Source organism: Cornus florida, unplaced genomic scaffold (assembly GCF_030987335.1).
Source record: "Cornus florida cultivar Cherokee Brave unplaced genomic scaffold, ASM3098733v1 CherokeeBrave_3.0.0_Hap2_Chr11, whole genome shotgun sequence".
Lineage (NCBI taxonomy): Eukaryota > Viridiplantae > Streptophyta > Magnoliopsida > Cornales > Cornaceae > Cornus > Cornus florida.
In genome coordinates this window covers 129371023-129513308 of record NW_026775581.1, presented here as the reverse complement: position 1 = coordinate 129513308, position 142286 = coordinate 129371023, and the positions used below count along the sequence as shown (strand labels likewise).

The window sequence follows — 142286 nt, the reverse complement described above, 5'->3', positions numbered from 1 at the left end:
TACTCTGTTCTCTGTTTGAATAAATTACTAACCATTGCCAAGCTATTAAAAAAAAAAACAGAAGGAAATTTTAGGGCTACCATCAATGTGAACCAAAAATATAGTTCAAACAATACTCTGTTCTCTGTTTGAATAAATTACTGTCCATCCGCACAAGAAAGCCAGATGAACAGAACCACGAGGACAAATATAGAAGCAAACTACCAATTACGAAAAAAAAAAAAAAAAAATTGAAGAAAGATAAATTTTGAGTCCCAAATAACAACTTATAAAGAAAAGAAAAAAAATATACAGTCTGTGTGTATATTTTATACATCTAGGTCAGAGAACAAATGAATATTGAGAAACATAACTCAAGAAAAAAAAAATTCCGAAAAAAAAAAAAAAAAAATTGTATCAAGTTGGCAAAATTACACATGGGCTAAATCCACACGACAGCCCTTTAAACTCAGTATCATACTTCTATATCAAATGAAGAACCATATCATCATACCTACTACACCAACAAACCTCAAAAAAAAGGGCTTCGAACGAGAACAAAGATAATGCTGTTGAATTAAATACTAAATCGCCTGACTAAAAAGCTCTACGGTTGTCAGAATCTCTCCTCTGAGTTTGACTCTCCACTGACGTCTTAAATGGCCCGCTTGACCCAAATGGATCTGCATCGTCAAAAGATGGGAACCTGTGACTATAATCAGAATCTTTAGTGGTGCTGCGGAAGGAATCAAACCTTGCATAGGAGTCAGGTGGCGGGAAGAACCCTTGACCATAATCAGTGTCTTTGGTGTTGCTGCGGAAGGAGTCAAACCTCAAGGAGTCAGTTGGCGGGACGAACCCTTGACCGTGATCGGAGTCTTTGGTGGTGCTGTGGAAGGAGTCAAACCTAGAGAATGAGTCAGGAGGCGGGAAGAACCCTTGACCATAATCAGAGTCTCTGGTGCTGCGGATGGAATCAAACCTTGAGAAGGAATCAGGTGGCGGGGCAAACCCTTGACCATAATCAGAGTCTCTGGTGGTGCTGCCGAAGGATTCAAACCTTGAGAAGGAGTCATGCGGCGGGAAGAATTCATGACCATAATCGGAGTCTCTGGTGCTGCGGGTGGAATCGAATCTTGTGAGGGACTCACGAGGTGGAAATAATCCACTATCATGCGTGCTGAAGGAGTCAAATCTTGAGAAGTTGTCAAATGAGTGCTTTTCTAACCCTTCACTGAACCTTTGAGGGGAGTTGCCAGAACTGAACATGGGGGTGCTTGGAACAGAATCAGCAAAACCAAATGGGCTCTTCTTTCGAAACATGTTATCTCCTTGCGGTGAGTTGCCAGAACTGAACATGGGAGTGCTTGGAACAGAATCGTCAAAAGCAAAAGCACTCTTCTTCTGGAAAATTCCATCTCTATGTGTGGGCTCTGTTCTTATTGGGTTTAGACCCCAGACATCAGAACCAAAGAAAGAACTCTCACTATGCTTCTCTTGATCTGCATCCTGCAAAAAAATAGGTTTGAACAGATGAAGAATGAAGCTTTCTGCAACTAAAAAAGGCATCATATCTGTAATCCAATTATTTAAATGGGTAATGTCAACATCGACCATATGATTAGTTATGTTTTTCCTATGCAAGAAGTAGATGCCAATACCTTACAACTTACATCTGCTTTACAAATGAAGTAAATATATCAAATTTTACCAACAGTAAGAACTGAACTCATAACCACCCCCATCTTATAATTGTCATGCCAGCACTGAATCAGTGTGCTGCAATAGCTTTGACAAAGTAACAATATTATTAGGAGCTGCTATATGTTTGGAAAGAAACTTCACGCTGACAATCAGAGAGAAAACTATACTGCCCATATGCCCCACCCCACCCTTCTCCCTGTTATTTTTGGATGTGTTTCCTTCGGTTTCACAACTCTTTGTGATATTCTGTGTTCCTTAATTTAGATTCACATTCCTTAGTACGGAGTAATATTTTTCATACCTTACCTTAGAATATTTACTGTCGAGGATCAGAACAAGTATTTTTGTCATTAAAACAAGTATTTTGTTTACTTGGGATTATCCACTATTCACATCCAACATTTTTAACAAAAACTATTATTAGTTATCAATGACTGAGGCTTCTTTTTAACAAAAACTATATAGCATGTGGTTTGACTGAGGCTACGGCCTTAGATAGAGTGGAATGGAAACATTGGATTCATGTAGCCAACCCAAATAGTTGGGAAAATTGCTTGTTTGCTGTTATTTTAGTTATCAATAAAAATAGCAACATCAATTTTGTTCGTTATTTTGTATTGTTGCCATGTTTGTTATTGTATCTTTATTTTGCTTTTGACATATGTATCTATAATTAATCCGTGTTTGATGCTTTTTTGTGGTGTTAAATTGGGTAGTCAGCTTTATATATACAATACACACTTTTTGCACCTTAAGATCAAGTACGCATCACACATACATTCATTTGGAAACTTTACAATTCTAAATGATGTATTATCATCTTCTATCAACAACTCCAGTATTTCATTCCAACTTACATCAATTGGTATAAATTTACATCATTTTCAGAAAAGTTGCAATATTGATTTACAGTTGAAGATATCCCCCCAATACATCTGTATTTTATTGCAGATATATCATTTCTAATTATTCTGTGTGCGTGTAGAGTGAGAACTAGATCAGTTTGGCAGTCGCCTCAGCTACTTAATGGTGATGCGTCTAAAATGAAAGAAGTAGGAACTCCTTCGATAGGTGGAATTGCCTGAATTGAGGCTGAAGCATTTATTATTATTATTATTATATTTTTTTGGTAAATAAGCATTTTATAGAAGAACCAACAAGGGAAGCTGAAGCATTTAACTCTAAGCTCTTTGTTCCTTTGGATCATGTTAAGGTCTTCAATTTTGTTGAATTCTTTTGTAGATTATACATTACCATAATTTTTGTAGGGTCTTTAGTACACATTGTGTGTATTTACTGACCCTTGGGCATTTTTTAGTGACTCTCTTTATCTAATGGGAATGAATCACATACCTTTGCATAATGCATAATTTTAAAAGCCATTCACTCTCGAAAAGGATTGTCATGCCAACATCAAATAAAAGATCAAGTGAATTACTATCAATATACCAAAACAACATATATATATATATATATATAAAATAAATAATCAAACCAACTTGGATCAAACCTAGAGAAGCATGGCAGAAATGCCAATTTTTAACTAATGCACGGTCCTAAAACAATTTTTTTTTTTTTTTTTTGATAAGTAAAACAATTTGCCACACATACATTAGGAATATGTATATATAATATAAAATCAAAAATAAAACCAACATGGATCAAACCTAAAGAAGCATGGCAGCAATCCCCAACTAACGCAAGTCCTAAAACAATTTGCCACACATACATTAGGAAGTTTTCACATACCTTAGAAGTAGCAGGATTAAAGTCCCAAACAGAGTCTGTATCATAATGAGTGTCAAACGTTCCCCAGCTGGGTTCATCAAAAATTTTGTCCCCAGATAGCACGGATTCGGCACCCCCCTGATCACTGTGCAATAGGAAATCACAAATAAGTTCAGATTTTTAATAAAGCACCCATAGTGCAGAAAGCTGGATAAAAACCAACAAGTAAATAAACGAAAAAAACATTTCCCCAAGATATGATCACACAACAATTTAAAATCTTGCTCGTCGGAGAAGTATAAAAAAACTGAAGCAGAAGGAAACCACAAGCAAAAGGCGCAAAGTAATCACGCTACCTTTTCGTCTCTATAGTATCCAGAGAATCTTGATGGGGTGAACCATCTTGACGAGTGTTCTTTTTAAATTGGGGGGAATCTTGGTGCCTATCAGATGGGCTATCCAGTCCATTCCTTCCAGATAGACTTTCAGGTGGACTTCTTGCTACACCCTCTTCACTTTGAGCATGTGCTGATTCATCCTCAGCGATCCTTCCCCCTGAGCTTGGTGGCTTCTCTGACTTGCCATCATCATTTGAGGATGAAACAGTTGCATCCTTATCCGTGGAAGATGCTTTATTACAAACTGAAGAGGACTTTGGTTTGGGAGGGGCTATGACATTTTGGACATCAAGAGTGAGCTCTTTGACAAATGAGAATCCTGGAAGTCACAAAAATTCATCAGGTTTAAATTGCAATTACAGCTTACATCCAAAAGGCACCATGGAGAAGCAAGAGGGAAAAAAGGAATATTCAGAGCACATGACTAGACCTCCTTTTTTTATATATTCATACACATGCCTAGATTTTTTTATCTAAAAGATTCTAAAACTCAATGTCAACTTTAAACTACAGGTGACTATTTAACATACCTTCATCTTCAAATTTATCCCAATCTTCATCCCAATCTGCTGTTCCTTCTTGGATGCCAGGTTGCCAGCCTGAACAAAATCGTTATACAACAAAGAATAAGAAAAGAGAAATATGGCAGAATGAAAAGACGGTAGTGGAAATAAACTTAAAAGAGCATTGAAAAATTAATAACACTTAAATATTGACTTGCTAAGCAGAAAATTGTTCAGTCTCTCTCATGCTGAATGGTTACAAACATGCAAACTTCCGAAACTGGTTCCTAGAAAGCTGACATGCAACTCACATTCTTGCACAGCTCTTCGACTGTTCCATTCTAATGGGAATATAGACAGATGTACCAAACAAGGGGGGAAAAGGAAGAGAGAGAGGAGGGGGGGAGTGAGGGTGAAGAGCACGTTATGTTACTCAACCAGTAACAAATAAAGAAGAGAAAGGAATATACAATATTAAAATTCAAAACAATAAAATTAAAAACCTGTTTACCTATTAGAGGGAGTATGTATGAAAAGTAAATGAATAATAGTAGAATAAGAGGCCATAATTTCACATTTTATTTCTGATAAGCTAAAAAAATTCATGTTGTCTAATTTAATAAATAAAAAAACAGAAAATACTGCCAAATCAGATGTTAAAAGCTAGAAATATGCTCGAAAAATGTACAATACGAAAATATAGAAATCAAATGGAAGAAAATGAGATGAAAAGGTGATGCATGGAAAGTGGTTGAACTAAACAACTACCTTCATATGCTCAATGTTTCTAATACCCACAATGAAAAGCAAAAAACAAACCATTTTAATTGGCCTAAGGAAAATAACTGAAACATTCCAATATTAGACTCCATAACGTGCTTGAAAAGAAACATGAGGTTTGTTAAACAAAATTTAAGAACCACAACTGCACACATAAGGGTACAAAAGGCAAACAACGAACTTTGAATGACTAGTATAAAACAAGTGCAATGCACGTGATTAAAAGGTCTCATTGTTTCTGTATATCCATTTAAATTTCAGATAGATATATCTAAATAGGGTGGAAGAAGATGAAAAAAAGGGAAAAAAATGAAAAAAAAGAAAAAGGAAATTATTATGCCAGCAAAGTTCAATAAAAATAGACACATAAGTAGGAGGGGATAGTTGGAATAAGTCTCAAAAGAAATAGAAAAACGCCACTCAATGCATGAAAGTATCTATAGCTTGAAAGAAGAGTGAAAGTAAACCAAAATTTCTCTTCACTTACCTTTCAATGATTTCAATGGATGGAAAGCATCATCACTTTAAAATATAGTTGATTTATTGCTTTAAAAAAAATAGTAGATTTAAGAACTTCTAATAAGATAGAATAACCATGTTAAACAAATAATCACTATAATAAACTAAGTCTAACCACATCATATCCTAAATTAATCAGTAAGTCCTAACAGAAAAAGTCTATTTAAAAAAGAACAGTTAGTAATAAATCCAGTTGGAGTAATCCATATCTATATATATGTATATGTATGTAAGTACGTACGTATGAAAGGAATTAAAATCCAAAAAATACATATATGTACATCTTGGAGAATAATTATATGAGTGATTTAAGCCCTTAAATCACTCCTTGACAAAACGTTAAGTTGCTAGGCAACAAGTTGTTGCCATATTTGCATTTGACTTTTTGTGTAATTCCTTTATTATAGTTACAAGTCTTCCCCGATTCACCTATAAATAGAGGTGGTTATTGTAAACAAAATTAAGAGAGTGTAATGAAAGAGATGTAGCCCTTTGAGCTTTGTGTGTCGTGGATATAAGCCCTAGTGGCTAAACCACGTTATATTCTTGTGTTCTTCATGTTTTAATTTCTCTCTTCAACTTTTTTATTTCTTTCAACAGTATACATATGTAAGTATTATAAACCGATAAGATTCAAAATAAATGATGAATTTAAAATTTTGTAAAAATCTAATCGCTATTACATAAGAATTTAAACTTAAGCATTAATTTAACTGAATCTAAAGGAATTTTAAAAACTAATAAAATTTCATCTGTCTATAATATGAAATGAATTGAAGGTCCTCCTTGTGTGCAAAACTACAAGCATTTATTTTTTCTCTTTTCTTTTTTGTTTTGGGGAGCTAAATAAGTCAGGATCTTCCCGCATCAGAAACGCTTATGCATGTATATAGAGGGAGAGAATACCGGCAAGAGAGAAATTCGTGAATTATTCTTTCATTAATTGATAGAAGAGGATAGAAGAGGATTTATTTTGGCTTAGTATCTCAGAGTCCTAAAGTGGGGAGAATTCTGTGAATATATAACTTCAATTAATTAAATTTTATAACTTTCAAAAGATGTATATAAAAAATGAAAATTCTATTGACATTCTTATATATAAAAAATGAAATTCTATTGACATACATAGATAATATATATCTCATATGTTCAATTAGGAAAAATTAACTCATATATCAGTCTTGAAGAGTGAATTTGATAAATAGGTTCACCACCAAAGTTGGAAAAAAAACAAAACGATTATTTTGATGCTATCATGTAAACTTCTTACATCAAAGCCAATAGAATAAGGAAAAGTGCCCTTATTAACTACAGATCACACAAAGTGAATAGATGTACACTTCTTACATCAAAGTCAGTAGAATAAACAAAATTCTCCTATAAAATATAGATTTACACAAAGTAATTAACAAAGATTATAAGAAATACTAATTTTTTTTTTTTTTTTTTTTTTTTTTTTTTTTTTTTTTTTTTGCTGGTCTAGCAAGTAAATAGATGATGCACTACAATTAAAATGGGACTAAAAGTATGATACTATGATTCCACCAAAAGGTGAATAGATCACACAAAGTTAGTAGATTACACTTCTTACATCAAAGTCAGTAGAATAAACAAAATTCTCCTATAAATATAGATTCGCACAAAGTAATTAACAAAGATTATAAGAAATACTAAATTTGATTTTTTTTTTTTTTTTTTTGCTGGTCTAGCGAGTAACAAATCAAAGCAGTTGAATAGATGATGCACTACAATTAAAATGGGACTCAAAGTATGATACTATGATTACACCAAAAGGTTAGGAATTAGCATGGTTGTGGAAATACCAAAGGGAAGCTCAACAAGTGCAGTGGGCTTTGTTCGTAATCCATAATCTTTGCAACGATCATTCAAAGTTTTAACTAGTTCCTCAAGATCCAACTGGATTTGATCAGCATCAACCTGCACAAGCCAAAAAATTGGACTGAGACAAATTTCAGGCAGTCTCTACCAAATCAATAGTGCTACAATCTACCTGGGCATCATCGGCACTACCATCTTGTTCCATTTTGAGAATTGCCCGATATAGCTCCATTTTTCTCTCCTAAAAGGATCCAGTGAAGTGTCATAGCATTTGATGAAAGATGAAGCAAGGGAAATTAATATCGTTTGCACAATGGACATTCAAAAAAGTCACTGGAAAACCAATGATGAGCGCCACTCAACATAAAAAATAAAAAGTGATATACCTGAATCCCACGAAAAGAAGCCTCTTCAATGGTTAATTTAGAAGCCACATCTCCAACCTGCTTGCATTTTTCTTCATATTTCTTTTCCAGGGACTCAACCTGAAAAGCAAGTTGCTCTTGGTCCAACAAACAACACAAACTATGTGGAACAACCATACAATCCTCAATATTCAGAGAGATACCTCGCGTTTGTCAGCAGAAGCCCTTTCGGTGATCTCGTTTAATCTATTATCACATCGGCTTTTGTATAAAATCTGACACCAAACAGTGGACATATAAAGAGTATTAATAATGCATTTCTATTTCCAATAATAACTGCCCAACAAGACTCAATCCTAAAGCAACAACAAACAAAATATATCGAAAACTTCAGGCTGTTCAAAGAAGTAACTCCAAATTCTGAAGATCTAACTCCTTTACTCAAAAACAAGATATGATCTGTATTATATGCATTGACAATTCTTCAGAGTAGAGATGTTTGACAAGCTCTCTTGTGCTTGAAAACTGGGTAATTTTTCTAAGACTTCTTGGTATTAATTGCTTCCCATTTTTCTTAGCTTTACACATTATCAACTTTTGTGATTTTTGTTTCACAGATCAGATTTGGTTAACAATTTGGGAAAACAGCAAGATCGGGTGACAAGGAATTCAAGGACAAGCAACAATCAGGAGCAGACATGAGCACACTCGGTCCATAAGATGAAAAAAAATTCCCCCAGTTGGTCACAATTTGTGGTTTGGAGTTATTGATAGGTGGCTAATTCCTAGGTCTCTCGACAAGAATAGTGTTATTTGTTTGGTGGTTGGGGTTTTAGAGGATGATAAAAGTTTTGAGTTCACAAATTGAGATGTTTACATTAGCAACAGTGAAATGGAGGTGAACAGGTGGTGTTCAGTTTAATGGAGGTCACAGAATGTAACATGGGCCCTCACTGACTGACTGCTAGATAGAGTGAGTTCCAGAGAGAAATTAGGGTCCACAAATACATAGACAGATGCACCTCTACATTAAAGATATTCCATGTAAAACCTTTTCAATGATTTGTTAATTAAGCCCTATGAACCCAAACTTTCCACCACATCACTTCAGTACAATAACTCATTTTCCTTTTTTTCTGAAAATTGCCAAAAATAAATCTATGAGTGAACAGGGTAACAGAAACACACAAATAGTTTTTTTCCCTTTAATAGGTTTAAGCCAAGACAGATGAAGACTTAATTATATTTGACACTTATGGGGGCTATAAATTGCCTAAAATTTAAGATATTGACCCCCCCCAATAAACATGTCAGCATTGTAGGACCATCTGTCTACATCTCCCAAGCTTGAATAAAGTTAAAGGCGAAGAGATATTTATACCAAGGTTTACTAATAATCACAATATTATAGTGGTTTTAGGAATATCTATTCAACTTCAATAAACCCGTTTAAGCTGTATACATATTGTCCCCGTCCGTCAGAAGAAGACCCAGAACCCTAAAAGTCTTCCACACGTAATAGAAAACAATTCATTTTTTCTCAAGAAGTAAATCTAAATGTAATGGTCTTCTAGAGCGGACAAACATCAGTTGAAAGGGGGAAATACTCACAATTTCCTGCATCTTGGTGCGGTAGAACTCGATCTTCTCTTTGGAATCTAAAATCTCCTTTTCCAGTTCTTCTACCTGCAATTACAAAGAACAAAATCAGGCGCCAAAGTGTCAGAGAGACTAAAGTTTCCTGGAAAGGTATAAGTTCTCCTGCAAAGACAATTATTGAAAAAGACGCACAAATGCAGAGTAAAATTAAAAGTATAGAGAGAGAGAGAGAGAGAGAGAGAGAGAGAGAGAGAGATGGAGGGACTTATATTCTGTATTGAGTTTTTGACTGACCAAAAATAACATAACTCAAAACATGCTCTTACACACACAAGTAACCCTTTAATAGACGGTACAGACTGTAATACGTAATATGTTATAACTCTCCTGAAAATTATCAATAGCTATAATAAATTACGTGGTAATCAAAATAGAATTCCAGTGATTAGTAAATATAATTTTACTCATAAGCACTCCAAATCGAGCACGAGCCAAGATGGCAATTCCACCAAAAAATTAAAAAAAAAAAAGAGTTAACTGAAAGGTCGTGATTCTGCCACCAAAGCATCCACAAGGAAAGAACTGATACAACAGCAATCAAGTTTTTCAATTCTTCCCATCAGTTTATTCCATATTCTGACTTCGACCACCACCCAACATACCATATTGAACTTTAGACGGGAGAAACAACAATATAACAACCAGAGAGAGAGAAACCCTCCTATAAATAAGATATAAAAACAACTTTGTTCCACAAATGGCAAGATCAATTAGCCTGTGTGTGCATATATACCGCAGACCAAACATGATTCAGGATAGACAAAGAAAATTTAACACAGCAGAAAAGTTAATAGGAAATATATTTAAAAGAAGTACTTTTTTATCTGCTTCAGTTGCCTCTTTAAACTTCAAGTCCAATGAATCTTGTTCCTCTTTACTAAGTTGGTCCACAAGATGCTTCTCCAGCTCAGGAACTCTGGGCTTTTGCTGACTGGGCTGCATAGATTCATCAGCCTGAGGAATGGGAAATTGACTTGGTTGTCTCAATCGAGCAGCAGGATTGACTGGCCTTACACCAGTCATGCCTTGCGGCTGTTGCATACCTATTAAAAGATTGAAAATGACAATAAATCTAATAAAATAAATGTATTAATAAATGAATGAAAACTGGCACAGACAGGAAACATATATACCAGGAGTAGATCCCCAACTTGCATTGCCATAAGCCGGAGCACGCTGATTGGCAGCAGGCAACAGTGACTCATCTAACACAACACTACTTGGAAGCACGGTAGGAAGAGGGCGACCTTCTCTGTACCGTTCCATCAGATACAGTGCAATACAGAATTCCCTCAAAGAAAGCATGCTGTCATTGTCTTGATCAGACAAGTCCCACACCTGCTTTAAGACCTCTGGCAGGCCAACAATAATAACATAGTAAACATAATGTGATTGGGGAAGATAAGAACTAGATCTGCTTTTGAAGTAAATATTTAACTCGTTCCCCTGCCCCCTGGTATTAAATAATTGAGGTTGACACAAGTATTACAATCAAGATTTGTAATTAATTCATAATCGTGTCAGAGAGAGAGAGAGAGGGGTGAAACAATCAAGATACCAAGAAAAGATAATGCACTCTGTTGGCACTTCATTGTATACGCATGCCTGAAATTCACAAATATATAATCTTGCCCAAATCATAATAACCAAACACTCAAAACAGATGAAGCTGATATATTGTACCTTCTAGCAACACATTAATTCCATTTGAGCCTTCGCCATAATCTCAAAGTGAAAATCCTATTTCAGGCTTATCTATATTATAACTAAGAACCCCTCTATTGAACAAAAATTAACCTAAAATTAATAGATTTGATGATGTTGAAGGATTTATTTTTTTTTCATAAGTATGTTGAAGGATTTATATATTTAAGTTACACCCTCTCTAACAGCTTAAGCTTTTGGAGTAGATGGTTGTTAACAGATGATATTCCAGAGCAGTTAAGTTATCAAGTATTTCTTGCCAATATACAGCCTTTTGAGCAGAATACTAATTTTAACAGGAGATTAATAGGGTAGCCTTGCATAATAACACCTTGCTCTCTGTGGCTAAGCCCCAATCACCTTGCACCCAAAAAAAGAGAAATAAAAAAATAAAAAAGAAGAAGAAGCACATGTAAGGGTTTTCCAAAATTGAGTTGTGCTGACAAATTCCTAATCAAAACTAGGGTTTGAATGTGTGTTACAAGTCTTTTCATTTGTCTACAATTGAAAGACGATGATGGAAATGAAGAAAAGCGAAGAACACTCCGAAAACCACTCAAACTCAATCACATTACCTAGTTACATGTTTTACAAAATTATCTAGGAATTTAAATAGAACAAAATCAAAAATCTTAAACAGAGATTTCAACAAGAACAGAGAACTTCGATTGATATTTCAATCAATCAAAATTGTCAAGCAAAATTTTTATCAAAGTTCAGTAAGCTTCGAAACCTGGACAGTGCCTCACAATCAATCGGCACAAAAACTTTTTGGAAACTTCTCAAGAACAAAATTTTAAAAGGATTCATCTTCTTATTTCACATAGGACTCCAATATAAGGCTATAGCATTTTTCTATAGGCCATACACATGCATGATTGACAGAATAAAAGCAAGGAGCAGATTGAAGAGTATCAATCAATGAATCAACTGGACAAGCTAGAAGGTGATAAGTTAATTGACTTGCAGCGGTGGAGATCGTAGAGGATACTCTTGCATGAGTCTGGGTCACTGGTAACTATGGATTCTTAGGGTACATTCTGTTCAACCTAGTTGTAAGACCTTTCTCCAATAGTGCATTATTCAAGCCTAGACTGATGATCCCAGGGTTTTTCCCTTTCCAGGGTTTTCCACGTAAAAAATCTAATTAACTGAAACAGAGACACATGATTAACTAATTATTATATGTTACTTTATTTATTGTTGTATGTGTTTGTGTGACTGCAATAAAGACACAGGATTAAAAATAACAAGGATTAATGAGAATTTAAAAGAATTAGTTCTTCACAAATTAATATGGCTCTGAAATTTAAGAGCCTTGGGCAACTATCCTTATATTCCTTAATTGCAGATTTTTCAGGTACAATGGTAAAAGCTCAAGATATTTGAGGTGCATTCTGGTTTGTTTTCAGGCGGTTTCAGGACTGAAGGTCAATGTGGCCAAGAGTGTGCTTGTTCCGGTTGGGGATGTACAAGACATTTCCTCCTTAGCTGCAGTTCTAAGGTGTAGGGTAAGTTCTTTCCCTATTCCTTATTTGGGACTGCCTTTGGGGGTCTCCTCTAGGAGGGTGGGGAGTTGGGACCCTATGATTGATAGATATGTTAAAAAGCTGGCAGGATGGAAGAAGCAATATCTATCGAAGGGAGGGAAAGTTACTCTCATAAAGAGTACTCTCTCGAGCTTGCCTACTTATTTTTTATCTGTGTTCCAAATCCCATGCTCTGTTGTTGAAAGGATTGAAAAGATCCAAAGAGGTTTCCTTTGGAATGGAAGGGGTGAAGAGTTTAAATATCATCTCGTCAGATGGGAGCAAGTTTGCAAGCCCATCAAGTTGGGTGGTCTGGGTATTCGGAGGTTGGTTCCTTTTAATCAAGCTTTCTTGGGTAAATGGTTATGGAGATTCAGCAGGGAAAGGCATCGCCCTTGGAGAAGGCTCGTCACATGTCGTTTTGGAGAAGAGAGTGGCGGGTGGTCTACTCGTCCAATCTCTATTGCAGGAAGAATTGGTGCGTGGAAATCCATTCAGAATGATTGGGATGTTTTCTCTTCCCATATTAGATTTAAGGTGCGTAACGGTAGATATGTTTGTTTTTGGGAGGATTTATGGTGCGGTGATCAGCCGTTATCTTGCACCTTCCCAAGTTTGTACAGCATCGCCACCGATAGACATGCCTGCGTAGTTGACTGTTATCGGCTTGATGGTAGTGGGATTACGTGGGATGTAAGCTTTCGGCGTTCCGAGATGGACGAGGTATGTGTTCTTCTAGATATGTTGTATAAACAGGAGGCAATTGGCAAAGGTAGTGATGATATTAGGTGGATCCCCTCATCCCATGGTCGATTTGAAGTTCGATCCCTGTTTCGATGCCTAACCAACTTCATAGGCATTGATTTCCCATGGAAGACCATATAGCGTTCTACTGCTCTTACTAGAGTGGCATTTTTTGTTTGGACAGCTGTATGGGGTAAGATTTTAACAATGGACAATTTGAGGAAGAGAGGCAATTGTATTGCTAATTGGTTTTGCCTTTGCAAACGAGATGGTAAGTCAGTGGATCATATCCTCCTGCATTGTCCAGTGGCGTACAACTGTTGGAACCTCATATTTGGTTTTGGATAATGCCTGGATCTTCCAAGGGATTGATTAGCTCATAGAGAGGATGCCGTGTGAGAAGCAGTGTTCGCGATCACTGGAGGACAGTTCCGCATTGCTTTTGGTGGTACATATGGAAGGAGAGGAATAATAGAATGGTCGAAGGGAATGAGTCGTCCATGGCGACGTTGAAACTTCATATTCTTCGTTCTATTTTTAGTTACGTGAAGAGGAGCTCATATTCTTCGTTCTATTTTTAGTTAATTTTTTGGATTCTTTGGGTCCTTAGAACCCAGTTCCACTCTTGTAATAGGACGCATTCCCCTTTTGAACGCTTTTTAATCAATTCTTATTTATCAAAAAAAAAAAAAATGGTAAAAGCTTAAGATCTGTGTTACCCGGACTTGGGTACAAGTGTCAGACTCAGGTGCGTGTCTAGAGGTCGGATTTGTCAATTCATCAAATTAAGGGACACGGGAACTCGGCTAAAAAGTATCCAATATCTAGACACGGGTACTTGGACACTTCTATAAATGAAAATTGTATAAATTTTTAATGTACGAGTAGGGATGGCAACGGGGGCGGTTTATGGCGGGTGTACCATCCCCCGCCCCCGCAACCGTTTAGAAACCCGCCCCGTCCCCGCCAAAAACCGCCTAAACGAGGGGCTTTTCCACCCCATCCCCGCCCCCCGTTTAACTTTTTTATCCCCGCAGGCACCCGCCCCACCCCGTTTAGTTCCAGAATTTCTCCCTTTTAATTTTTTTTTCTACGAATACAATTGTAAAACTATTGAAAAAAATCATTAAAAAATGGACAATCAATAATTTAACATAAAATTCAAGGGTATGAACGTTCTTAGTTCGTAGGGCTCTGCTGGTCTCTAGAACAACCGGGAAAGGAAGTGAATCTGACCTAGGATTTTTAGAACTAACTATATATACTAATAAAATAAGGGTAATTTAGTAATTTACATACCTAAATAGGGCGAGGCGGGGTGACCTAACCCAGCCCCCGTCCCAAACCCGCGCGGTTTTTCACTAATAAAAACCATCCCCGCCCAAAGAAGCTAAACTGTCTCCCAAAACTGCTATAAAGGGGGCGGGGCGGGTACCCGGTCCCTGCGGGGTAAATTGCCATCCCTATGTACGAGCCATCAATTTTCCAATATATATATATCGGAAGGTGAATAAAAAACAAATATTGATCAGCTTTCATGCCATAGTTGTACCTCTTATTTATGTTAGTTGTACCTTTTGAATACCATTTGAAAGAAATATGCCAGTTGTTTTTAAAATTTGTTTAAGAAAAGTAACCATTAGTTACAGCCGTAACTAATGAGTATTGTATTTTTGTAAGGAAAAATATACTATTACTTTTTATTAGTTAGAGCAGTAATTAATGGCTTCCAGCTGTAACCCATTACATACAGCTGTATCCCATTAACTAAAAGGTTATGTCTACCATGACAAATGGCGTCCTATTTGCCGTAAAAAAAGAAAAAAGCATTAAGAGATAGCTTCATCTTAGCCGTTAAATTAAAAAATGCATCACAGGAAAGATCTGAAGCACGCTAGCCGAGACACATCTTCAACCTTTAAAGAACTAACACCATCGTCAATGGCAGCCAACCCCTTTCATGAACAAGCTTTCTAGCACCACCATCAATGGCAGCCATGTCCGGTAGACAAATGAGGAGTCCGACTCATATCCAGTGTCCGTGTCAGCGTCGTGTCGTGTCGACACGGACACTCTCGCCGGTTCATGCGAGTTCAGGTAACATAGCTCAAGATAACAAACATGAGGAGTCAGTCCAAGTTTGAAAGCAGCTACTTTGTGCAAAATAATGCCGGTTAGGAATGTCTATGTACTTCCCCTCCAAAAATCCCACGTAGGCAAGAGGCTTTCATTTTATAATCCAACAAGAATCACCAAGAGCACTGAGGTCTTCATCAGAAAACCAAAACCCAAATTGCTCAATTCATTGAAACTAAAGGAGACAGAAATGTGCAAGTTGGATAACAGGCATTTTTTTTTTGGAGAAGTATTATATAAGGCACTCAAAGGGGGAAATAGCAAAAGTTGGATAACAGACATAGGAAATGAAATTGCAAAAGTTTATAATTAACAGCATCATAAATTCATAATCAGCTATTTTAGTCAAATTCTCTGCAATTTGTATAAGACTTGTAGCCTTACATCCCAAAATATGTTTTCCCATAAGGTCACTTTCCCCTTCCTAACTTCTCCTTGACCTTTCCTACTCCGTTTCAAAAGTTACTTGCACAGCAAAATTTTCAGCAGGGGGATTACCAACAACTTGTTATCTATCCTTTCCTAAAATTCTCCTTAAAACAAGAGGATCTTTCCTAATTTATCTTTTCCCATGTCAATTTTGAAACCGAAGAGCCCTATAATCTCTCTCTGCAAGTTTGCATGAAGGCCCCATGTTCTGCTAAACAAATTTACTTTTGTATTGGACCCAACTATCTTTAGACCCCAAGAGGTGATTATTTAGAAGAAAAAAATAATAATAAAAAATAAAAATAAAAAGATTGGATCTAATCTCATCTTTTGACTCAAAATAGCTTTGCTAAGAAAATCCTAATCAAACTTCAATTACAAATCCATTCCTAGTCAGACTCTTATTGAAAAGCCCCAACCCTTCAACACCATCAAGGGCACGAATTTTACTCTGACTCTCAGACACTACTCCTTCATATACCATATTTCATATACATGTGGATGAAGGTAGAGCATTAATGCTGTTCAACATAACAATTACCGTCGCCTCAAAATAAAAACAAAAATAAATAAACCAAGCCCCAGTAACAAGAATAGCAATCAAGCACATCTCCAATCAGAATAACATACACTAGTTGACTAATCCTAGTGACATGTGATTTTTTGAGCTCTCTTCAATTTTCTTCTGGATACACATTGAATTGTCCCCTAAGGAATATCTTCTGGTCATATAATTCCTTGATGATATGCACAAATCAATTTGTGTGGCAGTAAAAAATGTGTGATTAATTTTTTTTTTTATGCCCACATGCAAATATTACTTATATGAGTAGTCATTTTGCAGAATTTATTTGTTGGTTGTTAGCAATAAGAATCGAACACCTTACCCCATCTTCCCCTTTTAGATTTCAGCACTTACTATGCTAAAATTTCAGAGTGATTTTGAAGAATTTATTGGGATGAACAACTCCCTTCCAATAATTACAGTAATCCTTACACCTTAAATTTGATCGGCCTTTTGTTCAACATGATGTCACTAGAACTAGAAGATACTTCTCATTCCATGAGAAGGTTGGTTCTGAACCCCTTCTTATCACATAACATCACTTTCCAACTCTCCCCGATCTTCAAGCCGAATTTCATTGGAAAATTAGCTCTATCAATGTAAATCCCGGTTCTGACATGGCAAGGATGAGTGTCTGACCCCTTTCACAGCTACATATACAGTGCCCGCATTTTCTAAAGACAAGGTCGGAGTGTCTGACCCCTTTCAGCCACGAAAATCATCCTTGAACCCGAGTAAAGTTCAAGTTGGATTCCCATTTTTATTGCCTCTATTTTTTTTATTTATCTTCACATTATTCGTTTCAGTTTTTTATAGCATGTTTTTTGGATGTGTTGCTTCACCTAATTTGGCATAGAAGGGTATTGGGTTACCAAATGGATAAAACAAATGAGCACTCAAAGACATGTCAGGTAGCCATTTACAGCTCAATGGTGTTTGCAAACAAGCAACTCAGTCTACTAAATATTGATTATGATAACTCAACTCAACATAACAATTCCAACCACTTGAGGTTGGTAACATGAATCCTCTTTTTCCATACCGAACTATTAAAGTCACACGTCAGTCAAACCACAGCTTAATTTTGGTCTTCTCCTTCTCCTAGCATTACCCTCAATGTGACCATGTCACTATTCCTAATTGGCGCACTTAGTGGTATTCTTTTCATATGTCCAAACCATCTTAATCGATCTTCTCTCATTTTTTCTCCAATTGGTGTTACTTAAACCATCTCACAAATGTGTTTATTCTAATTCTATTCCTTCACATCCATCTCAACATTCACATTTCTGTCATACTCACTTTAAGCATATATTGTTTCTTAATTGTCCAACATTGTCGCATAAAAAACAATTAGGGAAATAGTTGTTTTATAGAACTTCCCTTTCAATCTTAGCAGAATACGCTGATCACATAGTATACGAGATGCACTTCTACATTTAACCCATCCTGTCTTGATTCTACGATCAAGAGCATCTCCAATTTCCCTTCATAGTAAATTGATCTTGGTCTTCGAAATAATAGTATATCGATAAAAGAGATTCATTGGCATAAGATCACATTTTGCAGGACGACGTGCTCATGAATTTACAAAGCACTAGGTATAATATTGTACCAGGCCCCAATATGTGGCACCACATCTAGCACCATCCAATCATAAAGGGGAAGCAAATGGTGTTAGTCAAGCTTTAGTTCAAGTTTAAATAATCACCATTGAAATAAAATAAAAAACTAGGGTAACTGATTGCAACTTGCAAGTAATATCACCAGGGGCACCTAGCCTCAACACGTTACACAAACTGCGATTCCCTTGTTTATAACACATTATACTTTCAACTTTTAATAGAGCATTTATTAGACAATGATAAACTGAAAAATAATATAGAAACCACACACACACACACACACACACACACAAACACGGAGGGAGGGAACTCAAAACCTAAAGTTTAAATGAGGCAGGTCCTACCTCGTGGCAGCCTCCAACTTAAGAACAGGTTGCGTGCCTGCCCACCAGTAATTTTACCGTCTCTGTCCGTGTCTACTTCCACAAATACTTTGGTGTACTTTTGAACATCAGTCTGAGTCATCCTTGGCCATGGAGGTTGGGATTGGACAGGAGCAGAATTTCCAGCTCCTACTGGAAACCCAGTTGAAGTAAATGTTGATGAACTTTGCACTGAAGCTTGTTGATTTTGTTTCAGTGTTGATTGAACTGGCTGATGTTGACTGCCAACAGGCGGCAGAGTAGATTTGCTCTGCAACGATCCAAGTGGTCTTGGCTCAACTGTAGTTTGGGACACAACAGATGGTGGAACAATAGCTGATGAGACAGATGAGCTGCCAGCAGATGACGTAGGTACCAGAGAATTTTGCTTTGAATGAGATACCAAGTCAGGTGCAAACCCATTTCCTGAAACAACCGATGCCTTAGGATCCTTAGCTCCCACCTGGTAGGATGGCAAGGTTGGATTATGTAGTGCTGGTGCAGCAGGGTGAGTCAGCCCAGTGGTTGCCTGCGGTCTAGGTTGTGCAGAGGGTGTCAATCCTGATGGTGCCAGCCCAAATACATCCCGAGATGTGGAAGAGGAAGAAGTAATTCCTCCATCAGAAACTTGAGAAACTCCCACTGGAGTGCCACCTGTCCTTCCACCGAGCCAATCAGTGGAGATGTTTGAACTTAAAGGACGAGAAGCTGCCATGGTACCTACCCCAGGAATCCCTTGACTTGCAATACCATGCTGTGGATGCAAGGCAGTACCTGGAGGCATGGGTCGAGGTGGTTTCATAAATTGATTTTGTTGAGATGGGAAGACATGCTGGCCCATGTTTGCATTCGCAGATACCTGTGGCCCTCTAATTCCAATATTTTGAGATACCGTTGGAGCCGCACTACTTAACTGTGGGACAGGTGTACCTGCCGCAGGATTTGGCTGAGCAGCAGGTACAGCTGCAAGATTAATCTGGGGAGCGGGAATTTTAGCTGCAGCATGACCATATAATGCTGCCTTCACAATCTCAGGAGTTAGCTCTCTCTTACTTTGTGCCACAGTCACAAGCTTAAGAGCATTATAAAACTCAGCTCGGCCAAGGAATCCGATACGATTTTGATCAGCATGCATCCATATCTAAACAAAGAACCACCAATAATGAATTTCTCGTAAAAAATAAACTAAAATATACTAACAACACAAAAGTAAGCTCGAAGAGTTGCAGAAGTGTATGTATACATATATCACATCTTCCATCTATAAGAAATTAGTAATTACTACGTGTGGACATGTTGCAGTTGTTTCCAAGTTGTCGACCCCACCACAATGCTGAGAACTGGAGAAATATTTATATGTCTCCTTCGAGAATGTTCATTACAGACCCTATTAATTCAGGAAAACCAGGAAGGAATTACTTACTGGCATTGACTCTATGGCATAAGTCCTAGATATCACACATGGTTTCAAGGTAGCCTAAGAACATGACCAGAACTCATAAACCCTCTTGGAAGCAAATACAAGCACAACTACTACAATTCACCAGACCTTCGTGAACTCATCCCAACTAACATAGAACCAAAACCCACTCAAACTAGACCCTATTAATTCAGGAAAACCAAGAAGGAATTACTTTCTGGCATTGACTCTATGGCATAAGTCCTAGATATCACACATGGTTTCAAGGTAGCCTAAGAACATGACCAGAACTCATAAACCCTCTTGGAAGCAAATACAAGCACAACTCCTACAATTCACCAGACCTTCGTGAACTCATCCCAACTAACATAGAACCAAAACCCACTCAAACTAGACCTGTACTACATTCTGTATTTCCATTTCAACATGAACCACAAATTACAAATCTTCAACTCTACATATAACTTCTCCCAACGCTCATTATAATACATTGGAAACAGATATATCAAAATTCCCTACAAGATTCTTTAATTTGGCACTCAATGATTGAATTGGATTTAAATCTGGACATTGATCTACAATACTCAAATGGAGAAGAGAAAATTCATGAAGTTGACTCTGAGTATTCAAAATCAAAACTTGTTTTGTTTACCAAGGTTCAGAATAACCCAGTAGCAAATCCGTACAGAAAACCATGTTGGAATCACACTACTTCTGACAAAATATATATACACACACACATATTGAACAAAGCAAATGATAAATAATGAATCGTAAATTCAATAATACCCAGTGTATGTCAATTAAGCAGGAAAATAGTAACGTAAAATTCAATTCTATAATTTTGTGTGGACGAATTATACACACCAGAAGACCTAATTGGATGGAGAGTAGAGAACAAGAGAAGTATTGATAGTACCTGTGCAAGGACTGGCTTGGGCAAATTGGATCCTTGAAAGAAAGAGACGGCCTCATCTCCACTGATCCGACCGTCCCGATCCAAATCTGCTCTCCGAAAATACACATCGAACAAATCCGTAATCTGCGTCTGGTTCTGCCCCGCCATATTCAAATATGTATAAAGAAAACACAAGAATTCAAATGATCTCGCAGATCGCAACTCTGTAACAGCGAGAAGAACTCTATAATCGAAGAAGGTGCGAAAGATCCGAGACGTTTAGACAAGGCAGGTTAGAGAGAGAGATTTAGTTTGAGAAATTAAAAGATGGGAATGGGTCGGTGATTTTGAGGAGAGAGAGAGAGAGGAAAGGGCAAGATGGATGACGTCAGAATTCCAATGGGTTTCGTCTGGACATCACTGCGAATCGGCTGTGGCGATTGTCATCTCTCTCTTCTTGTCTTGCAACGCTGAACTGAGAGACGCACGGCGTGTTTGCTTTATTAATTTTAAAAGGAAAATCATTATTTTTATTTTTATTTTTATTTTATTGTTGTTGACAGCGATGATAAGGACCTGTTTGGTAAATCACAAATGTAATTCAGTTCAGGTTAGAACCGGTAAGCTAAACCGACATTTCCATATAAGTGAAATTTCACGCCATGAAATATTCTCAATTGCTCGAAGCATCAAGATTAAATATATTCCGTGATGAATTATTTAATATCTTTGTAAGGATAAAACTATTACGTTATTATTATAATTATATTTTTATTCTATGTGATTCAAAAAAATAAAATTAAAATCTTGAATGCCTCGAAATGTGTATATTATTTTCACAAACATTGGACATGGCTACTCCTGATATATTTGTAAGACTTTATAAATGTATGGAGAGTGTTAATTAAGTCACAAATAATCAAATTTATTTTAATATTATGGACATATATAAATGAAATTTTAGATATCCTTTCAACTAGTGTGTATGAAGTCAGTGTCAGATTATCTAGGGAAATGTTCGTACTTTCTAGATAGACAAGGATTACTGAATTTGAGAATCTATTGCAAACTGATTTTAGTTTTGGGATGATACAATTTTGCCTCCTGTTTTTTTCTTTTTTTCTAACTGAGAACACTGGAATCTAATTTATGTAATCACCTTTTATTTTTTTATTTTTTTGGATCCTAATTGATTAAGTTTTTGATATACACACGCACATGCATTTTAACAATATATGCATAGGTCTATTGAAAGTTATATTCTAAGGGCCCGTTTAGTATGCGTTTTGTTTTTGGTATTATGTTTTTGGTGTTTTGTTTTTGTTGTAGGATTTTTTGGAACAAATTCGAAAGTGCGTTTAAGAACTATACTTTGCTGTAGATATGTCAAAAACAAAAACATGTAAAACATATTTGGACACACAAATATATATATATATATATATATATATTTATATATATATATAAATTAATTTTTGCAAGGGTAGCAGACCCATCTCTCTCTCAAAAATCACTCTGCAACTCTCTCTTTTCATTGACTGGTAGTCTTCCATCTTGGGTGTTTAAAATGGGTTTACAGAGTGTGTTGCTTTCGGGGAACAGATTGAGTGGGGATATGGACAGTTTATTTTCTTCCTCGAAGAATAGCTTGAATGGAGGGCTTCAGGTCTTGGACTTATCCCACAATGGTTTAACTGGTGAAATTCCCTCTGCTATTGGGGATTTTGGTGGCTTGAAGTTCTTAAATTTGTCTAGAAACTCGCTTATAGGTGGTATTCCAGCAAATATTAGAGAATTAAAGGCCTTGGATGTTATTGATTTGAGCAAAAATCAGCTGACTGGAAGCATTCCATTGGAAATTGCTTTTGAGGTTGATTGATTTCAGTGAGAATTCCTTTTCTGGGAGTCTTCCAAACATGTATGAAGAAAGAAGACGACCGGTGATGAAGCTAGGGACACAACACAGGGCGACGATGGCAAGGAAACTCCGGCGATAGCAAAGAATGAGATCGCGGCACGAAGAAACAGATAAACTCTGGTAATAATAGGTTTTGATTCTTGCAGACAGATAGATAAACTAAAATAAATGGGTTTTGAACTTCTAATTCTTGTAGATTTGGGCGAGTTCAGAGTAGAAAACGAGAATAGAGATGAAGGCGATTAGAAATCGCCCTTGAATCGTAGAGAGAGTATCGGGAGAGGAGAGAGAAAATTTGTGCAAAAATGACCTAAAATGTTTATATAGCTGAAACAAATTGGGCAGACTGTTTCATCCGCTACAGTGCTTTTTATTGGGCTACAGTGTTGAAACAACAAGAAACACCAAATTGGTGTTTCACCTTTGGGCCAAAATTTGGTACTGTTTAAAACAAAACAAGTGCTATCGAACATGTTTTTAGGCCTGAAATGAAGCCCTGTAACAAAAACACCAAAGTAAAACACCAACCAAACAGGCCCTAAAACTTAGATATGTTTGATTAAGCCTTTTGAAGTATCAGGTTTCATAATAAAGTATTCTTAGGTATAAATAATTTATTACAGGTCAAGTCCACAGACACAATCTTAATTTTACCAGATCTGTGTGAGAGCCCTTGCAAAGATCCCGTAAATTAATGAGGGCAAAATCTTAAACACCCATATTATATATATTCTCAAACGGATAATACTTTAGTCTTGCCCCATCAAAGCATACTACGTCCTGCACACTAACGTGTCCCAATAAGAGGTTGACACAATTTTTAAATTTAAAAAAATACAAAACATGGTTTATACCAATTTTTTAGGTTTAAACCCCACAAATATATATATACGTGTGTGTGTGTGTGTTTGTGTGTTTTCCCTCTCTTTACTCCCATTTATGTATCTCACTCACATAGTCATCCACACCTTTTATTTTTCCTTGGATCCGGTGCCAATCATTTCAAATTATAATATTTCCTAAGAGACCTCCACTTTTTAGAATAATAAAAATTCTTTTAATTCTAAAATAGTTCCAAGCAGTTTTTTAGAATTATATATATATATATATATATATAAAGTGAAATAGTTTTAAAATTACTCAACTTTGAATAAAAAGTGTTACGTTTGGTGTGCAAGAATGAAATGAAATGCAAGTGAGAATGGAATGAGAATGGGAATGGAATGGTCATTCTCATTCTATTGTTTGATTGTAAATATGAAACGTGTAGGAATGAAATGATAATAACTATTATAGTGTTTGGTTGGACCAATTTAAAATTTAGAATGGAATAAATTTGTAATTGAATTCTCCAAAATATCCCTCTTAGTAACAATTAAATTAAATTAAATTAACAAAATGATATTCTTTAATAATTTTTTTTAAATAAATGATGGTTGGTGGAAAGCGGTAGTAGTGTAGGTGGTGGTGTTGGAAGGCGGCGGTGGTGGCAATGGTGGAAATTAGCAGCAGCAGTGGTGGTGGAAGGTGGTGGTGGTGGTGGAAGGTGGTGGCGGTGGTGGTGGTGGTGGAAGGCGATGGCGGTGGCGGTAGTGGTGGCGGTAGTGCTGGTGAAAGGTGGTGCTGGTGATGGAAGGTGGTAGAAGGCGACGGCAGTGATGAAAAGAGATGGCAGCTTTGTTAGTGGTTGTGGAAGGCGGCGGCAGCGGTGGTGAAAGGTGGCTGTGGCGATGGTGGTGGCGGGGGGCTGTGGTGGTGGCGGTGGTGGTAGTAGTGAAAGGCAGTAGCAGTGGTGGTAGTAGAAGGTGATGGCAGTAGTGAAAGACGATGGCGGCGGTGGTGGTGGAAGGTGGTGAAAGGCAATGGCAATGGTGGTGGTGGTAGCGGTGGTGAAAGGCGACGGTGGTGGTTGCGGTAAATGGTGGCAGTAGCGATGGTGAAAGACGGTGGCGATAATGGCGGCGGTGGTGGTAGTGAAAGGCAATAGCAGTGGCGGTGGTGGCAGTGGTGAAAGACGATGGCGGTGGTGGTGGTGGAAAGTGGTGGACGATGGTGGAAGTTGGTGGTGGTGGAAGGCAGTGGTAGTGGTGGTAGTGGTGAAAGGTGGAGATAGTTGTGAACTTGGAATATGAGGGTGTTCTGGGAAGTCGATTTTTTAAAATAAATTACTTGGGAAATGGAATACCCATTCTATAGGTTTAGTTATGGAATAGATTTTCATTCCAATGGAATGGCCATTTTCACTTTAAATTGCATACCAAACAAAGTAATTGTTGGAATGGACATTTCATTCCATTCCTCCACACCAAACGTAGCATGAATGTATTTTATTTTAATTCTGTTTCTATAGAACAACCCGTAGAAATTTGTCTTCCTACCTTTTTCTGCTATTTTTAATTTTCTTAAAATAAAAAACTATTCATAAAAAATTGAACTAACCATTTATATTTCTTCATTTCCAAAATCTACCTCAATTATTTTTTATGCATGTTATATATAAAAGTTATTCATTTTTTCACTCAATTCTACAAAAGGAATGATTGGCCGTTGGAGCTAAGGAAAAATAAAGATGCAGATGAATATATGAGTGAGATACACAGATAGATGCAAAGAGAGGAAAAATATAGATGGGTTTAATCATAAAAAATGAATATAACCCATATTTTGTATTTTTTTAAGTTTAAAAGAGTTGTCAACTTACTTTTTTTTTTTTTCTAAAGTGGGAATTGTAACTATTTGCCCTTTGGACTTGTAGTTATGAGGTAAACTCCTGGTTACTCATCCCGACCTCACAATGCAAATAATATGTAAGTCAGGAACTTGCAATATTGGAGGAGAATCGAACCCACACCCAACTTTGGTGGCGACTAAAGTATCATCCTTCGCCAATCCAACAAAAAAATATACTCGGTCTCCGTATATACAAGTATACAACGTCCATAAATGATATTCGATCAGCCCAATACTTAATTGGAAACACAGTAGATGAAACATTAATACTGTACTCATCTACGAGTACAATTATGTATTCTTCCGGTACAACATCACATTGCTTCCAGCTCCTGACGTTGCTTATTTTTCGAAAATAACCCATCTTTTCTTTTTCTTTTTGTGTAGAGTCCGATTATGTACCAATTTGTGGTCCACATAAGACTAAGTAGCATAGATTATAAGGACTTCAAAGTCTTTTCTTAGAGTTGTCTGATAAGATTGAAGACTAGTAAAGAAGTTTCGTCTCCCATGACTCAATCATGATTCAAGACATCTTGTTTATATCCTAACAATCAATTTGTTGAACGGAATCTGCCAACAATACAATAATGAATTCAACAGACTCGTATTTATAATGAGCGATGCTATGTTACTTGAAAATTTACAGTGACTAAAAAAAACTATCTCAATATAATCAAAGTATATTACAGAAAATATTTTATGTATTTTTTAGTATTTGATTGTCGTAAAGAAAAAATATGAGAATGAACTTGATTTTAATTTGGACTCACACATTTATCAAACGCCAAAAGATAATATATATATATATATATATATATATATATAATCTTAAAAAAGGAAATTAAGAGGAGCCTAAATAAAACGATCACAATATAATCAAGGGTTAAATGCTCCGCGACTCCCTCAGGTTTTTAGTTTATTATTTTTGTATTAAACCTCAGCCAATATTGCTCTCACACCCCTTCTTAAAGTTAAAAAAATGTAAGTTTACTATTATACCCTTTGCTTTATTTCACTATCAAAATTATATATTACTGATATGTATAAGCAAATTGTGAAATGACAATATTACCACCCTACACCTCCACTTTCTCTCTCATCATCTCATCTCTCACTCCTCCGACCACCCACGTCTATCTTCCCCTCCCGACACAGACCTTGTCCGCTCCTTATGCTCCCCGTTGGCAAAGCCAGTCAAGAGGATCTCTGTCATTTGTTCGCCAAGCCTGGCCCACAGGCGATCGATTCTTGCACGAAGTAGCAGAGATGGAGAGATTGGATTTAATTAAGGTTCCGTTTTTAGGTTTCAAAGAAATCAATGTGAATTTAATCGATTTATATGGTCAAACGCCTCTCCATGATGATGACGGTGAAGGACGGGCCTGGAAGTGCTCGGATTGAGCAAGAAGAAACCCAGACCCGAACGGTCGAACCACGACGAGCATAACGTTGAGCGGCGATGCTCAGCTAGATTCCCTCAGCGGCGATGAGCAAGGTGAGCTCGGTTGTTGACGGCGCTTCAATCCATATCACATTGAAATTATCATAAAAAAATTATGTTACAATAGAATCATCCATATATTGCTAGGTCATTTGCTAGATAACTATTGAAGATGAACATACTAATTAATTAAGCATAGAAAACCATACCCACTACTGAAATATATATATATATTTATTTATTTTTTATTCTTCATCTGAAATTCATTGACTTCATGTTCATAATACGGTTTCACCTGAGAATTAGCTGCTGCTGCATTATTCCGGGGTGTATTATGGTCGTGATCATAATACAGTTTCACCTGAGAAATTTTAAGTTATTTTGATACCAAAATTTTATGGTCATGATCATAATACGGTTTCACCTCAAATTTATTTATTTATTTTTTATTTTTAATGATACCTTAGAAATTTCATAATTCTACTATACTCGCCTTGAAAAACATTTATTTGAGACTGTTTGATTTTTAGTCACGCCCATGGCTAATGGTAGGGGGTTTAGTGGTGGTAATGATGTTCACTGTTGCTTGAGCCGTTATCTATCCATGTAGAAAGGGTGCCACCCTAAGGAATACTTGTAAACAGGTTGAATGCGTGCTCTATTGTAGGGATCTGACCCCACCAGTCTGGTAGACGAGGCTTTGGAAGACGAAGATGTATAGACCTGGATGGAATAGGGGAAGTTACAGAAGAAAGAGAGGAGACCAGTTGAGGGTAAAAAGGTCTAACAATTTAAGAATAAAAATGTATTTGGAATAATGAAGGGTAATTTAGGTATTTTATTTTTTCACTTTAAAAAGAGGGGTGTCAAAGCAAATTATATCAAACCTCGTAAGGTGTATTAGTAACTTTTGATCAGGTTTAATATGAAAACAATAAATTAAAACTTGAGGGGGTGTGTGAGCGTTTAACCCTACAATTAAAGTATATTACTGAAAACTTTAGGTGTTAAAGTTTTTAAATGGAAATAATTTTTTTTTTAAAAAGTAATAATTAAAAAAAAAAATTTAGTATTAAGTGAGGTCGATGTCACAAAAATTTTACCTCATATTAAATGTAACTTACCATTTTAGATGATTTTCAAATTGTGTGGAAGTTTATAATTAAGTGTGGAATTAGATTATAAAAAAATAGTTCAACGTGATGTAAATTCCTTAATACTGCTCACATTTTATTTGTACTAAAAAATCATTATAGCTAAAACATAAATTCTCATAAAAAAATCATAAATTAGCATCATCTAAAGTAACAATCCCATAATCATAAAAATATATTATAATAAAACTCCAATAAAAAATTGCGACATTCAAAACTTCATTTTGTTTCAGCGGAAAATGTTTTTCTTAAAAACTATATATTTTTTTAAATAAAATATTTTTTATTTTTATTTTTCGGTATTAAGCAAAGATTTAGGTTGAGTTCATCGGGGTGTGTGAAATCGATGCGTGTAAAATAACTTGATCCAAAATTAATAAATAAATTATTTTAATTATATTTTTTTGTAAATATTTTATAACAACCAACACCAAAATATATATATATATATATATATATTACATCAGGAGATAATTTTGTTTAAAAAAAAAAAAAAAAATTGCAGATACACACAATTAGTACATGTATCAGTCTTGTCTTAAGTTCTTAGCCCCAATTTTTATCAAATAACACAGTGGATCGTAATTGTTGTGATTTAGACGAGACAGGACACAATAAAATTCAATTAATCCTAACTATAACAATTATTAGCATATATCTTTATATCTTAAATGTTAAGATTTATTTATCTGGTGCGTGTTATTTAATGGGCAGTTGGCTGTGGCATATCAGATCTCGCCACATTGATTAGTCCACCTCACCAAACCTCCCAGAGCCACAGGGACAAAACCGGAAAGATATACAATTTCAAAAAGAAGTTGCTTTTCAATTACCAAAAATGAAAATGAAAATGAAAATGAAAATAGAGAGAGAAGAGAAGAGAAGAAAAGGAGAGAAAAGTGGAGAGTCTCTTGTATTGAAAGCCACAAAGGAAAATAACATTCTCCTGAGGAAGTTTGTCTCCAAATCTCTGCGGATACATACACACGCTTTCTCTCTCTACAAACCCAAATCAAACAACAAGAGGACCACAACCGCGATTCACTGAAAGCCCAACTCGGAATCAAGAATCAAAGATCAGAATCAGAGGAAGGAAGAGAGAGACAGAGAGAAAAGAGATCATCACCATGTCGTGTTCTTCGTCATCTGGGTCCGAGGAAGAGGACGAGGGCATCGACTCTTACAGGAAAGGAGGATATCACGCAGTCAGAATCGGCGATTCGTTCGCCGGCGGCCGATACATCGCCCAGAGGAAGCTGGGTTGGGGCCAGTTCTCCACCGTCTGGCTCGCTTACGACACTCAGTCCTCCGTATGTTCTCTCTCTTCGATTTCCTTTTTTACGATCTGAGATTTCTTGTTTTAATATGTCTTTTTTATTTCATTTCTGAAAGATTTTATATTTGGATTTATTCCTGAACCCGAATGTTTATTATCATCAATTCATTATTATATATAAATGATGATTATTAGTATGCGTGCTCGGAATATTAGTCAATGATTGTTTTATTTCATTACTCTTAATTAAGAAATAAATATCTTTTGTTGTTTATTATTGCTATATTCAGTTGTTTCTTTGAATTTTTGCTTATTTACTTCATTTATGAAAAATGGGTTATAGTTGACAGAGCTAATTTGAATGATTAAGTTTCTGATCAAGATTCTTGGACTATCTATTTGGATAAATTATTAGTGTTTTTTTTTCCCCTCATTTGATCTGATATTAGTAAATGTTTAAAATATTAAAACTTTGAAGAATAATAAATGAATGATATTATATTGACCTCTAACTTCCGGTTTTGGATGGTGATGCGAATCATGTAACTTTTTGGTAGGATTGACATTACAAATCATGATCTTTAGATACAGGACCTAAAATGTTTCTTGTAGTCATAGTTAGTTTATCCATTTTATATATAAAGACATGTGCAGAGTTGTACAAGTCAAACCCTCATCGAAAATACATGTCAAGATACCTTCAATTTACTTTACAACCAGGATACAGGCTTGCGGAACCCTTTCATTTTTTATTTTTCTTTCTTTCTGTTTAATCTTCTATTTTCTCCGATCTCACAAGCTAGTTTATGTAAGTCTAGGGAAGAGAATTCATAATATACCAGTCTCAGTCTTGGTGAGCTGCATCTGGGATGGGGGATTATCTACTTGTCTAGTGGGCTAATAAGTGTGATATCCCATTGGTGTTCCAGTGTTCCTTGAATTTTCCTAGCACTTCAGAGTTCTATCTTGGATAATTTTGTTGGCTCTTTTAGTAAATGGTGCTGTATCAGGTTTGTTTCAGAGCCTTCGGGGGAAATTGGCATGTTCTACAAGCTGTATATACAAGAACCGTCGTTGGAATCCAATACGACCATGTGATGTCTCATAGGACAAATTAAGCATATAAGGGCTTATTTATGTAGAGAATTAATTCACAATACATATGAGATTACAAACATATGTATATACACACACACACATATATACATACGTATGTATTTATTTATGTAGGCATCTTATGGAATTTGAATAGCTTAATTGCATAATTTTCATGGGTAAAGTTTGCAATTGTGTTTGGAGACTTCAGGTAAAAAGAAAACTGAAGTTCTGATAATGACCGAAGTTATGGAAACAATATCTGGTTTATTGATTTAGCCAGTTTTAATTTTCATGACCATTTTATAGAGGACCATCTTTTCCTGTAATTGCTCCATTATATATATATATATATATATCAGGTAAGTACTCACACACATTTCCCACGCTGGGGCTCGAACCCTCCCCTCCTCTTTTTGAGGATAGGGGGTTAAACGATTGGGCTAATGGCCCATTGGTCGTATGATAAATTTCTATGGTTGCACAGCTATTAAAATTACAAAAGTTGCATCGAGTGTCCATGCACTTCCATATTAAGAAGTGATTGTTGCTACCTTTAGTCTGAAGAAGCCATGTTTAGTTTGTTGCTGTCTTTGAAATGGGTGATTTTTTGTTTACAGCTAAACATCTCTCGTCTATGCTATATTCCTTAAAATTATAAAACAAAATCTGGCTGATCTCTAGTTGAGCAGCCATTTGATTGAAATAAGTCATTTGTTTTTAGTGCCAAATACCCAATTTCTGCTGGTATTTTCCAGGAAATGCTCATTTAAAAATGGGACACCTGTGACCTGTCAGGCCAGTGATATTTAGTCTCTCAATGAGCATCTCGTTATCTAGCAGATTCTTTGATGGTACTGCTATTATGTCCTACTTATTAAAATAAATAAATTAATTGTAACTTATTTTTTGAAGTACATCAGTTCTTACAATGTAGTTTTTTCCTTTTCACAGGGATACGTCGCTCTTAAGATCCAGAAAAGTGCACCGCAATTTGCTCAAGCTGCTCTCCATGAAATTGAAGTCCTTTCTGCTATTGCAGATGCTGACCCTTCCAGTAGTAAGTGTGTTGTACGATTGGTTGACCACTTTAAGCATACAGGCCCAAATGGACAGCATTTGTGCACGGTCCTTGAATTTCTTGGTGACAGCTTACTTCGGCTGATCAGATATAACCGTTACAGAGGCCTTGAGTTGAATAAAGTTAGGGAGATATGCAAATGTATATTGACTGGTCTGGATTATTTGCATAGAGAACTTGGAATAATTCACACGGACTTGAAGCCCGAAAATATACTTCTTGTTTCCACCATTGATCCTGCCAAAGATCCAGTCAGGACTGGGCTCACCCCAATTCTAGAAAAGCCTGAGGGGAATCCAAACGGTGGAGTTACCATAAATAGTATTGAGAAAAAACTAAAGAGGAGGGCAAGGAGAGCAGTGGCTAGGATAGCACAAAGACGCGCTTCAATGGGAGGGACACCAAAGGCTGAGAGGAGCCTGAATGGGATTGATGTGAACTGCAAGGTTGTGGATTTTGGAAATGCATGTTGGGCTGATAAACAGTTTGCAGAGGAAATTCAAACAAGACAGTATAGAGCTCCTGAAGTTATTCTCGGTACTGGGTACTCCTCCTCTGTTGATATGTGGTCATTTGCTTGCACAGCCTTTGAGCTAGCTACCGGTGAGATGCTGTTTACTCCCAAGGGCGGGCAAGGTTTCAGCGAGGACGAGGTTAGATGGTTTTTGCTATTTGTAGCTCTGTTTAATGAATTACAACATGGCATAATATCGATTATTTGCTGTAGATGCATATACACCAACCATCCTAAATATTGATATAGCTTTTGTCTATGCATATTGGAAGATAGAATGTGGGCTTGGAAAGAACAAAACAAATAGCAAGTAAATGATAAATGATAAGAAAATGCAATACTCAAAATATGTTCATCTTAAACTGTCATCAAAGTTCCGACATTCTCCACGTAAGCAATAAATCATTATTGTAAAGGAATTGTTCATTGGGTTGGTTGCAGGATCACCTTGCTCTAATGATGGAACTCCTTGGGAAGATGCCTCGGAAGGTGAGTTCGTCATCCCTCTCTTATTGCTCTTTTAACCATGTCTTATACCCCTTCTTTATATTTTTTTGGTAAACAGATCGCCATTGGTGGGGCTCAATCCAAAGATTACTTTGACAGACATGGGGATCTGAAGAGGATCCGGAGGCTGAAATACTGGTCACTTGATCGATTACTGATTGATAAATACAAATTTTCTGATGTTGATGCTCGTGAGTTTGCAGAGTTCCTGTGTCCCCTTCTCGATTTTGCACCAGAGAAGCGACCGACTGCTGAGCAGTGTTTGCAACACCCATGGCTCAGTATCAGTGATGTAAACAAGAATGAGCTGAAGAGTGAATCTAGTATGGAAAAGGTGGATGTGGGGATGAGCAGCCTTCAGATTAAGGTGGGTAAGTGAGGAAGGGAATTAAGGTTTTGTTGTGCAACACCTCCTTTACGTCCCTCTCTCCACCTGTATGTGTTTTCTTAACAATTTATTTTTTGGCTTGTTCACGTCTTAATAAAATCTGATTTTTTTTATTAACTAAGATGTAAATTAGTGAATGATTATTTTGAAGAAATGACATCAGCAAAGGAAATTTGACATCTAGATTGGATGGTCTAGCTTGTGTGCATTTGCCAGAAATGTACATTTCTGTCTTCAGGATAGATGTCTAAATTGATAATGAAATTATGTATGTGGACCTATTGCCATCACAGAAAGATTGCAAATAAATATTGTGGGCACACCCTTTTGATGGCAGCATTTGAGCTTTATATGTGAGGACCATGGTTTCTTTTCTTCTTTTTTTCCCCCACCATTTTCATAGAGCAGTTTTGTAAAGATTGTTACTCTGTATTTGTTTTTCAGAAAACTAAACCAAGTCGAATAATGTCGTTGTAGAGGATAAATTATTAACACAAAGTTGATATATTTGCTTACGTGTTAGTTGGTGATTGGTCTGGGGACCATGTAATAATTTTTGGTTCATTGCGTTTGCAAATGTGCAACCCCTGAGAGGCAATTGTTAACTTTGCTTCCAAGTCTTGCTTTGTTTGAAGCAACATGATGAACTAACGATTGTTGTAGCTGAAAAAGGTTTAACCTCCCAGCATGATGAGCTTGCGACTGAAACTAAATGGGTAAAGAAATGTTTCTTTAGTTGTGTATTGAAGTATCTATTTTTTAGTACTAGTCCGAGGGTGGAAAGTGGCATGTGATATCATGAGACAGAAAGCAACAGCTGCACGGAAAAGTAAACAGCACTGAGGGACTGCACGAGCCAACTTGTACTGAAATGGTCATTTTTAGGAGAAATTTTAAAATGTAGGGTCAGTTTCAAATTTTTTTTTTTTCCAAACCTACTATACATAAATACATATTTTTGTTACTTACATATATTTATATGGTAATTTTAAATAGTGCCTGCCTAAAATTTTCAAGTTATTCTTCTTTTTTTTTTAAAAAAAGTTACATATATCCCCCTTCTTTAACTACACCATATATTTTTCCTTTTCAAAAAAATTCTTCTAATTTTTATTTCCTTTTTCAAAAAATTTCTTTTTTCACTTACATATAATTATGTATTGTACCATTTTTTCATTTTCTTTCTTTTTTTCGATGACATTTGTGATTGTATTTAATTAAAATATTATTAATTAATATTTTGATTCTTATATTTGTCAAGTATAAATTTTTTTTTACAGTACTTATTTAACATATTATTTTGCAAACTTTTTTTTTCCTCTCTTGAAATAAAATCTTAGCTCCGCCCCTGTTACCAAACCCAGTAACTAATTATCAAATGGATATAGAAGAACTAATATCTCTATTTTTTTATGATTTTTTGTTTTTTTTTTTTTTTTGGTTCCCTGTAAACTAGGGAGGGGTTGAACACGGTATAATACCCCTAATTTTAGAAAGAATAGTCTAGGTATTTTAATTAATGATTTTTGGATTTTATCGCATTGTGATTTAATTATGTGACTTATTTGCTTATCTACTTAATTGATTATTTGTGAATATTTAAGTTGATTGTTTAATAATAAATTGTTTATCTGTTTTACTTTAATTGTTTAATTATGATTTAATTTAATTATTTGATTAATTGGTGATTTAAATGACGTGTGTTTTATATGGCTTATTTGGTATATATTTTATATGGTCGTGTATATAGTTTAGGATTAGGGTTTTTCTTATTATGGTGATAGATTAGCCGACTTGTGATTTAAGGAGAATTAGAAGTAGGTATAATAAAGGCCTATATATATAGAGCAATATATGTCTGCTATGGTTGGAAAACCCTATTCACGTGAATGTTTCTTGAAAGGAAAAAGATAGGCATGTGGTGATTTTTGAGAGGAAAAAACAGAGGGGAGCTTGTGATGTTTCCAATTTTATTGGATTTTTTCATTTTTCTGAAATTTTGTCGTTGCAAGGGCATTTTCGTCTTTTTTCATTTTGTGAATCGGACATTGCAAAGTGTACCGGTTATGTCTAAGAGTTGTTTCGAGCATTTCATTGAGTTCAGGACTCTTTGAAATGTAAGGGTGATCATTTTGCCATTTTTCAATTTTTTGGGCCAGACGGTCTCGTGTGGGACCCGCGACTGGGTTTGTCGAGTACGAGGATTTTAGTTGAGTTCATTTGCATCATACACATTTTTTATTGATGTATTCTATGTGAATGTAAATTATCACATGTGTATATATGTTATGTGTGGTATGAAATGAGGACAAAAGAAAAAGAGAAAATAAAAAGAAAATTGGTGGGACCCACCACCACCACCTTAAAGGCTTTGAGACCACATTTGGTCTCTATTCTCATTCTTCCCGCTGGTTCTCTCTCCCTCTTCCTTAGCTTCATTTTTTCTTTTTCTTTTTTGCTTCCAACTTCAATCCTAGATCTCTTTCTCAATACTTAGTATTTTTAAGAATCGTTTGCGGCAAATCGAAGCCCACGACGAGGCCTATGAGCTGATCGGAGCCAATCTTCATTTGGCCATCATTTGGAGGATCTCTAATCCTAGGGTTTGAGGTGAAAAAATGGGGGGTTTTGCATCATTTTAAGGTAGGGGTCTCTAATGCTCAAAGTCTTGTCCCTTTGTGAGTTTCCTTATTTTAATTGTTGCCAATCATGCTATATTTGAATTGAATATCTCTTAAATGACCTTAATTGTGTATGTGAACCATGCTATTATGTGTATTTGTTATCTTACATGGAAAGTATGCCTAATTCTTGATCTTCCATGCTTGTTTGTTTATTAAATTGTTAAAGATTGTTATGAGGAAGCATGCTAGTTATGTAACATTATTTTTCCCCAAAATTTTATGGTATCAAGAAGGGCGTGTAACATGCATTCAAAGCAAGGGGCATGAAAAAGGGTAAAATGATTTGAAAAAGATGAAGGAAAGGGATTTTTGGGAAGAATTTTGGATAATTGGTTTTTGAGAAAACCAGGTCGCCGCGGAGTCACCAAAGGGCCGGTGTGTTAATATAGCCTAGAGGGAATTAGGGAGATTGCCTTAGTGTGGTTGAGCTATCTGGGCCCAAAATGACGCTGTGGAGGTACCAAAGGTTAGGGACAGTAGCCAATCCTTCTCTTGTGTCGCTGTAAAGTCACCAAAGGGCGGATTATATTAACAGTTTGTGAAGTGATGGATTTTTCTGAAAATGGGGAGTGACATGCATAACATTGCATTCACGGAATAACATTTAATTATTTTGAACTTGGGATTGATGTGGTATTTTTACACTATTTTGTATGACCCCGTCTCTATTGACCCATTCACTATTTGGATTCACGGGGTTACAAGAGGTATGTCTTAGGCACCACCTACTGAGCTTTACGCTCACCCCATTATTTAACATTTTTCAAGACTCAGAAAAAAGGTAGTGGGCGCCGACCTTCCACAAGCATAAGGATGACTAGGAGTTATTTTGTAACTTTTGTATATTTCCCATTATTGTAAAGCCCCATGCTTTTGAAAAATGTAATTATTTTGGTAGAACATGTTCATGTAATATAATTAAGATACTTGATGATTTATAGATGTAAATTCAATAGCATGTAAACACTTATTGATGAATGGGAAGGGTAATCATATTTGAATCTGTTATTGAGGTCCTTTAACTGTGTATTATCGTATATTGATGCCGTGATTTAAGGAAGGGGTTACAAGACAGGTTTGGTTTGAGCTAAAGGGGTAGTAGACACACTTAGTGATCATTCTAGTGAGGTACAGGGTCCAGAGTCATGTTTCGGCCGGCTGATCCTCACCACTAGCTTATCGAAACCCCAGGCTCGGCCGACCGAACCCTATCATCAGCCGACTGAAACGCCTACAGTGAAAGTCTAGAGAGCCTATAATCTTCATCACTATTTCGGCCGACCGACCATGTAGGTCAGCCAGCCGTTCATGCCTTGACAGCCGGCCGATGAAGGCCTATTAGCCGGCTAATCATCCCTTTTGACCTGTATTGTTTGATTATCTTTGTAAGAATGTATTCTACTATACTTTGGAAACTCAAAATTGATTCCTATGGCTGACGTGGACACTAGAACTTGGTGGTAGAACTCAGTTGACCTCGGGTCAGGGCAAAGACCCTGGTAACGGTCCGGACCCACGGGTTCGAGTTGTTACAGAGCTTGAGAGGAAACTGTGAAAACCAGTTAGGATTTCAGCCATGGACTAAGGGTTAGACCAAGGAGGAAAGAATGGATGGTTTGGGGGACTGAACCTGAGCAGTAGAAGGTTTACCGTTAGTAGCAGTCGTCGGAGAATTTAGAGACGACGTTAAAAGGGTTTCAAACCGAAACCTAAAGGCAAGTCTATCTCTTTCCTGTAAACTTGTGTTCTGTGCATTCTATGTAGTCTCCAGGAATCTAATTAAATTTTAAAACGGATGGTTATGCATGATAGATAGACTGATAACTGTTTTTAGTTCTATAACTGCAATTGTTCCTCTTGCATAACCTATTTTGGTTTGGTTTTAAACTTTGGTAAAATAAATCATAAGTGAATGATAGGAGTTTCTAGGACTGTTTGGATTTAACTTGGACCCTAAAAAGTTTATAAAGAATTCGGCCAGTGACTGGAAATTTCGCCGGAAGCGAAGAAGAAGACCAAAGACGGAGGAGCAGGCTCTCAGGGAGAGAGAGCCGGCTCCTTTGAAAAAAAACCCCTACGGGGTGTTTTGCGACATTTTTCTGCTCACAGGGGCTTAAATGTAGTTTCTGAAAAGTGAAGGGGGTTTTAAATGTTTAAAAATTAACCTATTAAAAACTTAAAACAATTGATTTATGCTAGGGTGCTAATCCTAAAGGGCATCATGAAACATAAACGGATGATAGGCATGCTGTCAAGGAAGGAAGAATGTTTAAATTGCTAGTTTGCTTTAGGAATTTAAATGGACTGGTGTTCAATTATTTATAGGATGTTATATGAATAATATATATATATAATTTAATGAAGGCCAAGAAGGTTGGTTTACTAGGTTAATGGACTTCATGGCATTTTATAATAGTTTGCATGTAGTCACGGAACATGGAAGATATTTCTAGTGATCGTTGTAATAAATTAAACGGACTAATAGGAATGTATTTTAGGATTGGAGTGTAGGTGCTCTGTATATACTTTTGAGCATCAATATATCTTGCTTTGGATTCATAATTGAGAATTTAATGAATATCATGAAATTTATATAATAAGTTGCATGCTGTTAAGGATTGTGGAGGGTTTAAACTACTGGTCTTGTTTAACAAATTTAATGGACTGGTATGATAGTATCTTTGGGATTTTGCTTTGATATGCTCAGCTAATACTGTTGATTATCATTATAACATGCTACGGATGTAAATTGATGAACTGTTATATTTTTTGTTTTGTCAAGTGGATGGATATGGATAGTTTAAATTGTTTATCAATACTTTAGCAATTTAAACGGAAGTTCTATGATTATAATCAGATACTGGATGCATGATAGGATCTTATCAATATCTGATTTTTATTATGTTGGTTTCTGGATATACTTGATGTTCATTTGAGTGTGCATCATTTATAGATCATATGCATGATATGCACCGGTATGGGACGGTGGCATATCAGAGATTGATTAGATCAAAAAGCTAAGTTCTACCTCTTCATACATACGGAATGGATTAACTAAAACAGTTAAATCCTACATGGATGTATGTCCTGTCAACTAAAACAGTTGAACGACATAACAGATGGTTGTTTATTTTTCTATATTAGGAAAGATTTATATATATACCTATGATACTGTGATATGAGCTTGAGTATCAGGATCATGGTCAGGGTGCGTATATCACAAAGGTTAGGTAACTAGATATAACTGATGTTCCTTGGTAGGTTTAGGTACATGGCCGTTGGAAAGTGTGATTTACATGTTACCTTCTACTCAGGCTGAACTACACTATAGGCTAACGAACATCCTTTAGTGTGTATCTATATATATATATGAACTATTTTAGTTATTGCCGTGCTGTCTATAATGTATCTGCGTATCTGGTTTATATATGGATTGTTGTAGGATGAAACTTGCATGTGGGCCTGACCCACTCTTATTTTTCAGGTGTTCGTCAGTACCAGGCTTAGAGCTTAATCGTGATGAAGCAGGTATAGTCATTCACTCTTCCGACTACATATGATTTCCTTTCTTATTTTAGTTTTGGATTTTAGATTTTGTAATTATTATTCATTTCGGATTATTAGGGGTCCACTGATGGATTCCCGAGTTGTAAGGATTGAAAAATTAAATTAAGTAAAACTATAATATTTTTATTTGGAGGATTTTCGTATTTAGAATTATTTTCAGCTTATTATTTTATTTTTAATTCTTTTGTACTCTTACTTGTTTACATGTTAATTGTTTGGTATCTCTTGGATCTGTGCTCAGATTTGATCACCCGTGGCTCTAGAATCGAGGGGTATCACAGTTGGTATCAGAGCACTCCAGGTTCTAGTGTCCTTAGGAGTGTCTTTCGTTATATGACTTCTACGTTGCGTCTCTTAAAAAAAAAAAAAAAACTTAGGCCATATTAGGATTCGTTGTACTCTTTTACGGTTCGTTAGAAGGGGCAGATGTCAATTATATTTCATAATTATGGAATGGTTGACACTAGGAGGAGGATGGGGTCCAAGGCGACAGCGATTTGGACCGAAACGAGTAAAGGAGTACGTTATCGAGTTCTTTGTCAGAAGCAGAACTTGGGATCGAAGGTTTAGTTCTGGTTGGCATCACTTTTAGAAGTATAAGCCAAGGAAGAATTTAGGAGTGTGTTTTAGGTCACCGCATAAAGGGACCAACACGATTTCAGTTGTTCTCATAAAGGAGACAAACGAGGAATAGGAGTCCGAAGAGGATTCTAGTGGAGGAGATTTCAACATACCCAAGAAGGAGGGTATTGAATCTTGAAAATCAAGGATCGCGCGAGGGTGATTTTGCTCGCTAATAGTATAGTGAACGATATTTGTAGAGTTGGTGTGGATCGACCTACATATAGTTAACCTTTCGTATTACTTTTCAAAGAGGTAAATAAAGAGAACTCTTCAGGAGTTTAAATCGGATGGAGTTCTTATCGGAATGCAGCAATGATTTTATATCACGTTCTAGGGAGTATGGGGATTAGGTTGTGACGGTCTAAGCTACTTTATTAAGTTACATTAGACGGTTTGCATTATGCGTATAAGGAGGATGAGGGTTAAGCCTTTGGAATTTGCTGAGGCAAATGGATTTTGTTTTGAGCTATGGTTGAAGCTTAGGTTTCGAGGTTGGATGATTACCTCCGAAACTGTAAAAGGAGATTGTGAACCAATCAGGTAAAGTTGATTTCCAAAAGAGACTTTCTTTTCTGGGAGGAACGATGTTTTACGTAGGATTATATTGGGTTTTATTGTGTGTGCATTATGTGTTTCATTTTCGTCAATTATTTAGGATCGGGAATGCGGTTTAGTTAGGGACACAAGTGTGCGATCAACCAACTACCGTTTTGGAGGAATAACGTTAATTATGCTAGGATTTTGGACATGTGGTAATAGGATTTGGTAAATATACCTACCTTTAGCCAATCTAATGAACCTAGACATGCGTGGTTATAGTACGTTTTCAGGATGGGATAAGTAAACCAGCAGTTTGAGTCAAATGATATAGATTCGTTTGATACACTGTAACGCGACGATGATTTATCGGAGGAATTGACTTTGCTGAATATCTTATCAGAAATTTTAAAAAGGTGCCCAAGTTGGCAGGAGGATTTTGTACTTGTTTAAGTACTTATTGGAATGGCACCGACTGAGGTAGTAGACAGACTAACTAGTTATCAGTCAATTCTTAAGCAAGAATTTTATTCATGAGGGGGTGTCATTAGGAGGGGTTACCGGAGTCGCAGATCGAGGAGGAAGCAAAGTCTCTTCATTTGCACAAATAATATGGATTTATTTATTTATTTATTTTTTTAAAATCACAGTTCACAACAAATAGTTGTTGCTAGGTATTTGCTGACTTTTTGGAGGATGGAAAGATTCCATATTCTTTTGAAGTTAGACAGGAAGTCTAATAGACACTTACTTGGGTTAGAGAAGTATAATGTCAAGTCTTGAAGGTGAGACTGAACATATAAATATGGAAACTGGTGCTACCAGACTAACGATATTTTCGTCAGACAAATTGGAAGGAGAATGTAAGGACTGAGGTTCACAACTCTTAGTTCTTTATTTATTTTGGTAGACATATGATGCTTCACGGAATGAAGCAGATGTTTAGAAGACAGGCAGGAGGAGGGACACAGTGATTTTGTCTCAAAGTCTGATATTTAGTAGATAATCCAGATTGACGATCAGAAATCGCTAGATCCTTGCAGCCATTTCTCATACTAGAGTAGGAATGACAGTAGTTTCCACGGATATAGTTGAGAGATTACTGATTCTACACAAGGGTCAGGATTCTGGTTAGGATATTACTTGACTGATAAAAATTAAATCAGTTCCATTAATTATTTAGAACCGGTAAGATATCAGTTCATACGAATAGCACGGATCACGAGATGGCTTAGATGGATAGATGTGGTGATTCATACTTTGCGTTAAATTTTGTCTGGTGGAAATAGTAGGGAGGAGGATGATTTTATCAACCGATATGGTAATTGAACCTTCGGTGGGTATTGCGCAAACAATTGAGTTTTCGCATGTGTAAAAATAACACTTGCTATTACCAGGGAAATTAGGGAGGTCAACTTAGAATATTGAAGCTAAACCTGAAGGAGGTGGTACCCTACTCAGATGAGTTTAGGGTACTAAAGAAGGATTAGTAGTTTGTCTTAATAATGTTAGGAAGGTCGGAGTAACTGAGATGTAAAATTCATAAATTTTACGGTATAGTCAACTGGATATGAGTTGCATCACGACACACCATGTTAGTTCTGGTGAGCATTACGGATCGGGACAGGTACGTAACTGTCTCCTCGTGTATCACGTGTTAGCGTAATGGAAAGTTGATACTTGGATATCACTGGAGGTTTTAGCCACTTCCTATATCAATATGGGAGTAGGACTAATCAGGAGGGAATGGTTGGTAGAAATTTCCAACATTGTTTGGAATTTTAATTCCATATGGATTAAGAGTGGTGGATAGAGTAAGTTGCTTGTGGACACTAATACTAGGGGTGTTTACTTTGGCATTTCATATTAGTTTTGCATTGCACTGATAATGGTGTTATAGCATGTGGTTATTTATTACAGTAGATAAACAGTGCTATATCAAAGGAAATTTTCTGAAGGTGTTTGAGCAACAATTTTGTTTCGCATCTCTGGACGGAAGATTTGGTTGAGACAACAACTTTGATCATGGAGGGTATGCTTAGGATATATATCCTAGGTTTGCATGGGTACTGGAAAATATTATTTCGCTTTTCAGTTATTATTTGTGCTATTGTTGGCACAAGGAGGTTAGTGCGACAACGTTTGGGGTTTTGGCTATTACGTAGTGTAGATCTCTTACTTGTTGGTCTGGCATGAAAGCGAGGTTATATAATAAGACTTTGCCTTTATTTAAGGATATATCTGAGATAAATACTCTCTTTTGTAATGATTGCGCGCGATTTGGAGGCGGTAGTCGGATTTTGTAAATAGTTGAACTCGTACATGGGAGTTTTATATCAGGAAATGGTTAGTTGGGATGTCTTCTGTATAGGAAACAAGGTGTTTTTTTTGGAGGAAGGTCAGTTCTACATTTTAACTTGACTTTCCACGGATTTTGTTTCTCAGTTTAGGCAATAACCTATGGTTTAGCGTTATCAACTTGTTTAGCGCTGCATGCATGGGCATTATATGCATATGTTTTATGGCACTTAGAGGACTATGGATTTGTACCTTGGTATAGATACCGGATACAAAATAATTGGAGGCCCCGGGTTGTTTTGTCGACTGTCGGGATTAAATTCTTCGGAATAGGGTTTTTCCTTTGGTGAATATTCCGTAGGGTCGTCCCAATGAGGTTGAGTCTACCTGGAAACAAGAGGACGGTATTCGCTCGCAGTTTCCTGAAATCAAGGAAGAAGGTAAGAGCGAATTCTGAGGACGGAATTCCTTTTGTTAGGGGGGAAGAATGTAATACCACTAATTTTAGAAAGGATAGTCTAGGTATTTTAATTAATGATTTTTGGATTCTATCGCATTGTGATTTAATTATGTGACTTATTTGCTTATCTGCTTAATTGATTATTTGTGAATATTTAAATTGATTGTTTAATTATAAATTGTTTATCTGTTTTACTTTAATTGTCTGTTTTACTTTAATTGTTTTAATTGTGATTTAATTTAATTATTTGATTATTGGTGGTTTAAACGACATGTGTTTTATATGACTTATTTGGTACATATTTTATATGGTCGTGTATATAGTTTAGGATTAGGGTTTTTCTTTTATGGTGATAGATTAGCCGACTTGTGATTTAAGGGGAATTAGAAGTAGGTATAATAAAGGCCTATATATATAGAACAATATATGTCTGTTAGGGTTGGAAAACCCTATTCACGTGAATGTTTCTTGAGAGGAAAAACAGAGGCATGTGGTGATTCTTGAGAGGGAAAAACAGAGGGGAGCTTGAGAGAAAACTGTGAGAACCAGTTAGGATTTCGGCCATGGACTAAGGGTCAGACCAAGGAGGAAAGAATGGATGGCTTGGGGAACTGAACCTGAGCAGTAGAAGGTTTACCGTTAGTAGCAGTCGTTGGAAAATTTAGAGACGACGTTAAAAGGGTTTCAAACCGAAACCTAAAGGTAAGTTTCATTCTATCTCCTTCTTGTAAACTTATGTTCTGTAAACTTGTGTTCTGTGCATTCTATGTAGTCTCCAGGAATCTAATTAAAATTTAAAACGGATGGTTATGCATGATAGATAAACTGATAACTGTTTTTAGTTCTGTAACTGCAATTGTTCCTCTTACATAAACTGTTTTGGTTTGGTTTTAAACTTTGGTAAAATAAATCATAAGTGAATGAGAGGAGTTTCTAGGACTGTTTGGATTTAAATTGGACCATAAGAAGTTTAAAAAGAATTGGGATAGTGACTGAAATTTTTGCCGGAAGTGAAGAAGAAGACCAGAGACGGAGGAGCAGGCTCTCAGGAGAGAGAGCCGGCTCCCTTAAGTGAGGGAGCCGGCTCCCATGAAAAGAAAGCCGGCTCTCCATGAGGGAGAGCCGGCTCCCTTGAAAAAAAACCCCTACGAGGTGTTTTGTGACATTTTTATGATCACAGGGGCTTAATTGTAGTTTCTGAAAAGTGAAGGGAGTTTTAAATGTTTAAAAATTAACCTATTAAAACCTTAAAACAGTTGGTTTATGCTAGGGTGCTAATCCTAAGGGGCATCATGAAACATAAACGGATGATAGGCATGCTGTCAAGGAAGGAAGAATGTTTAAATTGCTAGTTTGCTTTAGGAATTTAAATGGACTGGTGTTCAATTATTTATAGGATGTTATATGAATAATATATATATAATTTAATGAAGGTCAGGAAGGTTGGTTTACTGGGTTAATGTACTTCATGACATTTTATAATAGTTTGCATGTAGTCACGGAATATGGAAGATATTTCTAGTGGTCGTTGTAATAAATTAAACGGACTAATAGAAATGTATTTTAGGATTGGAGTGTAGGTGCTCTGTATATACTTTTGAGCATCAATATATCTTGCTTTGGATTCATAATTGAGAATTTAATGAACATCATGAAATTTATATAATAAGTTGCATACTGTTAAGGATTGTGGAGGGTTTAAACTACTGGTCTTGTTTAGCAAATTTAATGGACTGGTATGAAAGTATCTTTGGGATTTTGCTTTGATATGCTCAGCTAATACCGTTGATTATCATTATAACATGCTACGGATGTAAATTGATGAACTGTTATATTTTCTGTTTTGTCAAGTGGATGGATATGGATAGTTTAAATTGTTTATCAATACTTTAGCAATTTAAACGAAAGTTCTATGATTATAATCATATACTGGATGCATGATAGGATCTTATCAATATCTAATTTTTATTATGTTGGTTTCTGGATATACTTGATGTTCATTTGAGTGTGCATCATTTATAGATCATATGCATAATATGCACCGGTATGGGATGGTGGCATATCGGAAATGGATTAGATCAAAAAGTTAAGTCCTTCCTCTTCATACATATGTAATGAATTAACTAAAACAGTTAAATCCTACATGGATGTATGTCATGTCAACTAAAACAGTTGAACGACATAACGGATGGTTGTTTATTTTTCTGTATTAGGAAGGATTTATATATATACCTATGATACTGTGATATGAGCCTGAGTCTAAGGATCATGGTTAGGGTGTATATATCGCAAAGGTTGGATAACTAGATATAGCTGATGTTCCCTGGTAGGTTTAGGTACATGGCCACTGGAAAGTGTGATTTACATGTTACCTTCTACTCAGGCTGAACTACACTATAGGCTAACGAGCATCCTATAGTGTGTATCTATATATATATGGACTATTTTAGTTATTACCGAGCTGTTTAGGATGTATCTGCGTGTCGGGTTTATGAATGGATTGTAGTAGGATGGAACTTGCATGTAAGCCTGACCCACTCATATTTTTCAGGTGTTCGTCAATACCAAGCTTAGAGCTTGATCGTGATGAAGCAAATACAGTCACTCACTCTTCCGACTACATAGGATTTCCTTTCTTATTTTAGTTTTGGATTTTGAATTTTGTAATTATTGTTCATTTGGAATTATTAGGGGTCCACTGGATGGATTCCCTAGTTGTTAGGATTGGAAAACTATAATATTTTTATTTGAAGGATTTTCGTATTTAGAATTTTTTTCAGTTTATTATTTTATTTTTAATTCTTTTGTACTCTTATTTGTTTACATATTAATTATTTGGTATCTCTCGGATTTGTGCTCGGATTTTATCACCCGTGGCTCTAGAATCGAGGGGTATCACACACGGACACATCCACTCCGGAAGCAACTAAGTCACTGGGTAGTGCCCTTTTATGATATTTTAAAATAGCATACCGTAAATGCACAACCAAAGGCACACACAGATCCCACCAAACTTGAAGAAGTGGAGAATAACTAACACAAACCGAACAACATAAGGTTAATTTAGTCACATTTTCAATAAAAATAAAGCAAAATAAAGTTTAGGGCTTGTTTGGTTTGTAAGTCTGAAAACACTTCTCAAGAACTCAAAAAACAGATATTTTTATAACTCAGTTTTCAAAAACAATTTTCAGAAAACTAAACGAAGTAGAGTTTTTGTACAGTTTTCAGTTTTTAATTTTCAAAGAACAAAAAACTGTTTCTAGACCCTTATTTCTTGCTGAATTTTAATAATCAACTGCCATAAACTAGACAGTGATAGCAACCTTAGAATGACCACTTATTTACCCATAAAAATAAAAGATAGAGACGTAATGGCCATCTAATGTCTCTCTTATATCTACCAAAGGTCTATGATCCACGATTAGTATGGCCATCAGTTACAACCCTGGGCTGTTTTTAATCATTGTCTCCTACTTTGGTTAATGATCGGATGTGGGAAGGATTAGAAACTGAAATCACAATTCATGAATTTCAATTTTCTGCTAATTTTGTAACCAATTGTACACAACGTGGGATGCAACTCAAAAACTAATTGATAATTCAGTGATATTTTATATAATTCATTGCAATCATACAGGAAGAGTACATGAATGAAAGAGCTGCTTAATTTAGCATCCATTACAGCTACGCGTAAAAACTGCAAAATACAACAAACAGGAGCACATGGCTGACAACATAAAAAATTCAGATACAAATGGGAAAAACGAGAACGTTGATGTGGAGAAGAGGAATGCCAGAAGGAAATCCAGCAAAGGAAATGATCACCTAAAACTGCAGCAGGTTTAATTCCTTGTAAAAAAATACGAGCTTCAAGCTTCCCAACGCTAATTTTCCGAAGCCACAATGCCTAATATGTAGACTGGAAATGATGATCACCTACTAATGGAGCCGGTTTAATTCCTTGTAAGGTGCTAAAAAATCCGAGCTTCAAGCTTACCAACACTAATGTTCCCCATTCAACAAATAAATAAAAAAAACACTACCCAAGCCACAATGCCAAACATGTAGAGATAATCTAAGTACTCGATTTAACCTGTCTAGGTATTAGTTGGCAGAGGAGGAGAACTCAAACTCGGGTTAGACACTAACCTTGGTATTCAATCCACAAAAACTGATATACAGACTGATGATTGAAGGCACAATTCAACAAACAGCAAATAAGCTTGTTTATGAAATCGGATTTGGCAAGTTTCTGAATGTTTTTAATAAATTCAATCGAATAACTTGTTTTGAACAATCAATGGAAATATTCTAATCTAATTACAGAAATCACCATCATAAAGGTAAAATGAGGACGGATTACCAAACAAAAATAACCAAAAATTTGCATGTTCCCGCTATCACAATCGTGTTTCTTTGTTTCATCAAATGCCTAAATAGATGTCCAATGAGAGTGTTTTCCAGAGTAATCATCCTCAAATCCAGCGAGAACTAGTCAATCCTTAAATATGCTGCCAAGCAGAATCGGCAGACAGAGAGTCTCACAAAGACCGTTAGGTTCTTGTTATTATGAAGTTTCTGAAAAACCAATATGCATATCCTACCCGTCACAATCCACCAAAATATCAAAAGTAACTGATGAAACCATTTCAAAGACAGTTTATGGTAACAACGTCAGAAAGCCTGGATACTGACGACAGTATTATGCTATAACCATCATAAGATAGGTCTTGCCCATTCTTTAAGGAAAAATTATGTTCTTAATTTACATTAATATATCAAATGCACAAAAAACCAAATGAATGAAGGGAAGACAACAACTATCACACCTCAGTACTACAGTACCTCACGATCACCGTTGTGGCACTTCAAGTTATTGACAAGTGACTGCACTCCAAAGATCAGTTATTTAACAAAGTTACCCCCACAATAGTTCTCCTCAAGTTGACAAAGCCTGTGACTGCTCACAAAATTTAAAAAATCCATCAAATTCATAAACACAAAATTAAGCTTATGATGGGAAAAGTATCAGACTGATAAGGATATGACAATTAAACATAAAGCCAATTAATTGCACTATATCTCCAGGGCTGACTAGGAGTCGAAAATTATAAATACGACATAATTTATGAGTGAGTTTATTGGATTAAGGAAAGGGTGTGGAAAAAGTAAATCCATATATTATGTGTGTTCAGAGTGGGAAATTTCAATAATTTTTCTAGAGGTTAACTGCCTAGGAGGTTCATTGATATGCAGGGTACATCTCATAGTGGTGTCATGAATTTATATTAAAAAAAATTCCATTTCAATCACTGTTGCAGCAAAAGTTCCAGCGAAAAAGAAAAATAAAAATTACCAAATCTCACTGCAAGGGTTCATGCCTGGCATTGTGTATAGGAAGAGTGAATAAATAGTTCTGCTATAGTATATAATACAAGAAGTATCTTAATATTGTTCGGTACAACTATTAACACCTAAAGAATTTTGCATATGCAATATTCCAATAGAGTACTTTAACACGTTTTGCATCCTTCTTGTGCATTCACTCACACTTTGCTAGTATTCAGAGATACCACTCATGTATGCAAGCAATTAAACAGTAAATATACACTTTGGGAAGTTTGAATTCACTACATTGCTACGGTCAAAGCTAAAAGAGAATAAATAACTAAAGTCCATAACTATGAAGAAGAAAAAAAGAAGCATAAGTTAGTACTACCTGGGCTAACAACTTCAATTGTGGTAGCGATGCATTATCGCGTAGATATAAACATTATGACTGAATGACATTGTTTTGTTTCACACACGCGGGTGCCTCAAATGCCTGACACTTCCACGTTGATGTTGTCTCTACTGGCGTCACACCATTTCCAGAGGGCTGTACAGAAACTAAGGGCATATTACCAACATCAGATTTGCCCATATTTTCTTCGATCAACGGAAAACTTCCAGATTTAAGCTCTTTCTGGGGGCTTTCTTGATCCCTGGAGGAACACATACTTATGGGAAGTTCTTTCATATTGATTCTTCCCCTTTTTATACCACTGCTACACGCATCATCCAATACTTCCCATTCGTTTTCCTCCGCAGGACATGTTTCCACTCCCCCATTATTCATCTTCGATCGGTCAGCTTTATTAAAATTTGATGTGTTTTCATATACTCTACTCGCATATGATTCCCGGACGGGACCTTTAGAATCTACATTTCCCACTATGCCATTCCCATTGCTTGTCAAACCCGGGTTTTCTTCCCACTCCATACCTCCACTAGAACCCTTATCTTTTTCGGAAATAGATGAGCTTTTTAGCCTTTTATGTTTGTAACTCTTTGAATCAGAAGTCGAAGAGTACTTCGAAATCCTTGGAGAGCTGTTCATGGCCTGATGCAACTTTCGGGCCAATTCTTCATCTGTCTTGTAATTCTTAATTCGACGATTCTTATTGTACAGCATCTTAACTGGTACATGCTTCTTCATCTTGTTATTCTTCAAATTTCTTTCCACACGGGCTGAGTCCTCGGAAACAGTTGCAACCAATTCTAAAGCACACCTGGCTGCAGCCATTGCCTTTGCCGCTATCACGGCCTTCTCTTCCGCAGCAGCTCTTGCAGCCCTTGCAACCTTAACTGCATCTACAGCTGCAGATCTCGAGGCCTCCACGATTTCCTCAGGTGAAAGATTCGGATTGTTCAAATGAGATCTCAATAAGTTATGGAGACCGATGTCGAATTCACTCGAAGTGCTACAAGTGGATGGCAGATGTGAATTGCCATGGGAATTCTGTTTCTTCAATCCGGCAAGGAGCCGTTTTCGAGGAGGCAAAAGGACATCCGAATCCAAGTGATTAACATCACATATGCTACGTTCCATCGTTCGCTGCATTTGTGAACATTAAACAACAATCGGATTTGGTTTTATTATATTTGAGCTATGAAAAGATAATAAGAACAATCACAATTCACACCTTCAGTGCGATTTTTCAAACTAGAGTCACCAAAAAGTCTAAATTGATCAACGATTTTCAAAACCCACCTAACATTTTGCCTACTTTATCCAAAAACTAACATCAATCAGATTACTACCTGAAACTGAATTCAAGTTGGGTTTTTGAAATTCAATTCGACACAGAAATTAAATTAACATAACATAATTCAAACGTAGTCAGGTAAAACCAGAGCCTTCCCTAACTTTTTAACATCAAAACCAAATAATTTGATCAAAATTAAGCATGTTTTCAGAATTAAGAGCTTCATTCAAGAGAATTATACGATTTTTTAATCTAAGTTCAGAGGTGTTTTCGATGAATTTGATATATGAACAAGTCAAAACCAGCAAGAGTTTGAGGTGATGAGAATGGTGTAATACCTGATCTTGTCATCTCAGATATACATACATAGATAGAGACCGTAAGGGATGAAGAGTTGAAAATTTTAGGGTTTTCAGAGGAGAGAGAAAGAGAATGAGAGAGACAATGGCCTGAAAATCTAAGATCACATCATGTAAGAAGGAAATTCGATTGGTTCTGGTTCGAGAAACTCAAAACGTAAATCCCGTTAAATATTAACTTAGTAGTTGTACGGCTTTCAACCCCTATTCTTTCAGTTAATTACCAAAGTGCCATCCTAATTTATGAAGTCATAGTAACAACATTCTTTTCTTTATTCTCTTCATTTTATTATATATATATTTTTAAATGATTTTTTAGTACGTTACTCAACTGAAGAAATTTATAATTACTTAAAAATTATAATTCTAGTTGATTAGTTGGTCGATTTATTTAGTTAGACAACATTAATATATCAAATTAAGAATTCTTATATTTTTAATTTTAGGCAAAAGTGCACAAAAAAAAAAAAAAAAAAAAATTCCCCCAAGTTTCACCGAGCAAGCACAATAAGCTCATTTGGTATAAAAATCAGCAAATTAGTTCTTGTAGTTTTAAAAGTGAGCAACTTATCCCTTTTCATTTCATCTCCAATCGTTTTTAACTGGATGTCATTTTGTATTTATCACACTACCTCCTATAACTAACTTTTTTTAATAAAAAATTAAAAGGCAAAATATCTTAAAATGCCCTCTATAATAAATTGAGGTATTACATGATCCTAAATTGACTTTAAGTGTTGTAACTCCTCATGTGGGCCTCTGTCTGGTTTATGTGAACTCGGACCGAATGGGTTTCCTATTCCTTTTTTTCTACTGAATTGGAGCAGACATGTTCATTAACTTTTTCCTCATTTGTATATTTATTTATTTTTGTAACACTTCTTCATTTGTATTAATGGCCTGGTTCAGTAGATAGCGAAAATACCAAAAATCATTTAAAGTACAAAATTAACTAGAAACTTTTTGAAGTTTCAAACAAATAAAATCCTTAAAAGTTTTTTTTAAGGTGAGGAATGAAAAAGTTTTTTAAGCCAAAAAGGGATTTACAATCCCACATTTAATCATATATAAGAAGGGCTTTGACTACGTATCTTTTATCATTGTATTATGTCCTCTGCTATATTATACTACATTATAAACCATTTGATATAGTTTAGTTCCCAAAACTCTTCTAATAGTTAGAAAAGACAGAAGTGAAAGAAATATACATGAGCATATACACATTGTCCAACAATAATTTATATATATGACAAATTGCTATAATCAAATACACACGCACACATATATATAAATGTTTAAAGCAAAAATAGGTTTGATTGGAACAAAATGAATGAAAAAGTCTTTTCTATGAACATGGGGTATAACGGTCATATTGGAGGGTATTTTTAGAATTAATAAAAAATATCAATCATATGCACCACAATATGAAAAGAAAGTGATTAGAGGTAAAATGTAAGGGGACAAATTGTTCACTTTTGAAACTATAGGAACTGACTTGTCCACTTTTTTACCATAAGGAGTGTTGTGCCCACTTGGTGAAAACTTCAAAGATTTTTTTTGCACTTTTGCCTCAATTTTATGTTTTCTAAAACTGTCACACTTTTTTTTTCCCTCACAAATGCAACCTTTTAATAATGGCGTAAACTTATTTGTGTTTGTAAATGAAACAATTTTGTGTTTAATTTAATATGTGAAAATCGGTTGGAGTACACTCAATCGCTAAACTCAAGTGGGTCAATATAAGTTTGTTTTTCAAAAAATAAAAAATAAAAAATAAAAATGGTTAATGCTCAAGTTGGCCTTATTAGTTGGTCGAGAAAGAATCAAGTTTTAAGAAGTTTAGTATAGGATTATCAATAATTTAATAAAAATTCTACTGATCTTAGTAACACATGTCTATTGTCTTGTTTGGTTTTGGATTTGATTGCCAATACCTTTAGTAGTACTAAAACTGAATTGATATTAGGTTAAAAAAATTCATATAAAACCCAATTGAGTAATTAAAAGTAAATAAATAAGATTGTTTAAGTTCTTTCATTGAGTCAATTTCAGTAGCATAAATTGCACATCTACTTTTTTTTAACTCCACTCTTTGAATTTAATTGACCGATCAAACACAATTATAAGTTAAGTCCAAATAAAACTTAAAATAAATAGAAACTCTTTTTAATTTAATCAACCAGAGCCACTTGAACTATTAAGTTAGATTGAATATCATTTTCTTAATTTTCAACTTCCCATTGAGATTCTCAAAATATCAAAGAAAGTGGTAATCACGAAAATAAAATAAAATAAATAGAAGTTAGTTTTTATTTAGGATAAAGTAAATAAAAAAAGAAGATAAAAAACTCGTATATAAAAAATATTGGTTATGTGCATATAATTTTTTTTTTTTATTCTTGGTAAGAATGTTAAGTGTTAGTTGTTAAAGGGAAAAGAATTTGGGACATAAATGAGCAACTCAACTATTGGGGGCAACACAACACGTGCATGTGTATATAAATCCTTATAATTCCAAAATTTGTAACAAATTATTCTGGTGGTCAATTTTGACCAATTTTTTAAATAAAAATTTAAAAATATCCTTAATAAAATTTATGAATATAATTTTTTTTTAAAAATTTATTTAAAGGGCATTTTAGGTATTTTAATTTTCAAATTGAGAATATATGAACGGTAATAAAAAAAAAAAAAAAAAAATCATAAAAAAACTGTTTACTTACGGTGACAGGTAACTAACGGCGTAGTAATTATTGTTAAACCTGGGTGTAACACTACTCTACAGGCGCAACTTAGAACAGTGCACTGTAAACCATTCTTCGACCGCCATTTTTAATATCCAGGTTTTGAAACCACAAAATCGAACCTGTGCCGCTTCTTTGTTCACCGTTCAAGATTGATTAAAACCCTAATGTTTCCCTTCTTTATTTCCGTCAGGTAAGCAATTATGCGCAATCTTATTTGTTCACATGCACAATATATACACATATACGATTATTTTATTTATTTACGCGCATATTTATATTTTGATTCTTGAAGCGAAACATTTGATAATTTGCAATTCTGCTTCTGGGTTTTGTTTATGTTACAATTTGATCACGAATTTTGTACTTGCAAATGTGATTTACACATACACATATTTTATTTATTTTCGCGCATATGTATATTTTTATTCTTGAAGCGAAACATTTAACAATTTGCAATTCTGCTTCTGGGTTTTGTTTATGTTACAATTTGATCACGAATTTTGTACTTGCAAATATGATATACACACACATATTTTATTTATTTTCGCGCATATGTATATTTTGATTCTTGAAGCGAAACATTTAACAATTTGCAATTTTGCTTCTGTGTTTTGTTTATGTTACACTTGCATCACGAACTTTGTACTTGCAAATATGATTTACACATACACATTTTTTTTTATTTTCGCGCATATGTATCTTTTGATTATTGAATCGAAAAATTTAACAATTTGCAATTCTGCTTCTGGGGCTTTGTTTATGTTACACTTTGATCGCCAAATTTTGTACTTGCAAATATGATTTACTCATACACATATTTTATTTATTTTCGTGCAAATGTATATTTTGGTTTTTGAAGTGAAACATTTAACAATTTGCAATCCTGCTTCTGGGTTTTGTTTATGTTGCACTTTGATCACAAATTTTGTACTTGCAAATATGATTTAAATTATGACGTTGGTTTTTATGTGAATACACTAACTCTAACATTCATAGATTGAAGTAATTGTATATATTTCCTGATTGGGTCTTCATGGGGAGCATCAAGCACTTGCCAGAGGCCGTGCACAGTTCAGTGCGGTCTGGCATTATGCTGTTCGACTTGACGAGGGTAGTGGAAGAGCTGATTTTTAACAGTCTCGACGCAGGCGCATCGAAGGTAACATGATTGTTTTGCATGCTATATATAATATATGTTTATGAATACACGAATATATGGATGTAAACCATGATTTAGTGACAATGTTGTGCGATGTATTGATACGTATATTTTTCATATTATTATTTGAGAAGGTAGGGGTTGAGTGGTGGTGGTGATTTAGGAGAGAATTGTTATTGATGTGAAAGAATTCATTAATATGTCAGGGAATGTAATAGAGATATGAACACACACCCAGAGAGCTGGCAAAAAGACTGACCTAATGGAGCAAACCTGCCAAGAATTAGCAGGTTGGGGACAGCCTATTTAGTAAAAGTGTCGAGTTTGCTTGGTCTAGAAATATTCATTTGTTGATCTAGATGTATATAAACCATTATGGATCCATCCAAACTTCAAACTCAACAGGTTTGGATTTACATGCTGAGTTCACTGGTTGGATTCATGTGACAAGAATTTTACTCAATTATAAGCAGGTCGGATTTGACTATAGCTCTCGGACAAGGACAAACATAAGAATGAAAGAATATCTCTCACATTTGTTACTTTTAATATCATATTATGCTCTCAATGTATGTTAAAATCTCTCTCTCTCTCTCTCTCTCTCTTTTTTTGTTTTTTTGTTTTTTTGTTTTTTTGTAAACCAGTCACTTAATTTATTTTTCAGCGGTTTGTTGAACCACTTTGTGTAATTTTGTGCTTCTATAATTGTTTTAAGTGTCTAACATCTGTCATCTACAGATGTTGAATTGTTGCTTTTAAGAAAGGTAAGGAGACAACTAAAAAAAAAATAACTAAATAAGAAGAGAGAGGGAGAAGGGTAAAAAAATCTTGATAATGTAACAATGTTTATTCTTTCAGGTATCCATTGCTGTAGCTGTCGGGACTTGCTGCATTAAAGTAGTGGACAATGGTTGGTAGTACGTTTAAGAGTTAAATCATGTGGTGCACTTGATTCTATCTTGATTTTATCCATTATGTCTATCACTTGCAGGATCTGGCATTACTCGGGATGGGTTAGTGTTATTGGGTGAAAAATACGGTAACTAATTTCTCTCTCTCTATCCTTTTTTCCCCTTTTCATCGTGACTGTCTCAGTTATTGCCAATCGACGCATTTGGATGGATCACTAACTTACATATGTAGTCATGCTGTATAAAGCAGTTGTTCATTTGAATATCTTACATAAATTTTTTATTTTTAGTTTTTGGGCCATGGGGGTTAGTTGAATTGCTGTAGTAAATATTACTAGTGTAGAAGAATATCTAACGACATAACTCCAGCAAACATATGTCTACTGAAAACTTTGTTTAATTCATATGAGTTCAGATTAATATGCAGACCATAGCATTTTTATATTTACTCATTTTACCGTGTGAACAGCAACATCAAAATTTGACCATTTGACTGATATGGACGGTGCCACTGGGAGCTTTGGCTTTAGGGGAGAAGCACTGGGCTCCATTTCTGATGTTTCTTTGCTGGAAATTGTTACAAAAGCACACAGGACGCCAAACGGATATCGCAAGATCATAAAGGCATGGATGGTTCTTAAGTGTTTAGAGTATATTTTTTCATTACCAGTTCTTAGTATCTTTGTCATAATTCATTCAAGTGTCATGATTTTCGAATATTCCATCATTCATCTCAGGGATGCAAGTGTTTGTATCTTGGAATTGATGACAGTAGACAAGATGTTGGCACAACAGGTACAATTGTCATGGACCTCATGATTGGTCATCGTTAGCATGCACAGCTTAATTTTCCCCTTTGGAAGATCTATTCATTCTTTTCTTATTACTTTTCCCCTCTCTTTTTTCATTTTTTACCAGCATATTAAAATGTTAGATAACTTAGATAGAAAGATGCAGTGCAATTTATCTTTGAAAGGTTTAATAAAACTGTGAGTGGATTTATAAGCGGCAAGCAACTGAAGGACATGACATTGACATTTTTTTGGAAGGTGTTGATCGAGTCTCCACACTCACATAGTCACATATACTGGTTGAACCCCTTTAGTGCTTTAACCTATAATACAATCTTTATTTATCAAAGAATATTTAGGTGGAAGGTATTGCAAACACATCAATTGGAGCCGGCTTAATGGGTGCAGAAGGAAAGATCCTGGTTTTACAATATCAATAATTTCACCAAAATAAGAAATTATTAATATCCTTTCGGTTACTTCTATATTCATTCATTCTTCTTCTTAATGATGTGTTCTCCTCAAATCCAAAAACAGAGAGATTTACCGAGTGAAAGACTCTTCTCGTATGGCTTAGCAGAGAATATGGCTCTATATAACTGGAATGGTGAAATAAGACTTATCTATTTAAATTTTACATGGTTGCAACCAGGCTTTCTTAACCTAAATTGTGGAATGGTGAGATAGAGTATGTTTGTGATGATTAATTTTATAATATATAGCAAATCGATTGCAGAACAACTCTTCCCACACATGTTTTAGCAAAGTACCTTGACTACCTTCACAGCCTTTCAGATGCTGACTTCTTTTTTGATATTTAGCACTTCTTTATAAGCAAATCGTGTTCCATTCAATCAGTTCTTAGATGTAGGAACAAAATCTATTACTTCCCCTCCTATGTGAGCAGTTACAGATAAATACCATAGTGTTCTTGAGATCATGATTTCAATGTTCACCTGAATTCTAGACACCATTTAGGAAATAGTCTTCATTTCAAGCCGAGTCACCAGAAAATGCTGAAACCTAGTGATTAAAATTTTGAGATACATGTTCCAAAAATTGGTACACAACTGATCCAAACACTAATTTTGGAATGCATGAAATCATCATCGTCATTGTTGTTGGTGGCAGTTGTTATCGTCGCCTTTATTGAGTGGTTGTTGATGAATATAATTGATTTGTCGTTGCTGTTTGTCGAGATCTATAGTCGTCGCTGTGTGGTGGTCGACGTTGTTGCGGCAGTGGCGGCATGTGTGGCTGCTGTCATTGTTGGGGAGATCTCTACTGCCTAGGGTTTCTAACAACAAATAGAATACAGGGAAGAGGTCTGACCCCGTATTTATCCACCCAATTCAACCCGATGTGTTCCTACTCGGATAACCCGATAGAGCCAATTTGGCTTGATTGGAGCATATTTCGACCCACATGGTATGACATGGTATCAGAGCAGGCAACGTCCTCAGTTGAAATCTCACCATCATCTAATAATTAAAATTGAAACATGTATTGCACCAAAAGAAGGCCACATGTGAGGGGGCGTGTTAGAGGATTTAAATATTAAAGTTGCACTCTCTCTAGTAACTTAAACTTTTAGAGTAGATGGTAGTTAACAAATAGTTTTCTCTTATTTTCTAGAGTAAAGTAATATATTTATATAACATAGTATTCAATAGAGGAATTTCACTCATTTGAAACAATAATATTATAAAATTATATTACTTGATATACTTATGAGGGGCATGTCTAACAAAAAGTATCGAACATATCCATTTAGGAAATAATGATTTCAATGTTCACGGGAATTCTAGACACCATTTAGGAAATAATTTTCATTTCAACAGTCACCAGAAAATGCTGAAACCTGGCGATTAAAATTTTGGAATGCATGTTCCAAAAATTGGTACACAATTGATCCAAACACTAATTTACCTGTCTGAAAATTTTCCCTCATCTTTGTTAATTTTCTTTTTTAAGTGTGAAAAGAAACAACCAAGGGGAAAGGATTAAATGTAATCATATAGACTTTTTAAAGTGATAATTCGAAGCAAGTCAGCAAATAAAAACTTATGTGAACTTGAGTTAATGTATCATTGGTTGATCTTGATGTTTACTTTGATATATGCTTTATGAAATATAATCTGAGGTGAGCAGTGAATGATTTGCAAACGTTAAACTAAATGTTAATTAGGAATATATCCAGGAATTGATTAGCCGTTTAGAATTTCAACTTAAGATTCTCCTCTGGCGACATTTGATTAATATTTTCCTAGTGCAGGCAGAACATTTTCATTTTTCATATTATTCTTTATTAGTTATGAATAAAAAATTGTTTTTTTCTATGTGGCATAGAATGCAAACAGATGTCCAATGTTTTATATCACTTTTCTCAAGTTCTTTCTGTAACAATGCCTGTTAGAAGTGATGAGAAAGCATTGCTTTGCACAACTCTTTTCAGTTTTCGCTATATTGCAAATGTTATGGGATGTTGTCTCTTAAAGAAATTATTTTTTGGTATGCTGTCTGTGAAAATGAGAGAGGTAGAATGTATAACAAATGCTCTATTGGATAAATATTTGACAGGGGCATACTTGGAAATGTAACTTTCTCAATGTCCGAATAGGTTTGCTTAATTTATTATTATTTTTTTTTAAGCATGGGTGTTAGCAAGCAATGTCGTTTCTGTAACCTGTTAAGAAGAAAAACCAATCAATAATCAAGCACTATGAAACTATTGTAGATTTGTTGTATTAGCTAATTAGTAGAAGTAGGGGCATCCGTTTTCTTCGAGGGTTCGAGTTGTTTGACACTGCTTTCTCCAAATTCTCTTATATCTTTCACATAATATCCGATTTTAATGATTCCAGGGTGTATGTATATATGAAGTTTCCTTTATGGGGAACAAAATTAATATTATTTTCCTTTGTCAATTACCATGAAAGAAATTTTAGTTTATCTATAAATTCCCGGCTCCTTGCAGTCATTATTCGTGACTTATTTTACAATCAACCAGTTCGGAGGAAGCATATGCAATCAAGGTACCTCTTTACCTAGTATATTTTTTGTAGTTTGGTCTAAAATCTATCAAAATGGTTCTCAACTACCTTCAATGATTATTGTACTGATGATGCTTTTCCTCGACTTGGTGTGGATGTGATTTGCATAATTAAACTGGAAGCCCAAAGAAGGTCTTGCAGTCAGTGAAAAAATGTGTACTTAGGATTGCCCTCGTGCACCCGAAAGTTTCCTTCAAAGTTGTTGATATTGAGAGGTTTTCCCCCACTCCATTTGCAAGATAGAAGCTGTATAAAAATGTATCTGTTTCCTTACATTTTCTATTATCTGCATGCAGTGATGATGAGTTGCTCTGCACATATGCTTCCTCCTCTCCTTTGTCACTCTTGACGAGTGGTTTTGGATTTGAGGTTTCCAGTTCTCTGCATGAGTTGGATGTCTCTCATGGTGACTTTAAGCTTTCTGGATACGTCTCTGGTCCTTTTGATACTTCCTCTGCGAAGGTATAAAAATTCATGCTGATGTTATAACTGATTTAAATGTGTTTTTTTATTTTATTTTTTATTATATATTTCAAATATCCATGCTGGGTGCTTGTTTTTGCAGGCCTTTCACTATGTCTGTATCCATGACTGTGCTTATCAGTGATGATGTACAGAGTTTATCTTGGTTTGGATGGATTGGTATTAAAGAGGATTAAGTATTTTATGCTTTTGTTTTCTTGACCTCCAAATGTGTAGACATCAATTCACGATATATTTGCAAAGGGCCTATACATAAACTGTTGAATCAGTTGGCAACAAGGTTCAACTGTTTGGATTTGTGGAAGGCCAACACTACATCTCAAAATGGGAAGCAAAATAGGTCTCAAACATATGCGGCCTACATTTTAAACTTAAGATGCCCACGTTCTTGCTATGATTTAACATTTGAACCATCGAAGACATCTGTTGTATTCAAGGTAACACTTTTCCTTGTTTGATCATCAATTGTGATATTATTTATGCGCATATTAATTGCAAGTTTTTCGGGATTATCACATATTTATTTGCCGCTGTCAACTTGATTGTTTTCAGTGGCTCGATGTTAGTTTCATTTCTCAGAGTATGTTTTAGAGCCTAGGCTGAAATCTGAAATCCGGGATTATTGAAATGTATATGTAGTTTTCATTTTGATAATTGATTTTAAATCAAGAAGTTACTCTTTATCAGCTTCCTTTTTTCAATCTTTGGTGTCTATGAATGTTATATTAAGCTTCTGAAAAGTTGTGCATCTTCTTGTGAATTAAGTAGCTGAAGTGAAATCATAACCTGGAAAATCCTCTATATGTTGAAATGTTCTAGAAAACTCAAAGAGATTCCTCTGTGCAAATGAAATTAGTTTAAAGATCTAAAGCAGATAATAATTTATGTCTCAATTCCTTGAAGAAATGTGGTGATTTCTAAGTTGTTGAACCTAGAAAGCAGCCCTAGGAGTCTTTCTGTACAAGGCAAGGTGTTCTAGCTAACGCGAAATGAATACCTCTGTGCAAATGAAAATAGTTTAAAAATCTGATTATGAGCAAAAGAAATAATTGGTGTTTTAATTTATCTTGACGATATAAATTGAAGAAATTTTTAATTCCTTAAGTTTTGAACTTTTAGTACGTTCTGCCTACTTTGTAGTTTGTTTGATATTAGTAGTAGTATATTCACAATATTGCGTCTCTTAACAATCTTTAGGTAAAATTTTGCTGAACACACATTCCCATTGGTTTTTTAGTTTTAACCTATGTAATATGGAGTCAGGACTCTTCAAAAGTAGGTTAAGTGTGAGTGTCGGACACATAATACTAGGACACGGGTATAGGATATGCTCGATACTTTTTGTTAGACATGCCCCTAATAAGTATATCAAGTAATATAATTTTATAATATTATTGTTTCAAACTGAGTGAAATTCCTATATTGAACACTATGTTATATAAATATATTATTTTACTATAGAAAATAAGATAAAACTATTTGTTAACTACCATATGCTCTAAAAGCTTAAGTTGCTAGAGAGGGTGTAACTTTAATATTTAAATCGCCCACCCCCCCCCCCCCCCCCCGGCGCGCGCGGCCTTCTTTGGTGCGATACATGTTTCAATTTTAATTATTAGATGATGGTGAGATTTCAACTCAGGACCTTGCCTGCTTTGATACCATGTGGGTTGTATCATGATCGGGTTAAAAGTCTGCTCTAATCGAGCCAAATTGGCTCTATCCATGTGGGTTGAATTGGGTTGGCCCAATCTGGTTAATCCAAGTAGGAACACATCGGGTTGAATTGGGTGGATAACTACTGGATCAGACTCTTCTCCTTATTCTGTTTTTTGTTCGAAACCCTGGGCAAAGTAGAGATGTCCCCAACAATGACGGCAGCCACATGCACCGCCGCCGCCGCCGGCATCGCAACAGCATCGACCACCACACAGCGGCTACAGATCTCATCAAAACCACAATGACAAATCAATTACATTCAACAACAACCACTCAATAACGGCGACAATAACAATTGTCACCAACAACAATGATGACGATGATTTCATGGTGACAACACATGTTTAACTTGCTCTAATACCATGTTGACCACCCATCTACTCTAAAAGCTTAAGTTGCTAGAGAGGGTGGGTAACTTTAATATTTAAATCTTGTAACACTACTAAATAATATGAGTATTTAGCAATATTCCTGTGTCCTTCTGTTTGAGGAGTTTGATGTCCGACGCTTGGATATATTCCCGCACTCGACACATATATCCAAGTCCATGTAACAAAGGTTTTAACACTAACAAGTGACTAATTTTATGTACATGAATTGAGGAACCGAGAACCTCGTTTTACATCTGGGTAAATCATGTCTTATATAGAAACTATGACCTTCTGCTAACCTTTGGGATCACAAACAAATCAGGACATCGCTATAAATGGACTATGGGAATGCTTCGTTCAATGCACATAAGTGAACAAAAATGAAAAATTAGTCACATGTACATTAGGTGATATCAAAGAATATATAGTTGTCGAGACTTCGGCTATGATCATGCATTTTTTGTCAGTGATTTAATAAACTCTGCAGTAGGCTTGTCCATATTAAAGCTTCTTTATTCCCAGTCACTTAACATTTCCTTTTTTTCTCTTTTCTTTTTCTTTTTCTTCTTCTTCTTCTTTTTTTATTTTTATTTTTTATTTTTTTATTTTTTATTATTTTATTTTATTTTATTTTATTTTATTTTATTTTATTTCTTTTCACGAATTGGGTTGATTTGGGTGTATTTTTATTGTAAAATAGTTTGAGAGTACAGTATCTGTGATGATCACTGAATCCTCTTCCTTCTCTTTTTCTGATTCCAGGATTGGATTCCCATACTTACTTTTGTAGAGAAAACCATCTCAGTGTTTTGGAGTGAAAATACAACTTATGGTAAACTGCTAAACTTAACGAAAAAACATATTGCTCACTTTTGTCATAATTTTGATTAATTTGTTTCTGAAACTTGTGATAACTTGTTGATGTGATTCTAGGAGAATCCCACGGTCATGGTTGTGAAAAATCAGGAAAAGGAAATATTTGGGTAGAAGGTGAGAATATGGTATCAGCAGAAGAGGGTATTATTCATATTTTACCTTTAGTCAAAAATCTTTTATTTTATTTATTTTATTTTTAATTTTTTAAAATACTAATACGAATGGAGTGCGAACCATTTCTAGTTGTCTTCCATACTTATTTTATTGAGAAAACCATCACACAGTTTTGGAGTGAAAATACAAACTTACGAAAAAACATATTGCTCACTTTGTTCATAATTTTGAGTAATTTGTTTCTGAAACTTGTGATAACTTCTTGATGTGTTTCTAGGAGACTCCCACGGTGATGGTAGTGACAAATCAGGAAAAGGAAATATGTGGAAAGAAGGTGACAATATGGTATCAGCAGAAGAAGGTATCATTCATATTTTTACCTTTTTAGAATCGAACATCTTTTTTGATACTAATATGAATAGAGTGCGAATCATGTCTAGTTGTCTGAGCAGTTAAATTTCTCAAGGTATTTGAATAGAAATAGCACCACCTTCGCAGTATAATATATATCTTTTCAATGCTGTCTATATAGCATGCTCACAACTGAAAAAAGAAAAGTGTTCCGGTTTCCTCCAGCCCATACCTGAAGATCTCTCTCTCTCTCTCTCTCTCTCTTTAAATCAGCAAACTATGAAATTGCAAAGAAGTGGGGCAAGATCCAAAATCATCAGGCTTCTTTTGGCCTTCCCTCCCCACTCCTGGGGATAATAGCTGAAGAGAGTGACCACAAATGTCACGGGAAGGACAGCATATTTTGGAAGTCTCACCAAAATGTCACAGAATTTGAAGAGCATCAAACTGGGGTAAGATTTGTCGATCAAACTGACCAGCCATTCCAGTCATTTGATGGATCTCTTGCCCAATGCAGAGTGACAGAAAACAGTGACAGCCTGTGGGCAGATGATAATATTTTCTTTGCAAAAGACAATTCTTTGAGGAATAAGTTCTTTGTTACGGAAAAGTCCAATGAACTTGCTGACAATATTATAGGTTCGAGATGGGAGGATGCTTGTCTTAATGTTGGTGCTAACATGAGCAATGGATTTCCACAGAGTGCATTATCTTGTGACTATTGTTATGATGTAGACGAGGTCGGCAATGATCTTAAAAAACCCTTTCTGCAGAGTTGCTCCTCAAGGAGAAGACTGCCACTTGATGGGGCCTCATTTTCTAGTGATGGAGAATTTGAGTTCCAGACTGATAGCTTCAGAGCCAAACGGAAGCGGTTCAACTCTGATGATAGTGTTGATGTTAGAGAGGTTGATGATGGTTACCAGGACTTAGATTTCTGTTCAGGGACTCTATGGCAGGAGGAGGCAGCAAGTGGTTGGTCCTCTCCCAAACTATCAACTAAATGCGAGATGCATACGGGTTTGGAAAAAGGATTTCCACAGAGTGCATTATCTTGTGATTGTTTTTATGATGTAGACGAGGTCAGCAATGATCTTAAAAAACCCTTTCTGCAGAGTTGCTCCTCAAGGAGAAAACTTCCACCAGAGGGGGCCTCATTTTTGAGTGATGGAAGATTTGAGTTCCAGACTGATGGCTTCAGAACGAAACGGAATCGGTTCAACTCTGATGACAGTGTTGATGTTAGAGAGGATGATGATGGTTACCAGGACTTAGATTTCTGTTCAGGGACTCTATGGCAGGAGGAGGCAGCAAGTGGTTGGTCCTCTCCCAAACTTATAACTAAATGTGACATGCATTCGGGTTCGGAAAAAGCCAAACTGGTAAGTAAACGTGACATGCATACGAGTTTGGACTTTTTGTCAAGAGATTCAGAAAAGTCCTTTCCAATTGGTGGAGAGTGTCTTGCCGAAGAGAATGACCTTCCACCTGACTCAGTCACTCAAACTAGAAAATTTGGTTCAAGTCATTGGTCTTCTGATTCTGAATGGTCCTCTCCCTTACTTAGGACTAAATCTTGTGATGTGGAACATTTCATGTTCAAGAATACACTTAGAAGGCCCATTATACGTGATGACAACTCTATATATAACTACTGGGCAGACAGAGAAGGGAAGGACTGCATGTATATTTATGATACCATGCGGAATTGCTCAAGGCGAGAATATTGGTCTGCGTCAAATTGTACAGACATTTTGTCGGATATCAAGAATTTTACTGGTTCCAAGGAAGATATTTGTAGATCTCTCCAAGGGTATAGTTTGGATGATGTGTTTTCCCCCAAGTGTTCTGATATGTTTGCTAATGAAACAGAGTGGTTATGTTTAGACTCCCATGGCAACGATGGTGCTAACACTTATGCAGTACCATCAGGCCACATTCCTTCATCAGTTTACCTAGACAAGGTTGAAAACCAAAGGGATCATGTTGTATGCAAAGAAGAGAAATATGTTCGTAAAAGAAGGACAAGAAGAAGCCATTCAGCTCCTCCATTTTACAGAGGCAAGGCAAAATTCTTTGCCTTAAACAATCATTTAACTATGGAAGCAGGAGAACCAAATAGCCCGACCATCCTTGATGCCTCTACTTCACGAGGTGCTCCTTCAAATACTAACTGTTTGGAGGGGACTTATAGGCAGTATGAAATTGGAGGCCAACTGATATACTTGTATGTTGTGCAGAAACTAGTGAGTTGAAGCGTTCACAACTATCATCTGTTGTAAGCCATCTACATTCTAAGCCAAGTTATGTGGAAGATTTATCATTCTTTAACAGGTATTTAAACCTTTTGTATTTCCATATCCACTGTAAAATGCCAACTTCACTCACTACTATTTTGTGCAGACCACATAGAAAAGAAACACCAGATGTGATTGAGATTCCAAAACGTGAAATGCAAAAGAAGTCCCAAGGTCTTGACATTTACAATAAGGATTCAGCTCAAGGTAATTCTGCTGTTATTTATAGGAAAAACTTGTACTCATTGTAATGGAAGAACTTAACAGGTTCTATAGACAGATGTCTATATGGTATATTTGTACCGGCGTAATCAAGTATCAGAGTTTGAATTGTTGATTTACAATCTCTGATGGAACTTTTTCTACTCTGGACCCACAACTTTTATTATGATATAGAAGCAGTTATGAATAATCCAACAAAGAAATAGGGGCAAATTGCATATAACCCCCTCTACTTTCAATTTATGGCAAGAAACTCCCTGCAGAAAAAAGTTGGACCTAAAACCCCCCTAACTATCCCATTTGTTGCAAAGTGATGTTATTATGACGCAAATGCCCCTTAATATAAATTTAAGAAAATGGTTTCTCTTAATATAAAATTAAAATTAATACAAATAACTCAATTCGGCATGGTGGTGTTAAAATTTATCTGAAACTTTTTTTTATTGGTGTGTCTATAAGAAAATGAAAATACCTTGGAATTTTTATAAAAAAAATTCTTAATTCTTTTCTTTAAAATGAAAATCATTTTAAGACAACCTAAATTTTCTTAAATTTACATTAAGAGGTATTTTCGTATTATAACTTCACTTTAATGGTGTGTATATTTTTTAAAATTTTCTTGGAAGTTCTATTTTTTTTTAAAATTAAAAAGAAAAATAAAATAAAATATGAAAATATTTTTAAAATTTATAGTACAGGGCATTTGTGTCATTATAACATCACTTTGCAACAAATTTGATACTCAGGGGGGGTTTTATGTCAAAATTTTTTCTTCAGGGGGGTTTCTTGCCAAAAATTAAAAGTAAAGGGGGGTTTTATGCAATTTTCCCAAGAAATAAAATTCAAGTTTGTCTTTTAAAATTCTTTACCATTATTTGCATACAGCTTGTGCCTATTATCTTACCTCTGAATACTTTTATCATGCCCATAACGATGATATGCTTCTTATTCCATGCCATCTCATCCTTCAGACACTACGGCAAAGGAGTTTCAGGATTCATTGGATTCTGGGCTAAAATGGCGAAACAGCTGTCCACGCACTGCAGTTGAGTACCTTATAATTGCCTGCCTTAACAGTTTCAAATGATATATTTTGCTACTATTGCAGTTCACTATAAGAAATTGGGCTTCTTGTGAAATTTGTGGTTTTAATCATCCTTATTATACAGAAGGGAGACAGATCACATAACCTTCACAACCAGGATTCTATACTTGACATCTTTTCTGGGCTCTTGCACCTTTCTGGTGACTCATTAGTTCCTGAATCTATCAACAAGAATTGTCTGGAGGAGGCCAAAGTTCTGCAACAGGTGGATAAGAAATTCATTCCAATTGTGGCTGGCGAAGTACTAGCTATTATCGACCAGGTCTGTGCATGTTTCTTTTTCCATTTACTTTCTTGAGATGCAGCTTTTATTTTTTCCATTTCCTGTGGATAAGAAATTCATTCCAATTGTGGCTGGCGAAGTACTAGCTATTATCGACCAGGTCTGTGCATGTTTCTTTTTCCATTTACTTTCTTGAGATGCAGCTTCTATTTTTTCCATTTCCTGATGACATTGAATGATGATGCTTCGTAAACGATATTTTTAAGATTGCATCTAAGTTCACAATCGCATCTTAAATTATGCATGCATTTGATCCATTATTGAATCACATATTGTGTAAGAGTCAGGAGTCTTAAAAGGGCACTGTAGATATTGATCCTGACAAAAGTTTCTTGTATGAGAATTTTTTAGAAGGGAATTCACATCAGCATTAGTCAAAAATGATATTTCAGTCTTCCTAAGCAGATGCCTAGAAAAAAAAAATTTGCGTGCGTAAACACCTGTATGATCCTTTGTGGGCTTATTTATCCGTATGTGAACATGCATGTGCACACATAGAAACATACACGCATAATTGAATTGCTGAAGCCTGCTGCAGGCATTTGGCTATATTTATGACTTTTGGCGGTGGTTGTCTTTTACAGCATGCCGCAGACGAAAGGATCCGACTGGAAGAACTGCGTCAGAAGGTAAATGCTTTGGTAAAATTAATTTAAATTTATTTTTAAAATGAAAATCAAGTTTTCTCAGAAAACTAGTGAAATTCTTAGGTGCTATCTGGAGAAATGAAGGCAATTACATATTTGGATGCGGAACAAGAATTGGTATGTACATAGTGCAATATGATGTACTCTGATTATGGCACTAAAGCTGCTTTAAGTTCTATCTATATCTGAAATTCTCAAGCTCTTTCAGTAGTGATTTTCATTGTCTTCAAACATGTCATAACAGGTCCTGCCTGAGATTGGGTATCAATTACTGCACAATTATGCCGAGCAAGTTCAAAATTGGGGTTGGATCTGCAACATTCATGCTCATGATTCAAAGTCCTTCAAGAAGTAATTCCTATTCCACCATCTGGCAAATGTTGAAGTCCTATTCATGATCTGTGTACTAAGAATACTAATTCAGGGGTCATTATCCATTAAAAAAATGACCTTAGAATGATGTGAAGTATGTTATGAGTAGCTGTAACTTAAGAAGTATTTGTGCAGATAACACCTATAGAATATGCGAATGTGGAATGTCCTTGTTACATAATTCATACATTAACTGGGAATTTCCTTGTTTATCTAATTCTTTTTTTTTCTACAGGAATTTGAACCTTCTACACAGGCAGCCATCTGTTGTCACACTCCTGGCGGTAAAGCACCATCCCTTGTTTTGTTGTTGTAACTTGGGCATTCAACTCCTATTGCAAGCTGAAATCAGCTGCTTTTCTCGGTCACCTTCCCAATCCCAATTGTCCATTATTTAGTTACATATACATACACATGAAGGAAATGCTACTGCTAGAAAACTTATTGTTACTTCCTTTCAAGTAATGTTGACCAATCAAGTTCTTTAAATGGCAATAAAATAAGATCTGCATTTAGGCTATACCTGCACTGGTGCTCATGCAAGCACATACATCGAATCAAATCAGGGGAAGGTTCCTTACTGTGGTATTTTTATTGAACCTTCTCAAGACTGGGGGAGAGATTGCTAGGTTGAAGTTTATACGGGTGCAGGTGGACCCGAAGAAAGGAATTTTAATATATAATGAAAACTCAGAATTAGGTCTTGAAGAGCCTTCTCTTCTACGTCCTACTCTCTTGTCACGTATGAATATTTCAAGTGTATGGGCTGATAAATGGGGGGGAATTTGAGGATCTGGACAAACCATATGGACATTCAGGGATCATTTCTCCATCCTACCTTTTGTTCTGACATTGTGTTGTTGGGCAGCCATTTTTTGAAATTTGTTTTGTATTCTTCTGAGTTTCAATTCAGGCTGCCCATAATGTGCCAGCCATTTAATCATGATTACTATATAATAATTATCTCTAGTGGACATGCAGGTTCCATGTATATTGGGAGTCAATTTAAGTGAAATAGATCTTCTAGAATATCTTCAACAGGTGATATGGAGCATTCTATTTCATTTCCTTGAGTTGTCTTGAAATTTTTACTTTTTTATTGTTACCTAAATATTTCTTTTCTTCCAGGCATCCTTGATTATCCTCTTTATACCATATTTGATGTTTTTGCTCACTCTAAATTATATTGCAACCTACAGCTAGCCGATACTGATGGATCATCAACAATACCCCCATCTGTTCTTCGGGTCCTTAGTTTCAAAGCATGCAGAGGTATGTCATCTGCAACTCAATGAAAAACAATTGCTGGAGACATGAGCAAGTGAACTTAGTATTGGTTGTCACATATAAATGGTTTGTATGAAAATCTCAAACATTGCATGTGACTAACACTTGTCCACATGGGCCATTTTAAATTTCAGGTGATACATAGTTCCTTTTCAGATTTACCCAAAAAAAAAAAAAAAAAAAAACAAATAATTCTAAACCATATTGCCTACATGTGGACCAGTGTTATTGGGCTGGGCAATATAATTTTCCTTTTTCCTTGTTTAGCAGGTATGCCTAGGAGACCTTTTTCGTTGTTTATCTGCCAAATCTTAAGCATGTTGATAAAATTTGCACCACCATTCTTTTCTTGTCTCTTTCCTGGAATTAAAGCTTTTATGAAAAACGGTTACTTTGCTTATTGGTTTGACTATTTAGGTGCAATCATGTTTGGGGACACGTTGCTACCTTCGGAATGTTCTCTCCTTGTTGAAGAGCTGAAGCTGACCTCGTTGTGTTTCCAAGTGAGTTGACCACGTCTTAGTTATTTTGTGGATTTGACTGTACAGGTAGAGAGAGAGAGAGAGAGAGCTGATTTCTTGAATAAATGTGTGGAATTTGCTCTGCAGTGTGCTCATGGGCGACCAACAACTGTTCCTCTTGTCAATTTGAGGGCATTGCATGAGCAGATAACTAAGCTTGGATTTGAGAATGGTGATTCGGATGAGTTGTGGCATGGGTTACGTCGACATAAACTCAGTGTAGAACGTGCGGCACAACGTTTAAGCTCTTCTGGAGACCAGTGTTGAATAGTAGCCATCCAGGATCTCTGTGGTATCCATGTATAGTTGTATTTTTAACAGATATTTTCACTGTAGAGTCATTCTTTAGATTCCATTCTTATCAAGTCCAAGAAAAAAGGAACAAAATAATAATAATAAAAATTCCTCGTGCATAATTCCCGCTCAGTACCATTTATATGTTGGCTCTCCGTCTTGGCCAGTATACAAAGCAACATCAGCAATGTGACAGTTTGTAATGACTTTTTTCTTTTGTACATATTCATTTTTATCGATGGTGAAGAAAATCTGTTTAGAGGGTATCACTATGACTGTAGGTTCAAGTGTTCAACTATGGTGAATTTTAACTAAATAATGGTCTGTGGCTCGAAGGAGATATTTGCCCTCGACTTTTTTCTTTTATCCTGTGTCTGTACATGTTAGAGCGAGCAGGTGGAGGAACATGTTCTCAGTAGGCGAGTGGTTCAATAAACCATCGGTAGCAGTGAGCCAAGTACATGTTCGGTCCTAGCATGATAGGAATGAATATGTGGCCTAGTGCCGGACATATGCCTGACCCAAAAGGCTTAAGTTGCTAAGGATTAGGTTACCGTCTCCCCTAACAACAGAGAACGATATGGTCTTGAACTCCACTTCAGTGGGCACTTGGCATCATACTGGAGCGAGGACTAGGTCTGGTCCTGATACCACTTGTAATGGCCAGACGTTTTTGACTCAAAAACTTAAGTTGGTGGGTCACTTGGGAACCTAATTCTTAGCAACTTAGGGGAGATGGTAACCTAATCCAAGTAAGACTTGAAATAAATTCAAATTCAGACATTCATGCTATGGTAATATAAAGGAAAGTCGAATGCCAAACCCCAAACGTGAAACAATGAGGTGGGTCTCATTGCATTTATGGTGTGGTGAGACCCATACCATTGTGTGAAGTTGGGGTTTGACTTTCGATCTCCAAATCACGGCTCAAATGTAAAGCATAATTATTTTAAAACACACATTAGTGCTCTTCATTTAATATTTCGAAAAAAAAAAAAAAGGTAGACATTACTTTCAGATGGGAAATCCATAGCTTAACATTAGCTGAGACCAAACACTAGAACTAAAACTAACGAGCAGGACCAAACACTACAACTCTTTTTAACACTTCTTTTTATCATGAATTCATGTTACATTTTTGAGAGCAATGGGGAGGGAGAAATCCTAAAAAAAAAGGACATTGAGATGTTCATTTTGTGCAATTTCCCCTCTTTTAACATATCGAATGAACGTTAGGTACAACCACACCTTCAGAGAAGTAGGTATCATTTCGACTCATTCCATAACGGTGGTGCAACAGGCATATCAATGACCAATTGGATTGCACTGCATCACAGTTCTTGATTCAACAATAGTTCAAAACCATTTACCATCTTATGTAATTGAGTCTCCGGTTTCTAGACAGTCAGTGGCGGCGCACAGAGCCTTCCAGATGGGTACTAACATTTTCACAGGCGGCCGTAATCCCTGGAAATGATCAAAGCCTTGTAAGCCAGTAGAAATGGAATAAACTTTAAAAAGTAAGAGGAACCAACAATGGTTCTCCATAAAATTTGCTTTTTAATAGGCAATAAATCACCATGTACAAACCCACAACACCCACCGAGATGTATCTCTTTATTGTCAAGTTACACCCATCAAACAGAATATCCTGAAAAGTACAGAATGTGCCTATGAAACAAGATCATTTTACCTTGAAAACTAACATTAGTTCTTCTTCCCCACGTACAATCAGAGACAAGCACCAGTAACAAGTAACTGGGGTCACACACTCATTCAGCACAGGTTTCAAAATTTTGCCAATCGGAACAAAACGGCGAATTGTTCTCCCACTGTATGAACAAATAGGGGGGAAGGGAAAAGAAGAAAAAAGGAGGATCTTATTAGGAAAGTCTGTGATCAGAAAAGGCAAAAAGGAACCAAAAAAAAAAAAATCCAAAATAATGATTCAAGTCTTTCGTGATATTTGAAACTGACAGTACACAGGAGATCCAAACATAAACTGCTCAGCCATTGCTAAGTCAGCTGCAAGGGCCACGGCAAGGTTTGACATATTTTTGTTAGGCTAGCAAGATTGGGAGAATGTTAGGTCTTGAATAACAGACAGGGCAGGGAGATAGTAGCTGATAAATTTGCTGCAAAAGGATTAACTTGATTACTAAAATTGACAGGCAAGCCCAAAGAAAAACCTACTAAAGTCTCTTCAGTGCCAAATTCAACATATTTCTACAGCAGATAATTCTCATGTGATACTATATATAAATTTCCTACACAAAGGAGCTTATGGTCGTTCTAATTCTATATAAAAAGCAAAACCTTCCTAGGATTTGGAGGCATCTGTATTAAATGTTACCCTTCCAAATATCTTCTGAACATTAAATGACATTCAAAATAAACATGCTATCCCTAACCGACTTTTCCCTATTCAGTAGGATACTAATGACATGTATTTGCAAATAGTAGTTACGTTCACTTCCCCCAATAAATTGAAAATTCTCACACATGAGAATAAGTACCTTCCATACTGAGTTTCAAGTTGGACTCCAAAAGCTGGGAAAATTATGACGGACTCTGAAATATCACAACACAAAACAATTACAAAAATGCTTTCCCAAAATGAAACAAAACGTGAAGTATTCTATGCTAGCTGTTGTTTTAGGATAAAAGGGGGAAAAGGGGCAAAAGACAAGTCACACTTAACAATAACTACAATCTCACCCCATAAAATACCAGACATCTTATGGAACATACAGATCACAATCAATACTTAAAAGTAAGAAATGCAATATTCTTTAATTGTACCGATGTAATTAAAAAGAAAAAAAGATTTTATTATTTGTAATATATAAAAAGACATTTTAATACAATACACTAATAAAATACATAGTTGCCAAATAGCTGACTCTAAACAATAAAACAGTCCTTTGGTACATATTTTTCATTCAAGAATCTATCATTTAAAAGCATATCTTAAGGAACAGGAATGAATATTTGTGCAAGTCTCCTAAATCAAGAAGCAATAGTTTGAAGAAGAAAATGAGAGTTGGAACAGTGTAAATGCAGAAATGATGATCGACAGAGTTCCAGGGGGTGATTTAAAATTTAAACGGAAGTTTTAAGCAAAAAATATGAAAAATAAATAAATAAAAATACAGGTTGAACAAGAAGATAAAAGTATAAGAGATGGCGAGCCAAATTATAATGTTAGATTTGAGTTCAATAACTGCTTTAGTTACTTATACAACAACAATCAAGCCTTTTTTCCAACTACTTGGGGTTGGCTGCTTTAGTTTCTTATCTAAGCTAATAAATATTAGATGAAGGCCCAGTATAATACAAACATAAAAACCATGTTTTGAACAGCTAAAAATTTCCTGGCATGGAATGGTCCAGGCAACCAACAGCTGGGCGTTCAGAAGGATCCTAGGTGTCCTAGACTAGATTTGACAATAAGCTACAATTTACTGCTCCTACTCAACAAAATAAAAAAATAAATCACGTTACAGCTCTCTCCTCCCCAGCTACTTTTTATTTGAGGACTTAAACCAGAGAATATTATCCAGATGGATATTGTTCATAAAAATCCCATATTTCAAGGACTTTTTATATGAGCACCACATTTCAAAGATAATGGAAGCAATTGAAACAAAAGTGGACGCCATAAGAGTTAGAATTTGTAGCAGATAAAAAGAAGCTTCTTTCTGGTCCTATGTTCCTGAAAGAATAAAGACATTCACAAAGTAAGACAATAAATAGTTAATGCATTCATATCTATTACTAATTTAATGTTGTACCATGTTACATGGATTCAGGTACATGTATCCAGTGCGGGTATGTCGGCTATGTGTCAAAGTGTTGGACCTCCCTCAAACCCAAATTTTAGGATACAATGACTTGTGTTGAGGTGTTTTCCAAAGTTGGATACATGTATGGGGACGCGCCTTGTACACTTAGATACATAATATACTAAATAAAAGGTGTAATGTATGATACCACTATTTTTTGAAAATGTACTCAATAATAGCTTGAGTTAAATGAATGGTGAAAAAAAGAAATTCCATCTATCTCATAAGTGAAAAACATTTTCTTTTTTTTGCTGTCATATACGAATTTTTCTTCTCCATCATCACAATCAGAGAATCCAGGTGTCTAATATGAATATGAGCAGCCAGACAGAGATCCCATACCTATACCAATATTGTGTTGGGTCAATAAGGGTATGTTGAATGAACTTACAGAGTCCAAGTAACACAAATGATGTTCATGTGTCCGTCTGAATGTGTTATTTGGAAGAATAACAAAGTAATCTTCATTAGTCAAATCAAAATGTACTGGACATATATATTTTAAACAAAATACCATGGGCCATTGAGCAACGCAAATCAGTGACCAATGCATCCTAAAGTACATAACACTTGAGGAAATAATAACTTTCTAATAAGTCAAACACAAAAAGGCACAACACAAATATACTTCCGCAAACACCATTTTTTTTTTTTAATAAAAAAATGAAACCCTTCCCACCTGGTGACCTTTGATACACGGGGCTGCAAGGTAAACCCCGGATATGTGCAATCGTTAAGTTTGGGTGTTTTGTGCCATGTGAGAGTCAAACCTAAGGATGTCGGAGCTTACCGTTCACCCTAGGTTAACCCCTTACCACTTGGCCACCCGTGTAGGTTATACTTCTGCAGAATTTTAGGGCAATTAAACATGACTAATTTGAATGCCCAAATTGGTATCGGACACCTTTAGTCACAGGTGATGCATCAATAAAATTTAGTCAATGCCAAATCTTGACAGGGAAACGGTGTAAAACTAGAACTTACTGTAACACAATTTTACACTTCCAACTTTATTTGATGAAGTGCACTATAGGAAGTAAATTGATTGCTTCGGGATTTCATTTCTTAACATATAAAAGATTAATTAGTAAGGCTATAGTTCTGGAAATGACACATCTGACTCTGAAATCTCAATAGTCCAATCAGCCTCAACACTTTCTAATAAGAAAATTATAGACAAGGAAAACATGCGACAAATGATTTATATAAGATGAGTAAACAACAGAGATTCCTCTGCTGTTGCAATACCTTTGATACACAATAAATTAAGATGTACCAATTAAATTTAATATGCATAAGTATTATCAGAACCTAAGAGAGCAGAAAACCTGTTTTCCCAGCTTCTCACCTTTCTCAATGGGCTTCCGAAGAAATTGTTTGACAATGAATCCACTAAAAAGTATGCTCCACAGAAGGAAGGTAATTGATTTGTCCTGTTTATTACAAGGTCATCATGTCAGATATTACTACAATTTAAACATAACTAATGTCCTTTTATAACTTCTGATATAATAACTCTAAAAATATATAACAAGTATTTATTTCATGTAGAACTCTTGGATGTCACAGGTGCCTGAAAATTTAAATACTTCCTTCATTCCCCATTTCTGTTTATCAATATTAATTACAATTATATTATATATATATATATATTACAAGAAAAAAAATGTATTTCAAAAGGCTTGAGGTATCGCCGAATTAATTTTCCTAAGCAACAATGAGGATTAAATTCTAAATAGAACTAAAACAAATCCATTTTAGTGATTCTTCAGTATCCCAAAGACTAAGCAGTATACTGCTAATGCATCCATACAAAATGTGAAAAAGAAAGATGAACCGAGTTTCACTAAATCATGAGCAAAAGAAAAAATGTTGACCTACCCAATTAAGATTCTGATGGTAATTATGGTGACAGTGAAAATGTAGTGTGTGGATGGGTGTGGGTATGTGTATGATTATATCATATAGGTGATTGGAATGTACTATAAGTGATGATAAAAACATCAGCAGAGACAATCATATATACCTTGAGTAAAAAGAGAAAGAAAGCATTAGCTATAAGAAAAACAGCGGATAGGTATACGAGGAAACCCTTCGCAAAGCTCTTTCGAACAACAATATGGTACGTGTCGATTGCTTCAAGAGGCCTCTTTTTGACATCATGTATGTATATATATCTCGCATTTGCAATACTGGACTCTGCCATTTTTCAAACCTATGCATTCAGATCATTATTGCCTCCACCTACATTAACGTATATAAGAAACAAAGAGGGGGGAAATCACATAAAGGAACAAGCAAAGCTCGAATTGATTTTATGCCTGAGTTTTGGTGTATTTCTCAAGTACATAATTAAAATTGACAAATAAATACCAAAAAGTGGATCAAACAAAAATATGCGAAGAATTTGAAGGTTTCACTGGGTGATGAATCGACAAGTGTGATTACAGAGAGGTTTGGGAAATACCTTGATCGTTTCTGGATCGTAAACCAAACAACGCCATAGATGACCTAAAATGATCTCTGGAAATCAATTATTCGTTCGAAAATTGTACAACTATGCTTCGCTTAGCTTAGCGGGAAGTGATACAGTTCGATTTGGGAAGTGACAAATATATATAGTGTATATATACACACACAGATATATAGAGAGAGAGTGAGAAAGACAGAGGCTCACAGCCCCAGTAAACGGCTCGTTGTTTGCCTTATCGAACTATGGCTTTCGCGGCCCTAATTGGTCCATTCAAAGTGAAGGACTTCACGTCATTATATATTTTTAATTATTATAATAATATTATTATTATTTTGGCGATCTTTGTTCAACTTATTCCTATGTAAAAAAAAAAAAAAAAAAAAAAAGCAACAGCTGATAACAGTGTTTTTTGAAATAAGTTCACATGATTAATGTTAAACTCCTTGTAGCAACCTCCTCCTTGTTTGCTACGAGCTGTCGAAGCTCTCTTCTCATTTTTCATGAATAAATAAAAAATAATAATAAGTAGTCTAAAGTAAAATATATTCACAACTTTATTATTTTATGTAAATAATGATTGATGTCATGATAACTTAATTTTTTATTTATTTCATTTTAAACTTTATATCATAACTAATAAATAAAGATAAAACACCAGAATGTGATGTGATATATTTTTTTGATTTATATCGGCGGAGATAGGTCTTGAACATATAAGGTTGGATATTATTAATTTAGTATCACTTAATAGTTTAGGCTTGAGGCTTTTGAATGGGATTACAAAACACTCAAACTATGATAGTGAGCTCACCGAAAACTCTTAGCTTGTTTTCTTTTTTTAATTTAAAATAAATAAATCAATGCATCCCAGGAAAGGCTGCATAAATGTAATAAGAGTACGTTACTTATATTACCGTAGGCTCCATGATTGCGGAGGAATTATTTGAAGGCTGTTTCATGGTCAGCTTGACCACATGATTAGTCTAAAGTGTAAACTTCTAATTAGAGAACACAACATTTTGTTTTCAATAGTGGTGCATTTTTTGGATTGTTCTAATACAATTTTAGTGTATAACGGTCATCAATAGTGCTAAGAAACTTCTTATTTGAAGCCAACATTTCAACATCAAAACAGATAAAAATTAAATAAAAATTTGAGTCAGGCTCCTATTTAATCACTACATAGAATTGTTGCAAAATTTACACCGCAACAACTCGATGTTCAACATTTCAACATCAAAACACAGAGATGCTATCGATTTTTATCTGTAGTTCAACTTGCAACAAGAAAGAAGACATGCATTTCATCAACTGATCAACAGAAAATCCATAGAACACATGAACTTTGAAATCATCAGGTCAGCGAAAGAAAGCCCTTGGTATTAACAAACTGTTAAGTACTAAACTTTACTATGCCGGTCAAGAAAGAACCATCATATATATCACAAACAAAAAAAGTTCTTTTTACTTTTAATTGCTAGCCAGGCTAGTAAACCATCTGAGGTTTATCCATCTTCTGGTCACAATTTAAATTTGTTGTTCGAAAATAGCAACAGCTGATAACAGTGTCATTCTGCCATGTTATAATCTTCCGTATGACGCAAATAATTATTATAGCTCCCCGATGCTTCCATCTTTCCAATCCCTGCATTCATCAATTTCGCAAGCGATTAGAGAGTGTTGCCATTGATAAATTCATCAATATCAAAAAACAAATATCTCATTACTGTAAGAAGGCATACTTTTCTCTGATCGACGTGTCGAGAGATAAGGAATTTCCATGGTTCAACCATACACCGCGTATCTAATAAATTAATAAGTCACAGCCTACAACTTCCACATTCCTCACAACCTCCATAGAACATTTCCAGATAATACAAAAAAAATTCTTTAGACAGGGGCTCTCTAAGTATCTACACCTGGAACCATTTTAATAATATCAACAAAATTTCAATTCTTTTATAATATTTGTTGCATGTAACAACTACAGTCGCGCCGCTCATAGCAAACTAACTTCTCTACAGTCATAGAATCTCATTGCTCAATCTGGCTACACAAAACAAATGGCAGTGAACATGAATCTTTGGCAAGCTAATCTCCAAAAGCTGACCTATTAGTTAACTGAAGAGTCCCATTTACTCGTGAGATAGTTATAAAGAGGGAAGCAGGTAGCAGACATTGAAGAGTGCGGTACGGACTGGATTTGATTCAGGCACTTCAATAGGATAAAGTAATTCTTAAAAATGAATATGCACTGAAGACGTGAGCACACTGGTTTTAAGAGGGAAAAAAAAAAAGGCGATGAATAAGAATATGTGCAGGTGTGCGTGTTTAATTTGTTACATTAAAAGTGAAGTAAACTCGTGTAAGGGTAATTGAAATTTATAAAAGTATAATATTTCTTAATTGTTCCGATTACCATATGCATAATGCGTTCACTTGGACAAAATGGCATCATCAATACATGAGGCCTCAGAATTGATCTGTTAAAACACCACAATAGGTTACACGGTTGACCAGGAAAAAAAAAGAAAAAAGCTAGAGGTTAAGGAGTATACATACTTGGGTTGGATGCCATACACTTGTAGAAAGGCATTTGGCCCAAACTCCTTTCACATTTTGAACTGCCATTTGAAGAAAACATGGGCTCCATTTTGTTGCACTGTGAATCTACAGTCTGCATCCCAGAGCTTTTCTCAGGGTTCTGGAAACACAAATCCTTGGCCATTGGTGGTGGGTTAGACTGAGACTGGAAATCCTCTGGCTTAGTCTTCTTCTCATTCGGTGATTCAACCTCTGTTTCAACTTCTGATTCAGCATTGCTTGTTCCTGCAACTTGTTGCTTTCTTTTTGATCGGGCACGCCTATTCTGAAACCAATTATAGACATTTGTTTCAGAAATTTGGCCGTGTTGAGACAATTCGGAGGTTATCTCTTTGATCTTCTGCTTGCTTGGAGTCCCATTCCCTTGATCAAAGATACGCTCCAGGATTTGAAGCTGCACAGGTGTTGGAGTCCACCGTTGTCTGCCAGTAATTTTGTGGCCAGCAGATGTCACTAATGGATCACAATATAGATTTCCCAGCCTGACTCCTGAGAGTGCAAAAGCAAGATTCTTAAGATAAAATCTAAATAACTAATTGAGTGGTAATATATCTTCTTTCCAGGAATATATTTTGGCAGAAAAGGAGTGGAGAAAATTCGTATGCTAAGTAAGAGGTAGAGGGTCAAGAAAATAACCATGTTGATAATTAAAGACACTAGAATCATGAACTCGAAATTGGTAACAGAAGAAGCCACACACAACACGGGGAAAAGAAAAGAAAAAGGGAAATGTATAAATATACAGATCATAACAGCATTTTCCTCATACGAGCATAGGAACATACTGAAGCATGCAGAAAGTTGGACAGTAATGTTAGTAACTAACATCCATAATACCTATAGTCTATGTTACCTGGACTCAGGTACCTATATTGGGTATGGGAATGTATCTAAATCCCAAATTTTAAGGTACACGGACTCAGCTTGAAATGCATCCAAAACCTATATATGGGTTAGTGAACACGTACATTAAAGTATAACACAGATTTGATCACTTCTGTGACTAATGTCAGATGCCCACCCACTCCTATATTACCCCAACCCTTGATGCTATTATTTTTCAAAAAGGTACTCAATAATAATAATACATTATATGGAATATGGTTTAAAAAAAAGTATATATTTTTTTTTTGGCTATTTTGCCAATAGGCCAGTGGCTTAGCGGTATCAGGCCCTTGCTTCCCAAAGGGAAGTCAAGAATTCAAGCCTCCATTGAGGCGTGTGTGTGGGAGTATCAACTATGAAAAAAAAATAAAAAATAAAAAATAGTGATTCCATCTATCTCATAAGTAATGCTTCTTTGCTATCACATTTGAGTTTTTTTTCTTCTTCTTCCATCATCAAAATTGGAGGATCCAGGTGTCTGCTTTTGGTACGTGTCAAACACAAATCCCATAACCATACCCATGCCATGTTGTGTTCACATGCGTACGTTAAGGTGAATAAGAGAGTCCAGGTAACATAGCCTATAGTCAGATAACATAGCCTATATATAACCAAAAAAATAATGGAGTTTCCTGTTTAACAAAGTTGCTCAAAGATTCGATGAGGATCCAGTGTCATGATTTTCATGCAACTCAATTGCTCATGTTAGGTTTGCTCAAGAAGAAAAAGGAAAGAATTTAAATGAGCTTACACTAAAGCATTCGTGGTTATGTACGAACATTGTGGCCACAATTTCAATACCAATAAAGGTAATAAAGGTCAGAGGAAAGGACTCGAGTAGCATAGCAAGATATGATCCCGCTTTTAATCAAAATCATAACAAATTCAAGTCAAATGACTCATTGAGACTAAATTCATGATAACAGAACTAATACGGGAGGAAAAATATGGGGTGACAGTCTCCGCTATAAAAACCAATTGAAACAAAATCAAATTATTAAGATGACAAAGCACCAATTCTACTTTTCGGAAATCAATATATATAGGGGATAGAAAAAGGCACCACAATAACAGTTTCTTCCCACCTAAAATTATTCTGAATAATGGTACAGCTATTTCTTAAAATAATGATGGTTAGTAGAGCAGTGAGTCATGAGCATGGATTAGGAAACTGCCCTGATATTGCAATTTTCATGTAGTCCAAATCAATCAATACAGTACATATCATCATTTTCAAATCCAATCAAACCCACCTTAATAATTCCAATTTTGCTCAAATTGCCGGCAAAATTTATCAATAATTTACATCATTTGTCCAATCAAATTATTTGAAGAATAAACCTAAACGATCATAGTTCAAAGAAGTTTGAAACCTGATGAAAACAACTGTTAAAAAATAAGAAAAAAAAAAAAAGAAAAAAAAAAAAAGAAGAGGAAATCAAAATAGAGATACAATTAAAGTCTTCATGAAGGCTCTTGTTGGAGTTCTATTTACAGTATAAGTGACATAAAATCAAAGCATGTTAATTTGGTAGTGATTATTTGAACATTGGAGTAATAAGAAAAATGAGAGTAATTATAAAAATTTCATAAATGAAAGTAGTTATGTTTAATAAAAAGTAAAATTTTCAAAAAGTTTTTTTTACTTGATTTAGGTAACTTTTTGAATGATATTGGTGGGATTTTTAAAAGGAAAACAGCGAAGCAAATGAAAATAATTTCAATTTTAAAATATCCGATTTTAATTTATTTTAAGTAAAAAAAAAACAAAACATATATCGACTTACAAAAAAAGGAAAAGAGAAGGGTAATTGGCAGATCAAGAACTGAACCCTATTTACCAATTACAATTGTGTTTAAAAACATTCAATCAACACACTGTATAACAATTGGTTATAATAAATACACATACAAACAGATGTGTGTTCGTGTATATATATAGAGAGAGAAAGGGAGAGAGAAGAGACCTGTGAGATCGTGGTGAGAAGTGAGGGATTTGTGCATTTCGACGAGCTCTTCACAAATGGTGGCGTAGACTGCGATTTGTTTGCGGAGGACTTCCATTTGCTCATCAGTCATGACCTTCACAAACATTCCATTGTTGTTGTTGCTGCTGTTGTTCACATTCAACAACAATTCTTCTTGCTGTTGCTGTTGTTGCTTTTCCCACTCCATCATCATCCTCGCCTCTGTCATCTCATTACCCTCTTTCTCTCTCTAAAACTCTCTCTTTCTCTCTCTACACCCAAGTAAACGAAGTCAGTACTCTCTGGAGAGAAAAAGTAGCGACAAAGTAAAGAAAATGGGAGGACAATAAAGACATACATGGACGAAGGCGGCGTATGCTATTGGTGTGTAGTTCCCACATCGGCGCACTTTAGAATGACCATGTGGCTCGTGCGCATTTCGACTTTTTTTTAATTAATAGTAATTTTTACCGACATGATTGAGACTTAAATACGACGTCTCTTTATTATTTAAGGACGGTAGAGAATGTTTTCCTTCCTTTTTAACAGTAAATGAGAGGGAGGGAAAAAATAAAATGAGAAATGATATTCACATTTTAAATGGATGCAATATTAATATTATACTTTTTAATAAATACACTCCATATTTTTTCTTTTTTCTTAAATAAAAAAAACAAAAGTGATTAAACTCATAAACATTTGATTTTCTTATTTATGAGTTAGAAATAATAATATCATTTATTTTAAAAGTGAAATGCAGGATATAGAGGGCAAATATAGCTCGCATATAAAAATTAAATAGAAAAAAAATTAAAAATAGAATTTCCCTCAAAAAAGGTACTCTTATGTACTACCACAATAGGTATTTTTATCTAACATGTAAGGTTGAAATTTAAATTATTTGACTTTCTAAAAGAAAAAGAAAAAAAAAAAAAAAAAGATAACAAATATCTTCAAATATGGAATTTGGGAGATTTTGTGAAATGCATATAAGTACTTACCCTATAAAACATAATAAATAAATAAAAACCTTCGAATCTATTTTGAGAAAATATAAAAAATAATATCTCATCGAATTCCACGTGGCATCGATATCATCTTCATGTACAAAAGATCTTTGCATTTTAAATCAACCATAAAATACTTTACATCAATCCTACAACACAAATACAAACGCTCATGCAATACATCACCTATTGATTTAATTTTATTATGTGGGGTCACATCCTCAATTTAATTGAACCAGGAATTATAGTACACAAAAGTGTACTCTTAGAATCCATTACTTTTAATTAGGCCTGGAATTGAATTCGATTCAAATCGAATCCGTCATGATTCCGTTAGATAACTTATCGGATTATTTTTTTAAAAATTCATATCTCATAACATATTATATTATATCTTGTTCGATCATATTATTATAAGATCAAATTAATCATAATTGATAATGAATTATTAAATTCATTTCATTATCAAATTATTAATTTTAAATGAAAATTTAATTAATTAAAAAATTATTATCCTCCAGAGATGACTTGTCAACTCAAGCGAACTCCAAAGCAAATTAGTTGTAGTCTCAACATGGTGACTAAAAGACAAAAAAATTGTTCAATGACAATATTGTTTTGGAGAGAAAATATAATAACATGCCCATCAATCATTACAGATCGACCAAGGTTGGATTGTTAATTTGAGTTTAGTTTTGGCTGAATTTGTCCCACATTAATTAAACAAACATGAGAGCATGCCATGTGAGTTTTACAGTAATGTTGTAACAAATGCATGCATCTAATAGTCATGCTTATTAGATGCATGTGATCCTCAAAACCACATGCCCCATCACACAACATTAATCCAGTAATTGTGATTAAAAAAAAAAAAATAGGGTCCTTAAATTAAAAAAAAAAAATGTATTTTATTTTATATTGTCAAAAAAAACTTACCTACTCATCCTTTACATTAAAAAATAAATAAATAAATAAAAAAAATAATGTGAGATAGAGTCTTGGGTTTAATTGAGGGTGTTTACATTTTACTTGTACAAGTACAAACGTTTTTTATAATAAAAAATAAAACTCTAATGGAACAATGAAAAGCGGAATAAAAGTGACACGAATCATATATAAAATGTTATGGTGAATCTTACATTTATAATTATGTTTCTATGTCGATTATTAATTCTGAACGATTGTACCACGGTTAAATTATTATGAGATAACAACGTTTAAGAGCGACAGTTAAATTACTTTTTGTGCCGCTTAGAGATATTCTGCTCAGAGCAGAGAGATCGGAAGAGAATAAAATGACAGTAATTCTGAAATATTCAGAATCCCTATAACAAGGTTGGATAAGAGCACTTTATGTCCATAAAAGGCCTTATGTTAGTATATATACAAGTAGTTGATTTCCTATATATATATATATATATATATATATATATATGTATGTATGTATAATATATACAGTGATGGTCAGAGCTATTCCGACATGCCATGTGCACCTCCACCGTCACCACTATTCAAAGGGGCAAGATCGTATACATCATCATCACATTCCATGCATGCATACGAGGGCTAAAATATGAAAGACTCACTGTTTGAACTTTGAACCTTAAAATTAGAATTGAAAAAAAAATCCAATTCTAAAGTGTTTATTAGGTTTGAGAACATCAAATTAACGTTTTAGAATTAAAATTAAAATTGAAATTCTTTCATGAAACAGACAAACAAATTTATCTGTTAAAATTGAAATATAGACACTAAAAGCGGAATTTTAAATGCTAATTGTAAAATAATTTTTTTTTTAAAAGTTATATTTGAGAGTTCCAAATTATTGTCTTATTACCAATTTCAATTTCAAAATACAGATGCAGCATTAATATATATATTTTTTTTAAATTTAAGTGTTTTAATATGATAAATGAAGTCTCTCACTTTAAATTTTAACCCCTTTTTAAGTGACACTTATATTCTTTAAAGTGACGCTCATATTGTTTATGTTAATGTCCTTAATTGAATAATTTTATTTTCATTTTTGTAAATAAAGAAAGAGTAAAGGAAAAGGGATATTTGAACAAACCAATGTTGCCAACTAAAGATAAAAATTTGTTAAAAAATTAAATAAAAAAATTGAGGTTCACAATCAAAATGTCTCTTCACCAACCCACCGTCTAAAATAAATACTACTAAATCATAGGGCTCATGAAGTGGGACCCCCACACCCACTCCAACCAATACTCCTTTCTGGCAAAACGTTGTAATCAACTTTGAACGCCCCTATGATTGAGCCCTAATTCATGGCCCAACCTAGACAGACACCATTAGACTCCAACGGGACAATTTCGTGTACCTGACAAGACCAAGAAATTCTATGCCCATATGTGGAAAATGGAAATGAATACAAATTAGAAACTGTTACTGGACGCCCTAGCTCATTCACACCACTATTTCAAGACGAGTAAGCCTTTAAATGGGAAGAAAATATCTTGGTGTGAACAGTAAATCGCGTTCCGAATATGCTTCGCAAAAATAGTTAAAATATTTGTTAAATATCACAACCCTTTCATAAAGTGCTTCCCAAAGGTTTTACTGTTCCGCTCTCATGATCTATTAAATTGGTGGAAGATCTCTTTTTGCTCTTGGTTAGAGAAATGTTAGTGGGAGATCTTATCAAAAAAATATTCCTTGATTTTCTCTTACTATTAGTAGTAGTGTCTTATGTTAAACATTATTATTCTTTTTCTTTTTCTTTTTCTTTTTCTTTTTCCAAGCTATAGGAATCAAACCATTAATCATTTCCTTATTTGAGATTCCTAATTCGGTTAGGATAACTAGTATAACTTCCCCCGCTTTCAAACTGGAATGCTCTCTGTTTGGTAGGAAGGAAGAGGAATGGAGGAAAGATAGGAGATAAGAAACAAACTTCATTCATTTGGTAGAGAGAAGAGAAAAGAGAATGGATAAGTAATTCTTTCTCCTTTACAAATTTTCATTCCTCCAAATATGGACCGAAGACATCATAGAAAAAAGACAAGGCTATTATAAAAGCTTTAAAATTACAAAATTTTCCTTATAATTTTTTTTTTTTTTTTTTTCCTTAGTTGATACTCACACACACATACCTCTACCGAGATTCGAACCTCTAATCTCCCTTTGGGAAGAAAGAGTCCGGTACCGCTAGGCTATCTGTCTTCTCTTTTATCCAACTAAACAAAAAGAGGGAATGACACAGTCTCTTCCATGTTTGATTCATATCTTCTTTTCTCCCCTCCATTTAATTTTCTTCCTTCCTATCAAAGGGAGGCTTTGAGACTTGGAATGGGCATTTATGAGTGTGCATGAGTATTTACCAAACTAGAAAAACAAAAACACAAAACAAAAAAATTGCTACTACTATATTCTTGCATAATTGCATTAAAAACACTTCAGAATAGATGCACTACTTTAAATTCAACACATCATTTTCAGAAAAGTTAAAAAGCAATTCCAACACAAAAAAGCACTTTTAGGTAGTGCATCTTCAAACACAAAATGCGTTATATTAGAAGATACAACCCCAAATAGGGACCAGGGTCCCATCACTAACAAGACTACAAGCCGCTTCTACTTCTCCACACATGGTTTTGGTTGCTTGGAAGGTAGTAGTGTGGGTTATGTAACCAACATATGACCATACAAGAAACTTATAGTTGACATGTTGAAAAGGGAGGTCATTAAACTTCTTATCACCTCATGGAATTCACTCCAAGATTGCAGGAAACACCAGCACAAGGTGAAAGTTTTGAGTACCTTGTGCAGCATCTAATTCTTGTGCAGTAAATCCAGCAGTTGGGAGTAAATGTGTTCTTTAATAGAATCCCGATTACTAGTGTTCAGTGTCAAAATCGTCGCCCCTGGATGATTCCTCAGCCTCGCAACTGCAGAATTTTACACGAGTCATGTCAACAACATCAAAGGGACTGAAAGATTGGGAGGCATTGCTACACTATTAATAAGAGGTTTGAAAATCCTCTTATCAAGATAACCAATCCAATTCTCATGACATGAATCTTGTACGGATACAAAAAGACACAATATGGAAACCAAAAAACAAACATTAATGGAAAAGTATAATGTTTTTTATTATTGAGAAACATTTTAAAACAATGCTGAATTAAGAAAGTACCAGTGAAAGTATGTACCTCCAGGTATATCTCGGCCAGATCTCGGAATTGGGATGGAAGCCAAGACTGGGACATTAGATTCCAAGATTTTTAATACTGCAGGGAAGAATGAAGAACTGAAAAGCTCCATCTTACCAACTTCATCAATGATGAAGAGCTCAGTATCTTCCTTGACCTAAAAACAGAATACACATAAACTAACCACTTCTAGAATTGCAAAGCGGACGCAAAACTTAAATGGTAACTCAAACATTGGATATAATCACTGAAAATTAACCCCAAGGGGTTGGCCTAGTTGGAAAAGACTTGGGTTCTGGTGCCTCGTGAAGAATCAGGTCTCACAATCGATTCTTGCTAGGTACAAACAATTCCTTAGAGAGGGGTGTGTAAGTACCAACTATTGAAAAAAAAAAAAAACACTGAAAATTTTGGGATAAGGCAATATGCCCAAACAAGGCAGTCCATATAGGAGGATTATTAGTATCGTGATAATTAATGTTGTACTAAGAGAAAAATAGTTAATACAACTATCACTCATACTTCCAAACTATAAATAGACGAACACATTGAGGTGTAATTATTAGAATATATAGGTTCATTGATTCAAGGAATACATGGAAGAGAGAAGATACTTATACAATTTATCAAAAAAAAAAAAAAAGAAGAAGATACTTATACAAGAAAACTTGTGTGGTCATGTAAGAAACAATCATAAAAGGTACGAGAAAAGTGTTGACAAAAAGCATAGTGGACATGGATTTTGCAACAAGAATGATGCTGGGAGGCTATATGCTTGGAGTGATATATAATCTTATGATTACAAATACATATTGAGAGAGAGAGAGATGAACTTTCAATAACATGCGGATTAAATAGAAGTAAGATTCTTCTTTTTTATCTAACAGGAAATGTAGATCGGCCAACTTGCAAAAGTTAAGTGCTTGACCTCACAACACAGGCTGCCTATTTAAATGAATATACTATATATTATTGGACAATCAGGAAAGAGAAGAAGTTATAAACTCAAAAGCTAGGAGTTAGAATTTAAAATGGGAGAAAGAAGAGCTATTAAGAACAAGATGCTAAAAAAATAAAATAAAATTTTGAGGATGAACCGATGAACCAAATGTGATGTGGAGTATGATGCCTGAACTTATTAAAAGAACATTTCTTTAAGATTGAGAGGATGGAAGATCTGGTGATGGAATGAGGACAAAGCAATAGTAAAGATAAAGAGTTACAAAATTTGAAATATACATATATAATAAAATAAAAAACTAGAAGGAAGAAAGTTTTGAAAGATATAAAGTTGCAAGAAGGAAGTCAAAAGTTAGATACAAAGCGGAGTATAAAGCATAAGACAACTTTTATTCTTATTTGGTATAAAGGACAGGCAGAAAAATTCTACAATTTTGGAGAGAGAGAAATAAAAAAGTCATCTTAGTGGCAAAAGAGAGTGAAGATATAAGGGTTTTGGCGAAAGATAATGAAAACAACCCTTAGTAAAATGGAGAAAATGATTTTGCTTATAGGACCAGAGTATCCATAAATAATTTGCCCAAAAACTACTCTCATGGAGTAGACAAAAACCTCACATCTATTATAGAAGCTTGTCAGTTAGAAATTATTATGAAAACATAAAAAATAAAAAAAGACCCACCTGCATCTCAGACAAAGCCAATGACTCAAATGATGCAACATCTACTCTGTACCTTCCCACAGTGGGCCATCTAAGAGAGTCTGGGCTGCCATGGCAAAAGATGTTTTAGACGAATGTCAATTAAGATGGTACCATTATGGGAGATGCTTGAAGTGAAAATATAAGAAAGAATATATGGCAGCTAGTGACCGGTCAAACTGAACATTCTCATAAATTTTAGATAATAAGATCAAATAACAATGTAGAAAATCTAACTAAGATAATCGGAAGTGTCCTTCATGGACATTAAGAACTATATAAATTAGCCAATTTGTTCATTAGGGCATATCAACAAAAGTGGAATACCATTTTTTTTTTTTGGCTCTCTTTTTTTCCCTAGAATTTGATGATAACTACCCCATTCATTAAAAGATTTTATTTCTCGCATAACAAGCTGTTCTAATATCACCCTGAATGTTATCCAGATTCTTTGCAAAATTTTCAACTTTGTCCAGGTTTTGGATGGCATAACATAATTAATCAATTTAAGAACGAAAAGAGAAATGTTATTATGTAATCAAAAGAAATTTTAAAAGATCGTGTGAGCATTCGGAGTATAGGAACATTCACAATCTATACTTCTTCCAAAATATATTTAATATTTTGTTCTGTCTAGTTCTAAACAAATATTCAATTTTGCCCTTCTTGCTGAAGTATGTGCTCATGTGCTCATTCCTATAAAACCACATCTGTCAATACATGATTTAGAAAACATTGTTTGCAGAATTATATTCGTAAAAGATGCAAACTACAAATTTGGAGAGAATTCATGTAAATCTAGATCCGGATCGAATCCAATGAACATGATATATATATTCACCATATAATCTACACATGATTCAAAGAGAGTGAAATGTTCCATTATGGATCTTTCAATGAACATCATATCCGACCCCCTTTTTTCAGAATTTGGATTCAAAATTAAAATCCAAACCCGTTAAAATAGACCGGATTGGATTTTGAGTCAAACTCTCTCCATTTTATGCCTCAACTCTGGTGAATGAATTAGGCGTGAATGCTTGTGTAAGGTCGCACTATACTAAATCACAAATCTTAGGATATAGGATTTAGTTGGGAATTTGTCCAAAATCTAGGTATGTGTAAATAGATACTTCAAGCATCTTCAAATGCATTATATGTTATATATAACAGTGCAATGCAGGATATTATTGTTCTTTAAGTGGGATAAGGTTAAGAAGAAAAAAAAAAAAGGATTTTCATCTATCTCGAAATCAAGATAGCTTCTCTACCATTTGACAGTTTTCACCTTCTTACATCATTTCATGTAGAGTTTACGGTATTTGTTTTGGTCCATGTATAGGACACGTATCCCATGTCCATATACATATCATGTCATATCATGGCGATACAGGTACAATTATGGTAATCGAAGAGTTCATGAAGTACAATTAAATTCTGGATCAATGGTGGCACATACCATTGAATGAAGTATTTCCAATTATTAAGTAGGAAGTAGATTCCAAAATTTTTATTGCTATCAAAATTCAAACCAAGATCAATCTATCATGTTTATATGCTTAGTAATGCCAAAATCAACATGCACTGCTGTTATATATCCGTCCAACAACCGTCCATAGAAAGCATGGACACAAAGTTACTGAAGATTCAGTTTTGGTGTTTCTATATCTACCATTGGATAACTTAGCCATCTAGCAACGAAACGCGTAGATGTATGCTTTGCAGGCCTTCCCTTCCCCTATATAGAAGCTCGAGTTTCAGGGTAAAGTCGGTAAGCTATTAACTTTAACAAATTTAAATTGGCATTCAATGTAAAAGCCCATTAAAACCATCAAAGTACAAAAACACAAAATTAATTTTAAAAAATAATAATAATACTTCAAGTCTTTAGCAAGTTTTCTGTTAACTCAGAAGTTAATGAAAGAGACATGAAATAACCCACGTATAAATGGGCAAGTCAAATCAACCTAGTTTATGCAAATAAATAGGGTGTTTCAAACTGCCAGATGAATAAGTCAAGCTGATAAGCACCATAACATGTGATACAAAAATTGGATGGGGAAATCGGATTCCAACTAAACATGCATTTAGTTGTGCTCGTTTTACCACTGAAAGCAACTTATTTTAACTCATGGCAACACCGAACGATAAACTAATAATTTCAACAGAAGATTCACGGCAGCTTGTTTTACTACATTGCGGAACAGTCTGATCACTTCATCCCGACCATATTTGAGGGGGGTAATGAGAAGATAAATTCGCACTTTTCTCAATCCACTTGTTTGTCATGCTCGTGGTTTTGTTTCCTTACTTTGACACCAGAATTATTCTTGCCCTTATAGTTGCAATCTATGCAATAACTAACCATAACAGATGTAACAATCTCTCTATATATAACAAAAGCACTATCCTCACCTATAGATGATCAAAATAAATTTTTTGGGCACAACAAGAATTTGGCCAGGAAGGTCAAAGAATAAAAACCTTTAGTTCAGCAATTCCAATAAAATGCAACCCGTAAGTCTTCTCCCATTCTTATGAGGATAAACAATTCCATAATAATTGTATAAAATCTCTGAAACTCACACACAAACACAAACACACACACACACACACACACACATATATAGAGAGAGAGAGAATTACCTTGAATTCTTTGTAGAAGCAAGAGGCCCTCTACGACCATCTATTGTAACCACTTCAAATCCAACCCTTTCACTTTCTTCCCTAATCTCACCTAATTCATCATACTATCAGATAAAAGTGCCCAAAAATAATTATACGTACACATTAACATACATATATCTATAAATTAAAAGGCCAAAAGGGAGAGGAAGCGAGAGCGCATACGAGTATAAAAACCCTGAACCTTTAAGTTAGGGTTTGAAATTCTAAGACTCTCCAATACTCTAATAATCAGAGTTGTTTTGCCCACACCCTGAGATAGATTTTATCAGAGCAAAAATAAAGTTCCATATCAAACATAAATCGACACAGTTATATACACACGTGTGTGTGTTATGTGTGTGAGATATTTGAAACTTACAGGAGATCCAGTGACAAGGAAGCATTTTCCGGAAGCTGCCATTAAAATCCAATCAAAGGTGCAAAATGTTTGCGACAGCTTACAACTTAGAATCGTCCTCGCTGAAACACTACTTCAAGGCCTTTTTTTCTTTTTTCTTTTTTTCCCAGGAAATTAACACCACTTAAATGGATTGTCATAAAAATAAAAATAAAAAAATGTACAAGGTTAGAAGGGTAATTTGCTCATCATATGGATTAATAAAAACAGTGCTTTTTTCACCTGAAAAACTTGTTTGAGCATGTATGGAACCGAAGCAATGAAAATTTTCTTGGTTTGGATAGTGTGGGGGTGTACCTCACTTGGAAAAAAGTACACCATATTAGTGGATCCTAACACTACTGTGAGTGAGGGGCGTCATGCAACCGAATCAAACAAATTTTTCTCTTTTTTCACATAGTTGGATAATTTTAAAATTGAACTTTGAGTATTCATGTGACTATAATTTCAGAATTTTTTTTCCTTTTTTAACCTCATTTGAGAATCTGAATTGTAGTTTATTCTTTCTCCTTTCTATTTATTACTGTAATTAATTAAGAGAAATTATATATTGAGAGTCAAATAAAAAGATTTACTATACTACTAAAGATTCTACTCGGGATCTATACCTAAGAATAGGGGCTCGAGTTTTTTTTTAAAGGGAAAGTCGTATCATCATCCCTTCTATTTAATTTATCCAATGTAAAATAAAAATTATAAATAAATAAAAATAATCTCTCAATTTTCTAAATCAATTTTAACTTCAAAATTTATCTATTATTTTTTCTGAAACAAAAGAACTTTTTTTTTCTTTGAATTTAGGGATGTGTATGTGCAATTGGTAGGGTGGCCCAAGTGAGGCATTTTCGGACGAGCAGATATTTGATGTGTTCGGTGCACTGTGCATTGGGAACATTATAGTCGCGTGTGCACATCGCGCACGGGCATGAACGGTTAAGAAAAAATTATAAATAAATAAAAATAATCTCTCAATTTTCTAAATCAATTTTAACTTCAAAATTTATCTATTATTTTTTCTGAAACAAAAGAACTTTTTTTTTCTTTGAATTTAGGGATGTGTATGTGCAATTGGTAGGGTGGCCCAAGTGAGGCATTTCCGGACGAGCAGATATTCGATGTATTCGGTGCACTGTGCATTGGGAACATTATAGTCGCGTGTGCACATCACGCGCGGGCATGAACGGTTACGATATGATCAATGCACGGTTTTTTGTACTAAAATTCATTAAAAAATTCAAAATGTCTCCTCCAATTTTTTCAAAACACTAATTTATTGCTCCTAAACTAGAGAGTTTAAAAATAAATTTAACTTGTGTCATTTCAAACTTCTAAAAAAGAATTTTACTTAGGACCATTTTAATCATACTCTTGAAAGCCCAAATCTTGTAAAATGATATTTCAATTCATTCTTATTGTATTCTTTACCTACAAATATATTCTAAAATACTTTTAATTGTTATTTGTTAAATGACAAATTCTATGACTGATTTTTGTATAAGTTATTCAAGTAATAATTTTGTTTTGTTGAAACTTGCGAAATTTTATTTAGTTAAAATTTTACTTAGGACCATTTCAATCATACTCTTGAAAGCCCAAATCTTGTAAAATGATATTTCAACTCATTCCTATTGTTTTCTTTACCTACAAATATATTCTAAAATACTTTTAATTGTTATTTGTTATTTGTTAAATGACAAATTCTATGACTGATTTTTGTATAAGTTATTCAAGTAATAATTTTGTCTTGTTGAAACTTGCGAATTTTTATTTAGTTAAAATTTTACTTAGGACCATTTTAATCATACTCTTGAAAGCCCAAATCTTGTAAAATGATATTTCAACTCATTCTTATTGTATTCTTTACCCACAAATATATTCTAAAATACTTTTAATTGTTATTTGTTAAATGACAAATTCTATGACTGATTTTTGTATAAGTTATTCAAGTAATAATTTTGTTTTGTTGAAACTTGCACAATTTTATTTAGTTAAAATTATTTTGTTTCTTAATCTTTCATCAAAGGTAATAATGCTATATTTCCCTACTTAAAATGTTTTTCCAATACTTAATTTTAAAAAAATTGAAACTATAAGTTGTGTGTGTGCATATCTTTTTTTTTCTTTTTCCTTTTAACGTGGCAATAAGAAACAGCCATACAGCATCTACAAAACACAACCAAAGATAACAATCATACGCAAAGGCATAGGAAAAACCCCAAACAAAACCACCATAATATGAGAAATGGGCACAAAGACCCTGCATGCATTCCATGCCCAGCCCAAACGAAGACCCATAGACAATTGGTCCTTTTTAATTGCAAGCCTCAGAAATGGGCTTAAAGTTAGACCAAAATGAACATAAGCCCTAATGAAGAAACATTACAGTGATCTAAAATTTGTGGGCCCACCGTTCTAGAAAAAATTGTCCTTGCATTTTCCCCACACAGCAACAAAGGAAAGTTTGACTCGGGAGCTAAAAGCGGAAGCCACATTTTACGACATGAGAAACGAGGGGGACCTTGGGGGTTGCACGACGACCAAACGAAGGGAATTGACCCATCGCCGGCGAACCACCATCAGTGTGAGCCTCTGCTGTAACAACAAAACACCACCAAGAATAGAAAGCAGCAGAAAACCTATGCACCGAATGATTTCCAGCCTTACAGATCTTTCCGGCATCAACCAGCCACGACTCATAATTAATGGCGGCTAGAGGAGAACGCTGATCAGAGTAAGAGAACTGAGCAACAAACCTGCTGCAAAAACACGTCCAACGCGCAACAACCCTAAACGTGAGAGAAACTTCGGCATGCAAGACCAAAAAACAACATACCACAAGAAACGAAAAATCCCTTCCCAATTAGCGTACCCGCCGACAAATAATCACTTGTAACAACCAACCCTAACCCAGAAGCCACGGCCACAGACGAAAACTCAGCGCTTACAAGCAATTGGCCAAAAAAAGTTAAAACTAAAATAGAAGTCAAGAAAACCAACCCAATATCTAAATCAAAAGGGAAAAATAGTGGAGATTGGCCAATAAACCAACCACCTTTCAATACACTCGATCCAACAACCCATAGGATCCAAATTTCCATCTGATCCGACCATCCGCAATAACTTTTTCCGAAATTGAGTAAGGAATCCATTCAATAAAAACACCAACTTGGAGAAAACTCAGACTCTGAAGAAACATAGCACCTCTACTAAGAGAGGAGACGCATAACTCCTCTCTTGGCATGAAATTTTTCCACATATGCCATGATGATTGATTGGACAAAAACAGATAGCCAATCTATCAAATGGTCTTTGTGATTGGTGTGGATAAATTTCATGTTCACTGGTATGCAAGACATCATTTTAGTGTGTACACATATATATGTATGTATTCTCTCAAAACTAGAATGGGACTGGTTGGAGATATTTTAATAAAAATCTTATTAATTGTGCATTATTATATATTTTATTACCTATTAAATGAGTGTGTTTCTTATAAATTAAATTATTACATACTTTATTAGGATGTTAATTCTTATAATTACTTGACCATTAACCTTTACAATTATATTATTATACAAATATATAGTCATCAATAATTTGTTACACGCTAAGAAGAAAAACCAATATTGAGTCTCCCCCTTCTCTCATTGTTTCTTTACATATTTCTCTAGTATCTATTTTATGTGTTTATAGGTAACAACTAACAAGACATGTATAGATTTGAACTTCGTGCTTTTTTACTCATGCACATAGAGAAGACGTCATTGTAAATTGATTGGGTTGTATTTTTTATCTGATTAGTGTTATCTGCACCTGCACGGAGGGGAGGATTACCAACTTTAGAATAATGTGTTTTACACATACCTCCCAATCAGCTAGCTCTTTCCTATTTATTTTACTATTATCATTTTTTCTTTCTCAATTTCTATTATTGAGCTAATTTACTATTATTAATATTATTTGTGTTGTTTAAGTTATATGACTCATTATTATGTCCATATAATTCACATCGTTGGATTATTCAGTTTAATGAGAATACTGTGATTATAAATTGATGTATTATTTAGTGTTATTCGTTTTATTATTGAAGATAATGAATTATTTGTTAATGTTATATTGGAAATTCATGTTACATTTTAAAACATGCTTATAGTGATGAATACAATATCTAACAAGACTCGCATTACTTGTGCAACATTAGATATTTGTTCTGCACTTTAAAAAAAAGGATAAATTGTGACACCTCCTGATGTTTTGGTCAATGTCACTTAGATGCAGACCAATAAATTTTTTTACAATGACACCCATGTAGTTTCAAATGACACATTTGCCCCTAATTATTTAATTCAATTAATTTACAAAATATCAGTCCTATTAATTGACGAAACTACCATCATCATTAAGCGTCTTTCTCTACCCTAATCTCTAACCCTTTTTTTTTTTTATTCACTTTAATACTTAGCCATCGACACTCCTTCTCTCTTCTCGATTTCTCTCATTCCCCTTTTTCTTTCTATGTTATTTTATTTTATTTTTTTGGATAAATTGCACCCCTCGTCCTTTTTCTCGCCAGTAGAAGAGCTACCGGTGTCCAATGGAGGGAAACGTAACTAACGGTGGATGAGATGGCGGTAAAGCCAAGTTAATTCACATAATTTGGGGAAAAAAATGTTATAGTGTGGTGGTTGTGGTTATATATAAATTATATCTATACGTATAGAAGAGATGAATAGGTTAGTTTGGAGAGTGTAGTGTTTTGGAGTGCACCTCCTCTTTAGTTATTGTAATTTGTAACAGGTCAAGTGCTTCATGATTCGACTTAGAGCAAGTGCCCCATATAATATTCTCCTTCACTCTAACTCGCAATGCCCTTGTTGCAATCAGGCCATCCTGCTTACCCGAACTTCTCCAAGCCAGACACTTGGCGTGACACCGGATCAAGAAATAGGTCTGGCTTTGGCTTTGGCTTTGATACCAACTATAACGGGTCGGATGTTTCGTGATCCGATCCAAAAATTTAAGCTATTAGGTGGGGCTAACATCCAACTAAAATATACTTATTCACTTCCCATTCGGATCCGATGTGAGACAAATCCCATGTAACAATTATTTTCTTTATTACTTTATTATGCACATACCATCACATATCATTACATTATTTCTTAAAAAGAAAACTACGGCAAAGGCCCACTTTTTTTTCGAATTGTTGGGCTGTTCAAAATTTCAATAAATAAATAGAAAGTTTGAAAAAAATGCTAAAGTATACGCATTACAAAATTATATACATTTATCCAGAAATATAACTATTTAAACTTGTGGGTTCAATAATGTCAGTTCAAAAATTGGAAGATTTTGCTTTCATGCTTGGGGATCTATTGGCTAAATAGCATGAATTTGATTGTCGTGAATTTGGCATTTGTGAATATAGATGTTTAAGGCAATTTGTTTCATATTATATTTTGAAAAAGAATTAGAATTTATACTTTTTATTATTTTGTTGGGTAAATTGTATTGATACTCCTTCAGATTTTGGTCAATGTCACTCAGATGCAGGTCAACGATTTTTTTAACAATGACACCGTGGGGTTTCAAATCTCATATTTGTCCTTGATTATTTAATTCAATTAATTTATAAAATATCAGCCCTGTTAATTGATGAAACTACCTTCATCATTAAGCCTTTTTCTCTACCCTAATCTTTAAATTTTTTATTTTATTTTTATTATTATTATTTTTCATTTTAGTACCTAATCACCGACATTCCCCCTCTCTTCCCAATCTTGGACATGGCTGCTATTTTTTTTTTTTTTTTCCTGTTATGGCGGGTCTAGGTTGGCCATGGCTTCTTTTAATTTTTTTTCTGCTCTGGTGGTGGTTGTTGTGCTGTTGTTTGAGTGTGGTTGTAGTGGTTATGGTGGTGTCTAGCTTATCAGGGTGTTTCAAAATTTTTATTTTTATTTTTTTCTGTTGTGGTGGTGGTGGTAGTAATGGTAGCGTCTCGGTGTGTTAGTGGTGTTGTCCTAGTGTGGTGGTGGTGGTGCTGTCTTGGCTAGTGTGGTGGTAGTGGTGGTGGTCGCGTTTGGAACGTATAAGTATGAGTTGGTCATGATTGTTTTTAATTTTTTTTTTCTACTATGATGGTGGTGGTTATGGCGGGGTGCAAAAAATAATATTTTTTTTTATAATTTATAATTTTTTATTTTTATGATGTGGTGATGGTGGTTATGGTAGTATTTGTTTTATATAAACTACATCTATATGTGTAAAAGAGATAAAGATATTAGTTTGGTTCATTAACTTTAGTTAAAGGGTTAAATTTGTAATTTCAAGATTTGAATGGAATTGTTGACAAGTCAAATGGTTAAAAGTTAATTTCACATGATTTTAGAAGTTTGGAGGGCGCGTCAAATTGTCAATGCACATTGTTGAAACCTTAGGGAGTGTCAATGTAAAAAAGGCCATTAACTGTCCATTGAATGACGTTGACGAAAACCTTAGGGGTGTCAATGCAATTTACCCTACTTTGTTTAAACTTAAGGGCAAAGTACAAAAATCCCTCCTCGACTTATAACATTTTTCAATAAACCACTTGCCTAATTTTTTACCAAAGAACCCCCTCAACTATCCGAGGGGTAAAAGAGTGGACAGTTGGACCAAAATGCCCTTTTATTCAAATCATAATTCGCTTAAATTTTAAAAATTCATATCTCATAAATCCTATATTAAAAAATTGTAAATAATATATGCACGAAAAGTTTATGAAAAAAGAATTCTAGAAATATAAGATTTATGCAACAAACCTTTATAACCAAAGAGAAATAGGCAATATAAAAATTTGCTTCAGCAATTTTTTTTTATTTTTTTTTTAAAAATAAAATACTCGGGATATTTGTAAGAAAATTTTCAAACTTATTCATTTACATATGGAGCATAGAATATAAAAAATTTAGCCCCAACAGAAATCGATTTTATAAGATATCATATTGTGCATCAAAGTATTTTCAAATTTTTATAAACTCACCATTTAAAAAAAAAAAAAAATCAAAATGAATATTTGGTCTCTGTTGGGGCTAATTTTTATATTTGTTATACTCCATATTCAAATGAATGATTTTGAAAATTTTCTTGCAAATATCCCAAGTATTTTATTTATTTAAAAAAATAAAATAAAATTATTGTAGTAGATTTTTAGATTGCCTATTCTCTGGTTTTCATGTTTTGTTGAACAAATCTTATAATTTTGGAATTCTTATTTTATAAACTTTCCGTGCATATTTTATTTGCAATATTTGGATGTACGGTTTCTGCGATATGAAATTTTGAAATTCAGACAAATTGCAATTTACATAAAGAGCATTTTGGTCCAACTATACACTCTTTTATCCTCCGGATAGTTGAGGGGGGTTCTTTGGTAAACAATTATTTAAGGAGAGTTTATTGAAAAATGCTACAAGTCGAGGGAGATTTTTTGTACTTTGCCCTAAACTTAATGTCAATTATTATAATTTTACTTCAAAATTTTAAAACTTGAATAACATTATGCCACCAAAGAATAAATAATCCAATTGCAATCTTAACCTTGGTTTATATATATAAATAATTTGTAGTCATAAAAATATAAAAGGTATAAATTTTCTTGCATTTCGGGTTAGTTAAGTTGCTCCAACTTTACCCAAATTTAACTCAAAATAAATTCAAACTCAATTTCAAATATTTAGGACATAAAGACACAAGTCATTCGAATTAAGCCCACCAAAGTCTTTGCGTGTGGTGAAATTTATTGTTTCAAAATTGTACTTTTCAATATTTTGTACTACAATCTTAAATGAAATTACAATTTTAATCATAATTTTAGAAGTAAATAATTATTACTTTTAAAATAACACAACTACTCTTTTAGATTTTCTCTCCTTATTTGTAGTCTTTAATATTTTAGGTCTCTTTTAACAAGACAAAAATAAATAAATAAATAAATTGAATAAAAAATAAAATTAACTATTAAAAATTAGAGTATTGCTATTGCAAGAGCGCTCTCGCAAAAAGTTTAAAGAACTTGCGCTTATAAGCCACAGATAATAATTAAGAAAGAATCATTGCAATTAAGAAAACAAATCAAGTATTTTTCTCTCTCTTCTCTTCACATTTTCTCTTTCTCTCCCTTGGTTAGTACCATTAACTAATTAATCTCTTTTTCTCTCTTGATTAATCCTCAAAGAATCTGTCTCTTTCTCTCTCATAATTATTAACCCTTTATCTTTCAATCAAAGAGTCTATCCACCAACATTTCATTATTCCTCACCGACAGACTAGGTTCTAGTAAGTTAGACTTCATCGATAATGTTGTGACACTATTTCATTCTATTTGAGATTTTTTTTCTTTTCTTTTATTTATTTATTTTTATTTGTTCGCATTTTTGAGCTTTGGAATAACCTCATCACAAAAAATTTAATTATATTTTTCTTTTTTTTTTCTTTCTTTTGTGTTTTTGAGCTTTGGAATAGCCTTATCCTAAAAAATTTATGTGTTTAAATTAAGAGAGAGAAATAAACAGATTGGTTGAGGGTTAACCGAGAGAGTGAAATAGAGAACATGCAGAGAAGAGAGAAAAAAAAACTTAATTTGTTTCCTTGCAAATGATTTTTTCTTAATTAATTATCTCCCAAATCCCTAAATATAAGAATTATGTGACTTATAAGCGCGAACTATTTAGACTTTTTGCAAGAGCACTCTCGCAATAGCCTTACTTTAAAAATTATCTCTTTTGACATGAAAAAAAAAACCCTAAAAAATATATATATTTATTGAACAATTATCTCTTTTGTCAATATCTCAAAAAAAAAAAAAAATGGTATGAAAATAAGTGGATTTAAAAAAAAAATATCTCTTTCGATAATACCAGAAAAAATTATTTTTTGACAGGAAGAATAAAAAATTACCAAGAAAACAATTACCTCTTTTAACAGGACTGAAAAAAAATTAACTTTGTTGAATAAGTATTTCTTTCAATTGTTAAAAAAAAATCACTATGGAATAAATTATCTCTTTTTTATTGTCAAAAATAAAATTATTAGTATGAAATAAATTATTTTATTTGAGAGGACCCAAAAAAAATGAAAGGAAATGAAAAAAAAATATTAAAAAAAAAAGTTCAAGTTTTATAAAAGATAATTATGACCTTATAAATTAAGAGATGGTGTATTAATAAATTTAATAATATTCTTATCTTTAAAAACAAATAAAAAAATAAATAGGATGTAATAAGAGAATAGGGACGGGGGAATATTGCCTACCTTAATTAAAAAGATAATGGGAGTTAGAAAATTTGAGCAATGGGAGATTACAAGCTTCTATGCAACAAGTGGAAGTACACCCATTAAAAGAATAAAATATCGTGATTTTGACAAGGAGGTGATGTGGCGCGTTTTGCGCTGTTAATATTACACCCTGGAATAATTAAGTGAGATATTTAGTAACAAGATTCTTGTGATATTGCTATTTTTCACAAAGAAATTGTTTTATATTTTTGTTTAAGGAGTGGCTAGAATGGTAGACAGCAATAACATCCATCCACTATTTACATCTGACTGTCCCTATTTTTTTTTTGGATAAGTTCTGGCTGTCCCTATTTATATCTGACTATTACTCATTTACCATGTAAAAACTAGAGAAAATCAAAACCCTTTACCGCTATTATATTATATAGACGAAAAAGAGATTTATTTGTTAAAAAAAAAAAAAAAATCGCAAATGGTTAAGAATATATAAACCCAAACATAACTATATGAATGACAAATTACAACACGACCCACCGAGGGGCTCAATAATCACCTTATTTGGATTAGAAATGAAAGAGTTATGACCATTTGAAGTCAGGGAAACAAAGCTGATACGAAACTGGAAGGCAGTTGAATGAAAGCTCATTTGATCAGCCCGTGTTCCGAAATTAAGGGTTCTCAAAGGAAGTTGTCAATCTACAGAAAAGAGTCTCGGAAATCACTCCAGAGCACTCAAGATGACACTATGCGACATAAAACTGAACTCAGAAAGGAAAAAGACCAACGAAAAAAAAATCTTATTTTACTGTGTGCGTAATATGTGTACTTCATTTAGCTTCGTATACTTGTGCCTGTATACTTGATTCATGAGTTTTCCATGTAAATTGTATGTTTGTATATGCATGTTTAGATGATACATAACAGTAAATGAGTTCAGATCATATACGAATTGATACGATTAACTTATTTACTTAACCGAGTTAGGGTTAAATTAACCCATGTAATTCATTTACATCCGTTTAACTCGACATGCCATAATCATGTATATAACTTATGTAATAATGTAATAAGTTACATGTTTAAACTTAATTATTATAGACAATTAAAGTCGTTCCTATCTTATGATTTTTTTTTTTTTTTGAATATTTGGGTTAATTGTGGCAAAAAAAATTTCTTCTAATATTTATTATTTGATTAAATACTAAATATTTCATTTTGTTAAACAAATTATTAAACGAGTAACCCTTTAATAAACCAGTAGGGTTAGCATTGAAAGTCCGGATCATGTTTGAATTTACCTATTTAATAAAATATCTTTACACACGACGACAAATTGCCACCGCAAGCTGTCAATAAAACCAAAGCCTTCATTTTAGTAAATTAGGATAGCTTTCAAAGCAAGACCAGATTCTTATACAGTTATTCAAAAAAAGCGAATCATCAACGTATTGTAACAGAGTCCCTGGAATAGCATATCAACAAAGGCCTAAAGCTACAAGGGCTCGTGTTTTCTTCAAAACTCTCTTATGCCACTATCTCTGTGCAGTCAAATGCTTAGGCTATTTAGTAGAGGAAGCCACCATCACCATTCTCATAATAAGTTACAAATGCTCAACACCAATTAAGGGAATGCTCGGTTCAATCTCATGACAATAAGTAATCAATAAACAAAGATTCCGGCATAAGCATCACAAAACTTCCCTAATTCCTATCTATCATCATCACCAAGGGATCCTAAGAAAAACTTACTAGGTATTCTTTTCTAATATTTCCATGAGTATGAAACTTACATAGTATATCATTTTCAAATTTTCTAAAGAGAAGCTTCTAACTTCATTTAGAGAGGAAGTATCAACCAAGATGACACACCGAAACAAAGGGATACATACAACCAAGACCACTGGTTGAACTTCATATCCCTTCCTCCAGCCTCAAATGGGTTCATTAGAATCAGAACACAGGGCTAACCTCACTAAAATTGCAGTCCGAGCCAGCCTCCACTCAATGAGTTTCACCATGAAACAAGTATACCAAAAAAGGAATCGAACAAAGCTCCCCCGTGCACTCACAGGTAGGGCGGGAACAATTCATCACCAAGGAACTTTTGTATCCAGAAACTTTAAAGCTTTGGACCTCACCTAAAGGGGAGCCAAACAAGACTCCCTAAAGGGGTGCCTTATATTCGAATAGAGTATCCCTGCTCCTAATATATACTATTATTCAATTGCTACCAAAATTTGAGAAGTTTCCACCTCAAGGATTGAAAGGAAGTATCAACAACAACAGCAAAAAGTAAAAAAAATAAAAAAAAATGGTGACAAGAAAGAAAAACACATATATTTCAACAAGTAAACATTGAACATTAATTAATAATTAGTAACATCAACGATTGTAATACTGCATATAGCCCATATGAGCTTCGGAAAGCTCCTGAAACTACTTTCATTCTACCCTACGGCTTCTTTTTCTTTTTCTTTTCCTTTTTCTTTTTAAATTAAAACATTTATCAAGATGGACTAATCCGAAATGGCTGACCATCGAATTCTTGAAATCCTTCACAACTTGGTACAACTTATTACATGGATCACCTTTCCTTTAATCATCATCCTCGTCTTCCTGCAAATAATAAAAATAAAAAATGCACATATAAATCTCTTGATAACAGTATTAATATAAACAATTTTTTTTTGAAGTAATTAATTTTCAAATTTATATGAACCTCTCCACTCTCATCTTCCTCATCCTCATCGTCCTGCACTTCGGACTTTGACTTCTCAGACTCTTCTTCCTCAGCCTACCATTGAAATTCAACCATCATTGCAACAGCCAATAAATGAACAAATATTTAATATATATATATATATATATATAAAAGATAAAATAGGAAAAATAGCAATGGTCATGGGAAAATGTATACAAGTTTCTTATTGTAAGCCAGGATGTTTTTGTTGTAGTCAGTCTTCCTTTTCTCTGCCTTCGCCAAATAAGGAGCTTTATCCTGATTTTGTGGAAAAAATATATATAACAATAAAAGCAATAAAATGAATATATCCCTCTGATTAAGTAACAATTATGGATAAAAAAGACAATAAATTATTATATTTTTCATGAATTTACTCACAGCTTCGGAGAAAGATTTCCATTTGTCTCCACCAGCTTTACCAACCTGATTAATAATTGCCAAAATTATTATCTAATAATTACATAAAATTAAATCACAAGGAAACTAAACCTAAAGCAAATTCGATGATCTCGAGGTTGAAAAATACTTACAGCGGCCACAGATTTGTTGTTTGGATGCTTTTCTTTGTACTGCTTCCTAAAGTCTTCCCTGGATTCATCCAAAACAATCAAAATAGTCAACTATAAACAGATTAAACAAGACCTAATTTTGAAAATACTGATCTTTCTATGTTCTTCAGATAAAATATATATATATATACATGAAGACGAAGAAGGCACTCGGAGGCCTCTTTGGCTTGTTAGGATCCTTTGCAGGCTTCGCCTTCTTGGCCTGTCCCTTCTTCACGGTGAGCCTAACAACAAATTATCAAAAAAGTGATAAGAACAATTTTAATCTTCATCAATTCACATCAACAAACAATCAGGTAGATATATATATATAGAGAGAGAGAGAGATCAAACAACTGAAACACAGTAAAACTCAACAGATTCTCAAAATGAAAGCTAGTCAACGAAACTTACTTGGTATCAGTTCTTTTTGTTTCGGTCTTCGATCTACCACCTTTCATGGCGAAACCTGAGGAAAAAACGACGAAAATCGGTGAGAATCGTTGGGAATCGATGAAACTCGGAGTGAGTTGGCGCCGCAGAGAAGTGAGTTACCAGTAAGGATAGGGTTTTGGTCCTTTGGAGATAAGGATACACGCAAGAGAGAGAGTGAGAGAGAGCAAGACAGAGAGAGAGAGAGAGAGAGTGTGTGTGTGTGTGTGTGTGTGTGTGAGGGCTTTGGGCTTTTAGTGAAGCGTACTAGCGTTGTGTGTGGGTGAGGTATGTGTGTGTTATTGTGCGGAGGCGAAAAAGAGAGAAATATGAAGGGTCTGGAAATTAAAAATTGAATCACCAACGAATTGAAGTCCGGGTTTGGGCGGGATTTCAAAATTCTTTCATCTCAAACTATTCCCTCTATGTTTTTTTTGGTTCTATCTTGCTCTTGTGATTTCTTCTCTGTCTCTTATCAAGCATCAACCCATCTAACCTTCAAATTAGGAGAATTTTAAAAAAATCTACACTTTTAAATTTGCATTGACAAAACTCAGTTTTGATCTTTAACTCACACGTAATTATTTTGTAAACTTAGGAATCGCAACCTGGTAGATTCATGGTGAGATGTTTCATTTCTAACCAGTTGGATTTACGGTGAGTGGTTCCATTTTTAACAAACCAACTTAAAAGTTATGTTTGGTATAGTGAAAAATAAAAGAAATGATAAATTAGCTCGGAGATAAAATAAATAAATAAAGGGATAATGTTAATTGTTTATAATGTTTGGTTGATTAATAAATTAAAATAAAAGAAATAATAATAATGGAAAAAAAAAAAAAAAATTAGACTATTGTAATAAATTTACAACCTTTCAATTTTTCATAGAGTTTTTTCTTATAAAAATAAGAGCAAATTTAGTATTAATAAAGTTACATTAAAAATATTAATCTTTCCTTCCATTTGTTCCCAAATAACTAAAGATACTATGAAATCTTTCATTTTCCTTTTCTTTCATTTACACCCAACATTTCCTACCAAACACTTTTTATACCGACCCTAAGTTCTTCTGCTCTGTCCAAAACCGTTTGGTAACCACCATATCGTTTGTGGATTAATTGTTTAAGTTGCTCTGACCTATTAAATTTTAACTTAAATTAATAAAATTCATATTTAAGAATATAAATCAAATAAACATTCTTCTATAATTTACACAATTATACATATTAGTAACATTCTTCCAATAACAAAAGTATTTGTACGGAGTTAATAAGGTATAAAATGTAATATAATATTTTTGCAATATAAATGGAGCGAGAAGGGATGATCTTCCCTATCCCACCTCACACTTGTGTGGGCTTTCCTTATAAAAATCATCACGTCCACCAAAAAGCATTAAATACATCCATGTAACAGTTGAAAATCGAACATGAAGGGAGCTTCCTTGTTCCTATCTTGCACCCGCACAACTTTTCACTGTAAATTTATCCCCACCCAAAACCATTAAATAACTGCTAAAAATAAAGGTAAATACATGATCGGATGGAATATTTTGCCATTCCTATATACACCTTTAATAGGTCATGGAGAACCTAAAGTAAAATTTTGCAATGCATGATATGGAGTGTGCTCAGATTTGAGTTTTGTTTGATTACTCAACAGTCATTTGGAAAAAAAATTTGTTTTGTTGACAATTAAAAATAATAAAGAAAATTTAATTTTTAGTTCTTATAAAATTTGTTTTATGAGAACCAAAAAAAAAAAAAAAAATTTGTACAGAAAATTGTTTTGTTGACAATTTTGAAAATTATTTTATAAAAACTTAGTAAAAAAGAAGTTTGGGCCTTATTGATTTGTCACTCACAAACCAATTATTCAAAAACTCAAAAAAATAGAAAACAATTCTCTCAAAACAACATTTTTAAAACTGAATTTTCAGAAATTAGTTCTCTAACTGTCAACAAATAAGGTTTTTGAACAAATTTTTTATTTTAAGTACTCAAAAAATAGAATATTGTTCTCATAAAATTAAATCGAGCAGTTTTTATTTTTTTAGAATTCTTGAGTTTTCTAAGTATTATTTTAAAAAACCTAAAACATATACCATTTATCAAACTGGTTAAAATAAATAAAAAGACAACTAGACTTATTCAGCCCTCAAGGTCTTCCAAACTTACTAACATCACTATCAAAATGGTTTAAAAGTTTAGGTATGATATTATTATATTTTTTACTTGGTATCATAGCTTAACATCTATTATTTCTTTCAAAATTGTTTTAATAAAAGAAGCTTGGTACCCTATACTATTTACGATTGTGATGAAAAATTAATAAACAATAAAATGAGAATGGGTTCAGGTTTAATTGGGGTGGTCTAACTCCTTCGGCAAAACCCAACCTGAATTGATGGTTAGGCCCAACGTTTTGAATCCAAGCCCAACACAACAAAGGGAGTAAATTATCAAAAAATGGCGTTACTAGCCAGGACCAAAAATAGAATACGGTAAAAAAGAATGTCACACGTAAAAAATAAAAAAGAGGAAAAGTCACACGTCAAGTTTTTTTTTTTTTTTTTTTTTTTTTTTTTTTTTTGTTAAAAGTCACACGTCAAGTTGAGAAAGGAAAAAAACATGGAAAAGTCACACGTCAAGTTGCGAAAAAGTCTCTCTATAGTTGTCAAGCCGCCACCGCCGCCGAGCAACATCTGTCTCAGCCGAAATGGGCAAAAGTCCGCCGTACCCACCAATCGAACCCACCAATTTCGACCTCATCGTCGTCGGCACAGGCGTGCCGGAATCCATCATCGCCGCCGCCGCCTCTACCGCCGGAAAAACCGTCCTCCACCTCGATCCCAACCCCTTCTACGGCAGCCACTTCTCCTCTCTCCCCCTCGACCAACTCACCTCCTTCCTCCAAACCCCCTCCTCGCATGACCACCTTGCGTCCGATGGAGACTTCGTGGCCGTCGATCTCCACACCCGCCCAATGTACTCCGACGTCCAGATCTCCTCCCACTCCGAACTCTCCGGAAAGTTCACCCTCGACTTGGGCGGACCTAGGGTTTTTTACTGTGCGGACTCCGCCATTGGTCTTATGTTGAAGTCAGGTTTGAGTCAGTACATGGAATTCAAGAGCATTGAAGCTATCTTTGTGTGCGACGGCAATGGAAAGCTGTTGACTGTGCCAGATTCGCGTGAGGCGATATTCAAAGACCAGAGTCTAGGGCTTATCGAGAAGAATCGGTTGAGGAGGTTCTTCAATCTTGTTCAGGAGCACTTGGGAGCGGGAGGTTCTGATGGTGCTCAGAACAGTGAGAGTAGGATTCCAGAGGATGAATTGGAGAGTCCGTTCGCCGAGTTTTTGGATAAAATCCGACTGCCACCGCGGATAAAATCGTACAGATCAAATCGCCCTTCTATATTTCTATCTGTTAGTGACAGTTCTTGTTTCTGTTCCATTACCTTACTGTATTGTATGATATGAATTTTTAGTATTTAGAAGCATATTGACTATGGTTTTAGAAGTTCATGTGTGTACTTCTACAATGATTTTAGTGTCTAGAAATGTTTTTTTTTCTTTTTTTCCCTTAAGTTGAAGATATCACTGTTTTTATTTATCTTGGCCTTTTATGAAACACATTATAAGATATTCAGTTTGTAAAAACCCTATAAAATGTGTAATTGGTAGTGCTTACTTGGTGCTGTTTCTCCTAATTGACTTCTTAATGGACATAATCAATGATTTGATTCTAAATTTTAGCTTGTATTAAGGTTTTGATTTGCATTTGATGGTTTATTAGGCTTTTGAGTGAAACAAGGAAGAGAAACCAGATAATAATGAATTTTTTATTTCAAGTCTTCAATTTAGTTAGATGTTGGAAAAGGAACAGTTTAGTCCAGTTTAGTCCTCTGTTTGTATATTTTTTGTTTTCTTTGTTTTCTTTCTTCTTTTTCTGTTTTGGAGAAAATGGAGGAAAGGGAAGGGAATAAGCTAAGAGAGAAGCCATTTGTGAGCAGTTCATTCCCTTGCCCTTGTACTTTCTGAGAACCAGATGGAGCATACCATTTTCTCCACTAATCAACCTCTTTGTTTCTCTCCATTGCTATTATTTCCTTCTCCCTTCTGTTTGAGTGATGATGCTTTTTTGAACCTTATATCAGCATGTGAGGGGATTTGAGGTTCAGTTCGACTAAGAATACTGCATGATTCTTCTTCTATGTGGTGGCTATTTTTATACATTGCAACTTTTTCTTTAAGACGTCTTTTGGTCTCACATCTGACCTCTCACCGCATCAGTGAACTCTGTTTCTATCTATCTGGTTGCTTGGTTTAAACCCCTTCTTCCCCCCTCCCCCCTTCTATTTTTCTCTTGGTGGAGAACATGAAATCTCTCTCTCTCTCCCTTTGAATACTTTTGGGTGAATGCTCATTGTTTAGTGGAGGACATTTTCTCTTCTGATGAAGTTCATACCTAGTCCTTATGATTGTATGTTAAATGTTTGATTGGATATCTTCATTGCACACGTTCTTTCTAATGGATAGTTTTTTATTGTTAATTCCTTGTCCTTTATTTGTGATGCTCTTCAGAATAGTGATAACCAACATCAATTTTTTGCCTGTAGGATAATTCTCTATGCAATAGCCATGGCAGATCATGATCAAGACAATTTAGAAGTTTGTAAAGATGTTCTCAGCACAAAAGATGGAATAGACCGTTTAGCACTTCACCATTCATCAGTTGGCAGGTTATTTTTCACCCTTCCATTTCATACTTGATCAGTTATCCGAAATATTGTTTCATGAAGGGTCTTTGAACATGTGTATGTTAACATATAAAAAGGGCAGATTAGCCTGGGAACAACAGTTCCTTTCTTTGTCACTTTTGCCTTCAATTTCTTCTAAAATCTCCCTCCTATCCTCCAAGCTTCTTCTCTAAATGGTAGGTGTCTAACAGAAAACCTTGTTTCTTAAATGATAGGCTGCCTAATACTTAATTAATTGTCGTCATAAAGCATTCTAAATGTAAGAGGTAACAGGACAAGGTACAACTGGTAAGTAATGATACAACTTTTGGTTCTTCTCATCCTGTTCAGTCTACAACCCACAAGGGCCACAACCAAAAGTATACAGTAAACTTCAAGAATGACCATAGAAGTTAAGGAACCTTAATTTTACAGATATGACAAGTCAAATGACTTCTTAATTAGTGAAGTGAAGGAAATTGATTGAATGGTGGTTTGGGGTTTAGAATGATCTGACAGAATATACTGACTTTGAGTGCCATATAGATGTTGTCTTATAAAGGTAATGAACAATCCTTTATTGAAAGGGCTAGTTACTTACTGCTGCAAAATGCTTCCTTCTGCTTTATGATTTCTGTCCTTTTTTTTTTCTTCATAAAGTGCATAATTGTCTTCTCTGTGTATGTCTTGATGTACGTTAATATTCTTTTGAATTTATTTTTTATGACAAGTTTAAATATCTACAACACAGAAAATTTATATGGAGTTGTGCACTGATGCCTTGTGTTTCTGATGAAGTCATTGCATGTGCCATGTTTGATCCATGACTCTTGTTTGTTCATTGTTGTTTTTGTCTTTTATCTCTTTCAAAAGCAAGTTTCCATCAGTTTGCCATAAATCTTTTCTTTAATGTTCTCAACATTTTCAGGTTTCCAAATGCAATTGGTGCTATGATTTACCCTGTTTATGGACATGAGCTACCACAAATCTTTTCTCGTCGTGCTGCTGTTAAAGGTTGTCTTCAAGTAAGTTTTGTGAACGTAATTTTAACTACTTTTCTTGGGTAAAGCTTGAATATAAGTTTTGTACTCTATTAATTTCTCAGTCCCTCTAGTTAATTTGCCTTTTTGCTTAAGCATTCATGATGATTTTTCAAATCAAGAATGGTTTAGATGCACCTCCCTAATTGTTTGTTTATGTTGCATTTTTTCTTCATTAGCACACCATGTCATCACCACCCTTTTGCCCATTGGTATATGTATATTTTTTTTTCTTTTCTTTCTTGCTAGATATCCTGCAACTACTCATATGTTTGGTCTTCTTCTTGCACCAATATGAAAGGGAACTTGTAATATGGCATTGATGTGCTCCAGCAATTTTGGTTCTTTTTTATTCCATATGTTGTCTGATGCTTGATACTCAAGATCTAAAGCTTTGTTTTGGATTTCTTTTTTTGAATTTTTTGGATATAGTTTTGGCTGATTGCACTACATCAATATGAAATTGATGATATTCTATTTTAAGCTATAATACTTATTTGAATTCAAAACTTATGTGATACAGGTTCTTCGAATGCCCGTGGTTGCTTTGCTTATGGAAGAGGTTCAAGAATATTTGCCTGAATTTTTGTTAATTTTCTGGAATCTTCAATTGGCATAAATGTAAAATGCATGATATTTGTAATCTTGTGAATTATGCAGGGTAGCAAGAGTTATAAAGGTGTTAAGTTGTCTTCTGGTCAGGATGTATTTAGCCATCAGCTGCTCCTGGATCCATCTTTTGAAGTTCCATCACCATCTCTTAATTCCCCCCCAGATTTTCTGCAAGACAGTTCTGAAATTTTTGGCCCAAGAGATGTTAAAGGAAAGGTGGCTAGGGGAATATGCATTACAACCTGTTCCTTAAAACCAGATGCACTGAATTTTCTAGTTGTCTTACCTCCTAAAAGTGAGACCAAAATCACTGTCACATTCTATTCTTGTACTTTGTTGAATGAATGTATAATATATTATTGACTATTCTTTTCTCTCTAGCTCTGTACCCTGAGCAGGTTACATCAATCCGAGTTCTCCAAGTAGCCAGCAATTTATTTGTTTGTCCTTCTGGCATGTAAGTTACTTTTTTTTTTCCTGAAAAAGATACACATTGTAAGTTTTATCATTCCATCTTGCATCTGCTTTTTGTTTTCTTATGATATGCTGCTTGGAATTTGTTCATCACTGTTTGAAAGCTTCTTTGTTTGCCTGGAATCCAAATTTTATGCTTTCTGCATGGCGCATATAACTTATTTTGGATAAATCTTGCTAAAATCAGACTAAAAACAAAGTCAGTTATCTAATGGTCCAGTAATTCATCTTGAGTTGGCTATGGTCATGCCAATACTGCCCTTCCAACAAGATTCTAACAATCTTATATGAGCACAAATTTATTGAAAATTATCTTCTCAATTCCTTGAGGGTTTTTAAACCTTCTTTCCGGAATGAGAGTAAAGGCAAAGGCGATGATATTGTTTTTTGTTCAACTTCAAAAGAAATGAAAGAGTAAATTTAAATTTTCAAAATTAAGGAGTGAGAAATAAATGTTTGGTTCAGTTTTCTGAGAGTAGTTTTTGTTTTCAAAGAATTGGAAATCAGAAAACTTGTACAGATACTTGTTTGTTTTCTGAACATTCAGTTGTAAACAAAGGTTTGTTTTCAAAAAATTGTCTTTTCTAATTCTCCGAAAATAGTTTTTTGTTTTTGGGTTCTTGAGAATTGTTTGCAGGAAACTAAACCATACAGGCCCAAATTTTCTTGTTTTTAAGGAATTGAAACTTGAGTTTTTTTTGACACCTTCACAATATAAAAGATAAAGTTCAAGCCCATGGTAGTTATCTAGTGTGGCTGGGACTAACTCTATTTCGGGTTAGCAGTGGAGAATGAAAAATTAAAAAATAAAATCAAATAAAACAGAAGATGAGAAAAGTATATGAATCCTCAAAAACATCTCCAACAATGTTGTGCTACAGTGATCCATTATTGCTTAATCTGGATGTCATATGGTTCTGCACATATATTTTGAATTTTTTTCCCCCTTCTCTTCAAGGTTTTTCAAGAAAGTTCTAGATTCCAAAAAAAAAAAAAAGAAAGAAAAAAAAAAAGTCATTTAGGATGATCATTTCTCCAGATAGTGAATTTGAATCAGATAGAAGAAAGGCACCTGTGCATGTTTAGGTAGGCATATTGGTAATTGTCTAGAAATACTTGGATACTGAACTATTCTTACCATATTGTCTAGCCACAGTATTCTAACATTCTAGATACTTTAACAAAAAGCAGGCCTTTGGGCTGGGAGCCACAGGATATGCTAAGAACACGGATTCCTCTAAGGTATCACTATTTTAATTTGGAATTTCAGAAACTTGTTGGTTTCTATAGTTTTTTTCTCAAGCAGAAAACTAGGGAGCAATCCCCCTCTCCTCCCAAAGCAATGACAATAAATCTTTTGTATTGAATGAACTGAATAGTTAATACACATTACTCACATATATTTTTCTTTGAAATTATTTTTAGATCTTAACACCATGTTTCTAGAATAGGGAGAAGTTCAGAACTATTGTATTCGTCCCTCAATTATTTGATTATACATGGTTTCCAGGTTGAATTGATTGGGTTTCGCTCCCCTCTTGAGCATCTTTTAATAATATTCTTTTATTTATCAAAAAAAAAAAAAAAAAAATAGTGGGAAATACGATTAATAGTTAAATTATGTTGTTAACTTTCTTGTTCAGGTTTGTGTTGTATCTTTCGGCACTGTGTGATGACGCAACTCAAGGGAAGAAGTTGCTAAATGAAGCCATAGGTGTTCTGGTTTCGGTTCCCATTTCTGGGAACCCTGAAAATGGTTCCACAGATACAAGTGAAAACACAGAAGGGAAACCAACTTTGCTTTGGAGTTGCTTGTATATACAGGAGCTGACCATGGTTAGCCTCTCATTCTTAGTGTTTCTGTCCCTTTTCTAGTTTTTCATTTTCTTCTTGAAATCAAACATATTCTTATATAGACTAATCGCATTTTCTATCTACCTTTTTTTTCCCCTTTTCCCATTTTTTTTTTTAAAAAAATTATTTGCAATAGTGCCATCAGTTCGAGGGTTAAATTTTATTTAATATTTCTATTTGGGGGGGTAAGGGAAGGCTATACAGTCGGTACAGTGCTGTTTAAGCATATCGGGCCTTGACAGCCTGTCAATCTTGTCATCTAAATAGTGAAATATTCGAAAGCTAAACAAATATCGGTGCTGGCGAATGCTTTGAATTGTCTTTTATTTACTTGTTGTATGTGACATAGAGTCACTAACATGTGTGCTCAGAATTCATTATGTAGACTACATTTTTGAGTGCCAATGATGCTTATACTAAACCCTCTGGTTCCGTAGGTTATGATTTATCTCTTTGTATATGAGATGTCTATGTAATGAGGCTTTTTTTTTGGGAAGTATTTGAGGCCCTCCGTTGATTTATTGACCTTATAGTTGCCTTGTTTGATTCAGGGTTCTTTTGGATCCATCATTTCTACCCCTATGCCAGATGGGAATCTGAACTACAATGATGTTTTAGATACAACTCTGAAGGTACACTGTTTTATAGTTTTCATTTTTTAAAGGACCTAATTAATCTCAACATGGTTCCATATTTTCCATGAAGTTCTAGCTGCTCCTTTCTATTTTCAGTTTTTCGGCTTTTCACGTCATATACTTTTATCTATTAAGATCTTATAATAATATTTACCACATTGAAGTGCTCACTAGGATTTGCTATATTGGGCAGCTATTTCACAAGATGTATCCTCATGAAGAATTCTTCCCTGAGACTGCCTCATCTGATAACATTGAGGATGATCCTGCTGGGTTTGATCCAGAGTTAGAGTTGTGATTTGCTGGACTCCTTTAACAGTCATTGCAGTGGCATCAGTAAATGAAAGAAATATAGAGGCTTTTGTGGTCTCCATCGACAAGTTATTTGTCCATACGTAAAATCATAATTATAGATACGTGCCTTTTCCACATAAAAAGGGAATCTTTTGTTACAATAGAAGCAGTTGCTTGTGTGGACCGCGGTACAAATTTTCTTTTTATCTCTGTTTTACTTTTTATTTATTTATTAGGTGATTAAAAAAAAAAGAACAAGAACACCTAGATGTTTCCTTTTTACATATATACCCAAAATAGGGTGGAGAACTATTGGGTATTTTACTTCCAAGTTATTGCCCAAGCTGCCACATGACTTGTATTATTTAAAGCAGAAACAGTAAACAGATATATCCTGTCAAAATCTTGTAATGAAATGGTAGTTTTGGATCATATCTTTGCTTTCTATTACTGTTACAGTCTGTATGGTCAAAAATCTTGTAATTTGATGTCAAAGAACTATATTTTTTGGTCGTTTTGGTTGAATCTTTACTTTCTATTACTGCAATACATTTTAAAATATTTCTAGAGCTAATAAATTACATGGCAGCATTTTCCAAAATGTTTTTGGTAAACATCAACTGCTGGTCATTATCCAAAAGTATTTAGAAATACTTTAATGCTCTTGTATATTGAAGGCATGGTATCATTACTCACTAAATCCTTATCTATTATAACAGGCACAAATGAAAATTTTGGTACACATTTTTTGACACAGGTTGGAATTCAGGCAAAAACTGTATTTCGAATCAACTATTTTCCTGTTTAAAGAGTGTTTTATCAAATAGGTACAATTTCCTGCCTCACACACACACACACACACACACACACACATTTATACATAGTTTGGACAAACTCACACAAGGTTCCAGATCTTCTCTACATCACATGTGCTAGACTTCTATCTTCCTTTGGAAACTTGTATCTATTTAATAACCGGATCTAGCCAAATCAATTTGTATATTCCCATATGGTAGAACTTTGGTTTTGTTTGGATTAAGTGATTAAGAGGGATTTGAAAAGAAAAGAAAAGGAAGGATAGTGAAAATTGTGTTTGGATAAATTTCAATGAAGAAAAAGAAAAGTTATCCGAACATAATTTTCACTATCCTCTTCAAAATGAAAAGATTTGAAGGGAAATGATAGCAAGAAAGTAGTATTCTCCATTATCTTTTCCAAATAAGAATACAATCATTTCCTTTATTTTTTCTCATAATTTATCCAAACACAAATCAAGGTTATTGCTATCATTTTGTTTATTTTTTTTTAGAACTAACTAATGTTGTGCTTTATTTTCTTTTCTTTCTGTCTCGTTTATCCAAATGAAGTTCTAGGGAACTTATATTGATGTACTAACCTAAATAAGGGTTTGAAGGTCCGGAATTCGAATCCTCTTGGGACAACTCCCGAAGAGAAATTTTTTCAGTAATTGCCTAACGCATGTGGGACAGGGGGCTTGCTCCTGGAGTGAACAAAAGCACCAAAAGAATCAGATGGCTGCTTCTTGTTGCTAACACTGCTCCCGATGTATCATGAACCATTGTCAACATACAAACTGTTGAGAGTGACTTTCTAAGAACCCACATTATGTACATGCCGATTCAATGTGTGTGTGTGATTTTTTTATTTTATTTTATTTTATTTTTATTTTATTATTATTATTTTTTTAATATTCTTCCACCAAGAAATCACGAAATTGATCTCAAGCAATCAGCCAGCTACTTCCAGGAGTTTTATTCAGTCCAATATCTACCATTTTTCACTTTAGCTTAAGACTTTGTTTGTTTAGGTAGAAATAACTAAAAAAAAAAAAAAAGGAAAGAGAAATTTTTTAAATTGTTTTAAGGTTTGGATAGATAGAAATAGAAAATTAATGGAAAATTTTGTTTCCATGCTTATCTATTTTCTTGCAAAACTTTTTATACACAAAACATAGGGAAATAATTTTTTCTCCTGAAATGTTTGCCTTTTTATTGGACATTCCTATTTTACCCATTAAATTAATAGTGAAAAACAATTTTTCTTTTATTTTTGTATTGGATTTCTAAGAGGCAAGTCCCATGCAAAACAACCTTTTTTTTTTTTTTTTTCACCTTTCTTTGTTTTTCCACATGTTCATATATAATTGGCAACAACAAAATACAATCAAATCTCGCTAAAAAAATTAGTATTGCCATCAATACATTTCCGTGTTTTTTTTAATTTTCGTTTCTCATACACTAATAATTGGTACTAAAAATAGACATCAACAAATACAAATTCATTTATTTATTAGTATTTAAAATTATAAGAATAATTTTGGTATCTTCAATCGATTTCTTTTCATTTTCATGCTAAATTAATATTTTTCTATAATTTTCTTCAATAAATTTTCATTCCAAATGCATGCTAGAAAATAATTTTTTTTCCATTCATTTCACTTTTTTTCATTTTTCATTTCATTTAATTTCTTACTTATTTCCATCTAACCAAACGGAGCCCAAGAGCTTCTTCCCATTTTTCCTCACCAGAGTACAGGTTAGACAAAAGAACATAGGAAGCATGATTTCCCCGCCATTCCTTCATCTCCATAATTCCTACAAGCGCTTAGTAATGTTTTCCACGCCAAAACATTTTGGTATGCCCCGTCAAGCCTTCCAGCACGACCAAAACCTTCAATCAAACAAGAATAGTGCTTAAAATCTGGCTTAATGTTATACGTCTGTTTCACAATTTCTGCTTGATTTTATTATCATTGAATGGATTTGAACCCCAACAAGATTTTAGAACAGTCGTTAGAGTGGTTTCATCAGGTTTCAATGTGGTTATTCGGCACAGTTCTCGGAAAAGATTGAAGCACGAGGAAGCAGATCCTTCTTCTATATGTGTATCATTGATCCTTCTAAACAACTTCTCTGCCTCGCAAATTTTATTGGCATCTGCATATAGAGTCATAAGAACACTGGCAACAAAAAATCACCCTGAAACGAGTATGAACTTGAATTCCTGTTCTATAGTCTCCAATCTCCTCCACACAACCTTTCAAAGCACTTGTCAATGCATGTTGAACGAGTAGCACGCATATCTCTGAATAAAATGAGAGCTTCCTCCCCACTGCCATTTCTCACATAACCAGATATAATGGAACTCCACGCAAAACTATCTTTCATCTCCATGGATTTAAATACTTTCGAAGCCGAATCCATATCTCCACAGTTCCCATACAAATCCACTAAAACACTGCCCTGCATCAATTTTAGTCCCAAATTTTAAAGCAACCCCATGAATTTGTTCCACCTCTCTCACCAAACAACAGCAAACTCGCAGCCCTCATTTCCGAAAGTAATCTAAGAACTTCACTAATTTTACCATCTTGAGCAAACCCAGAGATCATAACATTCCATGTAACAAAATCTCTTTTAAACAACCCATCAAAAACACAGAATGCATCATCCAAACTACATCCAATTTTGACGTAAAATTCAATGAGAGAACTCCCAGGAAATTCATCTCTCTCAACCCCAAAATGAACAATCAGACCATGAATTTGCAGACCCAATTCAACAAACCCAATATGCGTGCAAGCACGAACCGCGCTAGATAGTGTGTCCTGGTTTGGTCTCTCACCTGATTCAAGCATCTTCTTCAACAACTGGAGTGCAATTTCAGAGGACCCATGTCGAACTTGAGATGAAATCAGCGACGTCCATGTCACAAAGTTCTTTTGAGGCATTTGGTCGAACAAGATGTGTGCACTGCGCAGATCTCCACATTTTGCGTAGAAATTCAAGATGGTATTTGAAACGTTTAAATCCGAGATGGGTTGAAAAATTATGATCCTTGGATTTGCTTGCGATCTTCGATTGATATGGATATTGAGTGTCGTCGCACTACCAGTGAAATAGTTCCGTCTTCGGGATAACTATGATGAGACCGGCAAAAGAATCCAATCACTGATCGGCGAAGCATTTCAATCCGACGGCTGGGTTATCATGTTTATGCACTCCGATTACTGAAGATGGAGTTTTTGGTTCCAAATTTTCTAAATTTTTTCGCCTGTAATATAATTGAGAGAACGGACGAATGCGCATGGAGTTTGGTTGGGTATTGGGCTCACAAATAGACCAACCAGGCTGGTATTTGAAAAAAGGCTATGTTTGGCAGGAGGTTTGTATATGGTTGTGTTCAACTGAGCTCTTTAGGCCCAACCTTTTTAACTGTGTTTGTGGGGAGAGCATGCTTTTCATTGAGAATAACCATACCCGCAAATTATTATCGAAGAAATTCACACCCACTTTTGTCCGTATGAAAATTAAAACTCTCAACGAGAAACGATCTGTTTGTTGTTTTATGTTAGAATGAAAAAAATGGTTTTGTTAGTAGAACTGCCAAAAAAAAAAAAAATTAATAATTTGTTGCTGTTAGAAGTTGATAAAATGTTAGGCGTTGTGCCTGACTAAATAAATTTCAGTATATTTGAAGTATTTAAATAATGTGTCAAAAATATTGAGAAGAATTTTAAGAGATTGACATGTACACAGCGAAATGATTATGGAATATAATATGGATAGATAACTTAGAGGATGGTAAATATATTTAACTTACTCTTTTATCCAATTATTTTAATTTTACCAAAATAAAATTAAAATCAAATCACAAAGCAAAAATAAAGTGCAAGTAAAGTAAATAAAGTTTGAGAGATGACATCAGAAATTTATGTACCCACGGTAACATTACCCAGGGAAGAGTATCCAAGGGAAAATTACCAATGGTAACATTACCCAAGGGAAAAGTACCCAAGGGAACATTACCCAAGGAAAGAGTATCTTAAGGAAGCGTACCCAAAGGTAAAATAACCCAGGAAAGATACTATTCCTGAGGGAACAGTACCCGCAGCTCCCGAGAAAACAGTGCCAAGGGCAAAAAAATTTTTTTTTGGTAGAATAGACAAATTGTAACCGGAAAAACCTCGTTGAGCTATCCACTATGTTTGAAGCAAAATATACCAAACTTTGATTCAGTTTTACACCTATCGTTCTACCAACAACCAATTGCTGACAATCCCTGACTTTACGATTCGTTCTACCAACAACCAATTCCCATCCAACAACTCTCAACTTCAGGCTTACTTTCGATCTTTGTAGAAGAGTTGCAGGTAGATCAGACAACACTCCACGAATGTTCTGACCCCTTCAAAGTGTGATCGCTTCACCCCTTTTCTTCTAGATCTGAATTTGATGAAGAATGAATGAATTCTGCTTTTTCCGGAATTTCTGAATCTTAGATTATGCTTCAATTCCGATGAGATAGAAAATAACACTCCTAAATCACTCTTGTATTTATGTGTGTGCTCTCAAAAATAAAATCAGATTAATTTTCTAAATGAATAAAAAAAAAAATCTCTCAAAAGGCTCTTAAGTAGATCTGATTTTTTTATGCAAACGTAAACCTATGTGTATGGCAAGATTTATATAGAGTTTAGAATGTCCTAATCCTTATGAAAATATAAAAAATTTATTTGGTACAGTTCTGAACCAAATAGGAAAGAAATCAGAAACATGAAACTAGAATTATAACCTGAACAAGACTTTGAACCTGTTCAAGATTGGCATAAAGAATTCGAAGCCAATCTTGAAGGCCTTGAACCGGTTCAATGGGGCTGAACTGGTTCAAGTCTAGCAGACTTAAATTTTCAGTTTTGAAAGGTTGAAAACACTGTTTTGGTAAGTTCTGAAAATATACCTAGTGTAGAATATGTCCTTACAGTTTTAGATTCCTTCCTAAAGTGTTATTCTTACCTTTTTCTCGAATGATCTCAGTCATGGTAACTTTTAACAACCTTCCAATTCTGTAGTCGCAGTCGCTGTCGATACCGATATAATATCTTGAAGTTACAACTCCACAAGGATTTGTTTTAACACCGAACGTTGTTAATTACAGAATATATATTTTTTACAATCTTCCCAAAATATATATATCACATGACATCCATATATGAAAATGGTGTAAATTTTGAGAGTTTAACTTTTTAAAGATGAGATATTGGTACTGAATGAATTATTAAATTTATTCATGGTGGGTCCAGAAAGACGTGATAAATTGGTAATGTTATCAAAAAAAACAAAAAAAAAAAAAAAAAAATAGTTGGGATGCGTGAGTATCAACTAAAAAAAATAGTAACTCTTTTATGCTTTTTAAATAATTAAATAAATAAGTGAATTTCATACTTATTTTAGAACAGCAAAAAATGTGAATTATGTGATGGTTTATTTTTTATTTTGGGACAACCAAAAAAATTAATAAAAAAATTAATATTTATTTTGGGACAGAAGTAACTCTTTTCAATTAATTAAATAAAAATAAATTTTCTATAAAATTCTCAATCTAACAAAATACAAGTAGGAAAACTTAAGTATCTCTTTCAATTCTGTTCTTGATATAACAAACGGTACTGCGAATCAATGATTTTCGCCTTGACAATGTTACTTACCGTATTTAATAAATACGTCTCTTCATACTTTTACAGGTATTTATAATTTGGATAAATTAAGACTTTTATTGCTTTAACTTTCCTCAGATTGTAAAATGTTTTTCATACTCTTCTCTTATTTCGTAATAATTCAATAAAAGAATTTGTCAAATCAAAAGACTATGTTAACCCTTTTATTTTTATTTTTCCATCTTATAAACACTATATCACCCTACCTATTTTTTTTATTTTTTTTAAAAGAAATTTATTCAATCCTAAAAAGACACTAATTAAATATCATTAGTAAAAAAATTAGTTTTGTAAAATTTAATAATATAAAATTGATATTTTGTATTTCAATAATATTTCATGACATTTTTATTATTTCATGTCAAAATATAAAGTTATTGATGTATTTGAACACAAAAAATTGACAATTTACTCATTTTTTGTTTTTTTTTATTATCAATAATAACGTAATTAAACACATACACCAAATATCAAGGTGGGAGGTTAAAATAATAAAGACCAAATTTATCCTTTTTACCTTAAAAAATTTATGAAAAATTAAAAAAGTGGCGAATCGGGCCCACACAATGTGCAAAATATTCGACTCGATTAACGACGAATGTTTTACCCCACTCATAAAAATTCTTCCTTTTTTAGTATTTGTCTTTTTCCCGCCACCGTAGTAAGAACTAATCGGCAGATTTGTTATTTTGGGCTACCACTCTCAAGTCTACTTTCTTTCAACGTTGCTTAGTTACATCTCATTTTTTTTTTGTAAGATTTGTCTGTTTTCATTTTCGTTTCTCTTTTGTATTAATTCTAATTTTAGTTTTATAATTTGAGTTTTAGGGTTTTGAGCATCTGTGACTAACCATTAGCCTTGTTTTTGGATGAATTTAACAGGTTTCAGATCCCTCATCTCTGACCCTTGTCCTTATTTCGTTATCCACATATCAAAGGTGACATATATATTTGTGTGTGTATATATATATATATATATTTGCGTACGTATATTAGTTCAAATCCGTGACTTTTCCATATATTAGTGTCTCTGTACGGATAAATACGAATTCCTTTCCATATCAGTCAAATTTAAATCTCAAGGTGAAAAAAATAATTAAAAAAATATTAATCAGAATCCTCGACTTAATTTTTAGTTTATTCAAACGTAGCAATAGCATTAAATTACCTAAGACTGTTTTTGGGATTTGGGGTTTTGGGAATTTGTGAAACTATTGATCCCCTCCCTCATGTTCGATGAAATGCTTCAGTGAGCCTCTTGGTTTAATTTCTTTGATCTTTGAGGTATTATAAACCATGTTAACTCAAATCTAACTATAGTATAATATTCTTGTTTGTCTTACTGAAAAAATAAAAAAAAAGATTGTTGTTTGAGTATGAATCCTAGATATGGGTGAGCGCTCTGTTTGAGAGGTGAGCTTCATAAATTGATACATGGGTGAGCAAGGTAGCATTTTGCGTCGTGCCTGAAAATTTCATTGGTATATATAATGGGATGCCTCTACTGATTATACATTGGGTCCGTGCCTGGCCTAAAACATCTTATTTTTCAATGTTCAAAAAGATTTATATAATGATTTCCTTTTTTGAGTGTTAATTTATGAGTTAGTATGGTTGTAGATGGTTGATCAATAAAGCTTAACCTGATCTTGGGTAGTAAAAAATGTGGGATGCTGTATTTCCAGGTAGTAAAACATATGGTTCGAATGAGACATTTTAGGTTATATTATTGGCATTTGTGGCCATTTTAATGGATCAACAAGTGTCCTACCTAGTTTGTCAACTATTTAGTTCATTTATTTGGTAATAGAAGCGGAAGGTTTAACTCTATATAATTATGGACTAAAAATGTTGTATTTTGTGCTTATAACTTTGACTGCAATGGTTTTAGGTTTGGTACAGGACTAGAAATGGGGGGAGATAGTGATGCTACTGTCAACAAGTTGTTTGGGAGTTTTGGTAGCTTCATGAGAAGAATTTTGTTTAATATTCTTGCTATGGGTCCCATCCCTAACCACATTGCCTTCATCATGGATGGAAACCGGAGGTATGCTAAGAAGCAAAATTTGAAAGAAGGGGCTGGCCATAAGGCTGGGTATTCGGCTCTGATGTCCATGCTGAAGTACTGCTATGAATTGGAGGTGAAGTACATAACGATCTACGCATTCAGCATCGATAATTTTAAAAGACGGCCTGAAGAAGTTCAAGATGTGATGGATCTAATGCAGGAGAAGATCGAAGGATTGGTCAAGGAAGAGAGTATCGTGAATCAATATGGAGTTAGGGTTTATTTTATAGGGAACTTGAAACTTATGAATGAGCCTGTCAGGGTTGCAGCTGAGAAGGCAATGCGTGCCACAGCCAACAATACCAGAGCTGTGCTATTAATTTGTGTGGCCTATACTTCTTCTGATGAGATAGTACATGCAGTTCAACAATCTTGCCAGGATCAAGAAGCAATTCAAGCATCTAATGGTGTGATAAACGAAGAAAAGCAGGAGAAGCATCATGCAATAAAACTGGTAGATCTTGGGAAGCACATGTACATGTCAGTTGCACCTGATCCAGATATTCTAATCCGAACCTCAGGCGAGACTCGCCTGAGCAATTTCCTTCTTTGGCAGACTACCAACTGCCTCTTGTGTTGTCCAAGTGTGCTGTGGCCAGAGATCAGTTTGTGGCATTTGGTGCAGGCAGTGTTGAATTTCCAGCGGCACCACTCTTATTTGGAGAAGAAAAAGAAGCAGCTATAACATTCTTGCTGTTACAACAGCTTCACACCTGCAGAGATTACTCCGACGTGACGGATTATTTTTTAAGTGGCACTTCTATGGTATGCAGAACCTGCTCAGATTCTATTTTCGGTGTTTTCTCGAGTGGGACATGAAGATTTTATAAGATACTTAACAGACTCAGGAAATGCATGGAAAGTTTTTCGTTTGCTGCAGTTATTGAGACTCTCTCTCAAAATCATAAAACCCTAAAGAAGCCAATGAAGAAGGGGTCTTTACTAACCAAACCCAGCTCTATTATTACACTTTCTTTGTCCTAGTCTTATTAGGACTGATCTCTATGATTTCTATAGCCTTTTACTTTTCATGTATCTTTTAGTTGTAACTTATTTTTTTTCTTGTTGAACTTCTAAGAATACCAACATGTATCTCACTGTATCTCCATAAAAGAAAGTACTATAAGTTATTTTCTTTTCATGCAATGCCCATGCACATGATTCATTTTCCATTTCTTTAATCGCAATTCCAAGACTCTAATTCCATACAACCCGAACATAGCGTTTGTAAAATTTGAGTATTCGTAATGGAGGCATGATGAAAGAGACGCATCTATCTTACCTTCTCAAAGTCGTTTTATCAATTTTCCAGATCAATTTTGATGAAGTTAGGAGATTTTTTTTTTTATTATCTGGCACCATTTATTGGAGTGTTAAGACTTGACACCACCTTAATGTCCCAACTCCAAAATGGTTTTGCTGGATATTGATATGCACTGAGAAGGTTCCATGACCCTTCAAATAGATTTTTCAAACGTTTGATAGCCATTCCAGTCCTGTCAAAGCCACTGCGGTCAAGATTCAAGAGTTAGTGGTCCCAGGATTTGGTGAATTACCACCACTTAGTTTATACTTCCCAGAACAAGACCTTAAACGAAAAAAAAACAAAAAAAAGGAAAAAAAAAATGTCAAGAAGGAAAAATTAAAATGAGGTAATGGAGTTTCTGTTTTTGTAATTTTGCTCTATTGAACTGTAAAGCAGATGTCATCCAAGCCTTTCTAGAAAGAAAGACACCTCTTAGCTGCCATCTACTTTTTATGTAATATTATTATCTTACATATATTGCTTATACCAAGAGTGGTAGTTTAGGAGAGAAATTAGTTTAGGGGGACAATTCGAACACCTACACATATATTTAAAAAGTTTTAAGTTTTATCAATTAGATCATTGTGTAATGTGTACAGAGAACTAGAGACAAATTAATGGTGTGAAAATAACTTCAATTACAAACATAAAATTTAAAGTTGAAGTCAAAATTTACCTCCTCCAACTTTTTATATTCACATTAAGACGTCAAAGTCTTTTGGGTTACTTGTACGTTAGGGTGCTTGCTTTTGGAATTAATGGCTTCCCTCGAGCATGTGTTGTTTGAAAATTTATGGTAGCAAAAGAAGACGCCAGTTTCACATCTTTTTCCATTCTGAAATTTCTTCTGGTTAACCTCTTTTCTGATGTCATATTCCAACATCCACCTAAAATTCATAATTTCTACATCACACATTGTTAGACTCATTGTTAACTCATCCTAGGCATTGATTGGGAAATTGAATTTGGATCCATTATTGGAATTGACCAAGTCAAACAATTTGTGGCTAAAAATGCGTCTCATTCAGTCTTTTCATCCTACCAAGTCAGTCCATTACAGGTCTATATATAAGATTTACTATATCAACCATATTTGTCCCATATTAGGTTCCAAACTTACCCTACCACTACCATTACCATGGTTCTGTCATTACACTACTGTGCTCTTGTTATACTTCCCTTCCTCCTCCTCTCAAATCAAGCCACCTCCACCTCTCACCACCACCACCACCACCACCACCACCATCACCACAACGGACTCAAATCCCTCCATTTCGCACTATTTCAACACGAAACCATAAACAAAACTGGCTACATCATAGTGAATGGAGTGGCAGGACCAGGCGTTAGCCAAACCACAACCCCCTTTGGCACCTTGTTTGCTTTCCAGGACCCGATGACTCTCACACCCAACTCGACTTCCAAAGTAGTTGGGACAGCAGAAGGGACCTCCATCACCACTGGACTTGATGGGCTTCAGAGCATCTCAATTGCCAAGATCACTCTCACTATGAAGCGCCACAAAGGCTCCATTTCCATTGTCGGTGGCACGCACAACGTCAAGCCTTCTGATCATCCTGTCGTGGGAGGCACCGGGGACTTCTTGTTTGTTCAAGGCTATGTCACATCCTCTCCGGTGGATCTTAAAGGCCTCACTGTTGTCTACAAGATTGAGTTTCACCTCTACTGGCCTCCATATGCAAAACAAACTACTTCCTTTTAGGAGACTTGCTCATGTACTAGTATTTTTTTTTTCCTGACTTTGTTATCTGTATTTCATTTATGAATGAGTAGATATATCATGAAATAATATAATACAATTGCTCAGACGACAACAATTCCATAGATTGGTTACCCAAACAGAGACTTGGGCAAGTTTGTTTGCTGAATATGTTTGGCAGTCTTTCGTCCCACATCGGTTATGAATAAAAAGGGGGAGTGAGGAGCTGGTTATAAAAGAGGCGGTTGTGTTCAAATTACACGTGTGATAATTCGAATTTTTAAGATTTTAAATTTTATTTCATAATTTTTAATTATCAAAATTGATGATTTAATTTTGATTGGATAATGGGTTGGAATTATTTTTGTTACATTTTATAAATACATATATATATATATATATATATATATATATATATTTATGTGGTGTCTGTTGGGGAGCTGGCTGCCTGCTGAAATTGAAAAGAAAGGAAGAGACTGAAAAGAAAGGAAGAGATATTAATGGGTGTTGATCTGTTAAGACACGTGGGGGAGGGATTTGTTTACATTATATATATATATATATATATATATATATTATGTTGCATCAGATGGTGATAAGAAGGAGCCGAGATTATGGAGAGAAGGGATGAATGAAAGAATGGTTATGATTTGATGTGGCCCACGAAATAGATTTTTTTTTTGCCCAAAAGTCTTGGCTATTCACGTGGGCTGATTTTGTTGTTTTTTTTAATTATTAAAGGCTGATTTTGTTAAAGTGATATATATATATAAAGTAATGTACTGAAATGATAAAGATGAACGGGGGGCGGGACCCCGTTCAGTGATGATATTGTACAGTGTGCTGTGTGAATTGTGTCGGTGGAAGCGAATATAAAAGTGAGTGTTTGTGCACTGAGTGAGTAAAAAGAAAGAAAAATAGAGTAAGGTACCGAGAGTTTGATCAAATACAGAGAGAGACGAGAGTTGCAGAGGAAGAGCTGAGAGTTGCAGAGGAAGCCGAGAGCTTGAGACTTTGATGATTCAGTAAGGAAAATTCATTTTTAAGGTAAGAGTTTCTAATTCATGGTCTTATTGTATTTTTGTGAATATGTTTGAATTAGTAATTAAATAAATTATTTAATTGCATGTTTAATTAGCAAAAGTTACTGAAAATTATTTAAATACCATATATGAAATTATGATAATGTGTTAATTGATTATATTGTGTTTAAAAATGTTTGTGTGAAATAAATTTGTGAAATTATATATTTAAATTGTTGGCAAAATATGGAATGATAATATGAGTTGTGTAGTTTTTAGTAATTTATTAATTTATTTGAAAAAGTATGTCGGAACTTTATGGATGAATTGATGAAATGAAGCATAAAGTATTCATGTATCTGTTGGGAAAGAAATATGAGGAAAAATGTTTTAAAATAAATGAATTTGTTCTTGGGAAAAATATTTTTCAAAGGAGTTTGCGAAAACCGGACGCCTAGGAGGCTTCTAGCTGTCTATGTTGTTAGTGTAGTCGAAAAGGGAGTATGGTTAAGCTAATTAGGTCGGATTCGACGCTTTGGAGGTACTTTGTGGTCGTGGATAGTTAGTCAACTCTCCATTTATGACGCCTTGGAGGTGTCTTGTGGTCGTGGATAGTCAACTCTCCATTCGTTACGCCTTAGAGGTGCCTTGGGTCGGATTCCATTAACGGTTTGGAAGTTGAAACAGAAATGTTTCGAAAAATGGGGGGTGACATTTGCATAATATTGCACTTCATGACATTGTGGTAAACTTGTGATTGGTTGATATTTGCTACATACTTGTTGTTATGGTTGGGAATGTGCGTTTTCCTATGGTATGATTCTGTTCACTTTTTTATCTATTCATTGTATGGATTCACGGGGATATAAGAAGTGTGTCTTGGACACTTCCTTCTGAGTTTTATTCTCACCCCATCATTTTAACATTTTTCAGGTTACGGGAAGAAAGTGACAGATGACGTTCCTCCACAGGTTTTGATGGGTTAGTGAAATGTTTTGATATATTTTGAAGCTATGATCTCATTTTAATAATATTATTATTATTATATATTAATTCTAAGATGACACGTATATTATGTATTGATATAAGAAAGGACGATAACGTCTTTAGTTGATCCCGGGTTCGAGTAAGGACCCGATTAGCGATTCAGGCCTTCGGGTTCGGGTCGTTACAATATCTTTCTTGGCCTTTTGGTTAAGATTAAGCGTAATATCTGTTCTTATCAGTTTAATATCTAATACGTGGGCTAATGGCCCACATGATATTAAATTTAATTTCTGAGGGGAAGAGAACATCACAGTAGCTTGCTGCTAGGGCTCCTGTATTAAATTTATTTTTTTGATGGGGGAGAGACCATCACGGTAGCTTGCTGCTAGGACTCCTATATTAAATTTATTTTTTAAGGGTGAGAGATCATAACAGTAATTTGCTGCTGGGGCTCTTGGGCATCGCCTTGGTATTGTGCTATTGCTTTGGCCTGCGTACCCCACCCAAATCAAGTTATGGTTTTTACTTATTTGATCTCTTGGTGCTTTTGGCCCTCTGACTTGGGGCTTAAAGGCCCATTAATAACACCAAAGAAAACGGGCTTCAAAACACCCATTAGGGATTTTATTTTTAAATTCTTTTCTATTTATACATTATATTTAGATTTTATTGAAACTTTTTAAGTTGTCATTAATTACGTCGTATCTATATATATTTCATGAAATGTCTATGATAACAGGAATGAAAAAATATATTTTTACTAGTACTGAAATGAACAATGAATGTATACACTCTCTCATATATATATATATATATATATATATATATATATATATATTTCATGAAATGTCTATGATGCCAGGAATTAATGTATTAATATAAGAATAAATATACTTTTACTAGTACTGAAATGAACAATGAATGTATACTCTCTCATACTAGTGTGTGTGTGTGTGTGTGTGTATTTCATGAAATGTCCTTGTGTAATAAATACCGATTTTTCCCAATTCTCATCAACAATGTAATTAACAAATATTCTGGCAGAATTTCAAGAAAATCCGAAAGTCAGTTTCACTCTTTAATTAATATTATATCGATGAGAGAAACAAATCAAAACTTCCTCAAAATTATCTACCAAGTCCCATGTCGGTAGAATTTCAAGAAAATCCGAAAGTCAATTTCACTCTTTAATTAATATTATATTGATGAGAGAAACAAAATCAAAACTTCCTCAAAATTATCTACCAAGTCCCATGTTTCTATAATATTTTGTATAAAATTTTCTATAATGTTCGTTATATGAATGAGTAGATATATCATCAGAGGTCCAAACCTGTGCAGATGTTGATGCAGATCGATAATTCATGATCATACAAATGACATTTTGGTTGTGTAAATGATAAGTAAGATCAGCCCACAAATACTTTAAGGAATTATTTTATTATAACACTATGATGTTAGAGCAAGTGAGGTCCTGCTCGGCAAAAATAAGAAGTTCAAGGACTGCTTGGACAATTCCATTGAATTGTTCCCTAAAAGTGCCCTGTTGAAAACTTTTGATTAGGAGAGACAACACCAGAATTTTCCATTTCCATCCACCTAAAATAATAATAATAATAATAATAATAATAAAGAGAACAAAACCATCTCCTACTCTTGCTTGCAAATTTACTTCTCACAAAGAATCCACCCATCCATATAATTATTGCTACTCTCTCCCTAAATATAACCATATTTACACCATCAAAAAGGATTTAAGACCACTGCATTTAATGGTTAAAGTACAAGTGGGCAAAATATTATAGGCAATGCCTTTGTTGATACAAGCTTGACAAGATTATAAATTAATGGCAAGTAAATCAATTCTGTGTATAACTTGCACAAGACATTGCATCTTATTAGAAGCTGTTTACCATTCTGCTGGTACATTCAAGTCAAACAACAAATTATTTAATTTAGAACACAAAAGGGACAGTAATCACAGATAATTCATGTCACTGCTGGACTAAATTGATATCCTCTCACCGTCTTGCTTCCTCTTTGCTCCTGAAACACCTTTCATACGCGGGCTTTACCTTCACATACTCGGCCTCGTGTTGAGACGAGAGGCGAGCTTCTGACCCAGGGACCTGTCAGCCTGTTGCCACAACAGAAGAATCCCTTTTTAAATCTGTTTTTGTTAAATGGCTTTACTCCAAAATAAACATGTTCAATGATGGAGGAATAGCAGCCAAGTAATTTCAACACCAGACCAAAAAATGAAAACGTGCTAGTGGGGTCAGCAAATTTGAATTACTATTAAACGATAGAAGATTTACCTGAGACCAGTATGAGATCCAAATAGTGCGTATCTCATGGGTGACTCTTGGGTCAGATAAAGCTGCAACCCATCGGCAGATGTAGCGCTCTTGCCTATAAAAGGGAAAAAGAACGTAAAATAGACACAAAAAAAATAAGATAAAAAAAATCACAAAAGCTATTTGTGGATAAAAGTTTTAACAGATTTGGACAAACAAGAATACCTGTCTGGGGCGAAGGAGCGGTATCTCTCCCCAGGCTGCTTGAAATTGTTCTCCTTCTCAATGATACACTAGAGATAACAAAAGGAAGATAGTTGGCCAATGTTAATAATCTGAACTCATAGAAATACTGTACACTTCGTCAAACCAACCATAAACCATTGGTTCAAAGACTAGTGCAAGGAAGAAGCACAACAATCTACATTGAAACCATATAATCTGACTCCAAGTTAGATAAGAATCAAATTTCACCCCTCTAATTCAACTCCAAAACCAGTTTCGATACGATGATCTAGAGCATAAGAAGACAAACCTTCTCGCGCTTGCCGGTATGAATAGGAAGAGGGATGGGGAACCTCTCAGCATGATGTACAGGGTCGAACCTTGAAGGGAAGTAGTTGACCTAAATAAAAGTCATCAGAGCATATTAAAAAAGTCAACAAAGGTCAGAGCAACATACAGAAGAGCTCATCACAACATATAGGATAAGAGGGTTAAGTGGCATGGACAACAGTAGTATTCTAATACAATAGATACATGTTGAACAGTCTCAAGGCACACTAGAGTACTATGAAAGCTCATTAGGGAAAATGATGACTGATGACTTAAAACTCTCCCCCTGCTTCCATTTTGCTCATGTGATTAAGCATGTATGAATGTGTCAAAAAGAGAGAAGAAAGAGTACCTCCTCATCCCTGTGCATGAAGTTCATGAAACCTTCATGGTGATTGTTGTGATGAGCACACTTGGGAGCATTTGCAGGAAGCTGTAGATAGTTTGGCCCAAGTCGGTGTCTCTGAGTATCAGCGTAGGAGAAGATTCTAGTTTGGAGTAACTTGTCATCCGAATAGTATATACCCGGGACAATAATAGCAGGGCAGAAAGCAAGCTGCTCATTCTCAGCAAAGAAGTTATCAATATTCTTGTTTAACACCAAGCGGCCCACTGGCTGCAAAGGCAAGATGTCCTCAGGCCAAGTCTTGGTCACATCAAGTGGATCAAAGTCAAATCTGTCTTCATGGTCAGGATCAATAGTCTGGATGAAAAGCTTCCACTCAGGGTAGTTGCCAGCTGCAATTGAGTCATAAAGATCTTTAGTGGCATGGCTGTGATTTGATCCAACAACCTTGATTGCCTCTTCCTCCAACAAACACTTCACTCCACAAGTGGGTTTCCAGTGAAACTTCACATAATGTGCTTTACCAGCTCTGTCAACCAGTGTATATGTATTAACGCCAGAACCTTCCATATGCCTGTAATCCTGTGGAACACCCACGTCGTCGAAGAGGAAAGAGAACATGTGCAAGCTTTCTGGGTGGTGGGAGAAAAAGTCAAGGATCCTCCAGTCCTCCTGGATATGGGACTTAGGATTGGGTTTAAGAGCATGGACCATGTCAGGGAATTTCATCCCATCACGGATGAAGAATACTGGGAAATTATTCCCCACCAGATCAAAGTTACCCTGATGACAAGGTATCAATCAGGCAAATTAGTGAGTGCTAACAATAAATAGTGAGCTGAACTTAATAGCAGAAAAATTATTAATCATTAGGTAAATTTGCTAATAAATTATTATGAGTGTACAAAAGTTGCGCCATGCGTATTATGATATCTCATGCCGGAAGGGAAACACACATTAAGGGAGGGAAGACTACATCCAACCAATGTCAGGGCACATCGTGCACAGATGTATGCATGCAACATGAACATCTGCACATGAACTAGACCACAGCAAATTGCATATAAATCTCTTTGGGAAGAAAGTGTTTTTGTGTTTAATACCAAAACAACTCTCAACGGTTTGCATTTGAGAAAACATTTCACAACAAGGACACTGGTTCCAGAGGACTTGAGAAGAACAGAACAATCTTATGGGATATGTGAGTATGTGACACTAATTTTGCAGAGAAGGATCAAATATATCATAAAATAAATGGATGGCATGTCCCCAAAAACATTAATGTGGCATAACTACAATGATGTGGGGCCACAATCTCAGGTGATAGGAGTCTAATAGAATAAAATTAACCCTGTTTAGCAACAAACAAGCAGAATTAGTTATTAACTAGTTTGGTTACCTCTCTAGTGTAGAACTTCACAGCAAAACCTCGAGGGTCCCTCAGTGTTTCAGGGCTCCCACGCTCGTGTATGACAGTGGAAAACCTAACAATGACAGGGGTCTGAACACCAGGGGCACGAAGAAAATCAGCACATGTGAGGTGAGAAACATCATGAGTGACTTCAAAAAACCCTTTTGCACTAGCTCCTCTGGCATGAACAACTCGTTCTGGGATGCGTTCCCTATCAAAATTGGCAAGTTTTTCCACCAAATGATAATCCTCGAGGAGAATTGGGCCTGCCAAGAAAAAGCCAGGGCTTAAATATCAATCTACACTTATACGAGGTATTAGGTTTTAAGTCAAAGGTTATACCTAACATCAATAAACAAATAGAAGATTAAGGGTAAAAAATTATTCGACGAAGTAAGACTATCTATCATCTATTTAATCAACATCTCATTAAAATAAAATGCTCAGAAGAGCAAAATATATTGACTATATCAAGAAATATCATATTAAATTGTTAAATGTGTGAAAAGAGAATATGTAAAACCTCAGTTCACATATAAAACTCATAAACTACGCATATATTTCATATCTTAATGATCAAAGTATTTACTTAAGAGAGCACATATTGCTAAGATGAAAGAAAACAATATATATACAGTATTCACTCAATAGTATAACACAGAATTTTCAAATTCAAGCCCATTCGAAAGATATAAAAGTAATGGTTAAAATGCTCGTATACAAAGATATACATCTTTGTGTTTGTACATATACATTTTGATATTTAAATAATCATAAGATATACAAACCGGAATTCTTTTTCTCTCTCTCTCACTCATCAATGACATCTGGAATTCAATTTTTGACGACTGAAAAACAACATGGAGGCCCAAACTCACAAATTTAAGGCCCCCTTTGTCAAATGAGCTTCGGTACCCAAAAAAAGAATAATATACGGCAGATAGATTAACATCAATACCTCTTGATCCAACGGTAAGAGATGAATTGTTATTCCAAACAGGAGCACCAGAGTTTGTAGTGAAATATGGAGAGTTGTAAGCACTTGATGGGCGATACTGTGCCGAATGACAAAAATCATGAGTAATAAGTAAATTCAACACAAATACTAGGAACACCTCTCCAAGAATATCAATATCCAAAAATCAAAGATAAAAAAGGGCATTAAACCAGTATAAAGACTTCGAAAAATGATAAGGTTATCACACAAATCAGGCCAAAAGGCTAAAACCTAATAAATAATTAAGGAAAGAACAAAGATATATCAACTATATTATGTAAGACACCCTTATAAAAACTAACTATATTATGTAAGACACCCTTATAAAAACTATTCCTATGAGGAGGAAAGTCATTCCTTTGAGGGGGCTAAAGAGTGCAATATACCATTTGGTTGCTCAAAAAATATTGGGAGAGAAAGAAAACAAGTTTGGATCCCTAATTTTTTAAAAATAGGGACCCAAAAAAGCAATAAACTCCCTTTAGCTGTGTTAACACTAATTTTTAAGCTGAGTTGAGAATTTTTATAATTTTTTTATTTTTTTTCTGTAAATCGAAACAAGATTCAACATTTTAAGTTTCGTTCATTCTTCCTCAATTTTCTTGGCAACCAGACGGGCTGCTAGAAACAAGAAAATTTCAAGAAAGGGTAGTTACCTTGCCAAAAAGAATCAAATGAACATAAAACATCAAAAAGGATATAATCAAGAGTTATAGATATCAATTCTGAACAAGATTAAAAACAGATAGAAGAAATAAAATCAACTGAATCATAGCAAAAACTCGCCGAAATAGTGAAGGTCAATTGATTTAGCAACAGAATCGAACGAAGATGAACATCCAAATATATAATCCACAGTTGTATATAGCAATCCGAAACAAGATTAAAAATAACATATAAGATGAGTCAGAGCACAAAACAATGAAACCAAGCATTCGATTTGAAAACCCAATAACAGTAATACAGGAAGAAAATGGGTACCCTGTAAGGATCCATGGTAGAGCGAGAAAGTAATACAAGAGAGAGAGGACCTCGGGACAAGGAGGAAAAAGTGGCATACACGACCTTATATAGTTATATTTAAAGCATATCCCATCACAAATTTTGTTTTATTTTTAGCAAACAGGGTGTCTCCGTCCTTTACCCTTATTTTTTTAACCACCATCACAAATTCACAACCTTCTATTTCTGATTATTTTATTTGATTTCATAATTGAAAAAATCAAAATTTTAGTACGCGAAAATGGTTAATCGGTGCGATTTAGTATTTTTATAACTAATTACAAAATAAATCAGACAAATTATAATAAAATGATATTTTTTAAAAATGTTTGTATATTTACTAGACGTAATATCAAACTAATTAGAGTGAATAATAGTAGATGCTCTCCTACTAATTTTTTTTTTTTTAGTAGCATCAACTTCTTAGCCCAAAATACTAAAAATTGTTCTTAATAAATTGTTTTTTAATTTTAAAAAATATTATTTATGTAATTCTTAGAAAAACTATCTGCAACCTCAAATGAAATCTCTCTAATTTGAATTCAATTAGTAGTAATTTTCTATTATTTACTCTTTCCGTCCCACGTTAAAAATTCATTTTGACTTTTGTTCTATATTAAAAGTTCATTTCGAGAATTATGAATCACAAAATTGTGAATCACAATTTTTCGAAGTGAACATTTAAAATAAAACAGAGATAGTTGTATTTCTTTCTTGTTTTTATTTAACTTTTATTTGTTCAATATCTCTTTTTTATTTACTATTTATTTATTTTTTATTGGTGTTGTGGTTCACTAATTTAAGTGAAAAGTAGGGCCGGATTGATAATTATTTTATGTGAAGGTTATAAATTCAAAGGGCGTAGATAAGTTTGAGAAATTATGAGAAGGTGATGCATTCATGATCCGTTTTTGTGTGTTTTTTTATGCAACCACATTTTCATCACTCACAGCCACATCTGGCAGAAGGTGACATGTATATGGAGCCACATAAGCGGCTAAGGCTTTGAAACGTGTGCGAAAATTATTAAGTCTGGGTGGATAGGCCTCGAGTGATGATGATCATGCGTAGTGAGGTCTCATGGAAATGCGTGAATACATCATATGGGCCAATCTTTTAACAGATTCCGCTTCACTTGTGGGTTTGGCCCTTGAGCCCACAACTGAAGTGGGACTCTGTTAAAAGATTGGGCCAAAATTGTGAACCAGAAGTGGACTCAAATCTTAGCCATCTGAAGTCCATCAACCACCATTGGGCCCACCTTAAGCCCATCAATCATTTTACACGAGCCTTCTAATTACGGACGTCCAAAGATATGAACCAACAACCCAGTTGCTAGAGATCATACGAAACAAGAAGAGGTTAAAGGTTGAGACCTGAATGATGGCGATTTCAACTTAAAAATTATTTTACAGAAAAAATAAAAATAATTAAAAAAAGAAAAAGCAAATCCAAGCTAGCCCAACAGGGGTGGACTCATGTAAAACAAAAGCTAACTGAAAATGCCTAGGAATGAAATCTCCTTCACATGTATTATGTGAGTGCTTCTACAATTGGAAACAACTGCCTAGACATATTTTCCATATATGTACAGACAACATCCTATATTGCAATTCCAAAATAAGAAAAATCACCTATCTACTAAACCATGATTCTCCACTGCACCCTACTACCCTCACCTTCTTCAAGTTGATTCCATGTAGAAATTCCATTCTCCCCATTCAAATCTATAGCCAGTACCATGCATGTTGAGTCTAAGGTCTTGTTTCATCATCAATGTCCATGGACTCCACTCTTATATGTACGTTCAATCATATATATATATATACACATGAATTTATAGTGCAGTTATATACGTATGTATATATATACGTTCTAATCATATATATATATATACAAAAATTTATAGTGTATATATATATATATATATATACACACTATATATGAACTTTGCAAATGGAGTTACATATGATCGACTATCATTGGATGAAACTCCCACGCTCACGTGACATTATTATTTTTTATTTTAAGTGACAAAATTAATTAGTTGGCAATTTAATGTCAACAATATATAACATAGTACGTATAAGAAATTTATAAAAATTATAAAACATGAAAGAATAAAAGAATAGAGACGCCAAAGATAGAATTCAATTTAAAGTACTCAATTATTCATATAATAACCATAAATTGTTTCTTCCATATTCTGGAAAAACAGAAACTTACATAAAACACATCATGATGATAATAATAATAATAATAATAATAATAATAATAATAATAATAATAATAATAAAGTACTCCAGCAAAAATACTCAAAAACAGAAGCCAATTATTCAAGTACTACGTCCTCTTGAGAACCACCACATGCGCATCCTCATGTGTCTGAGGGGGGTGACCGGTTCAGATCAATATCTTGACCATCTTCCCTTTTGGGTGATGGTGGCTGATCGTCCTCAGCGCCTTCTTCAGGCGCCGGCACGTTAAGATCTAGCCCCGCCTCCTCTCTTCCCCCTCCTTTGGTCTCTGCCACAGGCGCCGCAGCCACTTCCTCCCTTCTTTGGCTCGTACTTTCGCTGACTACTCGGCCCTGTAGTCGCGCAATCACCTTCGCCATGTCTTCGTCGATTTCTTCTTGGTTGAAGCGTGGCGGTGGATATGCACCACGCCAACTGCGATCCTTATGACTCCTCAGGTGCCCGAACAAACTTTTCTCTCTGTCAAACACTCTCGGACACTCACTGCATTTATACACGACCCGCTGTGGTTGTGGCTGTGGCTGTGGCAGTGGCTGTGGCTGTGGCTCTGGTTGTGGTTGTGGCTGATTATCAACCGGCTTTATCTTTGATTTGCTTGAAGAACTAGCACCGGGATCGCCTTCTCTGTATCTCTTCTTCGGAGGAGTAGGCCTCCGGGCTTCACCGCCACCATCAGCCTGACCGGACCCAACATTGGCCCCTTCTGCCCGAGCGGTACCACCAGCTGCAGATAATGATCCGGCACGGGCATGGTGGGGAGGCTGGGGATCAGGGTTTTCTGTTTGTGGCATTGGGGGAGGATGTTCTCCGGTGCGAGGCGGGGAGGGTTGGCGGTCACCTCGGCCGGAAGATTGATCCCCGGAATTATCTTTGGGATTACTCATTTGTAAAGAGAAGATAAGTGAAGTACTCGTAATAGAAGGAAGAAGGAAATGGGGACCAAATTATAAGTGGGATGTAAGGCAATGGGTGGGTAATATATATAGTGGTGGGAAAATTTTGAATTGGTGGTTATTTAAAGTTAACCGTTTCTGTCTCCCAACAATATACTTATATGAAAAGTTGCGTCCCTTTATTTTGAACCCTACACGTGGACAGATGATGAAAATGTACAGTTCTGATAGGATAGATCAGTGAGAGATGATGATGCGGTGCATGGGACCTTTTGTTGGTGAGGAGTAGTAAAATCGCAACTTGTACCTTTTCAAATAAGCGGGAAACTGACCGTTAAGTAGTTAACAGAACGCACTGGTTCGGCAAATAGTGTTACGATTATAAGCACTGGTTCGGGAAATAGTGTGACAATTATACCCCTATATTATACGTGAACACCCAACTCTTCGGTCTATCACATTTGATGAACATAAATTCAGTGGTCACATGCTGCCACGAGGGTGGTTGCTTGGGATTTTTTTTAATTTTTTTGGTGTAATTAATGGTTGAAATTTTTATATGAATTATTGAGTGAGTTGGGTATGTCATATTATTAGTATGTCTCATAAAAAAAATCCACCATATAATAGGATGAAATTGGTTCTATGATATAATAAAAATTGCTCTTCACACCCTAATTTGTTAAATTTTTATTTACTCAGGCATATTAATGACGTGATATTCTAGTACAGTTTCAAGTGTGGGATTCTTTTCCGGTGGAAGAGCTTTGGTTCTGCATGGAGCTGGTTGAGTTTGCTAGGTGATAGAGGCTTTTGAAAGTGTGATGCATAGGGGTGGTGGTCTAGACGTATTCTTTTTTTTTTATCATATGTTGTGGTTGAAGCAACATCAAAGTAATTTCTTGGTTGGGCTCTGCATGCGCGCGTAGAGCAATGTAGTGTTTGATGATGCAAGTCCTTTCTTTATTCATGACGTTATGTACTTTGATTTAATGAATAAGAAGATTGTGTGTGTGTGTATATATATATATAATATCTTCAAGCTGTTGTATATATTAATTGTTGGATAATGATAGGCTAGTTGTTTCAAACTGGAGCCTAAGTAAAATTTTAACTTTATTTTTTATAATAAGGCAAAACAGATATGAATATGTAAGTTATTTTTTTTTCCTCTCTTTTTATCTTCTGTTTTGCTTTTTAGTTTGGCTTCTGTCAATATTAAAAACCATTTTTTTTTTTTTTTCAAATACTCTTCTATACATTATTTCTAAACCAGTAAATTATATATATATATATATATATATATATATATATATATATATATATATAACTTAGAGTATATAATATTATCAATCAATTAAACATTATTTCTATACATTATTTCTAAACCATTTCTAAGTTATATATATATATAACTTAGAGTATATACATTATTTCTAAGTTATATATATATATAACTTAGAGTATATAATATTATCAATCAGTTATATATATATATATAACTTAGAGTATATATATAACTTAGAGTATATACTCTTCTATACATTATTTCTAAACCAGTAAATTATATATATATATATATATATATATATATATATATATAACTTAGAGTATATAATATTATCAATCAATTAAACAAAAATCTCATTTTCTCAATATATACTTGCCCCAAATTTTTCGGTTCCAACTTACAAAATAAAAAAATCTCTCTTACTTTTGAGTTGAGATCAAAAGTGAGTAATGAACAAATCAGATTCTTGAATACCATATAAATTACTCCATTTGTTCTAAAATAGTTGTCTGTTTTGGGAGATGTGCTATTTTGGGACGGAGGGAGTATATAATCATATTTTTTTATACATATAATATATGTATTTTAAAAAAAATTCAGCATTTACTTTTTTAACGTTGCAATTCATACTTATTTTTATGTAACTCAAAGTATGAGATTGGTGGTTGGTTTAAACGGAGTCTTGCTCATATTTGGCTTGAATTATCCTCTTTATACAATTGTACTATTATTTGATAATTGAAAATAATGGAAGATGGATAGTTTAATATGTATTACATATTATGCGTTTCAGTTTTTGCTAGATTATTAATTTGTATTATTAATACATCAAATTCGTATTTGTTTATAAATTAAAGTCTAATTGTTTACTTGAAACTTATGTAAATTTTTGCTTAAATCTTATTTTTGTTAGGGAAGTTTGATAAAAAAAAAATAATAATAAAAAAAAATAAAAAAAACCTTCTTGAAATAGTTTTTTTTTAATAAATTGGCAAAAATTTGGCTAGATATATATTTGTATGAATAAAATGAATAGTAAATTTTCTAAAAACTTTTTTAGCTTGAATTAATCTTATGGTTGCTTCAAAGTTTGGCCCCCCAACCACAAAATTCTGACCCCGCCCTTATTAATGATATTATCTTTTCTTGATGAATATTATGTGTATTTATATCATCATAATTAAGTTTATGCTGTAAGAACATTGAAAACCTTCATTGGATCTATCTTACTGGAGTGAAAAAATAAAATAAATCAGAAATTATAGATATGATTTATATTACCTCCACATTTATTTTACTGACCAATTTTATTTTAAATTTATTTTATTTTATTTATTTTATTTTTTTTCTGAATGGTAAGATGAGTATTATAAAAATAAGAATCCATTATGGGCAAAAATTACAAAAGCCTAATGGCCCAGTGACTTGCAAAAGGTTTGCAAAGAACAAAAGCCAATAGCACAAAAACCAAAAACCACACTGGCCCAACCAGTGGCGTAACCACGTAGGGAAAAGTGGGTGCAACTGCCCTCACTAAATTTTTAATTTTTTTAATTTTTTTTTTAATTTTATATAGAAAGATTTTTATATTCGTATAACTGTCCCCACTAAAAGTTGACATTGCACATAATCTTTCAAAAAAGGAATATAATCTTTTCAAAAAATATGATATTAAAGGAATATAATCTTTTCAAAAAATATATATATTTTTTTCCACTTTCTTAAAATATTATATTTTTTTACACTTTCCCAAAAAATACAAGATTCTTTCTGACTTTTGACTTTACCACAAACAAATGCGTTGTTAATTTTTAAAAATTTACAAAATCTAAACAAATACGGCAGTGGGAGACAGGTAATCTGATATATAATTTTTTATCATCTAAATTTACTATTATTATGCCATGAACATTTTTAAAACTCGACTGCGTATTTTCAAAATATGAAAAATATTTTGAAATATTTAGTACTGTTTAATTTTTACATATATTATTTTGGTTCAAATAATATATATATATATTATTGCTGTTAAAAATTGCCCCTACAAGAAAATTTCTGGCTACGCCACTGAGCCCAACCAGTGGGATTACAACTGAATTACAAAGCATATTAACACTTGACCTCCAATGGTGAAGAAGCACCGATGGAGGAGGGCAACCTTGTAAATCTGGAGGCGTGGGAGGGGGACGGATGAAAGCACCGGAACACAATTACATAATACTGCATTCTCAACACACTTAAGCCAATTTATATTAGTGATAAATATATGAACTTGGACCACTATTGGCCTATTTGGGGCTTATATAGAGTTGCAACAAAATGCATATGATTATCTAGAGGAATGAGTTTTCAATATATGAATTTTGACACGCCTGTAATTTCATATGAGTAGGCATTAGATGAAACTCACGTGCTCACATAATTAACATGATTAATTAAATTAAAAGGTGATACAATGTCAATACGTATCACTGTTACAATGAAGACTTTTTGTACATATATAAAAATTAAAAGAATAAAAAGAAAAAAAGATCATCAATAACAAAATATTTAAAGTAAAAGACAATGCTTCTTTCCAATTCAGGATAAAGGATCTTCATCCAATTTAAAGATGTGGCCTAATAGAATTGCAACAAATGTCCAAATTTTTTTTAAAAAAATATTAAATTGGCAATAATGAAGACTTTTTGTACATAGATAAAAATTAAAAGAATAAAAAGAAAAAAAGATCATCAATAACAAAATATTTAAAGTAAAAGACAATGCTTCTTTCCAATTCAGGATAAAGGATCTTCATCCAATTTAAAGATGTGGCCTAATAGAATTGCAACAAGTGTCCAATTTTTTTTTTAAAAAATATTAAATTGGGCATTGCCCATATATATGCAAGTATAACCCATATCTTCCTTTTTTTAATTTTATTTATTTCCTTTGCATCGGCGCCTTCTTCCTCTTCCCCGTAACCGACAACTGGACCACTTTGGCCGACGACAATCCAAATCCTTCTAAGTCTTTCCTAATCTGCCGCCACCGCCTTCGGCCTCCTGGATCGACCGCGGAAACCCTAATTATTTTATATATATATATATATATATATATATATATATATATA

General features: G+C 34.5%; 14 protein-coding genes, 1 long non-coding RNA gene and 1 pseudogene across 22 annotated transcripts; 7 read left to right on the top strand and 9 right to left on the bottom strand.

Moving 5' to 3' along the window:
• Positions 1-272: 272 nt before the first annotated feature.
• Positions 273-21404, bottom strand: LOC132285223 (uncharacterized). Its single transcript, XM_059787392.1, has 13 exons — positions 20908-21404; positions 18551-19709; positions 10608-10826; positions 10291-10517; positions 9427-9501; positions 8019-8090; positions 7837-7935; positions 7623-7691; positions 7435-7549; positions 4340-4408; positions 3768-4128; positions 3433-3556; positions 273-1488 (listed from the first exon to the last, which is right to left on the bottom strand). Exons 1-13 carry the CDS (start codon positions 21052-21054, stop codon positions 577-579), a joined length of 3648 nt encoding a protein of 1215 aa, XP_059643375.1. The 5' UTR covers positions 21055-21404; the 3' UTR covers positions 273-576.
• A 7559-nt stretch (positions 21405-28963) lies between these two features.
• Positions 28964-33176, top strand: LOC132283223 (uncharacterized). The gene is made up of 4 exons (XM_059785149.1): positions 28964-29442; positions 31458-32237; positions 32540-32587; positions 32664-33176. The coding sequence occupies exons 1-4, from the start codon at positions 29260-29262 to the stop codon at positions 32982-32984; spliced, it is 1332 nt and encodes a 443-aa protein (XP_059641132.1). The 5' UTR covers positions 28964-29259; the 3' UTR covers positions 32985-33176.
• A 2227-nt stretch (positions 33177-35403) lies between these two features.
• On the top strand, positions 35404-46047 carry LOC132285310 (uncharacterized). The gene is made up of 3 exons (XR_009472505.1): positions 35404-35636; positions 39162-39205; positions 45715-46047. It is a non-coding gene; the product is annotated as an uncharacterized LOC132285310 (long non-coding RNA).
• Positions 46048-47786: 1739 nt separating this feature from the next.
• LOC132283213 (uncharacterized) lies at positions 47787-50697 on the bottom strand. Its single transcript, XM_059785140.1, has 3 exons — positions 50533-50697; positions 48886-50043; positions 47787-48126 (listed from the first exon to the last, which is right to left on the bottom strand). Exon 2 carries the CDS (start codon positions 50035-50037, stop codon positions 48940-48942), a length of 1098 nt encoding a protein of 365 aa, XP_059641123.1. The 5' UTR covers positions 50038-50043; positions 50533-50697; the 3' UTR covers positions 47787-48126; positions 48886-48939.
• Positions 50698-53083: 2386 nt separating this feature from the next.
• LOC132287154 (DNA mismatch repair protein MLH3) lies at positions 53084-70491 on the top strand. Of its 2 annotated transcripts, XM_059789674.1 has the most exons (27): positions 53090-53490; positions 54297-54459; positions 55318-55369; positions 55451-55498; positions 55840-55994; positions 56108-56165; positions 59139-59196; positions 59337-59429; positions 59511-59676; positions 59780-59795; positions 59914-60134; positions 62550-62619; positions 62721-62804; positions 63055-63138; positions 63402-65282; positions 65369-65462; positions 65532-65632; positions 66619-66692; positions 66817-67014; positions 67620-67664; positions 67746-67799; positions 67927-68033; positions 68290-68338; positions 69036-69095; positions 69254-69326; positions 69759-69844; positions 69950-70491. In XM_059789674.1, the coding sequence occupies exons 2-27, from the start codon at positions 54334-54336 to the stop codon at positions 70127-70129; spliced, it is 4233 nt and encodes a 1410-aa protein (XP_059645657.1). In that variant the 5' UTR covers positions 53090-53490; positions 54297-54333; the 3' UTR covers positions 70130-70491. The 2 variants fall into 2 exon arrangements, 1 of the variants encoding a protein (XP_059645657.1); XR_009472939.1 differs by lacking the exons at positions 67746-67799; positions 67927-68033; positions 68290-68338; ... (2 more) ...; positions 69759-69844; positions 69950-70491 and having other exon boundaries at positions 53084-53490; positions 66817-67135.
• A 677-nt stretch (positions 70492-71168) lies between these two features.
• LOC132287155 (uncharacterized) lies at positions 71169-76744 on the bottom strand. The gene is made up of 6 exons (XM_059789675.1): positions 76469-76744; positions 76028-76245; positions 75350-75434; positions 72673-72727; positions 71850-71988; positions 71169-71623 (listed from the first exon to the last, which is right to left on the bottom strand). The coding sequence occupies exons 2-6, from the start codon at positions 76205-76207 to the stop codon at positions 71531-71533; spliced, it is 552 nt and encodes a 183-aa protein (XP_059645658.1). The 5' UTR covers positions 76208-76245; positions 76469-76744; the 3' UTR covers positions 71169-71530.
• Positions 76745-77833: 1089 nt separating this feature from the next.
• Positions 77834-82278, bottom strand: LOC132284097 (WUSCHEL-related homeobox 8). Of its 2 annotated transcripts, XR_009472201.1 has the most exons (4): positions 81931-82278; positions 79037-79567; positions 78894-78957; positions 77834-78119 (listed from the first exon to the last, which is right to left on the bottom strand). XR_009472201.1 is itself a non-coding variant. In XM_059786165.1 (3 exons), exons 1-3 carry the CDS (start codon positions 82157-82159, stop codon positions 78043-78045), a joined length of 837 nt encoding a protein of 278 aa, XP_059642148.1. In that variant the 5' UTR covers positions 82160-82278; the 3' UTR covers positions 77834-78042. The 2 variants fall into 2 exon arrangements, 1 of the variants encoding a protein (XP_059642148.1); XM_059786165.1 differs by lacking the exon at positions 78894-78957.
• Positions 82279-86301: 4023 nt separating this feature from the next.
• On the bottom strand, positions 86302-91982 carry LOC132283881 (uncharacterized). Of its 4 annotated transcripts, XM_059785917.1 has the most exons (6): positions 91816-91982; positions 91620-91707; positions 91416-91506; positions 88752-88836; positions 87110-87266; positions 86302-86845 (listed from the first exon to the last, which is right to left on the bottom strand). In XM_059785917.1, exons 1-6 carry the CDS (start codon positions 91855-91857, stop codon positions 86730-86732), a joined length of 579 nt encoding a protein of 192 aa, XP_059641900.1. In that variant the 5' UTR covers positions 91858-91982; the 3' UTR covers positions 86302-86729. The 4 variants fall into 4 exon arrangements, with proteins under 4 accessions (XP_059641900.1, XP_059641901.1, XP_059641903.1 ...); XM_059785918.1 differs by lacking the exon at positions 91620-91707 and having other exon boundaries at positions 91816-91981; XM_059785920.1 differs by lacking the exon at positions 91620-91707 and having other exon boundaries at positions 88752-88831; positions 91816-91959.
• Positions 91983-103445: 11463 nt separating this feature from the next.
• Positions 103446-105134, bottom strand: LOC132284520 (HMG1/2-like protein). The gene is made up of 8 exons (XM_059786629.1): positions 104977-105134; positions 104836-104890; positions 104574-104666; positions 104404-104461; positions 104252-104296; positions 104048-104128; positions 103850-103924; positions 103446-103746 (listed from the first exon to the last, which is right to left on the bottom strand). The coding sequence occupies exons 2-8, from the start codon at positions 104880-104882 to the stop codon at positions 103726-103728; spliced, it is 420 nt and encodes a 139-aa protein (XP_059642612.1). The 5' UTR covers positions 104883-104890; positions 104977-105134; the 3' UTR covers positions 103446-103725.
• Positions 105135-107473: 2339 nt separating this feature from the next.
• LOC132282582 (rab escort protein 1) lies at positions 107474-114936 on the top strand. 2 transcript variants are annotated; one of them, XM_059784309.1, is made up of 10 exons: positions 107474-108248; positions 109476-109598; positions 110524-110620; positions 111159-111197; positions 111296-111542; positions 111629-111704; positions 112913-112963; positions 113365-113557; positions 114127-114207; positions 114404-114936. In XM_059784309.1, the coding sequence occupies exons 1-10, from the start codon at positions 107572-107574 to the stop codon at positions 114506-114508; spliced, it is 1689 nt and encodes a 562-aa protein (XP_059640292.1). In that variant the 5' UTR covers positions 107474-107571; the 3' UTR covers positions 114509-114936. The 2 variants fall into 2 exon arrangements, with proteins under 2 accessions (XP_059640292.1, XP_059640293.1); XM_059784310.1 differs by lacking the exon at positions 112913-112963 and having other exon boundaries at positions 107475-108248.
• A 2313-nt stretch (positions 114937-117249) lies between these two features.
• Positions 117250-118255, bottom strand: LOC132282127 (pentatricopeptide repeat-containing protein At2g03880, mitochondrial-like). The gene is made up of 3 exons (XM_059783747.1): positions 117878-118255; positions 117562-117767; positions 117250-117484 (listed from the first exon to the last, which is right to left on the bottom strand). The coding sequence occupies exons 1-3, from the start codon at positions 118253-118255 to the stop codon at positions 117250-117252; spliced, it is 819 nt and encodes a 272-aa protein (XP_059639730.1).
• Positions 118256-121672: 3417 nt separating this feature from the next.
• Positions 121673-124228, top strand: LOC132284613 (dehydrodolichyl diphosphate synthase 6-like). 2 transcript variants are annotated; one of them, XM_059786731.1, is made up of 3 exons: positions 121673-121774; positions 121904-121959; positions 122924-124228. In XM_059786731.1, exon 3 carries the CDS (start codon positions 122932-122934, stop codon positions 123772-123774), a length of 843 nt encoding a protein of 280 aa, XP_059642714.1. In that variant the 5' UTR covers positions 121673-121774; positions 121904-121959; positions 122924-122931; the 3' UTR covers positions 123775-124228. The 2 variants fall into 2 exon arrangements, with proteins under 2 accessions (XP_059642714.1, XP_059642712.1); XM_059786729.1 differs by having other exon boundaries at positions 122913-124228.
• Positions 124229-125484: 1256 nt separating this feature from the next.
• On the top strand, positions 125485-126224 carry LOC132280794 (dirigent protein 19-like). The gene has a single exon (XM_059782548.1). The coding sequence runs from the start codon at positions 125534-125536 to the stop codon at positions 126116-126118; it is 585 nt and encodes a 194-aa protein (XP_059638531.1). The 5' UTR covers positions 125485-125533; the 3' UTR covers positions 126119-126224.
• Positions 126225-128310: 2086 nt separating this feature from the next.
• Positions 128311-128471, top strand: LOC132287232 (U2 spliceosomal RNA; annotated as a pseudogene).
• Positions 128472-129858: 1387 nt separating this feature from the next.
• Positions 129859-134823, bottom strand: LOC132280792 (catalase isozyme 1). Its single transcript, XM_059782547.1, has 8 exons — positions 134712-134823; positions 133692-133788; positions 132722-132999; positions 131329-132105; positions 130957-131046; positions 130647-130714; positions 130443-130536; positions 129859-130261 (listed from the first exon to the last, which is right to left on the bottom strand). The coding sequence occupies exons 1-8, from the start codon at positions 134724-134726 to the stop codon at positions 130202-130204; spliced, it is 1479 nt and encodes a 492-aa protein (XP_059638530.1). The 5' UTR covers positions 134727-134823; the 3' UTR covers positions 129859-130201.
• Positions 134824-137109: 2286 nt separating this feature from the next.
• On the bottom strand, positions 137110-137874 carry LOC132282125 (zinc finger protein ZAT2). Its single transcript, XM_059783746.1, has one exon. It carries the CDS (start codon positions 137872-137874, stop codon positions 137110-137112), a length of 765 nt encoding a protein of 254 aa, XP_059639729.1.
• Positions 137875-142286: the final 4412 nt, after the last annotated feature.

Coding starts and splice junctions, on each gene's coding strand:
- LOC132283223 (XM_059785149.1), top strand. CDS start 29,260: ATGTCGTGTTCTTCGTCATCTGGGTCCGAGGAAGAGGACGAGGGCATC. Junction 29,443..31,457: donor CTTACGACACTCAGTCCTCC/GTATGTTCTCTC, acceptor TCCTTTTCACAG/GGATACGTCGCTCTTAAGAT. Junction 32,238..32,539: donor AAGGTTTCAGCGAGGACGAG/GTTAGATGGTTT, acceptor GGTTGGTTGCAG/GATCACCTTGCTCTAATGAT.
- LOC132284613 (XM_059786731.1), top strand. CDS start 122,932: ATGGGGGGAGATAGTGATGCTACTGTCAACAAGTTGTTTGGGAGTTTT.
- LOC132287155 (XM_059789675.1), bottom strand. CDS start 76,207: ATGGCAGAGTCCAGTATTGCAAATGCGAGATATATATACATACATGAT. Junction 72,728..75,349: donor TCGGAAGCCCATTGAGAAAG/GTGAGAAGCTGG, acceptor GTGATATTTCAG/AGTCCGTCATAATTTTCCCA. Junction 71,989..72,672: donor CTTGAAACTCAGTATGGAAG/GTACTTATTCTC, acceptor TTGTTCATACAG/TGGGAGAACAATTCGCCGTT.
- LOC132283881 (XM_059785917.1), bottom strand. CDS start 91,857: ATGGCAGCTTCCGGAAAATGCTTCCTTGTCACTGGATCTCCT. Junction 88,837..91,415: donor GCTTCTACAAAGAATTCAAG/GTAATTCTCTCT, acceptor TTGCCATGGCAG/CCCAGACTCTCTTAGATGGC. Junction 86,846..87,109: donor TGGCCGAGATATACCTGGAG/GTACATACTTTC, acceptor AAAATTCTGCAG/TTGCGAGGCTGAGGAATCAT.
- LOC132282582 (XM_059784309.1), top strand. CDS start 107,572: ATGGGCAAAAGTCCGCCGTACCCACCAATCGAACCCACCAATTTCGAC. Junction 111,198..111,295: donor TTGCTTTGCTTATGGAAGAG/GTTCAAGAATAT, acceptor TGAATTATGCAG/GGTAGCAAGAGTTATAAAGG. Junction 113,558..114,126: donor ATATACAGGAGCTGACCATG/GTTAGCCTCTCA, acceptor TGTTTGATTCAG/GGTTCTTTTGGATCCATCAT.
- LOC132283213 (XM_059785140.1), bottom strand. CDS start 50,037: ATGGAACGTAGCATATGTGATGTTAATCACTTGGATTCGGATGTCCTT.
- LOC132284097 (XM_059786165.1), bottom strand. CDS start 82,159: ATGACAGAGGCGAGGATGATGATGGAGTGGGAAAAGCAACAACAGCAA. Junction 79,568..81,930: donor TTCTCACCACGATCTCACAG/GTCTCTTCTCTC, acceptor TTGCACTCTCAG/GAGTCAGGCTGGGAAATCTA. Junction 78,120..79,036: donor GTGTATGGCATCCAACCCAA/GTATGTATACTC, acceptor TGATGAATGCAG/GGATTGGAAAGATGGAAGCA.
- LOC132282127 (XM_059783747.1), bottom strand. CDS start 118,255: ATGCCTCAAAAGAACTTTGTGACATGGACGTCGCTGATTTCATCTCAA. Junction 117,768..117,877: donor AAGATGGTAAAATTAGTGAA/GTTCTTAGATTA, acceptor AAATTGATGCAG/GGCAGTGTTTTAGTGGATTT. Junction 117,485..117,561: donor ATTGACAAGTGCTTTGAAAG/GTTGTGTGGAGG, acceptor TTTTGTTGCCAG/TGTTCTTATGACTCTATATG.
- LOC132284520 (XM_059786629.1), bottom strand. CDS start 104,882: ATGAAAGGTGGTAGATCGAAGACCGAAACAAAAAGAACTGATACCAA. Junction 104,297..104,403: donor ACAACAAATCTGTGGCCGCT/GTAAGTATTTTT, acceptor ATTATTAATCAG/GTTGGTAAAGCTGGTGGAGA. Junction 104,129..104,251: donor GGAAATCTTTCTCCGAAGCT/GTGAGTAAATTC, acceptor CCACAAAATCAG/GATAAAGCTCCTTATTTGGC.
- LOC132287154 (XM_059789674.1), top strand. CDS start 54,334: ATGGGGAGCATCAAGCACTTGCCAGAGGCCGTGCACAGTTCAGTGCGG. Junction 54,460..55,317: donor TCGACGCAGGCGCATCGAAG/GTAACATGATTG, acceptor TTATTCTTTCAG/GTATCCATTGCTGTAGCTGT. Junction 55,499..55,839: donor GTTATTGGGTGAAAAATACG/GTAACTAATTTC, acceptor CCGTGTGAACAG/CAACATCAAAATTTGACCAT.
- LOC132285223 (XM_059787392.1), bottom strand. CDS start 21,054: ATGGCGGGGCAGAACCAGACGCAGATTACGGATTTGTTCGATGTGTAT. Junction 19,710..20,907: donor CCAAGCCAGTCCTTGCACAG/GTACTATCAATA, acceptor TTCTTTGTTTAG/ATATGGATGCATGCTGATCA. Junction 8,091..9,426: donor GCACCAAGATGCAGGAAATT/GTGAGTATTTCC, acceptor GTTTGGTGTCAG/ATTTTATACAAAAGCCGATG.
- LOC132282125 (XM_059783746.1), bottom strand. CDS start 137,874: ATGAGTAATCCCAAAGATAATTCCGGGGATCAATCTTCCGGCCGAGGT.
- LOC132280792 (XM_059782547.1), bottom strand. Junction 130,715..130,956: donor ATACCGGCAAGCGCGAGAAG/GTTTGTCTTCTT, acceptor TGTTATCTCTAG/TGTATCATTGAGAAGGAGAA. Junction 130,537..130,646: donor CGCTCCTTCGCCCCAGACAG/GTATTCTTGTTT, acceptor TCCCTTTTATAG/GCAAGAGCGCTACATCTGCC.
- LOC132280794 (XM_059782548.1), top strand. CDS start 125,534: ATGGTTCTGTCATTACACTACTGTGCTCTTGTTATACTTCCCTTCCTC.